At 43.3% G+C, this 113,403-nt stretch overlaps 3 protein-coding genes across 3 annotated transcripts; 2 read left to right on the forward strand and 1 right to left on the reverse strand.

The window, feature by feature from the left end:
- Positions 1-941: 941 nt before the first annotated feature.
- LOC121611868 (dedicator of cytokinesis protein 2-like) lies at positions 942-95,014 on the reverse strand. Its single transcript, XM_041944582.1, has 51 exons — positions 94,788-95,014; positions 93,286-93,369; positions 92,823-92,863; positions 92,544-92,599; positions 92,341-92,437; positions 92,089-92,237; positions 91,756-91,891; positions 90,987-91,144; positions 89,268-89,349; positions 88,875-89,010; positions 88,221-88,296; positions 87,954-88,030; positions 86,338-86,588; positions 85,889-85,987; positions 85,553-85,625; positions 85,163-85,266; positions 83,436-83,637; positions 81,485-81,582; positions 81,294-81,383; positions 80,934-81,034; positions 78,666-78,800; positions 74,082-74,190; positions 73,545-73,615; positions 71,491-71,597; positions 55,740-55,882; positions 51,412-51,507; positions 22,066-22,164; positions 21,861-21,955; positions 20,953-21,031; positions 20,753-20,853; positions 20,397-20,455; positions 19,928-20,076; positions 19,557-19,642; positions 19,135-19,291; positions 16,184-16,224; positions 13,770-13,860; positions 12,800-12,910; positions 12,167-12,256; positions 10,673-10,777; positions 8,714-8,855; positions 8,377-8,458; positions 8,132-8,216; positions 5,270-5,356; positions 4,864-5,040; positions 4,143-4,226; positions 3,899-4,036; positions 3,278-3,405; positions 2,829-3,030; positions 2,570-2,675; positions 1,784-1,932; positions 942-1,199 (listed from the first exon to the last, which is right to left on the reverse strand). The coding sequence occupies exons 1-51, from the start codon at positions 94,828-94,830 to the stop codon at positions 1,137-1,139; spliced, it is 5,520 nt and encodes a 1,839-aa protein (XP_041800516.1). The 5' UTR covers positions 94,831-95,014; the 3' UTR covers positions 942-1,136.
- On the forward strand, positions 30,181-51,257 carry LOC121611869 (protein INSYN2B). The gene is made up of 4 exons (XM_041944583.1): positions 30,181-30,302; positions 39,650-41,549; positions 44,050-44,124; positions 49,018-51,257. Exons 2-4 carry the CDS (start codon positions 40,006-40,008, stop codon positions 49,199-49,201), a joined length of 1,803 nt encoding a protein of 600 aa, XP_041800517.1. The 5' UTR covers positions 30,181-30,302; positions 39,650-40,005; the 3' UTR covers positions 49,202-51,257.
- A 4,019-nt stretch (positions 95,015-99,033) lies between the features above and the next one.
- Positions 99,034-109,974, forward strand: hrh2a (histamine receptor H2a). Its single transcript, XM_041944399.1, has 4 exons — positions 99,034-99,130; positions 105,053-106,692; positions 106,876-107,047; positions 108,696-109,974. Exons 2-4 carry the CDS (start codon positions 105,687-105,689, stop codon positions 108,817-108,819), a joined length of 1,302 nt encoding a protein of 433 aa, XP_041800333.1. The 5' UTR covers positions 99,034-99,130; positions 105,053-105,686; the 3' UTR covers positions 108,820-109,974.
- Positions 109,975-113,403: the final 3,429 nt, after the last annotated feature.

Raw genomic sequence — 113,403 nt, forward strand, 5'->3', positions numbered from 1 at the left:
GTAGATATACTCTTACTCAAGTAATTATTTTCATGACTACTTTTACCTCTACTTGAGTTCATGTTGTTGTGAAGTATCAATACTTTTACTTTAGTATGGCCAACAGTAGGATGAAAAGATCCATACGTCTCACATGACTGTGGGTTACATACTGTATGAAGCTAAACCCAGTGGGCAATTAGCTTAGCTTAGCATAAAAGGTAATGTTTAAAGCTTGGTTATATCAAGTTTGATTAATCTGTAACAAAGCCAACACTTAAAAAGGATAAGTTGTGGTTCTAGCGGTGTGCTGGACCTGTTTGTCACAGAGTACAGACTTTATGCAAAACTACAACTTGTCCTTTTTACATAACAGTTTTTTAACGGATGAAACAAACCAGATACGTGTTACCTGGGGAGCTTTAGAGGCGCTGGTAGTTTTTCCATGTACAACTCTCTGCAAAAAAGCCTTATTTCTCAAAGTGTTCCTTTAAGCTTGATTTGTTTTTATATTTCAAATAAAAGTAAAGCTATGGTTGCTATAACTCACGCAGAATATATAATGTAATTTAGATTAGAAGAACATATGCAGAAGCTTGTCTAACCTCACACACAACAAATGCTGCACTTATACACTAGACGCCACAGTTTGTTGCTCCCTAGTATATTTGAAATTGTTAGACTTTGTTTGTTGTGTCAGCGCCAAAGCTTTTTGGCAGTGTGTTCCAGCTTGAAGTCCCTCAGGAGGACACCGTAACCTTTGTGCTTTATCAAATTATTATTTTTCCATTAACTTCAGTCAGTCACAACAATGCTGAAAACTATGTAATAAGAAGCTTTTTAATCAAGCGTGTCGGCGGGATGGTTTGTGTTTGCTCGTTCTTGTAGAAGCAGAATTGATTGAAAAGCTGTTAGATGGCATTTAGCTTCACCGGGAATCATTTGAATTACCGGGGAAAAGGTCATGGCACAAAAATAACCTTTATTGATAGGTAAAATCAATTATATTAAGGCAACAGCAGCACTGAGACTGACAGGCTGACCAAGTGAGAGAGTCAGTGCATGATTTGGTTTTGCTTTGCAGGTTTCCGTGAACTTCTGTGTAAAACAAATGCATAAAAATAAGTAAAGGAAACAGGAAATGAATATGAAGGATTTCAGAAGTGATTGGCACTGTCTTTGGATGGATCGCTGGACTTCACATCCTCTGACTTGGAGCTCTGTTGAAACAAACAAACATGCATAATGTAAACAAAAGGTTTATTCTAAGGAGTAAAAATGACTTAAAATATGTCCTTGACATTCATCTGGAAGATTTTGTTGGTGTTAAAATGTTCACTGCTTGGAATAATCTAGATGAGAAAATGAATCTGCATTTCTGCTCTGTTGAAGAAATTAAAAGCTTTAGGAAATATCATGTCTCATGTCTGTACCATACATTTGAGGACAGCCAGCAGCTGGTTAGCTCAGCTGAGCATGAAGACTGGACAGTTAGAGGTAAAAAAAAACAAAAAAACAGTTTGGATTAAAGAAATGATATGTAAAGTGTTAGTTAGTGAGGTTTACAGGTGCTCGTAGGACAGAAAAGGTCTAATGTTTCTCCCATGGTTCTAGTATTTATGCTAAGCTAACACTTTCCTGGCTGTAGCTTCATATCTAGCGTACAGACATGACAGTGGTATCTATCTTCTTCTCTCAGTCTCAGCAAGAAAGCGCAAACGCGCATCACCCAAATGTGACCAATCAGTGTCCAAACTATAGATTCTTGAATGTCAACCTGATGTTTCTCTCCAGGACTGCCTACCTTGGACTTGAAGAGGAGGTTAATGACGCCCTTTGAGCGTCTGTCTGCTGTTCGGTCAGAGGTCCCGCAGACAGACATGCTCTTGCTGTCCCTCCTGGCTCTGGCGGAGTCCACCTCCTCTATGCCCCCCACCACCGCCAAGGACAGACCTACAGACAGAAACAACGTCAGTGGTCGTCACTGATTGCCATCTTACAATGAAACCTCTGCCGATTATTTGGGAATAATTGGGCTCTTGCAGCTGTTCTACTGATGAACCGTGTACTCTGGCAACACTGGTGGCACTGTTTGTATGCTAAGAAAGGGTGTACAGCCTGTAGTCAGCGGTGCTAATGAGAGGTAGTGTATTAACACCACAGTCAAAGCTGGCTCAGCTGGCCTGGTCCAACATGGCAGGAAGCCAGAGAAACATCAGTGAATTGTGGCTGATGCGCTGTTTTGAAGTGCGGGGTTATGTAACTGAAAGAATGAAATATAAACTGCTGAAACTGCTGCTCAGTTGAAAAAAAATTACACCCGACATGACTTATTCACCAATTTTGCCACCTTACATCAGAGTTTGTCTCAGGTCAGGCTATTACTGCAACATTCCCGAGCATGCCAATTTGTTTTTAACACACATTAGACTTGCTGCCAGGGCCTTGTGTGTGTTTTTACTCACAGTCAGCTTTCCAGAATAGGAAAAAACACAGTACTTCCTCTAAGGGTGGTGACTTTTTTTTTTTGACTTTGTGTGACCTTTGCTTTCAGTACGCAGCACCACATGGATTTGCGTATGCTAGTCACCTGTCATGGCAGGCAGGGATCTGGAGTTTGCATTGGTCAGCGACACATTTCCTTCATTGGGCTCAGACAAGTTGGTGTCACTGCGGAACTCCTGTTTCTTAGACAGCTAGAGGGAGACAGAGATCACACAAAACTCAGCAACAACACTTCTGAAGACACTCAGCTCAACACCCCTTCACTTGCTGCCTTTTCACCTCTTCCTCTTCTTATATTTTCTCCTCTCTCAAACCGTCTACCTCCCGCTAAAGCTCTTTCTCACCCGTTTGCAGTCCAGCGTGTTCGTCCTCTCTCTTTCCTCTGTGATGAAGATCATGCTGCTCCTCTTCTTCTTCTTTTTACTCTTCCTCAGTTTGACCTCCGTGTCGGCCACAGTCACCACAACCTCCTCCGCAGTACTCGCGCTCACGCTGCCACTGGAGCGCTGAAGGGTCCATGAGGTCGGCGACTCGGGGGGGAGGTCCCTGGGAGGAGGCAGGAACAAATCAAAGGGGTTAAATGTTGATTTTCATATCCAGGCTGCTCTGGAGTGAATCTTCCATAATGAATACATTTGTAGTTTGAGATGAGATATGCTTTAATAAACCAAGTTATTACAACATAATGTAAGTATGTATCATGTAGATGAGATGTGTCCTTCTTGCAATGTATTTTGGGGTTCTCTTGACACTCTAAGGTTTATTCATCTCATCATATATGTGTTTATGCTACCTGTCTGCATGGAGCTTGGTCGGAGTCCCGCATTCAGACCCCTGTATTGAGGAGATGGAGATGATGGACTGACGGATGGAGCGAAGCATGGAGCGAGGACGAGTGGACTTCCTCTCATCCAAGTCCGGCTGGAAACAGACAGTTGAACTATGTCATACCCAGATAAAAAGACAATGCTGGTAGGATAGTGCAAGGCAGAAATACATCATTAGAGAACAAGAATTGCAAAGTAAGTTTTTCTTTTTTTTCTTCCTCAAACTTCACACCTACTCATCATTAATTTAATCATTCCTGAAGCGCAGAGCCAATTTTAAGTTAATGACCATATTTAGCCCCAGTCAGACCATCCAAACCCTGTTTTGGATGTAGAGAAATTTAAAGGTATAAATCCCAAATAAATGCTCTACTCAGAGGCTTTTGTGAGTACTTTGATCCTTAAAATTCGCCTGGGTCAGCTCATTTGCAGCATAATTAGCGCAGCTCTACCACAGCAGCTCTGTCTTGCAGAAAAGAACGTGTTTTGGACTACAGACAAACACCATGTTTCAGTAGGAAGCCTCTTATTCCCCCACTTTTTTCCTCTCTGCTCACTCCCTTGTCCTTTTTCGTTCCAGTTCTTACCAGCTCTCTCACTCCGTACTCCTTCTCCACTTTCTTCTTCAGCTGTTTGAAACACTCCTCCATGCGCTCGTGGAAAGGACGCAGGTCATCCGTCACTCTCTTCCCGTGGAGAGAGATCCCTCCACCGAGTAACGGGATCTGTAAATGCAAACGTTATAGTGTCGACATAACATCCACATAAAAGTGACTCCGCTGCACGTGTTGCATACATGTATTCGAGTATGTGCGTTAGCGTTTTCAGTACCTGCCATGCGATGAGGTCTTTGAGGCGCAGCAGTTTATCTCTGTCCTCTGGGTGCTGCTGAGTGTACTCCTCAGTGAAGAACGCCTGATAACCAGGAAATATCAAAAACTCATTTCATGACTTTTCCACCCACATGTGCACTTTCAAAGCACAGCAGTCTTATCTTTTACAGGATATCATAACACTGAGAGCTGTTTGAGGGTGAACCCTCATATAAAACTTCTGAATGCACCAGACTCTAATACGTTCATTGCATTTAATTTGGACTGATCACACTCGGAGCCTCAGGAAGTGAAGCTGATTTCTGATGCTAAAAGAGTTCAAGTCAATTCAACGAATGGGTCTCGCAGCGAGGCAGCGTCTTAAGCTCAGATAACTTTTAAGGGGCTTATTCAGCACAGAAAACTAAAATAAAGAGTACTGAGATGGTGAATCTTTGTTATGGCGCGTTTCAAAATTCAAGGCAAAATCTATGAACACAGTTCTGATGTGATAAACATCATGGATTATTTAACTCCACTGTTCCCTTTCAAAAAACTAAACAAGAAAAACAAAACACAATATTTTTGGGATGAAGACCCACAAACCCAGCTCAAACTCAGCTGAACTCTCATTGGGAGCCTTAGACAGTGGTACAATGGTCACTAACTGGCCTGGAAAAGTGTATTTGCAAGGGGCTTTGAATTGGGGTGCATTCTGGGGGCGAGTCTTTCCAGTTTACCTTTTCATACTTAGCAAAGCCGCCCATCACAGCTGGGTCCACGATGCCGTTAAGCAGCATGGAGAGGGGGTTGATGGGAAGGCTCCAGTCGGCCTGGTATTGATTAATCATGGTCAGGATCTTCTCATTGGTGGATTCCATGGTCTCTATGGCATTCTCCAGTGGAGACAAAGTGGTCTGGACAGATAAGCCGAGCGGTACGAAGAGCACAGAGGAATGAAAAAAGGAGGGAGGAAGAGGCGGATGAAGAAAGGGAGGAGAGATGGGATGTGGGGGAAAAAATAGTAAAAAAAAGAAAGAAGGGGGATTAAATCAATCAGGGGCGGTGAGACATTAACTGGTGGCAACAGCTCACAGCAAACATCCATGTCAAGCATGGAGGGAAAACACGCCCGCTCACACTTACATGTTTCATGTCAGTAGCCTCAAACCAGCGCAGGATCCCCGGCAGCTTATACACGGTGGTGAAGGTTGTGCGTTCAATCCACATGGACTGAAACACAAGGATGGACGGGAGGAGAAAAAAAAATGGAGAAAGCTGTAAGATGAGCCTCCACCACTCGTGAATACTCCAAACATGATACCAAATCCTGCATTCAAATCTGAACTCTTTCCAGTCTTTCCTTGTTGCTCTGATATTCTGAAGCAAGTGGTTGCCTAGTGGTGATTTTAGGATGCAATGTGTGCACCCGTGTCTAAAAGTTAGGGGTGTGTGGAAGTGGTAAGGGTGGTGAATCAGCCCAGGGCCTAGAACATTTCCCGTATTTTCAAATCCGAATGTTGATATTCGAGGTATGTGCACATTATAGGATGCTATAGTGAAATCTATCAGTGACTGTCCTTCAGAACCACCTGTTTAGATTCTTATCAGCTTCCATTTTTATCATTTGGACGTATGTGTTTGTCTCATTTTATAGTGGAAAGTCCTGTTTTGTGGCATCTGTACCCTTCTCTGTGGGGTGGGTGTAATCTACTCCACTTCCTTCATTGCTCCTTTGTTCCTTATGAGTTAGCTGTGTGTGTCCTTTGATTTGTTTTGTTTTTTTTCCAAGGGCTCTGTTGCCTTTGGCGTCCTTTTCCAAAAAAAAAAAAAAAAAAGGCCTCTTCCGATGGTGATGAGGAAGAGGATCTCAGGGCTGAAGAGCAATCCGACTGCTCTCTGGAGTATGATGGATAAGGCATCCTCTAGCGGAACGTGTAAGTTGAATGACCCTAACACCTGACTGCTCTACGGGGAGTAGCAGGACGTGGTGTGGTCTTTTACTTTAAAGAGTGAACACGGGGGAGGATATGTCACCCCTGATGTATTTTTCTTTGCTTTGTTTTGTTCTCCCAAGCCTGGTGTTGACAGACTAAACAATACAACACTAAAGTATATCAGTCTTTTATCATTACTTGACACATGCCCTTTTGCTCACATTTGACAGTGGGCTTCACATTTAACAACAGAAATAAATGTGAGTGGTTGACCTGCATCAAACATTTCATCAGTCATGTCAGCATGTTAAACAGGTGTCCCAGAGGATGCAAGAAATCCTTGCTTTGCCCATAATGTATGCAAGTCATGCAAGCAACAGACTCTGCAGAGTCTGCGTGAATTGCAAGAGCTTAACCTTCTGCTGGCTGACGGGCTCTCGTCACTCCGTGCTTTCAGCTAAACAAGGGTGGCAAGGCGGCCGTTTGAATAATTGAAAAGTTATCACAAATTGCAAACCCTGCATATGGCCCTCCGGTGAGTGCTAGCGCCAGTTCTACTCTACCTCTCTGGTCCCTGTCACAAGCTCATGTGCCTCTCTGGTAAGTATAGTAGGAACCTCTGCGCTGGAGCTGCCAGCAATGCCTCTTTCAACTTATTACATCACTCTTCTGCTTGTTGTGACCAGGTATGAGGTGAACGCACATGTTTTGATATCTCTTGGAATGGTGCTGCAGGTGATGCATAATTCATTGTCTGTCGTGTGCAATAACCCATCATTCCTTAAAATGTCTTCATCTGTGGCAGAGGTTTGACGGACTTCTGTCTCTCCGTGATGAAGGGTACAGTGAGATCGCTGGCAAAGAAGTCTGAATAAAACGGGGCGTTCCCTTTTCTCTCCAGCTAAGGGTTAAGTGTTATCTAACAGGGCTGGCAGCACAGCTGGTGCGTCACCCTGATGAGTCTCTACATGCTTTCTGGTGTACAGTAAATGGTGGATCTCACCCTGATGGATTCACATGTGTGGTATCTGACAAGAGTATCTTTCTCAGTACCTACCAGAAATAGTGTAGTGTTTTTCCTTTTATATCTATCTTGCCAATTTAACCGGTAGAGCTTGGGTCACATTTTCTTCTGTTTAAACTGTGTCCTGACAGCACTGTCGGTGTTGCTATGTGGACTCTCATCTGGCTGCTCAATGAAAGCGCCAGGGGCAGGGTTAGTTGAGCAGATCTCACAGGGTTTGAGGAGGGTGAGGCGTGAGTGACCTCTTGCGACTTTGTCCTCCTCCTACCTGTCCTCTGTGTTGTGATATTCTCTTTTATATTTGTGCACTTAACTCAGCTGTTTAAGATTCTGTGTTTGCAGATCTTTACTTTCCCTTTCCAGCTCCGTCATCATTCAGCCTTTTATCACATTCACCTCAGATTTTTCACGATTTTGTTTCTCATTCGTTTTTTTTTTAAATCACATCTTTCGTATCTTTTTTTGTTTGTTTGTTTTTAATCTTCAGTCTCTTGTTTCCAGCTATTGTACCGGACCACAAAATTCATTCTCTGACCTTCCACTAAAATAACTTCCCACTTTCTCTCTTGCAAGTCACGTTTGTCCACAATTGAATTCCAACTTCTTCAATCAACCGTCTCCCCAGAAGTCATTCCAGTAAACAATGAGTTGAAATTACATTCCTACTTCTTACCACCACTCATGGATCAGCCTATTTCTTTCTCTGTGTGTTTCCCCTCTTTTCTGTGTATATTACTTTTTTTGAAACACAGGGCCCACTTTATGCTATCTCATTTGGCCATTTTCTCTCTTTTTTTTTTGTAAATTGCACAATTTGATATCTGATCTTAAACTACAGTAATACCTGAATCTGATGTTGCATCGTAAGTGCTCATCTGAATACCTAAAACATAATCTGATGTCTCATCACATATTTTTACCACAAGCTGCTTTTGAATAAAATCCCATTATTTTATTGAACAGGAACTCATCTTTTCAGGCTGATAACAATGCAAGAGATTCTGAAAGACTTTCATGGTCCCTGTGGTCATAAATCTAATAACTCACAGCGAACTCATTGTTTGGGTCCACAGGTCCTTTCCTCACAGGTCTGGAATAGTGAAAACGCTGCACATAGTTGGACTTGTAGAAGCTGCACATGGTGTGAGAAAAGGAAATAATGAAGCATTATTCATAAAAGACGGGAATCTGACATTATCAGAATTACCTATTCTTTTTCAATTTCCATCATTTCACACATTCACAGTTTGCTTCATGACAATATGATGAGTTAAACGTGCTGTTTGACTGACTTGATGATCTGGTCCGGAACAGGTTGGTTCTTCAGGCGAGGAGGAATCTCCAGGACTGGCTGCACTGTGAAACACTGGATATCTGGATCAGATCACTCAGGAATGAAACATCACAACATGATGGAGAGTACCTCTACATCCCCGTGTCAGCACGTACAAACAGATAACTGAGGGATGGGTCTGATCTCCAGGGGCTGGGGTTTAATATAAAGAGGTTCACCAAAAGGTACAACAAAAGTAAAGAAAAACCAGGGCCAGACCAAAAAGCGTCCAGATGTCTGGCAACGTTTTATTATGTTTCTGTGTTTCTTATGTGTCTTATTCTGGGGATGGATACACTGAAGAGGAGAGTTCCTGATATCGTCTCCTGGCATGGTGGTGGTGTTGAGACGCACAGCGCTGGGGAACTGGCTCATCAGCTGGTTCTGAAAGTCCTCTCTGCGTTCATACTCCTTGCCACGGTGGATGAACACCTTGTTCTGAAGACACATGTATTGGTGTAAGTTAAGACTCAGCCCTTATTTATCCTGTGAACAACACAGGGAAATGCCCTTCTTATTCTGACTTCCTTCAGTAGGAAAGTCCACGACAGCTATCGGCAGATATTATTGCATATCTTTTTCCAAGGCAGGGCAAGTTTATTTATATAGCAGATCTTATAAATAAAGGCAATTAAAAATGCTTTACATAAGGCATAGAAAAGCATAAACGTATGAAACAAACAAAAAAAAGACAATTTGTAAAGTAAAGAATAAATAAGAGAAATAAAAAAAGTAAAACAACAGAAATACAGCATATTTTAAACATTTAAGTAGTGCAAAACTATGAAAATGTAGCATCTTTAAATGACCCTTGGAAAGGCAGTGGCAAACAGAAAAGCCTCATGTGGTCTGAACTGAACTGAAAGCTGCTTCTGCATATTTGGTTCTGAGCCTGGGGACAGCGAGCAAGCCTGTCCCCGGTGATCTACAGTAAGAGCTCTGAATGGCTCATAACAGAAGCACATCAGTGATGCTTTTGGCCCCAAACCATTCAGAGCCTTGTAAGTCAATAATAGTATAGTATGAAATCAATTATTTGATGCATAGGAAGCCGGTGCAAGGAGAAGCGTGGTGATATGTTCCAAGTTCGTAGTTTTAGCGAGGACTGGGCAGCAGGCCGCTGAATCAGCTGCAGCGGTCTGATTGATTTGTCACAGAGATCCGTAAAGACACGATTACAATAATCAAGCCTGCTTCAAACAAAAGCATGAACCTCCTCTAAGTCTTGCTAAGATGTGAATTCTTTCAGTCTTGATATATTTTTTTAAGGTGGTAGTAGGTTGATTTGGTCATTCTACTGATGTGAGTCAGTGTCCACAACTACTGAGATTTATTTCTGACATGGTTTGACGTCGTAAACGTGAGGGCTGAAATTTGAGCTTTCTGTTTTGCCACCAAAATAATTATTTCAGTTTTATCCTTATTGAATTGGAGAACATTCTGGCACATCCAATCATTGGTTTGTTCAATGCACCTTTTCATTGATTATACAGGGCCAGAATCATCTGTCATCATTTATCGCTATGTAAACCTGTTCTCATGATTATGGTTTTGTTGTTTTCCAGAATGTGAGCTTAGTGGGAACATATATATGTTGACTAGAACTGGACCAAGAACAATGGACCCCTGAGGAAAAACAAATGTCATTGCTGTTCTTTCAGATTTGTAATTACCAGCTGACACCCAGCCATCGTGCCGGATAATATTTTGTAATCAACTAGGTAAAACACAGCACCGAGATCTTAACCATTCTCTGCATTTAAACAGAAGCAGTTTAAGACCGTTGTGAGAGCAGTCTCGCTTCTGCTGTGTGGCCGAAATCCAAAGCACAAACGTGGGCCTGTGCCTGCCCTCCATTCACTGCCCTACCCTGCTCCCTGAAAAACTGAGTCACCGGCTTTGTCATCCTCCTTACCACAGCAGATTAACACATCTAATGAATACAGGAGCTATAAACAGTGGAATATTTTATTTCTGCAGCTTGCTGAAATCCACAGATCCACAATGTTCCCGTAAGGTTCTTTATGTCCCATTCTGTTAAAGATCGTGCTGTTGTGTTTAGAAACTTGTCCATTGCTGCAGTTTTAAACAGCTTCAGTGCTGATAATGGGGAAAAAAAAAGTTTTTTTGGACCCCTTTGCAGTTTGATCCCTTTGCACAAGCAAGGGGATCAGTGTGTGTGTGTGTGTGTGTGTGTTTCTACTGCATGCAAAGTCAGAATATTTTGTTGTGATACTGCTGTGACAAACACAAACCCTGAGGAACGGAGGGTAGCCCTGTCCATAGTAGCCCACTGCAAAGTAGTCCGGTTTGGGCCTTAAGATCTTCATAATGTTCTCGTAGAACTTGGCTTGTTTTTCCTGCAGGAAGAGCGACAAAGAGAGAGACGGGGGATGCGTTCAGGGGAGAGTTTCAGATGTGCACTGTGTGCAGCTGTAGCAGTTTTATCAGCTCATGCCAATGACAAAGCAACCCTCAGCAGAATGCTGGGCCTTTGAGGGTGATAGATGTAGAATAAAATAAAGCACAGCATCCAAGGGCAATGTCTGTCATTTATATAACCACATAAATTCAGCATTAGCTGAGAGAGCCACTGGTACAGGCATATAAAGAGAGAGAGAGAGAGATTCTTCCCTTGCTTGAAAAAGTGGAAAAGAATAGTTGAGTGAAGGGGAGATAGAGGAGAAGGTGGTGCTAAAGAACAAGTTAGGATTTGGGTATGGAGGAAATCATTTTTGCTTTGGTGCCAAACCGAGAGATGAAAGAGATAGCGGAGGGATTAAGAGGTCAAAGTAAGAAGGGTTTGAAGTCGCTGGTGATTGACAATGAGGAATCTCACTTCTGGGGTCATGTGGTAATTGGGGAAGGTCACAGTTCCAAAGATCAATCTAAAAGGAGGATTTGTGTCAAGTAAGTATTCATTTTTAAACACGGACGAACGGTCGTGCTGAATCATTGCAAATGTTTGAGAGTGCAGATGATTAATTTAGTGCCCAGGCTGCTCATTGGGAGAAATATGTTCTGAAGATAAGAAAACGTGTTATTCCGTGCGATTTACAACTTACAGACTGGCTGCAGGACAATTTTGCTAGATTTAGTGTTACAGTATAAAGTAAGATTTATAAATACCCTATTACAACCCTGATTCCAAAAAAGTTGGACACTGTGTAAAACGTAAACTGAACAGAATGTGATAATTTGCTAATCCTTTTTGACATATGCTCAGCTGAACACAGTACAGAGACAATATATTAATGTTCTACCTCATCAGCTTCTTGATTTTTGTAAATATCTGCTTATTCTGAATTTGATGCAGCAACACATTTCAAACAAGTTGGGACAGGAGCAACAAAACACTGGGAAAGTTGCGGAACGCTCCAAAAACACCTGTTTGGATCATTCCACAGGTAAACAGGTTCATTGGTAACAGGTGATTGTATCACGATTGGGTAAACAGTTGTCGATAAACACGGTTTGTTTGGAAATGGCTGCATTTGGTTCCTATTTATGTTCTACACAGGAAATCAGGTTTGCATATCTAACATTAGGTCAGTAAACAGCATCTGGCCTGGAAGTGACATATGTTACTGCAGCTATCAAAAGCTTGAATAAAATGCCTGAATCCTTTCCTTCAAACACCCCCTTATACCAAAGAACATCTATAGCATCTAAAAAGGGAATTCAGGAGAAAAGAAATGTCAGATTATGATTACGGTGCAGAAGATACAATATGAAGGATTGTGTATTACCAGTCTCTTGCTGAGTAATTCGTAGTCAAAGATCTCGTTTTCGTACTGGTCAGCCAGTTCCTTACATAGAGTGATGGCCTCTTCCCACATCTGAACACACACACACACACACACACACAGAAACACACACACACACAAGGAAAGAAAGTGTCCTTCATTACACCATCTGCTAATAAATCGACAGCAGCTGTCGTTGTGGGAATTCGTCTTGTGGAAATCTCTGTTTCCAGGTCTCTGGAGACGAAGAGGGAAACGTCTCTATCACTGCTTCAGAGAGCACAAAGCACTCACGGAAAATACAAAACGAATGTGACACCAAAACGCGCTCAGAGACTATGACTGCATGATTGCAACACTGTCTCATCTTTAAAAGACACTCAGGGTGCAATACAGGAAAGGAACATTTTCCAAAATAAAAGTCTGTGCAGTGAATTCTGATTTTATTGGCTGTTGCTTATCCCAAAGTACAAAAAAACCCAAACCCAAAAACTAAAGCTTAACTGCACAAAAATGGCAATACTTCATCCAAAATCTTACCATAATTGATTTTGAAACATGTTCACATCATCACTTGACTCTATGAAAGCTTAGTTAGGTAAAAGGAAGCCTGCTGTAGTCAGAAACGATGCAGACCTTGCCCTTGTCGAAGTAGTCAATGATGGTGTCGTAGAGCGTCTCTTTAAGCTGCCGTTGGGTTTGGGAGCCATGGTACTCAAACTGGGGGCTACACACCTCATCTAACCACTGGAGACATGGAGACAAAACAGTGAGATGCAGTACGCATAAGCAAAAAAGTTACACCTACATCAGCTCTGTTTTTTACAGTGTCCCATTTATTATGATGTTGCCACAAGAGAGAAGAAGAACTTCTTTCCTTTGCTGTAATAAATCAGTATTAGTCCTAAGCAGAGTGTGCACAAAAACATGCAGCACGATGCTCATTTATTATAGAAATGAGACAATAGTTAATCTTCCATTACACAAATTACTCAGAAATTCGTTTAGAGTACACAGTGATCTCTAAAACTGACTTATCCTATTGGAACTGTTCTATCTGCTGAGGAAAGTGGGAGTAGAAGAGGATTAGAGCGTGCTGTGTTACAGTCTGCTCTTTGCAATAATGTGAAACGGGCATGACAGGACTGACACCGGCGATGAATGGAGATTATAAAAAACATTATAGAGTTCAACTGCTTTGATGTAATGATACCAGACAGGAGAGAGAGAGATGCCCCGAGTCCTCTGTCCCTCTCTGTGAGCCTCTAAGTGTCTCATAAAAGAGATGAAAAGACAAAAGAGGTCAAACACACTCAGACACATGCATGGCGACACACACACACACACACACACACACACACACACACACACACACTTGCTGCATCACCATAGTGATGAAGCTACAGTGGCCGATGCCGTGCCATAAACCCACCGCAGAGCTTCATCATTCAGAGGCCAGAGACACAGCAACCATTTACCAGCTAATGAAAAACTATCTCACTCATGGCAGACAGACAAATAATTAGGCTGAGCAAGAAACCGGGTCCAGCTTTAGACGACAAAATATCTCTTTATAAGATTGTGTGTGTGTGTGTGTGTGTCCTACCTTGAGCAGACGAGAGTGGAGCAGCAGTGTGTATGCGGCCTCTGTGTAGTTTTCACCCTCCAGGTGAAGGTCCCTCAACTTGTAAAGGTACCTGAGCGCACACACGCACACACACACACACACACACACACACACACACGAAGGTCAAATGAAATGTAATATGCAACTTAATATCACTCCACTAGATGCCACTGTTGGGCAACTTGAAGACCTGTAAAAGAATTAATCACAAGTGTGTCACTGTCTCTTCAGTCTGCTCCTCCTTACACACACGCACACATACTAACACTCATACACATCTCATTAAAGAGATGAGAAAAGGTGCTGGTAACCTACAGAAATATGTGCACAGCACAGAAAGGTCCCTCAAGAGTGCACATGTGTGCAAACAAAAGCACGAGTGTCTTTTTAATGGTCTGACAGATGTTTTGCAGCTCATGACGAGGAGGAGAATGGGAACATTAGGCTGCTAGTGAACCAATTTAACACTTTACTGCCTCTTTTTGTTTAGTTGTGATCCTTTTCTGTCTCTGTCTGCCACATGGCCAGAGGCTTTCTTGCTAAGGCACTGATGACGAAGCAAGAAAGCAGCGGTTTCCAGATTCTTCTAAATGAACAATCTCCTGTATGCAGTAGAAATGCACTCTCAGGTCTATCGTTCATTCTGTCTGGCTTTTTTTTTTTTTTATGTCTCATCTCATCCCCACATATGTCTTTCCTCTCACTTCCAAGCAACTCAATTGCAGCTTCATCATGTTACAGCTGGAGAGCTTGTTCTATTGGTTTGGACCACCCAGTTGCTGTTGACAGAGTCAATCAACAAAAACAAACAGACGGGCTTTGCTTTCTTGAGTAAATCTGCACGCTCGTCTTGTTTGTTTGACGAACCCTTTACTTTTGTCTACTTGTCTCTTTCACCTCTTCCTGTTCTTTCTCACCTACTCTGACTGCACCCTTCCCTCACTTCCTTCCTCCATCTCACTGTGCAAACCATTTCACCACCGGTGTGGTAAGCAGGGGGCAGCTTTTTATTCTTCTAGACTTGCATGTTAGGAAACGTATTAAAGACGATTTTAAATATGTAGTGTGTTCGCATTAAAAAAGTGATACAATTACTGTAAGTACATAATAAAGTCTGAACATATGCTAAAACATGCTTAATTTTTGCGATGCACAAAAGGAATGAAGATGGTACTCAGTTGCAAAAAAAGATAACTAAGTTGTGAAGCAGCTCCATGAAGACCTCACAAAACCAAAAATATAATCCTAAAATCAGAGTTTGACTGATGTCTAATGAAGTTCTCGTTGATGCAAAACAGTAAAGGATGTTGAGTTCTTGCATACTAACTGTGAAAACAGTTTACTATAAAGCTTAGTATATTGTATAATGCGCCATAAAATCGGTAAAGAATGTATATTAGTTTGAAATTGGGGAAAGAACAGCAGTTTTTCATTGCCGTATTGTAAATAGACAGACTGGAGAAAAGTCTTTACTAAATGGCGCCTGTGATGCAAACCAAAAGAGCAGAGTGAGTTTTCATGTGGACAATTTACTTTTTATTCTCATAATTTACTGAATGGGCAACTCTGAACATTGCTGAATGGAGTTCTGTGATGTGCCGCGCAGTTAATGTTGCTGGATGTCTGCACAAAGGGAATTCTGAATGAGTGCGCCATGAAAGGGATGGTTTCTCAGTCGATGTTAGGTGATTTTAAAGTGTTTAGCACTGTAACAGCCAAGATGAGGTCATGTTGGGCAGTCGTGCTAGCTTCCCAGCAATTCAGCTGCAAATGGTTTCTCACACTGGGCCATAACACAGTTAGCTGTGGGTTTTATTATGCATGCATGGCCTGCAGTAATAAAGCTGAATCTTTGTGTGAGAGGGCAGTCTGGTTTATTATATAACATACGTAGAGCTGAAACGTGTATTTGCATTAAACTATGTTTGTTTGCTAACATTAAACAGCGAGCCGACCAAATATAACCATATTCTCCACAGGACAGACAGAGGCAGCTGATCAACCGCAGAGTTGAGCTCACATTCACACATACAGATAACTAATTATGTCTATAAGCCAACGCCAGAAATGCACTGTGGGACTTGACAGGATCTGTATTTTCTCTCTCTCTCTCCTGCCATCATCCTGGCTTCCTCCATCTCTCCACCTCTCCCTCCCTCGTGCCCATCATGTTTCCCTTTCTCTCTGCTCTCCCTCCAGTCAGACCAAGAGCTGATCCTGTGGATTTTGACATTAATTCAGTGGGACTCATATAATCCCTTGTCAGATTATGGAGCCACACACACACACGCACACACAGACTGTAGACACATTCAGACACATACATGCATGTACATAAGACACATTCATGCATCACTTAAACATACATGACGCTAAATTCAGCACATAAGTACCTGATATACATTCCTTCACGATTGATGTCTTTGTAGAAGTTCTGCAAAATTGCAAAGAGAAGTTAGGTTAGAGACAGTCTGTGTGTGTGCATCTGTACATACTGTACACACAGTACATAGTGTCTTAGTAAGGTGTCGGGCCGCTGTGTGCAGCCAGAACAGCTTCTCTGCTTCAAAAAGTCCCTGGTCCTCTACTGGAAAGGTGGAGCAACATTATTTCAAAAGATTTACCCTCATTCAGTGTTTTAATGATGGTGGTGGTCTAACACATCAATCCAAAATCTCCCACAGGTGTGTAACTGGGCTGAGATGTGGTGACTGTGAAGGCCATAATTTTCATACTCATCATACCATTCAGTGACCCCTCATGCCCTGTGGATGAGGGGGGCATTGTCATCCTGGAAGAGACCACTCCCATCACGATAGAAATGTCCCATCATTGGTTAAAGGTGATGACTAAGTATTGACTAAGACGACTCTGTATTGATTTGCAGTGACGCTTCCCACTAAGGAGACAACAGACCCAAGCCACGCCAGCAAATTTCTTCCCACAACATAACAGAGCCACCACTGATCTCTCAGGTGTGCATTTGTCTTTGTGATGAGGGCGTTATGCTCTGCAGTACTACTATAATATCCCTCTCCATGTAATTGTAGATAGACTGTTCTCGCTGACAGTCAGACAGTCACACACTAATGCACGATCATCACGGTCATCAAATGTTGATGTCGTTGACCACAATTTCTGACACTGTTTACTGATGTCTTTTCCATAGATCTAATCCAGATGCTGAAGTTACTGTTCCTATTGACACACAAGCCAGCTGAGCAGTCTTCATGACTGAAGTGATCATCCATGCTCTAACAATGAACCTTATTTCAAAGTCACTCAGACCTTTTCTCTTGACATCTTGATACACAATCAAAATCATCTGGGTCTGCTCTGCATTATTATACATGCTACAGGGCATGATTGGATGTTAATTGCTCAATTGGGCCATGCAGTGCACCCATGTGGAAGCATCTGCATTCACTATGCTTCTCCATTATTTATTCAGGGTTTTCCTTTAATATGTCTTCCCCCTGTATATGTATTTGTGTGTGTGACATTCTTTGTTTGAAATCATTTCTTTTGTTTGTATTTGAGTGTTTGTCTAAATGACTGTATGTGTGCATTGTGTGTGTCAGACCATACGCTTCTGATAGCCTGCGTGGATTAATGTGTGGGAGTGTGTGCACGCACATTTGTTAGTTAAGCGGCACAAACTCCCAGTTTAATGAAGTTTAATGACATCTACAGAGAACAGAGGAGTGGAACGAACTGATGTAACCCCACCTCCCACCACCTGCATGAGCCAGCAGACACAACTGTACACACACACACACACTCACACACACACACACACACTCACAAATATGCAATAAAAAAAGAGACCTCAATTACTGAGAGATTCACTATGAAGCCAAAGCATACTGTATGCATATTTATATCTAATTACTTTATTTCTGCAAAGGGCCAACACATCACTGTTTGCATTAGTGCATTCTAACTTAAGCCAATTTACTGCGGGAGGCTGGCCCATCTACAGGAAGGTCCTTTTTTTTTGTACTCGCAGCAGTCACCTTTGACATGTCTTCTGTACACACAACGACACAATCTACAGTGCAACTACAGAATCAGCACCAGCATCACCTGGAAAGTTTTACTGGAAAGCCTTTAGTTTGAAATTAGCAGAGGTTACTTTAGCCTGAGCCGTGTGTGTCTGTTCCTGAATGCATATTTGTGTTTCTTTGAAAGTGCATCTGCATAAGGAAGCAAAGCAAATACCTACAGTATGTGATTGTGTGTGTCTGTGTGTGTGTACTTCCTGGATAGCACAGTGCACTAGTGCCTGATAGCCTGCAGAATGGATTTTTAGCAGGCCAAACAAATGAAAGAGAATAGCTAATGTGCAGCTGCCAAAGGCTACAGGCTAAACACCTCTGCCATGTGCTAGCAGACTCCTCTCCTTAGGGAGAAAATGACACATTTTAAGACACAGACTCACATCCATTCATCACTAAGTGAGTCTCATAAATGTTAGTGTCTCAGAGAAACGTCTTGACTAACAAACGTTCGAGGAAAGCATCCAAACAAAAACAACACGTATAAAACAAGGAAGACAGGGTTCAGAGGAAGAATTATATGATTTAATCTGCTGTGGAGAGATCGTATGGTGGGCAGATGTGATCTGTTACTAAACCAAAGGAATACTGTGGGGGTGAACCTGATTAGGAGATCACATAAGAAAAAGGATGCGGAACAGACAGGAGCTGATGCAACCCCCTGCAAACAGTCAGAGACCAGACACAGAGATGAATCTCTTCCTTTAGATCAATCAGCACACAAATTAAATGTGGAAAGGGAATACAAAGACAAGACATAAAATCGGTGTTTCATAATGAACTCTTCAATCAGTGAGGCTCTTTGGGTATGGAATAGATTACAGACCGACGTCTGTATGGAACAAACTCACTTAGTGTACTAGTCTCTTCTTACGTTAGTCTTTCAATTAATAATGAGTTCATTGATGTGGGTGCGCCGGTGTTGCCGTCTGCACGTCTGAGATCAACACCTCTTTGCTGTGGGGATCAATATTAAAGCTACAAAATACAGTACATGAATCACAAGGTTAGTGTCAGTAAGTGCAAATCCATGGTTACGAATGCCAGATCCACAACACATGGGAGACTTTTAAAAAAGTCACAGAGCATCAATGAAACATGAAGAAAACAAAACAAAACAAAAAAGAAATTCTTAGTGAGGAAAGGCTCACAGCAACTTCCTACTCAGTCCTGTACCCATGCAGGCTGGCGCCCCTTTCAGAAAGCACGCTGTTGTGGCGAAGGGAATTAAAAGGACAAGGCCGGGACAACTCGGGCAACTAAGCTTCAGAGAAGGCGGGACGTACCAGAAGATTGACAGTGCAGCTCATGCGGTTGTTGCGGCTGTCATCGCTCATCACGGTGCGGTAGTCAAGGAGACGAATGAGTAGTCCCTTCACCAAGGCGACAAAGTGCTGCACCTGCGGCCTCAGCGAGAGTTTCTCAGCAGCGCAGTCTAGCAGGCTGGAAGACAGCGCCCGCAAGTTAATCATTAGAGAATTTTGTGACTGTATTCCTGAGAGACCACTGGCACGTGTCACACGTGAACTTTTTTGTGGGTTAGCAGGAAATCCACTTGAACAGGTTATTTTTTGGGACAACAGCAAAGATAATAATTTAACCATTTTTGTATAAATGTATATCATATTCTTTTAATAGTATCACTGTAATGTAATTCTTATGTACATATTTATATACTTCTCAGACATGTTCTAATGCTTGGGCCTACATGGTCTCCAGTAGTTGCATGTATCGCTCGTCTCCTCCTCCGCCCTCCACCTCATGGTCCAGCTTCAGAATGATCTCATTTTCAAACTGCAGAAGAAGACAGCGAGCGAGGGGGAGGAAGGGGAAGCAAAGAGGGAGAACAAAGGGAGATGAGAAAGCAAATGAGAGGAGGAATAGAAGAAGAAATCAATTATGCGAGCATAATTAAGGTGTCTCTTTTACTTTTATGTGCAGAGTCACGGGTAAGCGATGGAGGAGTGTGTGTGTGTGTGTGTGTGTGTGTGTGTGTGTGTGTGTGTGTGTGTGTGTGTAAATGTAAATGTAACTGTGAGGTCCACACATTTCTGTATGCGCCCACACATGTATGTTTACCTTGCTGAAGTTTCCGGTGTGCACATGCTCACAAGTGATCATGTCGAAGAAGATGGGAATGGTGGCCCTCCTCAGCTCCTCCTCTGGGATCAAAGTCATCTCCAGGATGGGGCCCACAATGCCGGGGATGAAACAGATCTTGTGACTGCCTAAAAGAGAGAGAGAGCCAGAAAGTCAAAAGGGTAAAATCAGATATACCACCTCCCCATACGCACCACCTGCTCCTCCACCTGAACTCCAATTCTTATCTTCAGTATATACAGGAATGTGAGTGTTTTGTATAGAGTGATATGATATATTGATGTCTGTCTGTGTGTAAATGGTAACCGATAAGAAACGCCACTGACACTTGGTTGTGAGGTGAAAGTGAAAGTGTAGACACACACACAGGTCTTTCCTAATATCAGGGTAATCATGTGTCTTCGCACCCGGCAAGGCAACCACACTTATATAAACTGGATTTTCTTACCTAGTTTGTACCAGATATCACGTATAGCAAAGCCGATGAGTCTTCTCATATCCCCATATCTGAAATAAAGAGTGAGAGAGGAAAATATATGGAGAGAGAGCACTTCAGCTTCGAAACAATGAACAATCAATACAATTAATTTCACCTTTAGAGGCTGGAGAGCATGGTGGAAAAGCAGCACTAATCTGCCCCAACATGAACTAAAAGTGAATGTCTATGTACAGGCACCGTGTGGGTTTTATAGGCAGTGGGAGTGTAAACAGTAAATGGAAATAGATCACGGATCGCTAAGTGTTTCATTAGAATAGAAGAGCGCGGGTGTGGTACATAAGGAAGTTATATGGCCCCTCTCTCACTTGGCCAGAATCTTGTTCCTCTTGGTTGGCGAGAAATGCTGAAGCTGCAGAGAATCCTGGGTAATAAACGCCACTGCCAAGTGGAAGTAGTTATTCCATAACTAGATGGGGAAGAGGGGAACGTGGAGAGAGAGGACACACATCTATGTTAGAAGTAGGACAGGCGAAATACACAAGGCAAAATAGGCAAATGCACTCACCTGTTCTTCAAAGTCGTCGTTATTGAGGAACTTTTGGTTCATTGTATCTGCGTAGGTATTGATGGCTCTCAGGAACACTCTAACCGAACAGAAACGCACACGTTTATCACACAGACCCAAGCAAAATACGCCAATAAACTCGAGTCATAACAAGTAAAATTGAAACCAAGGTTGCAAAAAATAACTTCCTAATGTGGTGCGTTGATTGCTTATTTGTAGTTTATCAAAGAATTTCAGCTATGACGGCAGCTCTAGCTCACAGCTTTGTTGTTTCGGAAAAGGCAGTAACGTTGCTTCGGATTCAAAACTTCTGTCACAATGACAGCAACTTATCACGGTGTGCACAGTGAGTTGTGACTTTGTGCATTTCTAAAGTTGAGTAGCAAATCTGCTGCCAGCCTTTCTGCCCAAACACTATCTATATATCATCGTTACTCAGAGTCGACTGGCAGTCCCTCTCCCCGGCCTCCCCTTGTTTTCTTTTTTTCCCCCTCTCTCCACATGCATATCTCTTCCCAAACCCCCGTCTGCAACCTCCTTATCAACCTGCCTTTTCCTCTGCCTAAATCTCCCTTTTACTGATGTGCCTTTTCTCTTCGTCCAGCACAGCCCTCAGCCTCCCCCTCTAGCTTACGTCACACAAAATACACCCATGGCTTTCCCTCTATCAGCTCACACACACAAACACATTTGTCACATCAGCCTTTTTCATCATCGCGGCCCTGATCCCAGCTTTACTATCTCTAACTTATCCCCGCGTGGGTTTGTGCGGACGCTCGAGTGTCTGCGAATATCAGCAATTCAAGTTCATACTCGCCAAGCCCCAGTGTCCCAGCAGCAGGCCATGCTGAGGTAGAGCTGGCCTACGCTGTGAGAGGAGCAGACTGTGTATGATTGCAGTATGGTACCTGTTCTGTACCATGATCATGGCCATCCAGTCAGAGGGATACACATGTTTCCAAATCAGGTCCTTGAAAAGCAGGAAGGACTCCATCAGGAAGTCCTGCAGTGAACATGAGAAGTGTGTGTGTGTGTGTATAACTATATCTTCATTCAATGCAGTCTGACATAGTTTTAAGACATCTACAGGTGTGTGTGTGTGTGTGTACTTACCACTAGATCAGTGGTTCCACTGAAGGTTTCTATGTATGTAGCATAGTGACGATCATCCATCTGGCTGAGGATAGCTGTCATGCATGCTACCACTCTGGACTACAGTGTGTGTGTGTGTGTGTGTGAGAGAGAGTGAGTGAGTGAGAGAGAGACAGAGAGAAAGAGAGAGAGAAAGTGACATGCCATTACTTTTTGGGCACCGTGCAACTGCTCTTAAACTGAGTGCTATACATCTACAGCCAATGACATTTAAATCTCTTTAGGTAATTTGTTGCTGCACCATGTCGGCTGCTTGAAGAGGGTTTCAAAGAAAACCTCTTCTGTCATTTGCTAATTTGAGCCACAAACTATGCTTAGGTCCAAACAGCGTCAACATCACCCCATGCTGCCTACACGACCTGGAACACAAGGGCATCGCTGTGAGCAAGGAAAATTGACATGATGTTATTTTTAAAGATGCCGTATGCATCAACAAGCCGTCGCCCCAATGTTATTCACATATTAGCATAATTATTATAAACAAACACAAGCATTGCCAGGAAGACTGGCAGCCTCTGCAGTTTTTTAAATCATATTCTATAGTTTCCATTGTGGCCCTCTGCCACCCCGCAAGATTTCAAAACACATTGTGAATTGCTATAAAACACAAATAAAAAAAGCTTTTTCTTCTTTAAGGGAAGAAAGAGAAGACAACCTTACAGACATGGGACAAGGAAAGAGAGAGGTAATTTTGACAAATACAAGGCATAGAATGTGAAATAGAAGATGCAGCCACACACAAGATAGATTATAGTCTTATTTTATGGCACAATTAAAAACATGATATCAAAAAATAATTTTAAATCATAACACAACATATAAAACTCCAGATTTCACAAGTAGATGTGGGTAACAGCTAGAAGCAACCACTCTACTTTTACTTTGGTGCTAATTTTACATACTGCAGATTGTTTTTAATGAGATATTAACTCCTCAGTATGTCCACTTAAGTCTGAATATGGCCCAAAGTGAGAACACAAAAACACAGAGAGAGACTAGTAATAGGGAGAATTAGAGATGGAAGATGAAAATGAGGAGACTCGAGAGGCGGAGGAGGGAGAAGGAGCAAGCGTTGCTATGACTGTGAAAGTAAGACAGACATGAAAGATGAGGATGGGCAAAAAAAAAAAAGTTTTAAACAAGTTCGAAGTCTGTGTGAAAACCACTTATGCAGAGAAAAAGCTCCTTGAGCTGGATTAAAGTACAAAATTCATGGCAAGTTTAGCACCAACCTTCCCACAACCAGAGGCTGAGAGGGGGAAGTCACTGAGAGGGGCAGCAGAAGAAAACAGAAGAAAAGGGCAAAACCTGAACGGCACTGACCGGAAGAGAACAGAAATAACCAGTGGCATGGATGGAAAAATAATCGGTATATGATAGTATCCCTTAGAGTGCTAAAATATTGATTGGTTAGTCAAGCCAAAGTCATTTACTATCCGCACTTTTTAACTTCCCTCTTCTCCATCTACTCCACCTGTCTGACTTTCTTAATCATTTCTCACTCTGCCCTTTTTTTTAACCTGTTGAGAACCCAAAATGAAACAAGCTGAAGCTTAAATTAAACATTTATCTGGAAAATTGGGAAGGAAAGACACATAAAAAACAGGAAAATGGCAAATGACCTATATAACATAAAGCGGCCCTGTTTCTGTTGTTTATTTAGCTCCTTTAATTCTTTTCCATCTGCCATCTTTATTGTCATTTTAGGAGCTGTCTGTAAACGAGCAGGCACAACCCTCTCACCGATGAAAGCCAGCAGGGTGAGCCTAAGGGTGGTCGGAGCACCTGGTGGACCCCAGGAGGATTCTGACTCATAAAGAGTACAGTCTTAACAACCAACAAGGAGCCGGATGTCTTTGGTTACGCCCTGTTTCGAGTCACTTCTGTGTTAACAAGGTTTTCCTTTTCCCTTTCCTTTCCTCTGCTGCGCTTAATCGTTGGAATGAAGCGAGCAAACCTTTTTCAGAAACGTGGCAGATGAACAGGTACGCCTGCCAGAGCTCGTGTGAAATCATCCTCCAGAGGTGGCGGCGGAAAGGGGAGACATGAGACAGAGATGAAGGTTGATGGATGGCTAATTGAAGATGAACGATGAATGGCATCTGACGTGCTGACAGCTTTCATCCGATCAAAATGAGCGGGGCGTGCACGCGTGCTCGCCCGCAGACCGATAAGAAAACACACTTTCTGGAGCCATGGATGCAAACAAAGGTATATTTTCAGCACGTGCAGGGTTGCAGAAAATATAAAAGCACACACACACAAACTGGAAGGAATAAAGGAAGTGCTTTCAGTTGGACTGCAATGCAGTGACACCAGAGACCCTGTCAGCACACTCTCTTCTTTAATCTCTCTCCCCTCCTCATGTTCCCATCACATGATCCACCCTTAAAGGTGCTGGGAGATCAATTCTGTGCCACACCAAAGTAGGAAGTAAGTACCCCGCGTAAGACTGACTGAAATGAGGATGCAAGTTTAGATCTGTTTTGCCTTAGTCACTAAAATCCACTGCTGTTCATAATAAAACTCAACATGGAAAAATACTGGGAGATAGCAAGCGTTTAAATGATGTAATTATACTACAGTAAATTAACTCTGAATCTTTCTACTCCTCGTTCTGCTTCCCTCTTCCCTCCTTGCCTCCTTAGCGTGTAATGGTTGATCACTAATAGGATTAAGAACACACACACCCACTCACCAAAACTACTCCACAGTTGAGTACTTTCTGGTTTCACTGTGTTTGTGTGTGTGCCTGATGGTGTGTTTGTGTGCAGCGTAGGTCACATGTCGCCCTACTTCAGCGTAATTGGTCTTCTCTGAGGACTTATGCTCTCAATCTCCCTTAACGGCATCTGAAACACACACAAACACAGACGCTCAAAGGGCCAAAAATCTGACCGTAGACCGCCCAGCACATGAACCTGCTCCATTAAGACGCTGCATGACGTGCAGACACGTATGGGAGCGTATGAGCATTGTGTGTATTGATAAAAGTACTGACAACTACAGAGTGTGTGACAAGCAGAGAGACAGAGAGAGAGCTCAGGGCTTGTTGAGGCGAAGGCCTTACGCAACAGTGAAGAGATTACTGACAAAACAGGACACAGATGCTGGTGAGGTCTGGGATTTCTCTCCCTTCCTCCTCCTCCTCCTCCTCCTCCTCCTCCCTCCTTCACTTTCCCTCTATTCATCCACCCAGCCTCTTGCTCTGGCCACTCTCGTTAATAACGTATTAACAGCTGTAATTTCAGAGTTGCATCACAACGGCAGTTACCTGGAAAAGCACCTGCATGACATGACAAAAATCGATTTCTATTTAATTCCAGCTAGGGACCCCTATTAGCTGCAGTGTTCATCACGCTCCAAACAAACAGCATAATGATGATTTTGTCATTTGAACAAACTAACATCCAGTTCGCCTGGAGGGTGGAGTGAGGCAAAATGTGACAGGGTCATGAAAATCAAAAGTGTTCAACCCCTCGGGCAGCGGTCTGAATATAGATAGTTTTCACTGCTGATTTATGTGTTCTGCAATGGCGACATTACTGTGGCGGCAGAACCAAACTGAACACTTCTTTTGACAAAGAAAGCAGAGATATTTGAGTTGGTCACGGTCAACAATTGCACCCCCTGACTGACGATATTAGACCATGTAAATGTGAAGCTTTTTCAGTGGCAAATTACTATTTTAAAATAATTTGACAGCTTTGGGGAACAAAAAAAGAAGAAAAAAAAAAAACATTAACGCTTTTGTACGACCTTCACAGTCTGAATGTGAAAGCTCTGTGTAGAAATTTAACTCAGCTGGCGTTACCTGCCTGCTATCTATGGCTTTTTTGCATTGGAATAAGATGCAGTACAAGAAGTGGGTTTTCAGCCAGGAAACACATGCTGCAAGCACCCAGCCCAGCAAGAGATCAGTGGCGCACACCACAGACCGACATCGGTCTGCAGCGGTCTGTCCACTGTCAGCATGCCGCTCAAGATACAAACGTAGGATTTGATGGAGAGTTATTACAGTGAAATTAATTTTATGTAACAGAGGCTTGTGGATTTTGCCTTCGCTAGCAGCAGCCGGTGTGGTTTTGGTGATTTGCAGATGAGCAGTGTTTTAAGTGTTTTTCCCAAGGACATTTCAAGGACCATATTTTCAGGCTTTCCTGTATCTCCTACACATATTTCCTGGCAAACGCTGCTGAAAAGTAAAATCCTTTGATACATGATGCCCCTCCTGCTGTCTTAGAGGCTGCCCTGGCCAATCTCAGCAGCCAACTGGCTGACACAGAGGGCCGTCAGCTGACCTGGCCGTACAGGCTATAAGAGCTGGTCTACATGCTCACAGGTTCTCCCCCTTCCTAAAGCTGACAACCACTTACATCACCTTCTCTCGCACTTTCAACACCTCCGCAGCACACCTGCCACACATCTGCTAATAATGCTAATTTCCACACCTCATTGTTCAATTGTGTGCATTGTTTGGTTTTCAGTGAATATCTGGTGTCACATCGCCTCCTTGTCACATTGCCTGTGCCAGTTTCTGACACGAATCAGTGTACTGCATATAAACGTGCCATTACCGCCGTCTGCTGAGGCTTGCTTACTTCTGTCCTAACCCTGGGTTTGTCAATAGGTATGCAGGGAGCATTATCAGTGATTGTAGCACACTGGTAGCAGCAACAAAGTGATAAAACCACTGACATGTTTAGCAGAGACATGCTACAACATACTGTAAGAGTGTCGCAAATTGAGAACAAATACACGTCTCCTAACTTTAGCAACTTTAGCCAATAAACAAACGCCCTAAGTGATCTGAATACAGCAAACTGCTTTTAGTTTCCTGTGAATTTAACTTTTCACTTGGGAGAATGACAAAGAAGCCATATGAGAAGAAGCAGCAGCCATATAATACCAGGAGGAATCTGAGGTCCTCTGATCAGGGTGTGTTGGTTATTCTTCCCTCCAGGCTCAAGACAAAAGGAGGCTGTGCTTTTGAGGCTGTAGCTCCTAAACTCTGGAACTGCGTCCCATTGGACCTAAGATCTGTGGACACTGTGGACACCTATAAAAAGCAGCTCAATACCCATTTGTTTTGACTCGCTTTTGTTGAATTTGTGTTGTCTTTTGTTTTTAGCTGGATGTCTGCTTCTAATGTTTGTTGCTCTGTTCCTTTGTTGGTGTTGTTTTTTGTCTTCAATTGTGAAGCACTTTGTGAAGTCTGTTCTTGAAAGGTGCTTTAGAAATAAACATACTACTTCATTTCTTTCAAAACTTATTAAAGCTACATAGACTCACTTTATGTCGCCAAGTTTGAATGCTCTGTTTTAAGTTCATTATACCCAAGAGATGCCCAGTGGGATAAACAGTGAAACACAATTAATGCAATTAAATATAATTAACATATAATTCATTTTAAATTAAGACAGAGCATTAAAGCATTAACTTTGACAGCCCTAATTTAAATACTTAAAGCGTTAGGGTTTAATCTGTCAAAGGAACACAAAGAAATGTTTCTGGCATGTTAGTCACAGCTGTCACTCAATTGTGTGAAACAGTGGAGCAAAGTAATCCACCAGGTGCACGTGGATGATTTTGGCATCTACTTGTGTGTTCTCACCTTTTAAACTGCCAATATCAGACACATTTTGTACATTTACAGGACAATCAGGTAGAAATACAGGAAGCCATTCACAAAGCTAAACAGAGCCAAATACAAGAAAAAATGAGGTGCAATTTAAAGCTCAGTCGGTGACAACAATCATGCATTCTAATCATTTCATATCAGGTCCAATGATGCCGTTCACAGCACTTCATTCAGGCCCTCACCACCATCTCCTTTCGTCTCCTTCCCCCTCTGTCCTTCTGTAGTGCCCCCCACCCCAGGTGGCAACTCATTACGCTGCTCTCAACTGTGCTTTTCATCGTTTTTCAAAATAGAGCATCTAGAAAACAGAGTCTCACTGGAAGCCTGCAGCGTTCCTCACTGTACCCTCACAGACACATGCTCATCTCTGACCCCCCTCTGTTACACACACACACACTCACACACGTTTTCGCAACACCTGGGGGCTGATGTGGGGAAGCAGAGCAGGGATGAAAGAGAGAGATGGATTGTGCAGAGGTGTAATTAGAGTTGTTGTTGTTGTTGTTGTGTATGTGTGTGTTTGTCTGAGGCTGAGAAAGAGAGAGCGGTAACATGGGTGTCTATGCGCGCGCATGGCTGTTTGCTTTCCAGTGTGTATGTGAACATGTATGCCTGTTCACTTTTCAGAAAAAGATCAATGTGTCCTGCGGCTCCCATTTCCCAGTCATGTCCAAAGACATGCAATCAGCTGATACAAATAAGGAAGAGTACGCAAAGAGCTGGAGAGGGGTCACGAGGAAAGGAATGAAGAGGAGAGGACAGGAGAGGAGAGCAGAGGAGAGCAGAGGAGAGGAGAGTGAAGGAGAGGAGAGGAGAGTGAAGGAGAGGAGAGGAGAGGAGAGCAGAGGAGAGGAGACATGTGAATGACATGCTTCTCTTCTCATCCTCTACTCCAAAATCAAATTACCGAGACCTCACAGCTTCATGCCTTGTCAGGCTTGTATGTTTTTGTGCACACATGTAATATTTTTGAAGGCCCCATGTGTTGCATTGCACCCTGGCTGCTTATGTAATGCGTGCAAATGCAGTCACACACACACACACACACACACACACACAGACACACACACACCTTTTTGCACACCAGAGGTCAACTGAAACACAATGCAAGGTGAGTCAACCACTTTGCAGTGGCGCATACATCACCGGTTATTTTCAGATGGGAGAGGGATCGGTAGGGACATTCACATGCTGCATCAAGAGGCCACTCAGGGGACACACACACACACCCACACCCCACACACACACCCAGACGGGTAATAATTCATTGTCCATATACACACACACACTGACTGCCATAATTCAAAACACAGTTACATAAGCCACACAACAGTTTTACTTATTTGCTTCATTAGCGTTCATGTATTTCAGAACTGCTAACACTAACATAATCTTACCTTAATTGAATTAAATCTACTCTGATTTCTAACTTAAAGGTCAAATGCCTGTAAAAGAAGCGAATGGCAGCTAATAATCTCATCTTTCCTGATGCATGACAAATGAGGAAATTAATTTGCAAACACATACTTCCTGCCAGGCACAAAAGACAAAGCACTCATAATTAGGCGTAATTAGAACCTGATGTCATGTGGTGTTTAATTTTCACTTTCTACTCAACTCATCTTGTTTTTTTTGTCTCGTTTGCCTCGGGAAAGAAGTCAACACCCTCAGCTGGCGTGAACAGGAGCCGAGGAAGAAAGAGAATGAGCAAGGAGGAGGGTGGGAGCTGGGATAGTCAACCACAGAGGATGAGGTGAGTGTGAGAGATGAAGAGAAAAGAAGAGGAAGGAACGGCAAGGGAGGCTAAAGTGGGGCAGAGAAGAGGGAGGACAGCGACGAAACAGCTCAGAGAGGAGAGAGAGGTGAAGCTACCAGGGAGGGAAAGCGACAGGGAGACAGAGAGAGAGTGAGGCAATAGTAGACTGTGTTCAGGCAGAAAAGCAAAGATATAAATAAAGTGACTGATAGAAGTAAGAGTGTGTGTTTCTGAGTGTTCAAATGTGTGTGTGTTTGTTCGTGTCCTGGCTCGGCTCCCGGGAGTAGACACTTTTATGCTGCCAAAGTTTCACTGGGTCTACCACCATGCCAGGGTCAGCGCAGACACACACACACACACACACACACACACACACACACACACACACACACACACACACAGCAGGGCATGGCATTGGATTAGACGCCAATCAAGAGACAGAAATAGGGAAAAAGACAGAGAGAGAGAGACAGTGGACAGATTCATGACAGTCAAGCTAAAGAGAAAGAAAGAGTGACAGTGAGAAGTGCAGCAGACATAGAAAAAAACGAGGCAGAGACAGATGAGAGAGAGAGAGAGAGAGAGAGAGAGAGAGAGAGAGAGAGAGAGAGAGAGAGAGAGAGGAGGGAGGATCACTGGGCTCCGCGAGCATGCGAGGATCAGCAGCAACAGAATGAGACGGAGAGGGAGATAGAGCGGTAAAGAGTCTGAGGAGAGAGCTGGGGAGGACTAAAGGACTATCAGAGACAAGAGAACAAGCGAGGGAAGAAGCATGCGGACCAAAGAGGAGGATAAGAAAAGGTAAGTGACTGAAAAGGCAATGTAAGACAGTTGCTAGAAAAAAATCAGCCCTAAGTGTGTGTGTATGTCAGTGATGGCATAAAAGCCCGAAATGTTCTTTTTCTTTTGGTAAAAACGCTCCACTATGACCCTCGGAGGAATCCCTCCAGTCTCGTAGCTCATTGCTGGGACTTAACTGTCAGAGCAGCTCACTCAGGATTTAAGGCACTGGCCAGAACGTGAATGGAGATGATGGTGATTGTATGGAAGCGAGCGACAGGGAGCCAACTGGACTAATAGATAAGATCCTTCGGTTTAACCTCTGGACCAAACAAACGAAAAGCCCCCACAGTGTCTGGCTTTGGTCGGACGTCTTGTTTCCTCCAGCTTAAGTGGCTTTGACAAAAGTGTTTACATCTCTACTTCAGGGATTCTGTTTATGGCTACTGTATGTGTGTGTGTGTGTGTGTGTGTGTTTGTGCTTTAAGAAGTAGTGTGATCACAGAATCAAAACTATGTGGGGATATATATGCGTGTGTGTGTCTCTGTGTGTGTGTGTGTGGCAGGTGAGTAATCCCATCCATCTGTCACAGTAGGATATGATGCGTGTGATTACGTCTGCGTGCGTCTGTCTACAGTGCGCGTTTATTTTGTGTGTGTGTTTCATCATGCAACACTAATTACAACTTTTGCTTTGAACAAGGATTCCAAACGCTTTTATCGATTTAGGTGTGTGTGCATGAGTGTGCATGAGTGTGCTGCCCGACTGCTATTAAAAGCCTCTAAACCATCTTTAATATGGGATTATATTGCAATAACCCTTCTCTTATACACTAATGCTGCCCCTGTGCATCTGTGTATGCGTTCGTCTGTGTTTGTGTGTGAGTCTGTGTGTGAGTGACAGAACAAGCAAATGTGTGCAGGGATCTACAGCTGAGACCGTGCACTTCACATTTATATGAGCTCACCAGTCAGTGAGGTCATATAAAAGGAAATAAGGAAATAATCTCAGTATCTCTTGTTACCTAGTTGCATTTTTTTGCTGCTATTTCAAGACTTTTTTTTTTACAGATGCATCATTGTTTGAATCTCAGAAAGTTCAAAATTTGTTAGCTTGAAATACATTAAAAAACAAAGCGATGGAAGCACTTTTGTTGAATAAATTATGTTGTAATGCTCGAAATGTATATGGCGCTTGTTTTGGGTATGTGGTTATTAGTCATGCATTACAATAAAACTGCTAAGTGCATTTCTCTGTTTTCATCCTCAGATAAAAGAATGATGCATAGCCAATAAAGGCTGGCAGGAACTTGATTCAGTACTAATCACATCTCTAAAGATTCCTTCAGGTTTCTCATGAATGTGCTTTATTAATTTAGATTTTCTTCAGTACTTTACTGTATTCTTTTTCAATGTTTATAAGCAATGCATATTAGCTTTGAGTCGACTGAGAGAGGCAAACCAAAACGTGATTTCTTTTGGTAGCATTTCCAAATTCTGTGTCAAATTTGCTTAAAAGCAATAAATGCACGCACACACAGATAGCAGTGTGTATATTGGACGCAAATGCAGCACAGAAAGGGATAATTTCAAACCGTATAATGCAAATTAGAGACTAGGGAAACCAAATCAATAGGTTATGACATTATACTGCATTGCCTTTAATTGTATCCCTTTTCTCCAGAGGAAGACAGGTGATGGAGAGAAAGAGAAATAAAGGTTAGCTGAGATTGACAGCGAGACAGGGTCAAAAGCAATGTGTGTGCACTTTCACATACATCGTTGTGTGTGTGTGTTTGTGCGTGTGTGTGCCACTGACACTTTAGCTGCTCCGCTAACCAGACAGACAGTGAACAAGTGATGAGAAGGAGATGAGATGGGGTGAAAGAGAAAAGGACTGGAGAGTCAGAAGGGCGGGAAGATGGATGAGGTAGAGGGAGAGAGGGCAGGCGGGGCAACAGGATGGAGAGATGGGAGGAGGAGAGATAGATGGGGTTAATGATGGAGAGATTGGATGTGTGCAGACAGGATGAGTGATATGGCAGAAAAGAGAGAGATGGGATGATAGAAGGGGATGCAGAGAGGAGGGAGTAATCGGAGGATGAGGATAGGTGAAAAAGAGAGACAAAAAGATGAGGTGATGGGGAGAAACGGCTAAAAAAGAGAGTGAGGGAGCAAAAATGCAAAAGCCAGACTATATCACACTCTATTAGCCACGCTGATAAGACGACTGTGTGTGGTCGTGCATGTGCAGCTCCTCCTCTAACTTAGACACTTTGTTTTCCTCTGTTGGCTTACAGGATCCAGTTTTCTACCTTATCATGTTAATCTCTGCTAAGCAAATATTTGGTGTCAAATATCTCATAAATATTCAGTCTTACGTCGGCTTCTCTGCTCTGCCGCTCAACCAACATGCATTCCTCCAGCCAAAAGCAAAACAAATGAACTGAGCTGGCAGATGGATCTGTTAATGACACTCTGTCTGTATTTCACCACTGTTGTTGTTACAGGTACCTAAATGGTTGTAAATAGCTTACACTATTAAACCACACAGACTTCGCTGTGTGTTTCTCTGAGGCCCCTCTGACTGGAACAGGAGATCAATTTGAATTACGCCCTGCTTATCACCTCATGAGCGAGTAAAAGGGGCTAAAAAGGATTCAAACTTTTAAGAAACGTACAGACAGGTTTAAACACATCCCCAGTTAATTAATTTATATGCATCTTAGTGTAAATTAACAGGAGGATTTACAGCTGCAGTTTCATCTAAAATGGCCAACGACCTCTGAATGGAATCTATGAAAAGATAAACTTGCTGGTTTCACTTCTAACACCTTGTCCATGCATGCAAATTACAACTCAGAAGCTTTTCAAATTTCAATTAATCACTGTAATCATTATCTGCTGCTCCCCTTGAGAAAAGGCCGACAAGTCCAGGCTCGTCTACCTCACAGATCTAATGAAGAATTAAGTTATCTCTGGCTAAATTAATCTGTTGCTTTTGTTTATGCTCCGCTGCTACCTCCAAACATGTGCACACCCACTCAGCCTACACATGGCAAAGTATACAGACTCAAAGGAGTTTGTCCAAGACTGTCAGTGTTGGCTCACGCCAGACAGCTTTAAACCTAGAATCTTACTCCTCATCATCTGCCTCACTGTGAGCTCCAGGAAATGAACACAAAACTCCTGATCCTCATTCATGTTCCGAGCAAAGTGAAATCTTCACAGGCATAACAAAGATGGTGAGCCAGATTGGAACGTAAATTTATCATGAACACACAGTACACAATGTGCCGTAGAGCAGCCGCTTCCAAAGCTGGGCCTTGAGGACGGGCCAAGGGTGCTGCAAGATTTATCAAATCGTTGCTAATTCATGGTGAGCTTTTAATAACATTTTAAAACTTTTTTTTTTTTTAATTGGCAACATTAACATGTCAAAACAGAGGAAAAGCTTCCCACCACCATGTGTGATCTGGCTCTCTCTCTCCACATCACCAGGTTCACAGGTCCAATTTAAATGCCTGCAGCCATTTTTTTTTGTGTGTGTGTTTGTCCTCATACACCTCAAATATAAACTCACTTAAATTTTGATATCAGGTATTAACATATGTAAATGTATTAATTATTAATTTAAAATGAAATATATTGTTTGCTTTTATTTTTAGTTATTCAGAATGAACCAGTCCAACATAATACAATATAATAACATGAAATGTAAAATGATAAAAACTGATGAGCATCTTTGTACATATAATTCTATTATGGGTTGGATGGCTCAGGGTGCCATGACAACACTTCCTTCATTAAAAGGATGGTTTGATGATCTAAAAAAGCTTGAAAACAAGTGCAGACATTTCCTGTCTATATATTGTATTCCTCTTAAAGATGATGATATGTGAGTGTGTATAGGAAAACTACATGAAGTCCTCGGACTGCAACAGTTTCCATAGTTTGCGCTCACTGCCTTGAAGAGACACTTGAGTTGCTTACTATCAGTGAGGCACACGCAATCTCCTCCAGACAATGCTTCACTGAGAACCACTGTTAGATTATGCTTGTCTGAGCAGCTTGACTTTTGTGATATGAACATTAGCCTTTTGCTCCACTGGCTCGTCAGTTGACATGCTGATTAAAGTGCACTGTCCCTGAAAAATACAGTTGAACCCAATTAAAATGCAAAAAACAGGCTGCAGAGACCTGAGAAGATTTCCATTTTCATGATCATTGCCGGATTCTTCCATCTGTCTGAGGTGAGGGGATGATGTTATGCCATGATACTTAAGAAAATATGAAACCAGTGACCAATTCTGAAAAAAAAATTGATAAATGGTGGATTCATACTGAGGATCTGTAATGCAGTATGCAATATTAGACATGTTCAGACACACAAAATTAATTTACAAGCAGAAATTAAACAAATACTAATACAATATTTGCTACAGCTACAATTAATAACACAAAACCAGCTCCTTTCTCAGTTCATTCACTTATTACTGTACATATATTAATTTTACATTAGAGGTAAAGCACCTGCTGCCTTTTATTTCTAAGACTTCTCAGGAGTGAAATCCTACCCGTAATGAACTGATCAGTCCGACTGACTCACCTGACAGCTCCTCTGCTGATCATATCAAACATTCATATTCAATCATCAATCACATTCGTACAAGCCAGAGAGAAGGTCTTATTAATGTAGCAGCTCACACTCTTACTTAACAGATCATCAGCTACCTGCGCTGACATTACTCCCACTTCTTCCTACAATTATTCATCGACAGACGCCTGTGCAAACTGTCTCGAAATTACATTTGAATTTGTGCCTCATATTCATTGACATGTGAAATACGAATTTTTTTTTCTCTCTCACTCCTGCGTACTGATTGATTTGAGGTGTGCCCTCAAGAGCAGAGTATTTTCTTGCCAAGTCCCATTTTTGTAATAAATGGTAAATTCTTTGACGTACAGTGTCCCTGACATGAATGAAGTGCTAGAGTTCACCAATATGTGGATATACAAAGCTGAAAGAGAGAGGTTTCTTCCGTTGCTTTGAACCCAGACAGCAGAGGAGGGAAAAAACTGACTACACTACCCAAAATTCAGTGTGTGCGCCCCGTCTCAAAGGGCCAATAAAGTGCAGCGTTTGTTCTGTTGTGGCGGCGAGTGGGCGAGCCACAGTGAGCAAGAGAAGCAGTGTGATTACAGAGCAGTAAAGCGAGTCTCAGGCTCCCTAAAACACACACACGCACACACACGCACACACGGCCCTTCAATCGGCAGGTGAAAAATGAGGCTCACCTTGAAACGACAGGGGACTCGATTCGCTGGAGCATTCAGGGCTCTGTTACCACTGCAAAGGCATAGGTGCGCAGTCATTTGCACACACGTGTCCACACACACACACACACACACACACACACACACTCTCACACACCCTCGCTGAGACGTGTGTTGTGTTGTAGACACAATTCTTGAACAGCCTAAACCCTCCAACTGGTAAATTAAACTCATTGCATGTATAAACAGATTTCATAAAAAGCTGCACCCTGTCAAGAAACTCCCTGTCGTGTTTAAAGGCTGTGTGTGTGTTTGTTTGTGTATGTGTGTGTGTGTGGTGACAGATGCTCAAACACACTTGCAGTGCGTATTGATTACTGGCAGGCGGTGCATACGCCATCCCAGACCTCCTTCTTCCTCTCCTTTAATGTCTGTCTCTTCACGCATCTCCTTCTCTTCTGTGCCTCTCTCTTTATTCTTTAACAAACTCTATCAGACACTTTTGGAGATTTCAACTTCGGAAAATGAGCCTTTACATCTCATTCTCTGGAGCACACAGTCGCGCATCACTTTCATCTCGTCCACGATCCTTCTCCTTCATCTGTTATCATCCCCTTTATCCCTCCACCACCTTCCTGCACGTCCCTGTGCTGCCATCTCCTCTTTCGTTGCCTCCCCTTCATCCCCCACCAACAGCGTTACCTCCCCTTCTCCTCCCCGTTCATTTTGCACAGCCAGAGGTGGGATGTAGGCGAGAGACTAAGATTAAATATAGAGACAGAGGGAGGGTAGTGACAAACACACAGCAAATCAAAGACGGCATGACAGAGATGGAAAAGGGAATGGTGAGTGGAAAAGTGCAACAGCAAACACAGGTAGCGATGAAAGATGAGAGTGGTAGCCAGTAAGACTAGGAGAGAGAGGAAGGGGGAGAGAGCGGGAGATAGATGGAGAGAGGCAGGTGTGTGGTGTCGCTGACAGGTCAGAGGTGAAGAGTGTGACTCCAGAGAGAGAGAGAGAATGATAGAAGGATAGAGAGAGAGAGCGAGACAAAAAGAGACAGAGAGAGAGAGAGAGAGAGAGAGAGAGAGAGAGAGAGAGAGAGTTGCAGCAGGTGTCTGATGTGGTTGCTGGTGGAAAGACAAATGCTTGGAAATGAGCTGCAGCAAAATTACCTTCAATTGACTTAGTCTGAATCCCAAGGCAAACTGCTTGACAACACACACACACACACACACACACACACACACACACACACACACACACACACACACACACACACACACACACACACACACACACACACACACACGGTCATAAAAACACATCTGCAGTCCATTCTGTCTCACACAAACGCCGGCTCGCTCTGCTGTTCTTGCTTTCATCTCTCTCTCTGTTTGTCTCAGGAAAAATATCATCATCATCTGCAATTTCATCTTGCAAACAACACATCTCAGTCCATTTCTCATCCACCCGGTGGCTGTGGCCTGCTCTGCAAACAGATTTCACACACACACACACACACACACACACACCAAAGGGGGGGGAAAAACCCCCAGACAAACCTGGGTGTGTGAACTCTGGGTCAAGACCTGTGTGGTCCACTCCAGGACAATGGTTGCCACAGTAACCATGGCAACCAATCATAAACAGGCAGAGCTGTCAATTATGTGTGACCCCTTGCTTGCTGCCAGGCAGTATAGCCCGTGTAGTCCTTGAGCCAAACACACTGTCAAGATATTCATATAAATAGCAGCAATATGTCACTGGGGCACAAATCCTTTGAACTATGGAGCCTCATGTTAAGACCTTACATTTCAAAGCTCTGCTGTCTGCCAGTGAGGATCTTGAGCACAGTTGAGCATCAGGAACTTGGTCAGGAGCAGTAACTGCACAGCACTGTGTGACACTGACTGTTGTCTCAGCAAACAGGCAGAAACGTTTCACACAATAGGGAGACAGACTGAAAACGGTCTAAATTTAAGCTGCTCCCAATTTTCCTCTGCGGCCCATGGGCAGGCCCACCAGCGTAATAAACTGCATTCACTCAGGTTTAATATTTCATGATCTTAAATGAAACCTGAAATTCCAAAGAGTCTGACAGTATTAATAACACTTGCTGTCAGGCAAAAGAGAATGAACGGGCTAAAACGCCATTTTTTAAATTCCTCTAATGGTGCCAAAACAGCGTGCGACAGCAGGCTTCAAAATGAGCCGATATAGGTCACATACAGCATCAGTATGAGTGAATGTGTGCGTGACTCTGATCCTGAATACATATGAACTATTAGTGCAGCAGACGGGCTCATCACAGTCAGTGTGAGTTAGTACCCGTCTGCCACTAAGAACATATTAGCTGCTACTGGGCCACTGATGGCAGGCAGATTTCTAAGACTTCTGGAAAACCTTGAGCATGAATCTGACTTCCCCATTTCTTTTGAGACAAGCTTCTTAATGAAAACTTTGCTGGTTGGTCATCTCATGGGTTCTTTAACTAATAGGTGAACGCTGTATTTCATTTATTTTGAAAAATATTGCACTGTTCCAACCTTGACCCTATACCGCAAGGATCTGTGCTGTGATGTTGCACCAGCTGGCATAAAATAAGCTCTTTCTCTTTCTCTCTCTCTGTGTGCGTGTGTGTGTGTGTGTATGCCAGCTGGTTTAACAGCGCATACCGACTGCAATGAAAGGACAACACTGTGAAGATATTGATGGAGACATAAAGAAGATTTTCGAGCTACCGACTGATGCCTTGGACTAGCGTAATTTCATGCGCAAATCATGTTTTGTGACGTGTTTTGGCATCTGCCAAAACAGACGTCTGTTGGAAAGCACTGAAGCAAGCATGTTCAGGAATCGATGGCAAACTGGCTTCCTGATTGGCACTGAGGCATCGCCGTCGAGCGGGGGTCTGACTTAAGTGGAGATGGATAAAGAGAAATGTGCGGAAGCGTCTGACCTGAATCCATGTCGGAAATGTACTGATGCTTGTATGTTGTGCAGAGGCACTTGGAAGTCACACTACAATCACATTGGATTATAAACCACAGCACTGACAATTACCCTGGGGGTGATTCCATTAGCTTAAATGAGAGCTAATTTTTAACACATATATGTATATAAAAGATATATAGAAATATAAGTACAATATGTGAAAACAGCATAAATGAATTGGTAAATCAAGTTAATTTGTTTAAACAACCTCCATTTACTCTCCTATCTATGACTTTTTTTCTTTGATGTACCCTGCCAAAATGTGCTGCTGCAATGGCCCAATTTTCTCCTCAGGAAAAATCGAATATAATATTATCTTGCCCCAATTTTATCAGTTACTCAGTGTCATAGTGCAACATTAAAGTATTCTGAGCCAATTCTCAAGTGATTTGAAGTGACTAAGATCAAAAGGCTAATTTTGCTCCCTTCCCAAACCATCTAAAAAGTTTGATCAAGCATATTTGATACAAAAACCAGACAAGGCTTTAACATAAGATAGGTATGCGTTACAGCAGGGACCTAAGAAACAACAACAAAATGATGCTGGTCTACCCCACTGAAAAACAGGAACAGAAACGATGTTGAGCTTGACATTATTGAGAAGACTGATTCCCAGACTGCCTCAATGAGCGGCATCATCAGTTAACGCACCGCTGTGGGAGACAAACACAGCACCGTCTGAAATGAATCACACTGCGTCGTCAAGCAATAAAAGCTGTAATGACATCCGTCGCCCTAAATGTAAAAGTGTTATTGACCACGCTCCCGGGATGAGAGCGTGCGACTTGTAACTTTATGGAGACGCTGCGCTATCACCCTTAAGATATGCCTGTTCCTTCAAGAGAAACAGCTCGGTGAGATTTAGAGTTTTGCCTCTGTAACTCCAACCCACCTGCTGGCCTAATAAGAGGTTGATAGAGTTCTATTGATCTGGTCAGTGTGTGCAATCAGTCGAGGTCAGAGCTTTTATATGGTGCTTTACGTGCCTAATGTCTGTGTCTTCTTACCGATCTGACCGTTTATTCCCTGTTGCCCCTGCTTTCTTCTGTCGTTTCTCCCACTCACTTCCTCTCTGCATTTCTCTCTCTCTCCAGAGCAAACCTGCAATGCCCGGAGAATCCGTCCAACTCATCATCTGCGGGCCACTGGTTAGAGACTGAGAAAAGCTGTGGAAGTGATGTCCAATCAGAAGTAGCTAAAGTAGAAAGAAGGTCATTAATGGAAGGACATTGAGAGTGTAAAGCCTTATTGGATATTGAATTCCTGTCTCCAGCTTCCACATACAAACTCTCTCACATCGCCTCACAAACAAACAAATTAATCTGGGTAAACAGAAGCTGGAAACATTCCTGCTTTCTATTGGATATAATCCCGCCGACGCTGGCTGATGTCACCGCTTCCCTCAACACCGTTCAGCTCCTCAGGGGGCTGAGCCAACCTGCAAAGCAGTATGGGCAGGAGGGTGGCCGACCCGACCAATCCAGTGCCTGCGCTGGGGGTTCCCCTGGCAGGGGGGCGATGGGGCCCACTGTGCAGTGTCGGGGTGCAAACATCTCCCGGGCTGCGGACTCTGCCCTCCATCAAACGACACGGCAGCCAGCCAGCCAACACGCATCGGCCGCTCACCATGGCAACAGACAAAACAACGACAGCGGAGACTGTGGGAGTTATCAGAAGTGACAGCAACAGTCTGCCGGTGTCCAAGGAGACATCTCAGAACGAGATCAACAGCCTGACTCAGGACGACATGGGGTCGCAGGGGTCAGGAAGCGGAGTTTACTGCCAGATTAAATCTATACGAGCAAACCCCAAGGACACAAGAGCTAAAAGGACAGCTCGGTATACAAACGGCAGCGTGGTGGCCTCTGACGCGGTGGGAGGGGTTTGCACTGAGGCCACAGACAGCAAGGAGCCAGTCCACGAGAGGAGAAGGGTGCAGTCTCTACGTGGGGAGGGCCATCGCTCCGTCCTGAAGACGGGGAGCATTTGTACGACGGTGCACGCCACCCCACCACGGCCCTGTCGAGTGATGACGACTTCCCCTTCGCGCCTTTGTGGGACGTGTGGGAGGAGGCGATCGCAGATTACACCGTGCACAGGCGCATGTCGCAGGAGGGCTGTCAATCAAATAACAGCGAGCCAGACTTTACCTAATCCGCCACGGACACCAGCCGCGGCTCCCAGCCAGTCAAGAAAAGAGTCCGCGCTGGACTCTTACCCCAAACACACACCGACAGCAAACACCTCCACGCACACATCAGTAAAGCCGACTCTAATACCACAGCTGTCACATACTATACCAAAAACACACAGCTCACATTCCAACCACACGTCACATGCTCAGAACAAAACGAAAGACTCAAAGCAGCAGTCAAGGCCACATTCTGCAGACTTTACTCATTACAAGGACTCAGCCACCCAAACGACAGACACACACGCGCACAACAGCACAGAGCGAACCATGGCCGCCACACACACACAGCAAGCACACACACCGTCTGCAGAGGCAACGGAGCCACATTCGACCGACAAACACAAGCTCGCAGACGAACACAAACACACATCGGTCCGCATTGCTTCTAAACCTCCAGCTTCATCCCTTCACGGCGACTCCAAACCTGCCAACACCCCACCCCCCCCACCAAAAAACTCTCCTAAAGACCCCTGCCCCACACCTGTAGCGCAAACCAAAAACACCCAGGAGACCACGAACACTCCCAAACGAACATCCTCAGAACGGACCAAACTCAAGGACTACGCAAAACAGAAGAGCAAATCGTTTGACGACCACACTCTGCCTTGTAAGACTCATATGAAAGCACAATGTAACGGCGCTCCAGGGGGGTTGCCGGCTGGACAGGTAGGCAACGCACCACGCGGGCTGGAGAGGCAGCTGCAGAACGTGGAGGAGAACCTACTGTCCAATCAAGAGAAGATCAAGGTGCTTCTCAACGTCATTCAAGACCTGGAGAAGAGCAAGGCCCTCAGCGAAGGGTGAGAGGAGGGAGTTAAGGAGGGGGGGGGATGGGAGAGAGAAGAAGGGGAGACAGGGGGAAGGAAGAATATAGGAAGAGGAGGTCAAAGGAAGCAAGGAGAACAAAAAGAGGGTTAGACAGGAAGCGAAAAGAGAGATGAAGATAGGGATGAAAGATGAAAGACAAGATAAAGGGGGTGGAGATATGAACTGTAATACTAAATGCTTCAGTAAGAGTGTGAGATTGAGCTGGAGTGATACAGAGAAGAAAGAGGGAGAAGAGAGGGTGCCAGAGGAGTGCGCAGAAGATTAAGAAGAGAGTGTATTTGAGTTTTTATGGCAATATATACCGACAGGCTTTCAAGCCCGTGTAATAGATTTTAAATGTCAGGCAGGCCAGTGGAGAATTGCCGTGGTGTGTGTGTGCATGTGTGCGTGATCCAGTCCTGGAGGGATATATGAAAGCTGCCAGCCTATAGTCAAGGCCAGCAGATCCTTTCTCTGTCTCCCCACTGTACCCGTGTCCCTACGAGACATACTGCCCACCAAGTTAAGCTAATCAGTTCTTCTTCCTCTCTCCTGCTGACTCTTTTATTCATAAATCCTCCTCTCCTGCCTCATATCCATTGTTTCTCTCCTCTCCAGGCATCCCAGCCGGCTTTCTGTTCTCACTTCATTTCAATCAACGTCCTCTTCTTTCTCCGAGGCTCTTTAACCTGCTTCAAGCGATCCATCTTTTTCTCCCTCCATTCTTACATCCAATTAACACTTTTTCTTTCTCCTTCTCTTTCCTTCTTTCCGCATGTCCACTTACGAATCGCCTCTTTGCCTCCTCTCGCCATTTTCTGATCTTCCCCTTCTCTCTGCCACGGACAACCTGTCCATCACTCTCCCTTGCTGTCATGTGCTAGCCGTCACTCTGTTTTGTTTCCCCCCTCCCTCTATCGCTCCCCATTCTTTGCCTCCTCATCCTCCTCCTCACTATTTCACCTTTACTCTCCATAATTCTTCTCCTTTACTATATGTCATCCTCCCACCTTAACTTCCAACCCCTTTCTTTCCCATCTCTCCATCCTAATCTGTCATTCCCATTGGTTCTTCTTCTCCTCCCAAAACAATTACTTACCCTTTTGCCTCACCTTCTCAAAAATGATCTTTATAATGTCCTCTTTACATGTTTTTACTCCCTCCATCCTCGTTCTTTCTGTTCGGGGTTAGCAGATGTCACCAGCTACAGACTAATCCCTATCAGATTACCTTTGAGAAATGCAATTAATGTTTAAGCTGCACAATAAGGCTCCAACACTCAGCGAACATGCTGTCCTGCCCTGTGTGTGTGTGACTGCACAAGATTATGTATTGATATGTACCTTCAGTGTGCGTATGCTTGTTGTGAGGATTGTCATGCTTCCTGCTAAGTGGGTGATAAATAGGGTTAAAAAGGGGCAAAAAAGCAGGAGAGAAGGGCGAGAAAGTAAGAAAGTGAGTATGAGGGGCTACATGTATCTGATGCTGTGCCAGAAATGAAAGCACTCTAAGTGGGCCGCTGTGATCGAAGTGTCGGCTGAGCTAAAAGCTTGTTGCTGCGCTCAGCTCCTTGTTTTCTTTTCTCTCCTGAAGCAACGACTTGTTGTTGCCTTTGATAAAGACTGGTAGGGGAGACAAACGGATGCCAGTCACACAGTCTTTCTCCATGTAATTAAAATGTCTATTTTATCAACATAAATCAGAAACTCCCTCATCTACTGAGTTCAGCGAAGGGGCAGCCAAAATATCTTGGCAAAATAAAGCGTTTTAATTACATGACAGCAAACATGAGCTTGCCAGGCTTTTTTTTTTTTATCTGACTTTATTTTCCAACTGCTCTGTAGTCTTGTTCGACCTTGATAACACAGTTTGCATGTGTAATCATATCTCTAGTAATGTGCACCAATTTCCAACACAGATTTTTTCTAGAATGAAACAGAATGAGATATTTTTCCCTTAATGTTGTGCTTATAATATTAGCTCCCAGACTGTTACTGCAAGCAACGCTGAGAGGTTATTTTTCACCCCCCTGTAACGCCAAACTGGCTGGTTTTAACCATCCAGGACTATCCAAGTGAAGTCCTGTTGCTCCTGTTGGGGAACATCACATGCACTAAACATCACAAGCCTGTTTTGTGCCCTTTGACAACCCCCCGAGAGCACACCTGATGTTGCTGCAGTGAGTATGTGTAGGTGGAGAGAGCAATAACAGTTGTGACTCCAGCAGTCAGAAGAGCGAGACTCTTTCCAGTAGGGGAAAGCAAGGCTTGCTTCTTCTGCAAAATTGCTATTTCTGCTATTGCCACCTCTGCTGTTGAATATCAGTGCATAACATTAAGTGCAGAAATACCTTAGTTTGTTTATATTAATTCATCAGGAGCAATAGTCTCTCAAAGATGTCAAGGTGGAAAATGCATTGGTAAAATCAGATATGTGCTCAATTGGACACCTGTGCGAGCGTGTGTGAATGTTTTACATCTGTCGTTTCTGCAGTCGCAGCTCATACAGAACTGGTCAGGACATTAACAACTGCCCCACCTGCCAAAAGACAGCCTGCATCATCTACAGGTAACCTGATCAAGATAATGAGCTTACTGCATTACATAACCCACCAGTGACAACTCATTCTTTCCTGGAGCGTAACAAACAGCCCTGAAACCTTTCCTGGAAAACTGTGTGCCCTTTGTAGCCTTGAAAATGTTCCATTTCCCATTGTTTTTCCCTGAGCTTTTCCAGGTTTTATCACTTATTCAGCACATCTTTCTTTTTTGTTTCATTTTTCAATAGCCCTTCTTCCTGGTATCCTGCTGCCTCTGCCCTTTTCTCCCACTCCGATAATTGTAATACTCACACAATATATCCCTATTATATGAAAAATGGCAGACGATGAGTGATTCCCCTCATCAATATTGAAATGAATACATGTGATATTCTAGAGATTAGAAGAAGACGCTATCTCCAGGAAAGTTATTTACACACAAAGGAGTGTTCTGTGCAAACAAGCAAATTAATTCAGCATCTAAATGATGTGTCTTTCCCGTTTCAGCCGTCCCTTGTGTGTGTGACCTAAATAAGTAATTGCATTCTCAGATCTTCTCCAACTTACAGAGCTGCGCCTTCACAATCTGATACCACACACTGGAGTTTAATCCTTCCATCACCTCCACCCCATCCTTCTCTTATTTGCATCTTTTCATTATGTAAATCATTCCATCCTTCCATCCTATGCCTGTTCATCTCTCTTTCTTTCATCTCTAACTTTCAATCGAACTGGTTTCTCCTGCACATCCTTCCTTCGTTCCATTTGTCAACTGGCAAAGCTATAATCACCTGTGCCCCGCTCCCACCCAGCCACAAAGACATGCTCCTTCCCTGCACTGCTCTCTGGAAAAGTGGCTTTTCACACAATGCAGTAGCTGCACAGAGAACAAAGACACAGAAAATACATATTTACTTGCTGTAACTCGAAAAATCTGGTGTCAAAACCTCCTTTTAGTCCAGAAGTTTTTTGTATGCATGTATCAGACCAAAGCTAGGCCTGGAGCTAATTCTGCTTGTTTACAATCATATATAAACCTCCCTTGCAGGCCACAAGGGATAAAGACACATTTTACAGGGCCTTTATCTCTCCAGCTCTCCCTAATTTACAAAAACACCCGCCTCCCAGCAGTCCCACATCTGCATCCCTCCAGGATCTCTACTTCCTATTCCTCAGTTGTTTCATCTCTCCATCTCTTAACACACGTCTCCAACTCCCTCTTCCTCCTCATCCCCTTGATCTTAATTAATACAGCAGGATCGTTGGCCCAGTAAGTTGTAATGAACACCACGGGGAAAGGACTGCCGCACGTTAACGTACTCGTTTACCTACATAGCCATATCCCACACTTTAGACAGAGTCATATGCAAGCACATACGCACAAAAATGAAGACGAAGAGGCACAAACTGAACACATTAGGTCACACACACTCTGATCGGTGGAATTAAGCCTTATAGCTAGCTAGAGCTGAAACGATTAGTTGAGTAACTGCTCAGTTGAACAACAGAGAATTAATTGGCAACAATTTTGTTAATCACTTAAGTCAATTTTAAAACAAAAACGCCACAAATTCTCTAGTTCCAGTCTGTTAAATGTGAGGATTTACTACTGTTGCGAGCTGAATATCTCCAGCTTTTGGACTGTTTAAATGTGTCAACTTCAGCTTTAGCGAGCAGAGAGGGCATTTTTTACAATTTTCTGACATTTTGCAGACGATAGACTAAACATTAAATCAATTAATCGAGAAAATAGTTGTCAGATTAAAAGCTATCATTAGTCGCAGCCCTGCAATTTACATTACATAACGATTCACTTAAGCAGGAAACTGCAAATGCTCACAAAAAGCATCTTTTTTTTTTATTAACTGGCTAAGTATTTCCTCGTATGAATGGAACTGAATTTCTAAAAAAGCAACAAAACACAGAAAAAACCTTCCACAACTCAAATGGACCATTGAAAGCTCTGTATGTGTTGATTAGAGGTCTAGGAAATTGAAAAAGAGAAAATGTATGCTTACAGGACATAAAGTACTATTGTTTTTTATTTTGTTTCAGAAATAAATCTACTCTGTAATCTAACACGGACATGCAGTGCAGCACAAAAACAGTCATTAAGACATTACAATGCCTTGAATTTCAATATCTTCAGACACTTTTGGGACTTTTTTTATAGGCCTGAGGCTGTGCTGATCTCAGGAGTGGGTTGCTACTTCTCACATCATGATCACCCCTCTTTCCTCATTTCTCACTTTCAGACTCTCTTTTCCCACTCCACTTTCCCCTTGTATTCTTGCACACATGCAAATATGATCAATGTGCCCACAAACATGCTAATTCATCCGACAGAAAGCCTTTTTTCAGCTTACGTCTACGCACGTCTGTGCGTACTCGCATGTGCACACACACATACACACAGAAAAACAAAGAAATGAATATATTTCACGCTATGTGATAGATGTTAATGACTTGGACAGATATGCAGAATCAGCATTTTCTTCTCACATATCAGTAGGAGTTGCTTATGAAAAAATAATTACACACATTACATATGCAGAAAAATACATTTTCAGCAACCCATTGTGACAAGCACACAAAAGTCAAAGAGTGCAAGAGCTCAGTTTTTTTTTTTTTTTTTTTTTTTTATTGGACAGTAACGGCCTTATCAACTGCTCAGAGGGGATTCTGGATAAAGAGGGTGGCAGATAGGGGAAGAGAGACACACATGCTGAGGATGAATTACGCGTGGGACTGAAACATCCATCCTAATGATTTGTAGTGAAAAAACGGGTTTTGATGTGGGCTGGCTGCCTGAAGATGTTTTGCTATTGTCAGTCCTAATTAATCTGTATGATGAGAGACAGGGGGGAGAGGAACTTTTGACAGCCCCTCTGTTTTCCTCCCAAAGCTTAAACAACTCAAACACAGAGAGAGAGAGAGAGGGAGAGAGACAGGCATGTACACACCTAAGCAGAAGGAGATGTACATGACTGAATTATATAAACACATTCATGCAAAAACAAAGCCTTAACACTGTCCACTACAGCACAGGACTAACCTTCACTTTAACAAAAAAGCAAGGGTTTAAAAATTGAACAGCTTCTCACAGGACAGGGGCAAGTATCACACGCAGTCAGTCACGCACAGGGTTGCAAAGTTGCCGAAGATGACAGCTTGCAGAATGAACTAAGAGCAGCAGCTTTCCCCACTGTGTTCTAATCCCAGGAACAATGGAGAGAGAGAGGTAGATATGGGCAGAGAGAGCTAGTTAGAGAGGACTGAGAGAGGAGGAGGTTGAAACCTGGTGAAGTGCGTGGGTAAAGAGAGACTTGACAAAGAAAAGTCCTCCATTCTGAAACAAGATAGGCTATAAATTGAGCGAATGTGGGACAGGTGCACCACTTTATCTTTTATTGTGTGTGTGCGTGTGCGAACAATATCTGGTTGTGTGCATGTGTAGTTATAGTACACTACATCTCCTTTATTATTTATTCATGGCAGCCATCTCTCTTCCTCCGAGCCCACTGAAGCTTTTACTCTCTCCTCTATTTACTCCTTCCCTCACTCCCTCCATTCCTGTGCTCTCTCTCAGACAGCCAAGACCTTTCTGCCCTCCTCTCTCCTCATCCTCTGGTGGCCCTCCTCCTTCGCTTCCCTCTTTCTTATTGTTTCTCTCCTTCATTCTGCAGTGACCTCTCTGGCCTGTTTTATTAAAGCTTTGCCTTTCCTTCATTTATCCATCCCTCCATCTCCCAGAGGGGACTCAGTGTCTTTCTCCTTCCACAAGTCCCTGTGTGCTCCTATTTTCTCCCCCTTACTCGGCCCTGTGGTTGTTGCAGAAGATGCACATGGTGGATGTCAGGGGAGCACATATGTGTTTGTATAGTATGTGTGTGTGTGTGTGTGTGTGTGTGTGTGTGTGTGTGTTGGGATGCTGGGACACTGGTGGAGGGGAAGGTGTGCAGTCGTCTCTGTTCTCCTTGCCTCATCATGTGGCTCATTAACTCCAGATGCCAGGCCCTATGCAGCTCCACCCCTGTAATCCAGCTCAACACACACACACACACACACACACACACACACACACACACACACACACACACACACACACACACACACACACACACACACACACACACACACGCATTCTCTCGCGCACAAATACACAGTTACCATGAGGAGAGAGAAAGTCTCCAACACTATGACCTGCAGCGGTGGACACTTCAGAGACGGTGAGGAAAAAGAGAGCAAAGGCGACGAGGGAGGGGTGGGGGGGATGGGCCTAGAAAAAGAAAGCCGAGAGGCTCTGCTTTGAACACATCAGAAGAGCAAAAAAAAAAAAAGTTCCTCCGTCGCTCCTTCCTTTAGCTCGTCCATTTTGCAAACGCTCCTCTCCTGTCCTCTCCTTTCCTTTAACCTCCTCTCCTCTCCTGCTCTCTTTTTCATTCTCCTCCCACACCTCTCATCTCACCAGCCTGTGATCTATTGGTGCATGAAGCACAGAAGAATGCTATGGACGTGAAATGAGTGCTGAGTTGAGGCCTGTGTGAAAGCATGTGTGTGTGCGTGTGTGTGTGTTTGTGTGCTGAAGGTGCATATATCGGAGTTAAGAACACGGTTTGACATCTCCACATAAAACTGCATTATGCGTAGTAAGTACAACCCCTCTTTAGGTGTTGTCAGCATTTTGCAACTACATTTCAAAACTCCTTCGCTCACCTCTCTCTCAATCCCTCTTTCTGCTCAGCACACCTCCACTTGTCCTCACATCCCTTTGCTCATCCCCCTATCCCTTACATCTAATCTCATTTTGTGAAAATTGAGCGATATAAATACATTTGACTTGATTTGACATTACCCCAACCTCCAAATCATGCTCCCTCCTTCCCCTTCAACCGCTCTCCTTTTCTTTTTCTCCTCTCCAGTGTGGAGCATGATTTCCGACAGCAGGAGGGACGCTTACAGGCGATTATGGAGGCACTGGAGGGGGAGTATGATGTGCCTGCACCCACCCTGACCAAGCCAACGCTTGCCCCTTCCACCTCCAGCCGCCCCAGCACCAAGGCCCGTGTCAAGAAGCTCCGCAAGAAGTGTTTCTGGTGGCTGTAAGCTTGATGACGATGTTTCAGGAGACCCCAGACCCAAAGTTTTGGAATAAAGCATCCCTCTCATGGTTCTGTGGGTGTGTCATTAAAATCAATGGGGCATTTTCCAGCCTGCATCCCTGTAAATGGCACTTTCATCCACAGCAATCTATTGTCAGCTCTAATAATATAGACCAGGGGGAAGGTGGAGAAACAGGAAATGCACTAAAGAAGAAAAAGAGGACCAAACAAGCTGCTGAACTTTCCTCTCAGATCCGTCTAAGAGGGAGATCGAGACCACCATGACTTTCCCTCTGTGGAAACCAGACTTCAGCACCTAATTCTCTGATTAACTTTTGACTAAAAGTGAGGATACTGTTTTCCCTTAACGCTTCTGTAACAGAGAAAGGAAGCACTGACACATTGGATGGCAGACAGGCGTACTGTTTGTCACTTGGCTGAGTGGCTGTCTAGACAGATGGACAGATGTATGAACGGATTTATGCCAAGATGGATTCACGCCTACCGCTCCGAATGAATCCTCACAACGATTTTGGCTAAATTACAGCAATAAGCAGGAGGATCGGAACAATTCTGAAATTCCAAGGAAGTTGACAACTAATCGGAACGGCGTGGACGGCTTGACAGCCCAAATCTAGAATGTAGCGGCAACTGAAGAGCTAAGAGGATACAAGTGAAAAATAAGCTGATGATCTCTCTGGAAACAAAGAGACAGCTCGCAGGGTGGATATCAGGGTTTTGGAGAGCACAGTGGAGATTGTATTAAGAATACATGAAGAGACAATGTGATAGGCAGCTGATCACAGACTGACAGGCCGTGTCAGATAATTAAAAATTCTGTCAACGGTGACTGACAGAGTGATTGATTCTCTCCTTTATTACCATCCAAAACGGAAGTGTTTTGATGTAAGCTCAATCTTGTTTCAAGGATTTCATCACATGCACACACACACACACACACACACACACACACACACGCATACAAACAGATGCACACTAACACACATGCAGTACACAGTAATCACTGAAACACAAGCAAGTCCTCCACACACACACATACACTTGTGCACCAATGCCAACTAGGGGTAGACCAGTTATCACACAGTTAGCTATTGGCCAGTATTCTTGTTTCAGAGATGTAACAGTATTTGCAAAGTCTGAGCTAATAAGGCACCTGTAAATTCTGCTTGAATTACAGTGAAATTAGATGTGTATGTCTGGAGTTTTTCTTGATTTCACATTTGCACACATTGTGCAGAAGATAGCTCTGTTGTCATGTGACATGTGGAGAGCCCAAAACCGCGAGTGTCATGTGATTTAGCACCCACCAACCGTGGCTGTCTGCAGTTTGTGCAGTAAGTGTATACATTGAGTTACCTCGTCAATTAAACAGAATGATAAAAAACATGTCCACAATTACCCCAATAACAAACATCACCTTGTTCACATTAAATATGCGTAGATAATTCTTTCCATATCTATAAACATAGTCTGTAGCACTCTGGCCACACTGCTGCTGCTAGCTGGTTCATTAAGCTACAAAAGAGCAACAAAAATCTATGCTAAAGACATACACTGCAGGTCTAAACATCTCATCAAAACATAGGAAAAAAATCTGCATATTCTATCAGGTCAACGTACGTTATTGCATTTAAAAGTGAAAGCTGAACCTGGAAATGACGTCTTTGTAAAATCAACACAACTAGTAACAGAATATGGTACTTTATAACAAATATACTGGCAGACGTGTCTTTTATCAGAAACTAAAACTCTAATAATCTGTAAAAATTCTGTCTGGGTCTATCCCTGTTGCAAACACTATTATTTTGCACACACACAAACACCAACACACCATTTGCACACTGCTTAGTGCACAGCAGTTTAGAGCGTAACCACTAATCTCACAAGGGCCTCCTTCAGCTGCTTCTGGGTGAGAAGTTGTCACAAATTAGAATCCTGGATGACACCACTCTTACTAATTAACTATAACAGTCTGTGAGCTCCCACGATGCCCCTCTCTTCCTGATCTTCCTCTTGTATATACAATAAAAGTGTGTATTTTAAACAAAATGTGCTCTCGTCAACATACTTTGTGTTTCAGAATGACATAGGGTGTGAGGGGGACAAAGTAAGGAAAGGACAAGGGAGGTTCCAGCATGTTTGACTCATCGGTTAACAGACAATCAGGCATATACGGCGCTTGCATGAACTCACGATTAGGCCATGGTCTCGACCCATTGTGATGACGGTCCGGATGATGATCCTCAGCAGAGACACCACAATGTCCTGGATGTGCTGAAATGTTTCCCCCTGAGAGAAGCACAAACAGCGAGCAGAGTAAAAGAAAGAGGAAGACAGAGAGAAAAAATAGAGAAGGACACAAATGATTGTCAGGCTTCCTCAGGTGAAAACAAGCACAGATGCAGAACAGAGGCTCCCCTCACTGTGAAGACAACCGCACTTGCACACACAGCCCCAAAGCTTCACTCGAGCCTTCAATGGACAAATGGCAGATCAAATGAAACGAGAAAGAGTATACGGTTTTCTGAATCTGAAAATTTAAATTCTGCTCACTTTTCAGAAAATGTGCCTTGCCAGAACATTCAGTTAATCAGCTTCAGTGTGGACATTTGAACCGCAAAGGCTTTTGACACTTGGATGTGGATTTTTTTTTTATTATTTTTTTTTTTTATGTGCAGACCTGCTTTCCAATTCCTATCTTTCCCTTTGAAGCCACTGTTCTGTCATGTTTCTTTTCCTTCCTCTGCCCGCTGGGAAACAAAGGGGACGAGCTGTGTCTAACAGTCTGTCGGTATTTGTGCTCAGATCTGTCCTGACTCAAATGCCCGTTTCCTGGTTAAACCTGACACCTCCAAGGCCAAGTACCATTAGACATTAAGAGTGGCACGTTAACTACGGCTGAACCTGCCGTCTATGATCTACTAGAACAGTCACACAGCAAACGATGCATTTTTCTGCTAAAAAGCTAAAGTCGAATTTAAACTGCGGAAAATGTTTGCAACTTTTGCTGAGGTAGAGCCTTATAAACAGGCTGTGACGCGATATTCACCAAACTTTAACTACCACAGCTCTTTAGTAATAAAGATAAAAAACAGTCAACTTGAACATAGGAGAAGGTAATACACATAAATCTCCTATTGCAGTGTAACGCAGTGTAATTCTATAGCATAATAGTATTTTCCAGTCATTAAATTGAACACTAGATGGGAGTCAACAGTGGCAACATTAATAAACTCTGATCAAATTCTGCAACATCTATATATGGGAATATAATGGGGGAGTCACTATTGGTGTTTCTGGAAACACCTTAAAGGTCTTTAAGCCATATTTCTGTATTATGATAATCAAATTCTAGATGATGCAAATGTTTTATCACTATGGCTCTTATTTTGATTTACTGACCTGCTGTATCTAAACCTTTTTCCTCTATATTAATCTAACACTAAACATGTAGAAACCTGTCAATCCACGATGAGGAAGGAAATCAGATTGTTTGACGAACTGTGACGGCCCCAAGGTAAGAGAAATGAGGTCTAACTAACGGCACACACTGAAAAATAGGGCAAATCTCTCTCAAAGTTAAGCATGCATAAGTAAAATATGGACCTTTATAGACTCATGACTCCATGCACACAGGAGCAAACACACAATAATACAGTGAATCGGTCAATGTGAGGTGATTCAGACTAGCCTGAGGGCAGCAGCTCACTAGTGAGGCATCTGCTACATCTAAACACACCTTAGCGTTAATGCTGCAGGGCGTGTGTGCATAACCTTGTTAGCATAATCTGACCCAAATATGTGTGTGTGTGTGTGTGTGTGTGTGCTTTATGTGTGTATGTCCTTGTATGAGCTGCTCAGCAAAGCATAAAAGATGGAGGGCCAACACCAACAGAAGTAGGTAAAAAGGACTCAAGTTCAAAGTTTCAGACACACCGCTCTCTCTTTCTACATGTTACTGTGTGTGTATGGGTGTGTGTGTGTGTGTGTGTGTGTGTGTGTGTGCCAGCCTAATGGCAGTTGATTTGAAAGGCCTGATGAGAATCAGGTAGGCCGGATCACACCACATAAAATGTACTGACTGACAGCCACAGGACACAGAAAAGATAAACAGTGTGTGCACCGCCTCGAACACCATTTACAATCTCAGACTGCCTCAAACGAACACACACACACATAGTCACGCAAATAGGTTGAGACGCCGCTATTGATCCTAAATAAGCCTAAATCTCTCTGGCTCACTGTAGGTACTGTGGTCTCCTGGAAAGAGATTCTCAGACAGTTGTCTTAGAGCAGGAAGTGAGGAGATGAGACACAACGCTCTCTCTCGCTCTCCTGCAGAACACAGACATGTGGAAGTCGATACTCTGTTCATTTATTCCACACTGTAGCCAGACTGGTTTATCATCTCTACTGGCAACAGGATATAAAAAAGAAAAAACAGATTACATTGTTTTGGGGGAAGGGGAGAGAAAGCTCTGGCGATCCTCGTCTTTCTGTCTCTATCTGTTAGCATCCTCCACAAGTTCCACAAAGACACAAAATTCAACACGAACTCTCTCACGGACGGGAGCATCCGTCTATCGTGCCGTCTTTCTCCTCCATCTCTGTCTCTCTTCGTCTGCATCTCTTTCCAGTTTGGAGACATCTGTGGCGTGACAACTTAATCAGGTACCACAGAGAGCGAGGAAAAGAGGGATGAGGGTGAAAACAAAGGAGAGAAGACGGGAGGGGGAGGAGGTGAGATCGTCTGCCATCACCTCTTCCTTCCTCCTCTGCTTCTGTTGTTTCCCCCCCATCTGTTTTCTTGCTCCCCTCATTCAATTTCAGACTCATCTCTCCTGCTCCATGTATTGCTGTCTTGTAAAATCCCTCCACCTTACTGTCTATGAAACAAACATTTCCACCTCCATCTTTTTAGCTGCTAACTCTCTGTCCTGCCTTTCCATTCACTCGTTCGCGCCGGGTAGCCGCGAGCGCCTTCCTTTTCTCTGGCCTTTTCAGCTCTTGTTTCAAAAACTAATCCTTCATAGTTTGCTTGTTTGGCCGAGTAACACGACTGTGTGTGTTTGGGAGAGAGGCTTTTCTTTTATTTGTCACTTTCACAACAACAGCGTCTGGCTTTTACAAAAAGCTGTGCAGCAGCAGGAAACTGTCGCAGTCAAGGTTCTTTTTTAACTATACTATGCGCCGCATATCAACATGCATAAATGAGACAATGTAGTTAAGTGTGTGTGTGTGTTTTTACTTTGAATGCAATGTTTGTACGTGAATCAGCACATTATATTCAAAATGAAATGTAAGAGCCAGCACTCACTCTGAAAGTATCGTTATTTTTTTCAGTGCAAGGACCACATAGGAGTGCAGATTTCTGTTGCTAATACTGACACTCAAACGCTCTCCAACAGAAGACTTTTGTCCTCATGTAGTTTGATAGAAAACCTGTATAAGGCTGTGCATCGGCGGTTTTGTACTCTACGTGATTGTGTTTGTACCCGTCATGTCCTTTGAACACACTGCCAACGCCTGCTTTCGTGTTTATACCCCAACGGACACAAATTCATCTCGTCAAATTTACTCCACTCCATTCATTCATTACTTCTCTCGCTGTATCTCTTCCCTTGGCTCACGCTTCATTAGCTTTATCCAAATAAATAGAGCTGAAAAAAAAGCCATACCTTCACTTCAAAGACTCAGCAGGCTGTCAACAACTCGCAGGAGCAATTAAAAAGCCCTCCGCTGGATACGGGTGATGTATTTGTTCTGTGTGTGTGTGCGTATTAAAGGTGTTTAGTTCAGGGGCTAACTGGATTTTGTTTCAACAGACTAACACACAGCAACACGCGTGAAACAAAATCTATTAGGTTCTAATTGGTCGAGGCCTGTGTCACTGCATGACTGGATGACTGAAGACAAAACAGCTTAAGTGTATTTTCTCTTTGGGAGACAAGTTTCACTGGGATGGCGAAGAGCTCGTTCAAATTCATCCAGTAATGCTAAAAAATAAAGGAAATGTCTAATAATCTTTACACAGCAGTTCCCCAATCTTAATGCTTTGTTAGAAGGTGGTATTGTGTTGTTTTAGAGCAAATTATACTGCAGTTCTGTCACTCTTGAGTTTCTGCCTCAGCTAGAAGCATCTACTGTTTATTATCTTGGTTATTGGGACGGTTTTTTTTTTTCTACCAGACTCGTTCATCCCTTGATATGTGCAGATTGTGTCGAGGTAAAGTCTAAAGTGGTGTTGTGGCTGCTTGCTGCTGGCATCAGGGTGAGTGGGTGTGCTCAAGTGACCACTTAGGCGCTGATTTCCTTTCCCACTGACATTTGATTATGCAACCATACAGCTATACAGCTACTGTGAGAGGGTTTAGACGATTGGGGCTGGATATTTGCAGGCCTGGTAAAACAACACAGAGTTCTACTGTCTACTCTAAAACAATGAGCCAGAATGCAGTTTAATGCAAAGTGTGAATGGCGCATTTTGCGTTCTTCACTACAAAGACTGCTGGGTGTCTCACCACATTGTCCCTGCTGAGGACCTCCAGGATGTTGTTGAGCAGCTCCAGGCTATTTCTCCTCTCATCATGAGGCCCGTCAGCCATACTGGCGAGTGCCCCACTCAGCTCCCGCAGCATCATGGGTAACAACACATCGCGGCACTCTGTGAATAAACAAAACCACAACCACTGGTTTAATACGCAGAAGCGGAATAATAAACACACACAAACACACAGTGTAGATTCCTTTTCAACAATAGAAATACGACATCCCAGTCAGTAAGATGAAGTGGATAGTGTGAGACAGTGTACACAAGAGTGATGTGTTATTTATTTCTTTTAGGAAAGGCCCTAAAAGATAAGAGTACTTTTTAAATTTTAAACACAAACAGCAACAGTCAGATAAAACATCGAGATTTACTTGATTGTGTCTATAACAATCCTTTCTGAAAAACCCTTCAAAACCGAAAGCCCAGACTCTGACATCAATTGGTGCAGCACCTGTGGAGACAGCTGTGCCCACACGGCTGTGAGTGATGGTGCTGCCGCACCCTGAAGAAGAAATTCAAAGTGCAAAACGGAGCGATATCAATCAAGTGTCTATTTACAGTTCAATGTATGTCTGCTGCTCTGTCAGCCACACAGTCAACGTGACCACGCTTTTTTTCTTTGCCTACCTCTGTTAAATCCTAATCGTTAATTTGGTCACACACACAATGCATCATCAGTACGGACATCCATAAAAGATGAAGTGAAAGTGAAGAACGCTAAAGTGAGAAAACAATTTGATTAATGCTAAAATATACATACATAGCTGAACCTACTGTACATGAAGGCATCGTTATATATTTTTATACCACTTACACCTTGTGCCTGACCGCTCTATAAATTCTTTATGGATGTTAAATAGACAGAGCTCTTCTCTGGGGGCTGTCCAAAGTCACTCTTTGAATTACAGGAAATCACAGACAGACTACAGCAAATGTACTGCAGCTGAAAGTGCAGTCAATTTAGAGCTGGGTAAATTAAAGGAAGTGTGTGACACTTTAGCACCTCTCCTAAAGCAGCAAATATTACCATTCCTTATCTACTAGCATAAAAAATATTCAAGGGTGGATTTTTACTTTATTTTTTCGGAAGTTTTTACACTGATGAGCATGTTTATTTGATGCCCCACAAAATCCTTAATGCACCAACAAGGAGGACTTTTAAAAACAGTCCTTGCTCTCAGCTGCAACCAAAAATACTTCCAACTTAACATGATTGAAGTTTGTTTTCATGTCGAACTAACACAAAGAAAATATTGAACGTGCTATCTGCTTAGGGAATGGTTGATGTTTCTTTTAAGATGTCTTTCTGAACTTTTATTGAGGATTCATTGACACAAAACAAGGCTTCTACAGCTACACTTGGTGAATTAATGATGAGATTGGCAATTTGACTCAACGTGCACTGACAGATACTACGAATTTGTGATTTTTAGGGAGGCCATCCCCCTGAAATTCTCATCTGGTATTGTTTAGAAGTCAGGCAGTCACAGTCCAAGGCAGCTGTAAGATGACTGAAACGGATACTTTTAAAGACAGGTCAAATTATTCACCAGATATAAAAAGATGTACTATGCAGGTTCCAAATATGCATCAGAAAACAGTGATTTGATCAATTTATTCCACTTGTCTAGCATGACCTCCACACACACACACACACAGACACACTTCCTCCACCCCATCCCTCTCTTGTAGCCGCAGGTAGACGAAGCCCATTAAAAGCTCATTTGGGCTGATGCTCGTTAGCTCCGTTATTAACTGAGCCAGGCCTATACGCCTGCTGAGTGGATCCTCGTCACAACACTCACTCCATCACACAAACATGCAGAGAGGGGGGATATGCATGAGGCACTGAATGGCCTCAGTGACTCAGAGAAACGGAGGGAGGAGAAGGAGAAGGAGGAGGAGGAGGAGGAGGAGGAGACGGGGGCAGGGGCCTGGACAGGTAGAGGTGAGATGCTGGTAAAGACTGGATGGCAAACAAAAGTAGTATCTCTATTTAATATAATGCACAATGTACAACTTCAAATAAAAATGTCCTTTAGTGAGAATGAAAGAACATGAAACAGCACGGCTTCCTGGCTGTGTCCTTTATAAACAACAGAGGATGGCGTTTTCAACGCTGCCAGCTTTGTATTTGAGTAGAAACCGTGCTAAAGCTGTTTAATCCATCGAAGCAGAAACTCATCATCTTTTGTCCTTTCACATAGACAAAACAATGAGTGTTTCATAGCAGTATTGTTGTGTGTGCAAGCTCGGGAATTAATCCATCTGCCTTGCAGGGGCTGGATATACCATTAAACCTGTGGAGAACTCCATTCCCCGGTGAAATGACCCCAAAGCCACCTGCTTCTTTATTTCTATTGATCTGAGAAAACAGAACCAGCTGATATTTTTAGGTGCAACACGTTCAGGGGAGAGAAAGTGAAAAAGAGAGCAGGTGGGGTTGTTGAAAGGGTATCCTGAAGTGTGATATGCTGTGTGCTTTTTGTTTTTACTGTGTCAGGAGGCAGGCGTAATGAAAGCATAACCACGATAACAAGTTTCAAGGTCTACGCCTACCCTGACCCTATGTGTGAGCACGAAGATGGAAGAATAAATTTACTGCAGCTCTATGCATAACATTACTGTTCCTTGACTAGTTTGTCACATTTGGAACATTAGAGGGCACGCATTGTGCAAAATACACTTTTTCAAAAATATGTGACCCCGCTGTGTCTTCAGACCCCAGAAATATGAGAAAAACCATTGTCTTGCTTTTGCTTGCTCCACCTTTTAGAAAATATGTGATCGAAAATGGCAGTCACATTGGCCTGGTTTAGCACCAACCCCGTTTACATGTTATTTCGTCGCCAACACTGCCACCGTTAGCAGGAAGATGTCGGAGGTACGAGAACCCAAAGCTTCCCTGTTGTTTGCTGTAGCAACTGACACAGCAGTGTTCATCTACTCCTTCCATCTGAGAAATATCAAGACCCAGCAGATTAACTGTGGATGGAAATGTGACAGACCCCACAATACTGGCTGTCTGTGGCCCGACTTCAAACTTGGAAGCTGGAAGTGTTGTTATGTTTGATGTTGTTTTATTTTCTAGGTTAGCCTGTTGAACTTTAGCATGTTGCTTGGCTAATGCAGCTACTCACACAGTCTGGGCCAGCGACTAATGTTCCAATATTGACGAACAGTTAAAAGAAGCTGTGCAAAATGTGTGGGTGAATCTGTTTTTTTTTTTTTAACCTGGGCACTGTTTTGGTGTCTTATGACTAATAGGTGCAAAATAGTTTTGGAAGTGGTCCAGTAGATCGCCTCAGCCGGCAGCACCACACAGGCTGCAGTGGCTGCAACATAATCCATCTGGGCAACTGTGTCCATCAAAATACGTCCACTACAAGTGCTTGTTTTGTCACTGACAGGCTTAGATTGTTATTCTAAGTGTCTGACAATGAAGGATCCTTACATCTTTGTGTTAAAGATCCTTTTTGTTGAACCAGAAACAGGAAACATTTCACTCTCTTCAAACCACCAGGATTCGTTGACAAAACCAGTCATTTTCCCTCACAGATCATTATAAAACACACTTTATTCAAACATCACAGAAAATAAAACCCACCAAAATCATCTTTGTTAGTCTTCCCACTGTTCTAAAAACCACTAACTCTGGTTTAGTGGAAAATATTGTGGCTCTACACGCTGTTTTCCACCTGCTGCCTTTCTGATGCCAGAGCCTCCCTCTCGCTCCTCTCTCAATATTTTCACATTTAACTCAGCGAATTAACAGTTTATTTTGACAAAACCTCATTTGTAGCCAACTAAATAATGAAAGTAATAAGTTGGATGCTGGTGGTGGTCAAACTGCATGAATTCATTTGCTTGGCAACATTGTGCAGCTTTGATTACCAACCAGCAGTTGGCTTGCTCTGACCATAAAAAGCAGCGGTAGTGGCCCGCTGGGCAGTGAGGCTGGACTGGCTGCGCAAACATGCTAAGTTTTTGCTTTGGAAGGAGTTATTGTGGTGATATTCAGTGAGCTGAACTCGGAGGCTAAAAACACCAGCAGAGGTGTGAACTGTTGCGGGTAAGGCGCTGGCTCAGGACTGTGAGAGCTGACCAATCAGAGCAGCAAACAACAAAGCTTTACAGACGGGGTGAATAGGGGTCCTACAGCAATGTGCAGTATGAGAAAAGTAATTATTTTTTTTATGTTAGAGCATGTTGCTGTTTTTTGTAGGTACGTAACTTTGTCTTGGGTTAGCTGTGATCTGTCTCAGCCAGCACACAAAGTGACAGAGTTAGAGATGGAGCATAACAGAAACTTGTGGGACAAAAAAGCTCCGCACAGAAACTAGAAACTTAATTTCAATTTGTAATTCACTAAATAAAGAAAACTCGCAGCAACAGTCAGATGCCAGGCCCACTCAGATTTTATGTAATGTGCTATAGACAAATTAATTTCCCACAGTGTCACAATCAGTTTGACTCTGGTCGACCGGTCTTCAGGGACTGGTGACACAGCATCGTATATATTCTCAGTCTATACTTTCATCAATTAGAATAGTAATGGAAAAACAACCAGAGTGTTATTCTTTTTGATCGCTTCTCTGTATTACCTGCACTCAACCTCCGGGAGGTTTTATTTGCAGAGTAAGACACCTTCAGTTCAGTCAGCAGCTGCTTCTCATCTTAAAATTCAGAAAACTTAAAGAAAGCCGAGAAGACCCTAATAGCTTGTTCATCTCCAGCATCCTACTTTGACAGATCTGCGAGGGTGTGTATTGAATGTTTTGATTTTACTCAGCTTCCTCTTCCCTTCAAAATGCCTCTGGAGCGCCTAAATATGAGCATCAAAAATGATGAAGTACAGGCTGCTTTGGTAATGCTCCTCCAGACTCTGTGGCTGATAGTCTTCGGTCTCTGATGCGGAACAGGGCTTTTAACTTCGCAGGTATTTCTTAACGCCTCGCCTGGCCCGGAATAACATCAGGAATGTTAATATCTGCTGCTTCAGCCTGAATGGGAGCTTTCTCAGAGACTTCTTTGAACTACACCATGGTCCTCCGGGCTTTCAGTCTTGTAAGAACACCAGCTACAATGGTGTGCAGCTCCCAGGTCACTCAATAAGAGGACATTTGAAATGACTGCTATTTCAAGCAACACTTGCTCTGGAGTGCTGCACTGTGGCTGATCATACTGTCCTTGTATAGAAAAATATTTGCTTGTAGCAACAGACGGAATAAAAACTTCCTTGCACACTAACGAGTAAGTTCTTAAAAAAAAAAAAAAAAAAAAACAATGGCTGCTTAAAGTGGATCACCAAACACGATGCAAGCCTCCATTTCTTCTTAGACTTTTTGACAGATTTTGCAAGAGGACATACTGCGAGTGGAGCCACCTGAGGTCATTTTAATAGGATTTTATTTCTTGACTGAGTCAAAATAAACCTTAAGAGTACAATCACATTGGCTGAGTGGTTCAACTACCTGTACAAATTTGCCCTTATTTGAGCTGGGAGGGACATTTGTAATCACTGTGAAAAGCAGTTTCACTTAGTCAAACAGTTGCCTTCAAAAATGACCTCAAGGAGTTTTTCATTTTCGTCGTGAACAGGAGCATTAAGAAAGATCTGGCTTTGTTCTCTCAAGTCGTACCAGAACAGTTCTACAGGCTGTTGTACATCGAAATATAAATTACAGGGACTGCGTCTCTCCAAGGGAGCCACTAACGGTCACTTTGAATTGTGAAACAGATTTGTATGCAGGTAATATGAATAAACATAACTCTAGATAAGATAATTTAATCCTTTATTAATTGCACAGTGGGGAAATTTGCAATGTTACAGCATCAAAGCTGCAATAGTAGGAAGAGAGAGACTCTCCAGAGCAGATCAGTTTTGGGTGGGTGTAGGAAACACTGTTCCAGAAACCTATGAAACTATCTGCAAAGTATTCATTTTGAAAAAGGCTCAGTAACAGCTGGACACTGGACTTTTTAGTTAAAGTTAGCCAAATTGTAAAAAGTACAGTAAATGTCCTGTTGGTGTAAATGTCTGTTTGCAAGCATGGCAATCTGACCAAACATCTCTGAACAAGTCCTGGCATGGCACACCAAACCAACATCTGTGTTTGTTTGGTGAACGTTCTGCGTGCCGTCGGCTTGAATGCAAAAAAAATCTTTCTCCCTCGTGCAATCTGAAGCGTCTGCCAGCGTATCCTCCTTTCGCTCCTCCTGGCGGCTGTTTCTTTCTCTCATGTGTCTCTCACTGTCTTCATCTGTTATTTGTATTCTTTGTGTTCCCCGGTCCTCCATGTATAATGCAATCTCCATCTTCTCCAACTCAATCTTTCGCCGGTTGTTTTCCATCTTGTTTATTTTCTCTCTGCTGACCCGTCTACGTGTCCTTTAACACCTTTCCTCTCAATTCCCATCTCTGTCATGTCATCTCGCTGTTCTGTCTGCCATAATTCTGCTTCCCAAGCTCAGTATTTCAGGTCAAATTTGTTTCACCGCAAACTTTCAGTAACGTATCAGTACTTGTTACCTATTAACTGATGCAACCAATCACCAGTTTTGAGTCATAAGCTTCTTCTCAACCTTCTGTCTTCTCAATCAGTATAGAGCAGTACTACATGTGCTATGTGGTCAAGATCTGCTCTGCCTTGAGCCTCAGACACAACTTCCTCTTGGGTTGCATACAAATCCGGCATCCTTTGCTGGGATTGCCAGAGTCTAACCCCAGTCATGGCCCTAATCCTATAACCTTAAACCATTTTTGCAGCAGTCTCTTTGGTGGAGGTTGCTGGCGGCTACTTTGCAACGAAGGAGCCCAAAAAGACACGCTGGCTGAGAGGAGGGGTGGTGGGGGATGAAGAAGTGGGGGAACTGTGCAAAAGGCACCAGAGAAAAGTAGAGAGCAAGAAGGCATTTCAACTGATGCAGCTGTTGCTTTTAACTCACATTTGAAGAGGTCTGAATTAACATGTAAAAAAATAAACATACAAATTACAAGCTATTTTATGTAATGGAAAAGATGCAATTTGACGCACATGCACGCACGCACACGCATACACTGTAACCTTACTGAACCTAGCCTTACCCTGACTTTACCCAATCCTCTACATGTGAATATATTGATTTACACTGTGGGGACTTGCGTTCTGACAGATCCCCACAAAGAGAGTAATCCACATCGACAAACACACACACACACACCTGTGACTTAAATTAACATGGGTGAATGCACAAACAGTTGCACTTCCTCGTGCACACCTGTGTCGCCATGTTTCACTTGCCTGTGTGATTTAGCTGCATGTGATGCGTTTCCGCCCCGCGGTGCAACAATGCAGTCAATCAATTCAGCCATGCTGTGCAAGAGAGCTTCGCCAGGAGGCCCCGGCAGGCAAATGGAAATGGAGGTCTGGGGCAAACATTGAGATGCATTTTAACTTCTCATCTAGCTTTCACCATGTGCAGATATGCACACTTGTTCAAAGAAACAGAAATACCCACACCAACAGAGCTTCAAGTACTCATCTATATTCAACTGGAAATGTCTATTTATTCTAGCTGTAATCTCCTTTTGATTATTTATACCAATGTGTGTCAGTGTACCCAAGTGTGAATTGTCCTTTTTTTGCGTCTGATTTGGCACCTCACCGCTATTTGATGTGTAAAAGCTGGGATGTCTTTGAGCCCGTGTGAGATTGTGGTTATGTGTTTGGGTTACCAAGTTTGTGAGAGCGGACAGCCACCAGTGCTGGCAGGCCACCACACAGAGCGCCGCTCTGACGGCTCGGCAGCCAGCTCATCTTTCCTCTGTTCCATTTTTCTCATCTGACAGCCAAACACAATAAACTATGGCGCACGATAATGAGATGCAATCTCGGTTTCTAAGAGGCACGTAAATCAGAGGTGTCTGCCTCCTTCTACCCATTCCTCTCTTGCTCCCCTCTCGTTGGTTGTCGCGCCTTGCTTTCCGGAAGATAGAATGACAGAAAAGATGATAATGAGGAAGTTCGGAAGGGGTTGAGAGGGGTTGGGACCACGCCAACTGTCTTCCCCCTTGGTGGTGACTGAATGTCTCTCTCAGCATGTTTTTCATCCCTCTGTGTCACTGTGGGTGTCTCCTCTCATCCACTCTACCTCCATCCTTCATTTGTCTTCCTCCGGCCTTCCTCGCTTTGCTCCATCTTTAAGCCCCATTAGAAATTTAAAACCCTACATTTCCTCTGTTGTTATTTAGGTTGTGCCTGCCTGTCCATACTCCTTTTGGTTTTCTTTTTAATCGCTGGTTCGATTTGGTGTGGTGGTAAAATATATTTGACGCGTATGATTTGTAAAAGCGAGAAAGCTGTCACCAAATGGATTAGTGGGGTAATATTTTTTCGTAGAAATACATAAAATTGTCTTGCCTGCATGACTGAGTGCTCTCCCGAAAGCAAAGGCCGATAAGTTACGGACAAAGGAGTGCACTACTGAATGATGGTGATACACAGTAGTTACGATGCCTGAAAGTGCATTTTTCACTGTGATTTTTGCAACGATGTTGATAAGATCTGGCACCGAGCAAACACTGTCTGCAAAACCAAAGTAAACACAATCACAGTACAGGGTGCTGCTGATGGCTTTTCTTCATGTTTTCTACCCAGTATACATACAAACACACAAAAATAGACCAGAACGACTCGAATTTTCTTGTTACATGAACTATAATCAGAAAAAAGAACAATACAGATGTACGACACCATACAGACCAGGATGTGTTTGTCATGTTTCCCACTAAAGTAAAGGTTTGTTGTAAAGACAAGTATGACATATTGTTGCTACTGTTCAGATAATCCCTTGAGTGCTTCTAGCTGCAGTTTTTATTTGTTTCACCCTGTGCTTCAAACAGCCTGTAAATTATCTTTCTCTTCCTTTCCACCTGTCTTAGTCACCGTCTATGAGTCACCCACTAATTGCCTCCCCTCATCGCTGCCTTCCACCTCTGCTCCTTCTTCCATATGACTATTAAATTGATTGACCAATTAGTCTGTTGGTAGCGTTAGTTGCACCGGCGTTTTTGTTCAATTTAACCGAGGAAGATCAATGGGAGATGAATGCCTCACGGTGAACCATCTCACTGCTGTGATTGATGGGCAGGCTTATTCCCAGCATCCTCTAATAGGAGAGTAATATATCAAGATGCTACTGGCTCCGGTTAAGCTTATATCTGATTTCAGGATTCAAATCCTGCTTTGTATTTGCTCAGATTGGATAATAGGCTGAGCACAATTGTGATACATGTGCTCAATCTGTAAATCACTTACTCTTTATACTGGCTCCAATTTACTGAAGTGTTGAAAGTGCTGAAATGGTTTGTCATAATATCTTCAATGGCAACTACTTCAACTGTTATCGCTGCTGCTGTACAGTGACCCAGCATCCCAACGGGGATCATTAAGCTTTAAACAGTACCAGAAATGATATTTTGCTGTAACCTAAAACAAAGGTGCAGCTTAGCTGTGCAGAGGAAAGCCGGCTATTGACAGCACCGAGCTGTTGTGGTAAGTTACTCCTGTCTTATATCTGTACCAAATGAATTAATGGGTAAGCATGTTCATACACTGACCATTGTGTCCCTCGACTGTCCTTGTCTACATTTAGTATCTATAAAAGTTAACCCACAGACTAAAGCATTTATCAGAATACCAATGAGATGGAAGGTGTGTGAGACAGAGGCACTTCCCAAAATGATTAAACTCAGCTCACTTTGCTCCATTAGTCCCATCCATCCCTCTTCCAGCGTTGAACTACATCCTCCCAAACTGCAGTCTGTGCAGACTCTGAATGAATGACAGAATCTCTCTCTCCCTCTCCCTCTCTCCCTTTCTCTCTCTCATTAACCTTGTGGAACGATCAACCCACAGCTCTACAGTAAGCACAGCCTGTATAACAACAGTCAAAAATCATTTGTGGCACATGGCTCCTCTGCTGTCAAACACCCAAAAACGCATATTAACACACACTCTCACACACACACACACAAACACAGAGACACACTCACTCACTTCTTGTAACCAACTTACATTCGGACGCCTCTGATGGCAGGGAAGTTTCTGCTGGGTGTTTGTGAGCATGATATCAATGCAGTCACTGTAAGGCGTGACATGAAACTTAATGTGATGTAACGAAAAGCTAATGTAATGTAACAGCGTAAAATAATGTACTAGAGCAAGACACAGCAGGAGGTAAGAAAAGAGGGCAGAAGGAGAAGAAGAGGAGAGAAAAAGATGAGAAGAAGGAGGCAGAGGAGAGGAGAGAAGAGAAGAAGAGGAGAGAAGACGAAGAAGAAAATGAAGAAGAAGAAGAGAAGAGAAGAGAAGAGAAGAGAAGAGAAGAGAAGAGGTATGCAGTAAATAAAGATGCTGTAGTGCGGTGGAGCCGAACAGAGAGAGGCACTTCTGGGAGAGCCTGAGGGGACACAGCAGCCATATGACAATGATGTTTTTTTATGATTCACATGTCTGTCTCTTAATATGTCTACATAACTGAGAAAGAGGTACATGGGCACATGGGGGCTGACTGGACCACCAAGCAACCTGTTCCACACACATGCACCCACCCTGAGCAGCAGGAAAGCCAACAGCTCTAAAATTACAGCTCAAGCAGCTGCTTTGACAAAGGCCAGGAGAAATACATAACAATAAATGCAGGTCCCTTGTGGTGCATGCAAACACTTGCTCACCCTCGGGGTAACCCTCACACATAAAGTATGTCACACACCATCTTTTTAAAAACGCTTTTAAAAAGACAGAAGATTTCATTCAAATAGGATGCTAACACAGCCTCATATTAGTAATAGACCACATGCGGTAAAGAAGTTCAATGGTTAATTGGTTACTTGGTAATATTGGTCAATGAAAGCCCTCTTCGCAGCCAAACATAGGAAACCACATTCAGCATCATTATAACTGAGGCTCAAAGTGACCTGTCACTAATGCTGATTCGTAGAGAATGTGCAGACAACCGAGATCACTCAACAGTGATTAAATCCTGACGATAATAACTGTGCGGGACATCACTCATCCATATTCATCAAGCACTGACATGCATCTGTTAAGTAATCACAGCTGGGGCAATATAGACATGAGTGTGAACAATGTCAACAATACTGTATATAATGTGCTGCAGTAAAGCACAAGCAATTTAAGTAATGAGATTGCTGCTGTCTATATGGGCTGATGCAAACGACAAAAAAAAACTTATAAAAACTTAAGCTTTTCTGATTTTATGTATTATGGTGTTATTTTGCGTCATGTCATAGACATACAAGCTGTGACTATTAATCGTACAAGAGCATGACAGTAAAACATAAGGGGTTTCCTATAATCTGTTTAATATGTGCAACAAGATGAGCGACATGACTGCTGTCTTTTCTTTAGCTGTACAGACGGAGGAGGGGAAATGGCATCCTGGCTGAGAAAATACTGAGGGTTAGTGGATTGAATCAGGGACTTTGCCCAGCTTTGGGAAATGAGTGGGCAAACAAAATGACAGACGCATCCCTCTGTCCCTCTGCTCTTTGCTCTCCCTGATCTCTCGTTCCCCCCCCCCCCTTTATCAGTGTTGATGCTCTCAATCTGTCACAGTGATTGCCTGACGGCATTATAATTTGCCTAAATTGAGCCATAATGCGCCTCGTAAATTTAATTTTGTCTCAAAACCAGATTAACCCGTGTGACAGGATGCACATGTGTATCTGTGCATGTGTGCATATGGGCGCATTGTGTGTGTCTGTGCGTGCATACAGTACGTGCTTGCCAAGATCCTTAATCCCAGGAGCGTATGCTGAATAAATCGGAGGAGTATTTTTGAGCAAGAGGGAAAAAAAATACAATCCCTTCAAACACTGCCCATGGATGCAACCAGTCATGAGAAAGCCAAGCACATGGACGGGCAAAATCAGCAAGTTGGACACAAACACAGACACGCACGCCCGCACGCACACACACACACACATTTCAAACCAGGGTTGGAGGAAAAACCATGTGACTATGTGACAGGACCTCATTACAAAAATAGCAACTGCTTTCGTACTGAATAACCACCAAAAAACATACTTACCACCAAGTATGTTAGTTAAGGTCTTAGAAGGTCTTTTCTGGTATTCACTTATTTCCCAAATATACCTTTATACCCAAAGGTGCAGATGAATTTAAAACCATTTTCACCCAGATTTTAATCCCCACGTGTGCTAAAGTGGCAGTGTTTTCTGCTGAAAGAATATGCTGACCAGTGCAGTTTGCAGTAAACAATGTCCTCATGCAATGAGGACAGCTCGGAAAATCTCCCAGTAACAATATGTGATGAAAAACTGTGGGGCAGAAGCAAATGTGCTGCTCATTATGCACCTCCGGGTGAATAAAATCAGAAATAAAAAACAGGGAATGGTTAAAACAAATCATGGCTGCATTGCAGTTGGTGCTTTTCTAACCCAGTTACCACCCAGATTTTTTAAATCTGTTGTTTTCCATCTAAAATAAAGGCCGGCTAATTCAGCGATTTTATATACACAGAAAAAAACAAACATGATGATCCCTAAGATCATTCATTCTCACTCTTTGTCAAACAAGAGCAAGCAAGTGATCTCCTGTCTCACGCTGACACACACACACACACACCATCCCCTTCCATCATCTAACCTCTCCTTCGCTGTCAGTGGCTTGACATTTTTCTCCGGAGGGTGAGTTTGGCAGGCCCGCTCAGACAGACAGTCAGACAGACAGGTAGGGGTTATAAAATATGTATTGCAGTGCAGTGATAGGACACCGGGGGCCATTAGCTATTATAAATATATAATTTAGCTCTGCTGCATATTTCAGCCTCCTGGGCGAATGGCACCCTAGCATACAAGCCCTTTGATTAGCATCCCAATGCTAAAATGCATCTCAATTAGACTGAGTGTCAGCCCTCATTTGGTGAGGCAGGGCTCGAGATGGAATGGACCAATGTAGAAATGAACGAATAAATAAATAAGCACCATGCCAGAGGATGGGAGAGGGGAGCAGAGGAGGGGTTATTTATCGTTGACCAACAGCATGCAGGTTTGCAGATGGATTGTGAGCAGGCCTGAAACTTTGATCGCTTCTGGACTATTTAACAGCAAAACATGGCCAGGCTCTTATTTTTTCACTCTCCCCAAGCTATTCTCTCTGCGCCACCATCCACCTGTTCTCTCCTCTCTCTTTATCTGTCTCAAATCCCTTGTTCCTTCCTTTTAAACCAGCCTTTGTCTCTTCCCCACTCCTCTGTCATCCATCTTTCCCACCCCTTTCACGTATCCCTCTGCCACTGCCCCACATTTACCAATCATCAAGTCACCCCTCTTTCCTCTCAATTCCTTTATTTTTTTCCCGGAAAGATTCTTCCCTTCTAAACTCTATTTTTCTGGTTACCATCCTTTCCTCCTCTGCTCATTCTTTTCTCATGTGTCTCTGTTACCTCTGTCTGACTTCACCTCCATCATTTTTGCATTTAAAAGTTTTATTCCAAAAGGAGACTTCCACCATTTCAAAAACAACAAACGCTCACAAAGGCTTGAACCTCTTGGCGTGAATTTAAGCCAAAAGTAATTTCTAAATCCTGTCCTCCAACATAGTTGATGGACAATCATCTGTTTTTCAAATATTGACTTCAGAGGTCTGTTTGCCAAAATTGATATATACCATTTTGGCATGATGCCCTAAATTCCTTTGATTGTTTTTCCGCTTTATCCTGCTCTCTACCCGTCGCCCCCACCGCTTGCTCTTCCGTTACTTTCATCGCCTTCTTCCCTCTCCTCTTCCTCTTCTGGTGACAGAGTGTGACTGTGAGCGTGTTGACAGCTAGCCAGAGGGCCGAGGCTGTCGTCTCGCCCTCTGGGGAATCAATCATCTGAGCAAGGATCAATACCAAGGGACCGTATCCTGGACCAGCTACTGACTCGGCTGGCACCAACTGACTAATGAGCAGACCCACTGCTACACTGGGCAAAAACAACATTGAAGGCAGTGCGCACACCCATTTAGCATGCACGGCTGCACAAACACTGAATGCACAAATGCACTCGCACCCAGATATAGTGTCATTGGTCCCTCTGCAATAAATATGCACAACCGTGTTTGCAGGTTGTGTATGAGAATGCATTCATACACACAGGGAGCAATGTCCATGATGTGATTGAAACTGTCCAACAAAGCCCAGCACAGATCCCATGTCAGTCACACTCAGGCGTTTCTGTTTCAAAGCAAATTTAGTTTACCACGATCACTCAGAGTCTGCTTCAGATTCTTCTGTTTGCACTGCAGATGTCCGATTATGGACCCCCTTATCGAGCCTGTATTATATAGCAGCACAACATTAGCCCACTCTATCCGTCACTGTGTGTTCCTGTGCAGGGGAGACCACCACTTAGCGGCCCACTACAAGCAAATTAGACAATAGAGCTGAACAGAGGTAGGGGGTGGAATGAAGTGTAGTGCACTTTAAAAGGTACGATACAGACAAACTCATGTGTCCTTGGCAATTATGCCAAATCGAGTGAAAATCTCTTGAAAAGTAGAATAGGCACGGTGTGAAAAGTGACATATTAATGACAGTGGAAATGCAGTATTATGAAAGCACTTCCTGTCTTATCTGCTTCAAGCACTGGCCTATACTTCTTCTCCTTTGGCAGGTGGCAGCCGTCACCTGTGACATCAATATGGAAAACACTTATCTTTCTCTGTATTCACCACCAACACCTACAGATGCGTAAACGGTGTGTATTCATTTTCTACTCGCAATAAGGTTCATGGACATCCATAGTCTGGGCTGAGAGAGGATGCCAATTCCGCATGGATAAAAGAAAACCATCAGATTTTTGCCAATGCCAATTTTTAAATCCCTGATATTTTAGCCTCAAGACTGTTTAAGGTGGAAGGACGTGACCTTCACCATCAGTGACTACATTAAAAGGTGCTACTCGTGCTGATTTTAATAAGCTGGTATGTGACTGTGGACAGTTGCCCTGATTGTAATATCAGTGGTGAGAAAGCTGCATCTTAATTGTGTGTCATAGCATCAGCATCAAATATTACTTTATTCATCTCAATAAAAAAGAGCCCCGGAGGAAAAGCAACGCAAATATCCACGTTGTCTTTATCTGAATTCTAGCTGAGGGAGCAGATACTTTTTTATATATAATTAGAAATGAATAAAATAAAAATATTGTGACGATGATGATTAAATTAACCTGACCTGAATGTGTGTGTACGTTGCAGGAAACCAAGTAAAACATTAATGCATAAACACCAGTGTGCCCTTTCACCATTTGGCTGATGCTTTTATCCAGAGTGCTTTACTGGATTGCCCTACAGGGAACGGAACATTACCCTTACAGTATTAGCGCCACACTTTTATCCACTGTGCCGTATAGAGATAAAACCTTTAAAGCAGAGCAACTCCCTCACTGGTCATGAAGTACAGTGTGAACAGCTGTCTGCCCGGTCCAGTCGCTGGGCTGGAATTACTCACTGTATAATAGACCTTTAAATGTGATCTCAACCTTTAAGTGAGAAGCAACTAATGCTCCGCAGGATTTCACACAAAACGAGGTGGTGGTTGCTTGGTGCTGTGCACATCTGTGGTTGGTCCCACACACAGCTGTTAAGTCTGCTACTGGTTAGTAGCTCAGTGCTGAGGCCTGTAATTGGGAAAAAAAAATGACAAACCTTGTCTCTGGAAGAGTTTGCTGCTGACGATTTCCGTCATGGAGGCCACCTTCTGCTTCTGGAGTTTTTCAGGTGGAATGCAGGAATAAAAGTCATGCAGCAGCTGACTGGAGAGAGAAAGCAGTTGGCGGTGGAATAAATAACGAGCAGGATCCTAAGGGAAGGTTTGTTTTTCTAAACATAAGCACAATAAAATTCAAGAATCATTATATATTGTACGTGTGTCGAATTTTTGCAAAAAAAACCATGTCCGAGCTCTATTTATTCCCACCATGTGCGTAATTGGTTCAAAGATCGAAAACACAACCATATCTTAGTGTATCAAGCTTAAAACACCTCTTCTTTAAGGTCATAAAATATGCAACCACTAAAAGCAATGGTTGTGCAGCACAGATATGGGCAGAGCAGAGCTGCATGCCGAATGAAAACAAATGAGCCAAAGTCCAAACACGATTTAATGAAGACACGGGTTTGAGTCATCCTCCGCCCCAAATTCAATTTCAGAATAATTAAACAGGCTGGTTGCAAGCCCTGATGCCACTTAAAAAGATTGAATGCCCAGCGCATGGCAAACCCTTTGTCTCCATTTGTATGTCTCTCACTTTGTCTGCTTAAATTATGCCACACAGGTTGCGGAAGCACTTTCAGTAATGGTCTGAAAGAATGAAATGCACCACCTCTGGTCCCAAATACAACAAAAAAGGTTTGTGTGACTTTTGATGTGCATAAGCTGGCACGAGGACACGCTGACGCACAGAGGGTCAGTGCAGACTTATCAGGCCCACTAATCATCTGAGCTGAATTTAATTAAAACCTAAAATGTCAGCCTACTCCCTCATGGGCATGCAAAGGACACAAAGAGCAAACAAAAAAAAAAACAAACAACATGCATAAGGATGTATGTGTTTGTACCACTCTGAGGATCACACTACAGGTGAGTTTACAAGGAATGAGACTATACCAAAGATGAGACAAAGCTTTGATGTCCACCTCATGCGCAGTGATTGTAATTCACACAGCTTGCTTTTGCAAACTTTGCCCGAGGCAGTTCTGATCAGGAATGCAACGGGGACCGTACTTTCAAGTTTAGATGGCTTGGGTATGTTTGTGTGTGTGTAAAGAAGTGGAGAAGACAGACAATGGGGGCCAGTGTGGAGGAGAGAGAGAAGAGAAAATGAACGACAGGAAGTGAGAATATGCGCACAGATTTTTAACTCTCTGCATCACCTTTCTACCTGTGCATGGGTATTATTTGCATGTGTGTCTGGAGTTAAAAGTAGCACCTCTGTGATGCTGTGTAGACATCGAGCCACTCGAGGCACCGGAGCGGCAGATCAGGATAATCCACAGACACGCATTCGCTCACAAATGCACACACGGGTCATGGAGAGGTGAAAGAGAAATTATGGGGATCGAGCGTGTTTGAAATTGTGCGGCAAGTCAAGAAAACTTCATCATCATCATATCATACTAAGACAATGGATCCATGTTTGGTTGCAGAATTGCTAGAGGACAAATAAAGTGGCTGAAATTTTAAGTTTAGTGAAGTATATAGATTGAGGTCATTTCATGGGCTAAACGCGAAGTTGTAAGTTTGATTGTGGGTCAAAGAGAGGTTAACTAAGCTATTCCGAGTTGTTCTGCTCTTCAGGAGGCTGAGAATAAACCAAAGAGAAGAGGTTCAAATGGGTTTTGTTTGATGGTTCCACTGAAATTGTCAATTCGCTCAGGGGCACATGGAGGAGGTGCCGAGCGTGTTTGAGTGCGTGTCCTTCTGTATACGTCAATCTGATGAGATTTTTATCACCTGATAAAGAACGTAAGGCTCGATCCTGGATGGGATGTGCAGGTGACAGAAGGACGGGGGTCACTGAACAAAGCCAGGAGGAAAACTTGAGCTAGGCTGAAAGCTCTCATATATCCTCTCTGTCAGTGTCCCTGAATGAGACCAAAGATAAGGAGCTGAAGTGCGTGTGTGTGTGTGTGTGTGTGTGTGTGTATGAGTGTGTGTGTGTGTGCGTGCGTGCGTGTGTGTCTTTAAAAGGTAAGCTTACCTGAGGAGTTTGGCATCAAACACTTTCTCAACATCATGCAGGACCGTTGGCAGGTACTTCAGAGCAGCAACCTGATCACACACACACACAAGCATACACACACACACCACAAGTAAACACCTTTAAATTACTGCCATGAAAGCCTGTGGAAGTTGTTGGTTAAGAGAAGGTGACTTTGCCATCGAACAGGCTCTCATCACAAGTGTGAAAAAAGATCAGTTTTATTCTTCACAGGGCCACTTGTCTGTCTGTCTGTCTAACTTTTTGTGACTCAACCTGCTTGTAGGTCTGCTGGTGTAAGCAGTGAGAATAAGAGGAAAGACATAAAACAGCAGCGCGGCGATGTAGTCTGAATCAGATCAGAGAGATCATATTAGAGAAGCTGGCGCACGAGGAGCAGCAGGAAGATGAGAGAGTCAGACAGGAGAATGTAGAAAAACAGAAGAAGAAGAAGCAGGTGAGGATGAAACATGAGAAGAATGTAAAGGGGAGCACTAGGTGGTGAAGTGTGGGTGCAGGGTGAGCGTGCGTGAGTACCCTGAGCAGCAGAGTGGTGGTGTAGTCGGTTCTCATCAGGCTGTTGATGGACTCGAAAAGCCTCCTCAGCGACTCCTCAAACTCCGCCTGCTCCTTCCCCTCGTACAGCCTAGGGGTGGCAGGAGGAAATTAATGGAAAATGCAACGGAGAGAAACAGGGGGGGCAGAGAGGGAGGAAGCACGAGGGGGGACATCAGAAAACATGACGTGACATGATTAGCAAAGGAGACGGAGGGAAGCATGAAGGAGGCAAAACAGATTAAGAAAGGAATTGAGAGATGAGACAAACAACGGGGGGGGGGGGGTGAATAATGAGCGTGGGAGTGGCATGAAGAGAGAGAAGAAGAGACAAAGGGTCAAAACGAGGAAAACTGACAAGAAGCTCAAGTTGGATGTAAGTGCAGATAGAAAGAGTCTTATTTATATTTCTGTGCAACAGAAATGTGGACAGATTATTAAGTCTTAGGTAAAAAAAAAAAAACAGCAAACATGATTAAAAATGCAACCTGGATGGACCTGCTCTGTATGTATAGACAGTTCATTCAGGGTTTAGCTCACAATTTATCTTTATATACTCGCTTGCTTCTTCCTTTACTCACAAAATTGATATCATCTGGCACCTCATCATGACATAATTATTTCATTTTATCAATCTAAGTGCCGAAGCCAAGGGATCATCATGCATAATTAGATGATGCTTCCTCTTACATGGGAACTTAGGTTGTTTTTCTGCATGTACTTACTGCAGCCCTGCTAGGTGCAGCAGTCTTTCGCGAAGAAGCCCCGTTTCGTATCGACTCGCCCCTATTTTCCAGCTTTTAACCACACTATCATTCCTCCCCTCCGCTGGGATGTAAATCATTCTGCAGCAACTGCTTTCCATCACTGTTTAAATTGATTTCCGAGTTGGTAATGATAATGTTTTTGAAGTCTTCTTCATCGAAACAGCCGGCTCTCTCCGCCTTAACTCAGAGCAATCTGGAAACAAGTGGAGTTACTCCTGAATTGTTGTATGTTTATGGAAATGGGGGCATCAACTGAATTGGCTGCAGTCCCTCACTCCTTTCAATAACATGGTTGAAAATGCTTTGAGGTGATGTATTGCACTTCAACTCTTCAGTCAATACTTCATTTTCACATACGAAGCATTGACCATGACTCCAGAGGTGCAGAAGAGCTAAACAGTACATACTTGTAATTCAGTGCATTACATTGACGCAGCAAACTAATGCAGTATTATGTTGACAAGGTAAAACTGAAGATGGAAAAGTACTGGCTGCCGTGATTAGGACAACTTAAAAAAACAAAAACTGAGTTATCTCTGTTGCTGCTATTCACATCACACACACAAAACACCCTCGCATTCCTCTGCCATCCCTTCAGCTTCTACTTCCTCCACCCCTAGCAAACTCTTCCTTCATCCATCTCTCCACCCCTTTCCTTCCCCACTCTCCTCTCTATCTCTGCGTGATTCAGTGGAGCTGTGCAGTTGTTAATTACAATAGAAGTTATGAGTGCCGGAGGGAAGGATTAGCATGTGGCACATAGCGAATTTAGCATTTGGGGAGGGATTAGGCGGTAACACACAGAGGTATTATCACTGGGCTCTTTGCAGAGTACAGTTATGATTACAGACGCATTGTCCTGCTTAATCCAGCCGGCCTGTCTGTGCATGATGTGTGTGTGGGTGGGTGTGTGTGTAGACAGATGATGTCTAGATGTGTCAGGGTCAGTGTTGGTGTGATAACACCAGGTTGCCGCAGATACAGCGCATGTACACTTCACTCAAATGGGTTCCATTAAAGCAGCGGAGTATCTCACAGCCTGTAGAGTACCACTTTACTCCAACTCAAAAGATGCACGTGGAACGAAAAGTGACCAAAGGCAACTTAACCACACACACACACACACACACATACACAGGCACTTAATACCCACACACAAGCACAGTGACACAAATACATCATACTATCTCAGCAAACTAATACCAGAGACAGATGGGGAGAGAGAGAGAGAGAGAGAGAGAGAAAGAGTGTGGGAGAGGGATGAAGGGAAGGCAATCAACAGGGGGGAGGGAAAGGAGAGAGGGACACTGAGGAAAAATATGGGGAAAGAAGGGAGTAAAAGAGGACGGCTCAGCTGCATGTACTTGTGGATGACGGGAGAAAAATGAAAAAGGACAACAACAAGGCAACACTAAACATTGTGAGCTCACTGTCTCAGTAAATCCCTCACATATGTCTCCTTGTTATGATTCATAATCGCAGCGCCCTCCTGCGCCAATCAGAAAGAATGTTCGATGCCGTTATGAAGCGGCGAGACACAAGGTTTCCTCAGCCAGATCTAAATTGCTGATACTTTGAATGATAAAGTAAGTAAGTAAGTGGTGCAGTGACTAACATCGCTGTGACACATTAAAATGGTCTAATAAAAATTACACTGCTCCCCTAAGACTGATTAGTGAAACTTAAAAAAAAAAAAAAAACGTAGGAGTGGTGCAATGAGTCACATGATTACCTTGAGAACTGTTAAATCCCATTTGAGTTAAATACTTTATGCATTGCATTGTCGGCCTAATGGGCCAATCGGCATTATTGTGAAAAAGCTGGAATTCATCAAAATATTGTTTTGTCAGTAAAGCTTTTAATTTCTGTATCTGTTGCATAGAATAGACTCGCTGTAATCGTAGCACTCTGTTATCTTATTATGACTTATTTCTCATTATTTTAAGATTATTATTATTACCACCAGATAGCATGTCTTCTATCATGAGAAATGATTTAAACATAATGGGATGTTATTACAAGAATAAGATAACAAAATTAAAAAGTCCAGATATTGTGATAAGTGGAAAAGATTACATAATCATAATATAAGATGTCACAGCAAACAGAAATGATCCCATAATAATTTGATCCTTATCGCATCAAATGAGAGAAGATCTTTCTTAACGCGACAAAGTGAATTTAATGTGCGTCCACGAGAAAAGGAGTGAGAGACTGAGAGGAGGAATGAAGGAAAGGTGAGATTTAGAGGTGGGGGATGGAAGAAAGAGGACAAGGGGAGGATACCACAAAGGTGAAACATAGAACATAGCAGGTGCTCAGGGGAAAAGGAAAAGAAACAGATACAACTGATGAACTAAACTACAGGGAAGTAATGAAAGCTATAGGGCGTGAAGGACAGAAAGAAGGTGAAGGAAAGAGCAAAATCTGGCACAGCGTGCCTTACATATTTTTCAAGTAAACATCACACACTTCCTAATAGACTTCGCATGCACACGAAGGCAGTTTGACAAGCTAATAAATCTTCAATGCCGCCTGTTTAACTATTAATGACTGCTGGTCTTGATGGTGATGATGATGGAGCCTTACAGATGCACCTACAGCGCTGGTGGCTCCCTTGAATACGTGATCGTCGGGTGGCATGACGAGGCCTTACAGAAGGAGAGGAAATCTGATGTGAAAACTTTAAATGCGGTGCGAGCTGAAGTTGTCGGCTGCAGGTGGTTGGAGGACGGACAGATAGAGGAGGAGAGAGAGGGAGAGGAAGGGAGAAGGAGAGTGAGATTTATCGGTTCAGAGATACCCAGGGGAGGTTGGCGACTGGAGCTCAGTCAATCCAGGAGCAGTAGAGCGATAATGTGATGCAGACACACACACACCGGCACACACACTTGCACACACAGATATATACTTTAAAGTATGCTTAAATGTATATGAGTGGGCTTACACGCATATATATGCACATAAATACACACACACTCACCCATTTGGGAAACGACACTAATGCATCCACACAAATCCGCACAGACTCCATGAATAAATAAACACACCCACACATCAATAAACACACTCCAATTTCAACAAATAAAGCCTTCGTTGCCCTCTAGATTAAAAAGACAGATCTTCATTGACCAGTGGACTTCAGATGGCAAACACAATCCAACACACACACACACATGCACACACAGACAGACGGGGGTATCCTTCTCCTAAGTAATATAGAACCACTAATGCACCGCACCTAAAAGGGGCAACCCATAAAAAAACACGCAATAAATAAATCACAAACATCATTGTGTTTTATACACCTGCACTCAAAAGCAGAAACACACACACACAGGTACTCGAGGCACCCACAGGCGAGGCACATAACACAGCTGTGGATCAAGTCTCTGATCTGTCATCGTCATTTCTTCGCGCTGCAGTTATAAATGGTGTTTACACTTATCGTAGGGCGCAGCTCTCGGCTCAGCGCAGTGGGTGTCGTAAGTCTCACCTCCTGCAGGAACTTTGTCTGTGCGGTGCTTCTTTGGCTGCCCGCTCAGCAGCCCTGCCCCATCATTAGCTCTCATTCGGACGATGCGCTTCATCATCAGTGCTTATTAGCAACGTTAGTGCTGTAATCAGCAGCCTTTTCTCACAGAGCTGTCAAAAACGATTACTCCCGTAATGCAGTGTCACTGGGCTCTCTGTGTGTGTGTGTGTGTGTGTGTGTGTGTGTGTGTGTGTGTGTGTGTGTGTGTGTGTGTCAAGACTTTTTCAGAATGATCAGTCCACCAATTGGTACATAAAAACTTACTGGGAGTAGAGCATGCGTGAGCGGACGATGAACTTGAAGATGTACTCGAGGGCTTTGAGGGTTCGGAGGATGGACTCACACTTTTCCCCTCGACTGGACACATCCAGGTACCTCTTCAACACCGACATCAGCTTCCTGGGAGAGAGCGATATGAGGAAGAGAACGAGTGTGAAGGGAAGAAAAGGAAAACAAAATCAAGAGAGGAAAAAAAAAGAAAAGTGAAAAAGGGAGGAAAGAAATCAGAATCATTCAGTCAGAATTGTCATTCGTTCTCTGATGTTCCACAGGTTGAAAAGTTAATCACCAACTCCATTTTTCACTTCCATAGAGCAGAAAGACGGAGTGCAGCAGAGTGAGAGCGAAAAGGACGAGAGAGAGAGAGGAAGACTGGGAGGGAGGTGGAGGTGGAAAAATGGCAAAATAGCATTTCACACCTCAACAGATGTACCTTTCACACAGCTCACTGACATTTTTATTTGCCCTCAGATGCATGATGAAAAAAATCATTTTCCAACACATGCGCAGCCCGGAGGCATCTTTAGACACACACATAAATACAGTGCTCTGGTGTGTCAGAGGAGTTGGAGAGAGGTGTGGGTGCCACAGAGTTCAGTTTAAGTTTGTGACCTATAGCAGCATCTCTCAGCCCAATCTCCCTTTGCATCAACTCAGCGCCATGCAATAGTTGCATATTCACGACACATAAAACAATACCGTAGAGAGGGGGTGAGACTTTTGATGGCTCTATTTTCATGGAATGGTAACATGGGATCACCTATTAACTGGTTTAAAACAACTAAATCCTCTTAAAGTCACCTTAAGAAATGAACTCTAATCTGACCTCACTGTCGTCATTGTTGCCTTTAAAATATCATCAACTTTATTAGCATTCAGTCTCCCCTGGTTTTGTTTTGATGCGTGGCTTAAAGGCAAGCAGAGGATGATTTATTCTTTTTTTAAGAGCAAGAGATCGGGAGTTTATAATGTAGTGAGAGAGTTAGAGAGTTTTACATAACAGCCCCTGGGCTGACAGGCGTTAAGCTGCAGTGACCCTCTTAAAGAGGGTGAACACCAACACGCTGGCAGGGGAGGGATGGAGTGATGGCGGAGAGACAGATGAATAGATGGAGCGAAGAACAGACAGGGGGAGAGAGAAAAGCAGGCCGGAGAGGAGGGGAGGGGCAGGGATAATTGGGAAAAGAAGGCCGAGAGGAGGAGAAGCGGTTTGAGGAAAGCAAGAAAAGATTCAGAGGGATAGAAGGGGAGCAGGAGGAGGCAGACATGCTTTTAATTTCCTAACTGAAGCGTTGGCAATGCGCACAAGTGTTTTCTCTAGCGCCCACTGAATCAAGTGAAGTGAATTATCAGAGAGGAAGAAGCAGGCAGAGGAGTTTGGGGAGCGCGCCTGAGTGCTTTAGCTGCTACTCCGCAGAGAGGCAGGGTTAAAAGTCTTGCTATCTGGACGTACAGTAAATCTAATCCCGTTCAGCTAAGTGCTCCAAAGGCCAACACACACACTGAACTCCAGTGGCAGCTGGATACAGTGCACTGTTTAGTCACTTAACACTAGATCTTCAGGTGGCATTTAAATGACCACAACAGGTTTAATGCTCGTGTACCTTTGGCATGGAGTTCAGGATGGTGCGTTTAATTCTGACTTGGACAACCTACACTTATGCTATGTATGTAGCTCTAGTACTGTACTTTAAGCTGCTCTGCCTCATGAAAGATCACATTGCTAATGTTTCCACTCAAATGAAGTACGGTATGTTAGTTGACTGGAAGTCTAACACTGTCCTTACACGTCCCCAAGGTCACACCTAAACGAAGCGCTCAGCCGGCATTTTATGGAGCTCACAGTGAAATTATTTGAGCCTGAAATAGCCTGTTGTGTTCAGTGAGTTTAACTGATAATAAACGATCTTGCATCAAAATCAATAAGGAGATGTCTTTGCAATTTCAAAATGGTATTGTCGCATGAGAATATTGATTTTGCGACAGAACTTTTTGATTTTTTTTTTTTTTTTTGCACTTTTGAAGTGCAAAAGGGCTGTTTTTTCAATTATCTATGGAACTCTTATCATATTTTGCTCTTGAAGATGTATATGTTTCATGCCTACAGCGCTTATATTTGTCTTGCTGCTCCTGAGACAGAATGTGTAAAAAAATTAAATCTGACCACAGAGACATCTGTCATTCAGGAAACTCATTTAAAACAGAACAGAATCACATGACAGGAAGTGAGCCGTGCTCCAGGAAGTCACCTACTTGTAGGCCAGTGTAGCACTGAAATGCTGCTTGATGTAGGCCTCCAACACCGTGTTGAAGTGCTGAAACTTCCTGTCAGCGATCAGACCTATGATGTATATCTGGCAGACAGACGGGAGCAACAGATAACATGTTAACATGTTTACATGGCAGTAAACATTTACATGGCACATGAGAAGCTATGTACAATCATCTGATGGACATGTTTATTTGGGAAAAGATGGACAGGTAGACACCAAGATGTCACACTGGATATGTCATATGGACATGCAGGCAGCCTGTCAGGAAATCAGCTGTATTTGTTGACAAGGCACACACACACACAGTCTCTTACTGGGTAATAACACACCACACACTCACCAATGCGTCAAACACGAGGATGTCGTAGTCGTCAGTCTGGGAGTGTTCCATCATGATGTTGAACAAGGCATCCAGGGTATCCTGCAGAAACTGCACGCATAGATACAGATGAAGGAGAGGGCCGGTGAGAGCGCACACACGCACCAGTCTACGCACTTATGCAAAAACACACTTGCGTTCACACCACTGACCTTCACCACCTCCTCTCCGTCAATCATTTTGAGCATCTCCAGGTTCGTGTTGAGGGATTCAGGTCGGGTCCTCCACTTGAGGAGCCCCAGCAGCCCCACTGGAAAGGCGAGACACGAGGAGAGCATTTTCTCATCAGCTGCCTAAACCGTTCATACACGTATGCTGTTGCTTAAGAGTGAAAAAAGCAATTGCAAGGGAAATGTATTTATTGTTGACAGTTTTAATTTTCTGAATTGTAGCTTTTCACTTTCTGTCCTTGAATATTTGGCAGTGTGTGGTGCACAGAATAGATATAAACTGTTAAAATGAATTCTTAATGTGAAAGGTACAAAGTTGAAGCTGTTACACTGCATTAAAATTAGAGCTGAAATATTTTAATTCAAAAAATTAATCTCCAACAATTTTGCTAATCAGCTATTTGCTGCTTTTCTTGCATATACGGTATATATGTACTTAGAATACAGCTCGCCTTTGGAGATGAGAGAGAAATTGTGTATTTTTTGTTTTTGTGTACTAAACAATTGGTCGATTCATGTTAAAAAGGAATCAATAGATTATTCTTCACTTTATGCTCAATTCCGTGCTGCAGAGTTATTCTCTGAATAATGAGCGACCACTAAGAAGCAATTTGTCAAGTGATGATTTGTCATGTGGACAGTACCTGTTCCTCTGCTTACTGAGACTTTCAGCTGCACATTCAAATCCACAGTTTCTGTCATTAATTCTGCTACAGTTTGACATGGGGCAGATTTCCACGTCTCTGTAGGGCTGCCCGCTTGAAGCTTGCCGCTTTCCCTGTCCAATAATTTCCGACTCACCAAGCCAAGTCGCACATCTGCTGGGTGGCCCCAAACAACACTGTGTGCCTGCATGCCTAAGAGCCGTTGTCTGTGTGTGCGTGCGTGTGTGTGTGGGTGGGTGTGCTTGAGTGCATGCTTGCGCTTGTGCGTGTGCCTGTCTGTGTGTGAGCCTGTGTGTGTGTGTGTGTGTGTGTGTGTGTGTGTGTGTGTTACAGGTGATTAATACTGCAGGATAATGTTCATTATAGTGATGGACTGGTTTCCTCAGTAACAGCTGTTGCACTGCACCTGTGTCTGGTACACCTTACTGTCTGGAGCGTGTGTGTGTGTATGCATTTGTAGATGTGGACGTGCAATTCAGTGCGTGTGTGTGTGCATGCGTGGCTGCCTGCCAGAATGAGTAGGACAAAATGACGACACTCGCCACTAATAAAACCTATGTATACACACGGTTCCCTCCATTATTGCTTACTATACCATGACGGTACCAGTTTTGGCACCATTAACCTAATTACCATTCCGTCGACTCACCATTAATTGGCTGGACGTCTCCTTTACGCTAACCCTAACCTCACCTCAGCCGTCAGCTGCTGTCATCCTGACTCACCCTTTAGCCCTAAACCTAAAAATAACACTATGAGGTCAGAGAGATGCTACCTAATCAGATTAATAGGTTTTTTTAAAGGAGATATCTGAATTTTCAAAAATCTAGGCCAAGATAAAGCAGCATGCACACTGGACCAGCAGTGTTTTCGCACTTTAAGGGACGTTGTTCTACGTGGTGGATTTGCCCTCTACCAATTTCACAGCCAACCGATGATTCATTGTCTTGGCCTGCCCTTATTACTCTGTTGAAAGAAGATGTTAATTAATGTTTTTTTTTTTGGACGTGTCAGGTTTAATTTCAAATACCCTCACACTTCTCATACTGTAATTTCTGCCCTAACCTTTCTTCGGTTTGTGTGTGTGTGTGCGCATGTGTGTGTGTGCGTGTGTGTGTGTGAGAATGAAAATGACTTGCCCTGCCAAGTCTCTAGAGAAGCTGAATATCAACATAGTGTCACAGAGGTGCTTTCAACACTGCACCTGCCCACCCCCCACGCACACACATTAATATTTACTGTACAAGCAAAGGCACACATACACCTACCGTTCTGGGTGAGTTTGGTGGAGCAGACCAGGGTGGAGATTGTGAAGGTGTCTCTAGAGCTGACCGACAGGCCTCCTCCACTGCCAGACACGTTGCTGGAGCTGCGACTCAGCGACGGCACCTTGTGGGCTTCGCCGTGCTGGTGGCGGGTCGAGGGCAAAGACAAGTAGCAGTTCACATCCTCCATACGCTTGCTGTCACCCTGAGTGGACAGTGCACGGCAGTCATTTTAAAATCTATAATGGTTACACACCAGTATTGCTCCAACCTCATGAATTGTGGCACAGATGTTTGGTGGGTGTCGCAGCAGGACTGGGACAACAATTCTATTTCTTGCGTTTAGTCAAAGCGTCCTGATGCTAACACAGGAGTAGAAGACTGAGAGGCGCTGGGGTTTGCTACACTTGCAGTTATTTATCAGGTCGCTCCTAAAGGAAAGAAATGACAAACAATGATTGCGGTCGCCAGTTCCACAGCAGTAATCCTCTGTGCCTTATCTACTTCTGCCTAAATCAGCTTCGGTTTGTCAGCTGATAACTTTGGAAACAGAGGGGCAAAGATGGGTTCGAAAAATAAGAGCACAAACAAAAACAGCACCAACTGTTGGTGCAGCACTTTTCTTCTTAGTTACAAAGTGCTGAAAAGATACAGAGATATCTTCTCTCGGCTCGGTAATGTCTTATCTATTCTGTGTATGTGATCATACCTTATCTATAAATTTACCATCTTCAGGCCACAAATTCATTCGGGCCTCAAACCACAACTCTGCCCTCTTTAATGCCAAACCAGTAAGTAATAATGAATTAGTGGATGGAATAGCAGGGGGATTGAAGCCATGAGCGGCACAGACATCGAAGGGAACGCAGGGATAACGAGAGATAATCGAGAAAGAGGGCGCAGTGGGACCGTCCGTTTGGTCTTTCAGTGAATCACAAGTAATTAATCTTCATTGCATTTGGCATTTAATCAATAAGGGGATTCAATCTTAGCTCTGGCTCATTTGGCAGAAAATCTATTTGGCTTCACTCAACCTGTCTGTGCGGCCATAATCTCCCAACCCGACTCACTTTACTGTATGTTTCGGGCTGCTTTCATGATGGTTGCAACCGAACACGTCTTGAAATTATCTTTCTCCTCTACACTATACATATAGATTTTTTTTATTTGTTAAAGTTTGATTCCGATTCCCCACCATTATACACATGTAGATGAAAATCCTCCAGAATCACTTAAAGAGTGCAAAGAGCCTTGGCACAGTTAGAATAAACTTGGACATTCATTCATGTCTGATCTTGAATGATGAATCAACAGAATCCTGCAAAGCAGTTTTTGTTATTTGCCACCACTTGAACAGTCGCCACTTTTATTGGACACACTAAAATATTTCATATCTATTGGAAAGATCTATTGGAGTTGGGCTGTTCTATCCACAACTGCTCAGTCCAACAAAAGAAATGAGCTGTAACACTTTCTCATCATAAAAGACTCACCATGCCATTTATTACTCTGTCTGAGCTTCTGTGTTGATCTGCCTTTCAGTTGCATAATGATATCTGCACATTGGTGGTCAAAGCAGACGGGATTTGGGTGACAATAAGCCATCAAGCTTTCAGCGAGCTGAAATCGATCTCATTTCCTCTGTATTTGAGTTGTTTTTCTTTGGAAATAACACTGAACCCGCTTATGAATTCATCTGTTTTCTCTCTGCATAAGTGTCTGGTCCTGACCTTGAAGACGACAAGGTCATGTAGCCCGTCCTGCAGAACTGTCCCATCCTCCTTCATCAGACGCACAAAAGCCATGGCAAAGTTCTTCTCGCTCTTGTCCTTGGCTGGAGGCGAAGGAGACGGATGTGTAAACAGACGGAGGGTCAGGGGAGAAACACATCAGGGAAATAGAGAGGGGGGAGAGAGGGTGAGAACTGAGGCATGGGAGGAGGAAAGACCGCTGATTTGTTTAATCAACTGTGTGTAATGATGCCTTTGGTCATTTTCCAAATTGCCTCCAATCATTTGGCCCTTTCGGTGTCACATTATGCTCAGGGGAGCAGAGCGAAGTTAAGGAGTGTGGATGTATGCAGACAACAGGCAGGCAGAGGACGGGAGGCTGATACTCACACTCCTGGGAAGAGCGGTGTCTGAACATGAAGCGTAAATGAATTCTGTGCATTTCCTCCAGAGGGACTGCCACCTGGAGGACATCTCATGTTAATATGGAACATGAAATAGCAGATATTTTCAATTTTTACAGGCATACCATGATTTTCTGAGGTTTATCTCCATGAAAGTTACAGCTGAAACGAGGGATGCAAATGCTGCATAAACACCAGACACCTTCAAGAAAATGGAAAGAACACTCTGGTATAGATGGAAATACAGTTCCACCGCAAACTACTTTTGAACTGTTAGCTCTGCAACTCGCTCTACAACACACACACCCACACTCACACACACCTTAATTGTCTCCATCCAGCGGGGCTGTTTGACTTGGTAGTAGATGACAGATCTGTACTCACTGACCGCTTTTTCCCCTGCTCCCAGACAGATGGAGTTCTAGGAAAGAGGGAGAGAGAGAAAAATACTTGTCATATTGAGCTGAAGGATTTCATGTTTGTGTGTGTACGTGCGTGTGTGTGTGTGTGTGCGCATCCATGTATGCCTAAGATGGATTTTCATTCGGGGATAAAGCCACGTCGATGTGGCCCTGACTATGAGAGGGCGAGTATGCGCTTGATCAGTGTCGTGCTTGCTCACTGGCCCATACGCCGCACATACAGCGCACACACACATGCACCTGCACACTGTATCTCAAACACCCTCCCCACACTCACACACACACAAATCCCTTTCCTATCAAATACGTCGACGTGCTCCATACGACCTCATCTTCTCACGCTGCTGACCTGTATGGCCTTGCCCTCCTCGTCGCAGACCCACATGATGACCTCCACGTTCTTCTGCGTCGTCTTGTTGTATTTGTCGAAGTCGCCGCCCTGCAAGGTGAGGTAGATGTCATTGCGGACATCTCCCGGCATAATGATCTCCGGGAAGCCAAGCTTGCGGGCCACCACGGTGCTGCGGTCCACCAGGTGAGGGTATTCCTTCCGGATCTGAACTATGTCCCCGACCAGAGCCTTCATGGTCACCCACAGACCTGGACGGAGGTTGGGATAGAGGAGGAGGGAAGATCATGTATTCATTTCTGACAAGTACATATCCTGTTGTATTTCCATAGTGACCAAAGCTGATCACACGAAAAAACTTGGGAAACCATAGCATCTGTGTTGATATCAGAGAGTAAAATGTTATATGTTGTACTTCACAAAACATTGATCAAATATGAATAAAATTAGTCAGACAAACAGATGCCACTCCCGGCTATATTAAATGAGGTATCTGGAGAGGACTTTTCATTTCTCTCTGCAGTTAAGTCAATTCAAATTAAAGCCAAATGAATGAATAAGGAAGTTCAAGGTTCTGTGCCATTAAAACTGAATTGAATACACGTTAGAAAGCCTTAAACATGAGCCTCGAGAGCTGAACTTAAAGCGAGATGCACTTTGTGTAAAATCTGAGTGTTTATCTAAGAGGAACGTAAAGTGAAAGGGTTTCAAGGTGAGCCCTGGATGTGAAGATGTCTGCTGTTGTTGCAGTCTAGACCATAATCAATACTATAAAATTTCTGTCTCCTGTCTGTGAAAGGCGGTGCTAAGACAGGGGAGCGAGGGAGACGAAGAAAGGATGAGGGCGTTGTCATTATGGGCAGAAATGTTTCATTAAAGAATATGGGCTCTCGCAGCTTTCAGAGGAATTATGGGACAGAAAATGGACAGAGATGGAAAAAGGGGTGAGCTATTTTAGGGGGATACATAGTTGGCAAAATCTAGACTATGTCACAAACCCACATTTTCAAGGCTAACTACATACCTACAGGGAATGCTCTGGATATGTGTGTCAGTGCATGTGCGCTGGCAGAAGCATCTCAAAGTGAGAGGAAGGAGAGATCAGGGGTGAGTAATGTTAAGAACAGGCATCTTGTGGCCTCAGGTGATCCTTCCATATCTGCTCATCCGGGTGCTCCCTTCATATCTAGGTTATGCCCAGGGCCTTCAGGAGCGGCAGGACAGATAAAAGCCGAGTGATATAACAGCCCAACACGTGGGGTCGCTCTGTGTGGAACGAGACGGCGGCACACATAGGGGCTGTCAAAGTCAACCATAAACATGAGGTAGTGGGCGGCGACACTGGAGGCTGGTGGTGAGGGAGGAATAAAGGGTAAGTAATATGGAAACACAGGCTCAAGGGCGCACGCTATCCATCAGGCTAATGACCTTCATTGTCACCCACGGAGCAGAGAGAAGCAGCGAGGATGCAACAAGAAAAGGCCATTTTGTCTGATCGCACATGACTGCAGCGTATACAGTCCATTGGGAACCTTCAGCGCGTACAGGACCACTTACAGCAGAGCAGTCACATGGCTTACGCACCAGGAAACGGACAGCAAAGCCTGAAACAGTACCTTGGCCGCCACTGTCTCCTCGTGATGCCGTCACTTTGTTCAGCAAGGTGTGGAGGAAGTCGTTCTCAGCAACTACCCTGGAGCCAAAAGAACACATACACTTGAAAACACACAGAGACCTTTTAAGCTTAAATCTGTGCAGGTTGTGCAAGACCGCTGTTTTAATTACAGGGAGGATCTGGGAAAAGAGATTTAAGTTTCTTAGGGAAGAAAAGGAGGGCGAGAGGGAGAAGGGGTGGAGTACCGGAGGAGGGAAATAGGACATACGGGAAGAAGGGGATGAAAAACTGCTTCTCCTCATCGCATTCGATCTTCCCTTTGATGAGATCGCTGATGTCCATCACTGCCAAGAAAAGAAAAGAAATGCGTACGCGATGACAAAATCAAAGAAAATGCTATACTGTAATTTGTGATCAGTCAACAAGGACAGCCTCTGTGAACATTTTGTATACAAACTTCTCTATCACACATTAGTCGAGCAAAAGAAGCTTCACGACACACCCAGAGAGCAGTTTTTGTGCGGTTATGTCAGGAAATAAGCATGTTTTTTTGAGCGAGAGGGAACAACAATAGACCTAAGGGTAGAAAAAATGCAGCAGCAGGTGAAAAGTTAGGCAAAATGTGTCTGACCTTTAGGGAACAAAAGCATAAATGACCGTAGAGGCAACCAAAGGCCATTACTGTGGGCTAAGCTGGTGAGACGAGATAAAGGAATGAGGCAAAACAGCCCTTTTCTGTCATCAAATATATTTGTAGCTTTAAAAGAGAGGCTAGTAAAAGCAAGACTCATAAATATTGACAATAGAGAGAAATCTTTCTGATCATCAATTTAGCAAGTCTAAATGCTGCTTGACCACCTGGATGGGCAATTTAATGGCACCTTTAAGCAAAATAAAACTGTCCACGCTGTTCTTCAAGTACCTGCCACCCCGAACGGCCGCCTCAAGCCCTGAGTGCACTTCTTGTTGTTCATCTCTTTCAGGTCCATCCTGCCCACTCTCACTATCTGACAGATCAGATAAATCTTTTCTCTGCTCAGGTCCTTGTTCCCCAGGTCCTGATAGAAAAAAAAATCAGGTACAGGAGAAGAGAGAGAAAAGAAGGTGAAGGGGGAAATATAGAGATTGGGAATTAGAGATATGAGGATGAAAAGATGCCATTGGGGGAAAGGAGGTCAGTGGAAAAGAGAATGGGGGAGATTATGAAAGAAGACAATGCAATCTTAATACAGGGAATAAACCCATTCATGTCTGTACAGTGCAGTGGCTGTAGTGTTAAGAAACAGTGTGATAGTGCCCTCTTGTGGTCACTTACTGTAAAGACAACCTTCAGGTTGTTGAGCATGTCAATCTCCTTGGGGAATCCTTTGCTGCCCCAGCGTACCAGGTAGTTCTCACTGCACCAAGCATGTAAAAGACACACAGTATAACTGCTACAGCACTGTTCTGCAATGTAATGTTTTAATACAAAACCTCACATGGTATCAAATACACCAGCATTAAAGTTCATCTCACTCCCCTCGACTGAAACTCTGCAGATATACTCGACTGGAGAAAAGGTAATTCTGGGGAGTTTTGGGGTTTGTGTATTTCCACCTACAGGAAACGATGAATCAAACAGATAAAAACACTATCTCTGTCCAATTCAGGAGTGAGCAAATGCTCGGTCTAGATAAACCTGCAACTTTTGCCTCCCTCATCTTTTGGGAGAGGATCACAGAGCGTCCTGTCAGGTGTACGTGAGCATACAATACGCAGGTGCTGATGTGACATTACATGATTCCTGGGAAGATTAAGTGAAAATGTTCCAGTCAAACCCTGACAGGCATGTGGATCAACGGATGGTCCCCGAAGCAGCTGTGTAATTTTTGATTAAAGTGCTAAAAATACAGCCCTTCTATTCCCAAAAGCATTTTGCTGACATACAAGCATGTACCAGAAACAGACAGAGGGATGAATAGAGAGATAGACAGTGAGACAGAGGAGTATGGCGACAAAGGGCTGAATCAAAGCTGCAGAAAACCTTCCTCAAACATTCCTGTCATAAAACCCTAATATCTGCCATTTTATCAGAGGCGGACCAATAGACAAAGTGAGGGAATGCATAGTAGAAAACAACATATTTAATCAAATAAACATAACAAGCGCAGACGAGATGCAAGAGAATCAGAACAAATGGACAGAAAGTAAGAGACAATGGTATGGTCTTGGATGCAGAATCTACTGAGAAGAAGATGATGGATCCAGGTCTATCCCAGTACTTTCAGCTGCAGTTACTGAGACATAGATATGCCCACTATGACAGTGAGTGACAGGGCTTAGCATCAGCCCTGTCAGGCACCACACAGCGCTGACAGTCACTATCTGCTGCCCTGTAATTTGTGTTTTCTGTATTTTTATTTTTGGCGTACCATTGTTCTTATTTAGTGGGGCTCAACAATGGATTGGAGAGGAAAAATGAGGATGCCAGAGGAGGACAGGTATACAGACAAGAGAAAATGGAGGCGAGTGTGTGTGGGTTGGAGTGTGGGTTGGAATGTGTGTGTGTGCGTGTGTGTGTGTGCATATTTTAGACAGCTGAGGGATGGAGGTGAGGTAGAGAAAATCTGAGCTTGAATTAAAAGGCATTTTCACTCATTTCAGACAGTAAACTGGTATTTAGTGGAATGCAGTGGAGGTTAAACCCACTTAATTTTCCTATATTTTGTATTTCATTTAACAGGAAGAGTTTCATATCTTATGATCTCAATCCTTGACATATGAAAATCAGACTCAAGCAAAAAAAAGATTATTAAGAAAATTATTAAGACATCAACAAGACAACAAAAGCTGGTCGTAGTCACACAATTTACTTATATCTCTATCCAACTACACCCAAAACTAGTTTCAGATGTGATCTAAACTAAATCTGACTTCTATACTAACATTAGCTGATTTTTCTTTGGACATGAATCTGGGGCCTCAAACCCTCAAATCACCTGAAAAGAACGCACTGACCACTAAAGCTAAGAGAGAAGAACAAGAGTCGTGACACCTGATGATGGCCTGTTTCACGGGGTCATAGAGGGACATGAAGAGCTCCGAGTCCTCTCCGATGCGACAGACGAAGTTCCTGACAAACACATAGAGGCTGTGGGTGGGGGAAGACTGGATCCTCGCCGAGATCCCGCTATGGTCGGTCTGGATGTTGGACTGCAGGACAGGACATTAATTGTAGGACGTGAACTTGGGACAAGGGTTTAACAGGATAAAACGCCACTGGTATAACAACTACAATAGCTGGTTACTTAATGATGGGATGTAGCAGCTGCAGCACCCAGATTGCACGTTTGTAACAGATCTAAATCATGATAGAGTCTTTCTGATGAATCAATGTTGAAATGAAAAATAGTCTGCGTGGAGTTAAAGTGAAGTGAATTCTTAATTAGGATTGGCCGGCAGACGTGATTGACAAGTAAAATTAATCATCCGTGGCATTTTCATGGAGATAAAGCTTCACTTTAGTACTTTATTTAAATGATGATGGTCCGATCCACATCTAGTTCACGGTAGCTTTTACATTTTCCAACATTCTTATAAAAGGGCAGAAGTTTCCCAGGGAAAATCCCATGGTGCCCATGTCTGTGGGAAGTCTGGTGCAGTCAAACCACAGTAATGTCAAAGAAGTTGCCATATAAATTCAATTGGAATTGCAACATCCGCCGTGCAATCCACTCATGAGACTCTCTCCCTGTTCCATGATGCTTTCTGTGTGGCCTCCTCCCTCCTGGATTCTGCTCCCTACCGCACTGCCTTCCCCTCACCTGCTCCTCTTTGATGCGTTCATTGATCTTGGCCGTGGCCTCCTCGTGAGCCCGAAACAGATTGATGACGCTGGCGCGCTCTGGCTCCAAGATGTTCCCATCCTCGTCCCGAACCACCAGGTCCAGCTCCAGGATCCTGCAGTGGGAAGCAGGAGAGGTGATGGAAGGTGACGAGGGACAATGAAAGAGCCACGAGTGGAGGTGGAAATGGAGGAGGGAAGAGGACAGAGGGGTGATAAGAGGGAGGAGGGAGCGGAGAGGGGAAAAAAAGGAGGTGAGACAGGAGCAAATGAGCTTGTGTAAACAAGTGATTTGGTTTTGGAGCAGACATACTTGTTGCCATAGTCAATCTTGGAGGTGACTTTCTGCTTGAGCTCCTTGAATTCGTCACTGGGCAGAGTGCCAGACAGGAGCTGGGAACGCCACTCCATTAGCTCCCACATCAGCCTCTGGACCTGCTTCACACGCACCTGTTTATTGGCCTGGACAGGTAGACGTGTGGCATTAACACCCAGACAGACACACACTCACACACAGACAATCACACACACAAGGAGGGTTTTTTCCAGTTTGTTTTTTTTTTACCACAAAGAGCTGCTTCCATATGCTTCCCCACTCCCTCAGTGTGGTGGTCACCTCCTTCACCAGCGGCATCTCGGCAGGCACCACCACCTCCTCATCTCTGTGGCCATGCACACATGAAATACATGAAACATAACAAATTTAAAAAAACAAATAAATAAAAATCAACTTTTGGAAACAGATGAAGACACTTTAATTCCACTCACCCTTGTTTTTCAATGATGACCTCCTTAAGATGGACAAAACTGGCAGGGAACACCCCCTGGAAAGGAATACGCATGAGGGAGATGAATAAGAAAAAAAAAAAACAATAATCAGCTGCAGCTCTCATCTTTCCTATCCACAAAAAACTGGAAAAGAGGCTCACCCAGTTGAATGAAGATGACTGAATGTCCTGCATTATGTGTTATTATCACCTTTCTGTTAAAATCAATGTGATCCACAGGCGGGTGTAAAAACCAGGGTCTGTATGTGTGAGTTATTACCTGCTGGGCTTTGTTCCGTGCCAAGTAGCCTCTGTACCATCCTGAAAGACAAATGGACTGTCATCCTCCTGCCATCACAGCACACTGAAATCTCGGCATGGGAAAGCTTTTGGTTTACGCTGGTGCTGAAATGTGGCGGTGCCTGGACTGGGAAGACTGGGATGCAGCTGTCTTCAACTGGTATGACTATGACCTTATATGTGTATACTGCTGTGACATACGGAGTGAGATACACAGCTGATCTCTCTGAGAAAAAGAACTGTTTATCAAAATGACAGTATTTACTGGCTGTATCTTGTTTTACCCTAAATAACTTTGATTTTGTAAATGCAGCTGGTTTATGAGAAGCATATGACTTTGTTTTGTGATACGCCACATGTCTTAAACTTTTTCCCTAACTTAAAAGGTTATTTAGAAGCATCATACAACAGAAGATTATGGTTTTGTTTGGAGGTATTCTTACCATCACAGGCCTCCTGAATGTGCACCATGTCGCCAACCTCGAGGGAAAGCTGCTTCTCACCTCGGCCGACGAAATTCCACTTGACTAAAAAAACAAAGAAAAAGAAACACTGACTAACTGTTCAACCAACTCGACTTTTCCACCGAATAGACCAAACGATAAATCAATTTATCTGGATAACAGTCAGAAGTTTAATCAATAATGACAGGTGCTTGCAGCAGGAACAACAGCTGAGCGGCAGCACAGCAGCAGCGAGGACTACTGTGCGCCGACGCACTGGAAATCAGTTGGTCACAGAAAGCGTAGCAGTGAAACCAGCGTCATCTGTCTGCACTACCTCACAGGATTGCTTTGCTCCATCCTTTCTTTTAATGGTTTTGGTCACGAAACAAGCAGTCACACAGCTATAAAATGCTAAATTAGGTCATTCTTGGGACTGCATAAAACGTGGCAGACTATCTTTACACCAATAATCAAATTAAGATACACAATTCTTTCACATTGAAAAGATCTAACGTTATGTGCTTTCCACTCTCTCTGCAGCAATCTTTAGCTGCACGGCTTCAAACTCAAACTTCCTTCCTTCTTCCTCCACTTCCTGTGTTGTAGTCTTAACACAGACCAGGAAGATATTGACTATAGATACAGTTGATAACCAACACTTCATTAAGTAATCATATAAGTGGTTCAAAATGTCTTTTATAAATTCCCTGTTCTATCCGATCTTAAGCTACAAGCAGCAGAACTGGGTTGAGAAAACTTAAAATTGTGTTTGCTCACGGTCTATAACACAACCTGACTTATTGCAAGTAACTGACAAATCAATCCATCACCTGCAACAGACCAGTGAAGCTCTCCTTTTACATTCTGGGTTAGATGTCAGAAATCCATATTATTGTTAAATCTGTGTCTGTCTCGCATATCTAACGGCGGCACATGCTGATCAGCACGGCCGTATGAAACCCACACACCAGATAAACAACAGACTGGACTGACAATTTGCACTTTCAGAGTCAAGGATTTGTCGCTGGTGCCAAAATCAATCTTTCCGCAGCTAAAATTGTCATTTTCCTGGATAATTTATCTTCTTGCCTCTGTATTTATGCACTGCATAATGTATAATACATGGAGATTGCCTACTAACCACCGCTCATTTCTCCATCAGCTCAGGATGGATGGTAGTTTTGTTCACGATTTCTCTTCCCCTCACAGAATCCACTGTAGCTCTTATGAGCTCTGTTACGCTGAAGTTAAATGGTGAATATGACTTTAGGATTTAAGTTCCTCGGCAGGTTTTTATCTCATGTGCACATCCTAAAGCTCTGTGAGGCCATTAGCACCTGCTCACATCCTGTTAAGCAGTGATGGCCGTCTATTCTTTCTCATTCTTCTTCAGAGCATGGATAGTTTACCATGACACTCAATCAGAAAGACACTACAGCAACACAGATGCACGCACACACACAAAGACACACAAAGACAGTGAGGGCACACTGACTTACCTACACCATACCGCTCCGAAATGGTCCTCGCCCAAGGAGCCATGATTTCATGAAGCCTTTTACCAACTCTCGACTCCTCTTTCTGATTCTCCTCCTATTTCTCTCTCTCTCTCTCTCTTTTGAGGGTGTCTGCTAAACTTCTCACTTCTATATATTTTTTTTAACTTTAAATGAAAGCTATAGGCCCATCCCCCCTCTGCCTCTCTTCCTCTTCTGTCGTTCCTCTCTTCCTGCCTTCAGGCCGTTAAGGGGAACTGGGTGAGTGTAACAAGGTGGAGCCCTGTAGAGCCCACAGGCCTGCGCAGTGTATTCAGTCTCCATTTTGCTCATTTGTACTTTCAAAACATCAACAACACTGTGTCTCCTGTTACAGAGGGGTTAAAAAGTGATGTACATGGTGTGCAAAGTTACCCACAATATCAAAACTGATATGTTTGCACTTCTCGTTAGAACCAAGCAGGGCCTGAAGATGCTTTTTTAGATGTAGATGCGATCACATGTGACAGATGACAAGTAACATTTGTGGTCCGCTGAACTGTGGGCGAGTTCATGACACATGTGGTGGCCATGTGAGAGGCCCTGTTGGCTTTCACACAGGGTGCTCTCACCTCAGGTAATAGCTGGATGTTGTTTTCATCCTGACAGAACCTTGGCTGTCCCCTGTTCTGTCCTCACACCCTGTGTCCTTCCCCCACAGCGCGAAAGGTAAGACTGGAAAAATCATCCCGATCACACTTTGTGACAGTCTGAATTTGCTTGTTTCAGGAATTCTTTGCAAAGCTGAAATTCATGTCTGAAATTTCAAATAAAGCTCTCCTTCACCAAATGTATTTCCGCTGTGCCGCCTGTTGCCAGGGTAACCAACTTCCCATTCAGAGAACACCCTCAGCACAAAAACAATTGGCAACAACAATCCATAACAGATAGGCCCGTTTTCAATATTACTAACCTCTCTCTTGACTTTAAAAATGGACCGAAATGGACTAAAATATTCAGATGGAAAAACAGGAACATATGCGCAACACGTGTTTTGTTTATTTTTGTTCTGATACACAATCCAGCCAATTGTTGCACACTATTCCACTGATCCACAGGTGGTGGTGATGCGCCAAAAAACTGAGCACGCCATCAAAGATAAGGAAAGGAGGAGAGTAGTAGCTGGGAAACATCCACCCAACCTTCTTCCATTTGCAGACTTTCTTCCTTTTAATACTACATCGCCTGGCTCTAAGCGTCTAATATTGCCGCGGATGGGTTTACAGTGGAGTTAGCTGAAAGCTCGGTGTGTCTCATACAGAAGTTAAAGGGTACCTTGGGTTGTGACAAAGCGTTGGTGTTTGACGCTCTGGGAAACAGACCAAGCCCAAAACACAGATGCAAACAATGCAGGATTTAAAAGACTCAAAAATCAGCTTTGCAAATGTTTTATGAGGAAGGGACTTGATACTCCGCTTTTATCAGAGCTCAAGGATACACACAGAGTGTTTGGGTGAGAATCACTGAATGTAAACATAACCTTCAGTTTGTTTACAGTGTACCTTTAATAATTATTTTACAACCGTTATCCATTCTAATCTCTGATCCTCTTAATTCAATTTTACACATTTATTTTTTTTTAGCGTTGAATAAATAAAGTCTGACTCGAGTCCCTCCAAGCAGAAATTTGGATGACTCCATCAAGACAGCATGTAAAGAATCTGCAGTTTACCAAAGAACAGTAAATATACTGTAAGTGACTGTTGCTCCATGTCCTGAGCTTTTCCAATCAGCCAATATTATTTCTTGGACAGCTGATGTTGCGTTTAGAATATATAAAGGCTGCTTGGCAGGTTGACTCTCAACCAATGAGGCTGTCACAACTTGACACACACACAGCAGAGCTGATTTACAGCTTTATCCGCATTTGACTGTTAACGTGGGTGATGTGTTTGAGTTTAATTATGCCAGTGACAGAAGAGAGTGGCTTTCACCACGCATGAATATTAGCAACCCCTAAAATGCTGAAGAAAAGTGTGCAGTATTTAGTTAGTACTGTGTACTGTGACACAAGTCTGACCTCTCAGCTAACATAATTTGAAAATATGGAGGCCCAATTGCAAAAAAAAAAAAAACCTCTTTAAAAAAACAGTACCCCTGACTGGGTTCCACAGTCAGAAGCACTCTCAGCCAAGAAAGCCCAACAATGTCCAGAGCCTTCGGCGTCTCTGGTCATACGTCTGCTTTGCCACTGACTTCCTGACCTGTCATATTTGCTATAATCTGTCTATGATGGGACATTTATTTATGCAGTGGCTATCTAGCTTAGATGCCACCAGATTGTGTAAGGGTGTAAGGATGATAAAATAACCAATGGCCAACACTGACAAGTTTCAATGGCGTTTTAGCAAAGTTTGAAGATATTTTCTCACTTATTTTACATTTGTTTCTGTGAACACGGGCATAAGGAGTTTATTTAGTTTGTTGCTTTAAAATTCCATTCGCCAGTTTTCACTTAACAAGCATTCAGATGCAGACAGATGGTTTTATTTTCAGCCAGTCAGTGATTTCTTGGCTTAATTTGTCTTGCCTGTTTGCCTGCGGCCAACACAAACAAATGACTGATCATCTTTGAAATGATGTCATTACTTAGCAAGTCCAAAAGAGGGTGGCATAATTCTAAATCATTTTTTGTGTTTTGCTTTATTCCCCTGCTGTAACCTCCTCTTATCTCAAGATATGGCATTTTTCAAACGCGCCATTGACTGAGTCTTGGAGCTGTGGTTTAACTTCCCATAATAAAAATGTATATTACAATGCTAATGGAATTTGAGGAACAACTGCCAACTGCCTTTTTCACTACCACTTTAAATAAATGTGCCCTTTTTTTTTAAACTCTACCATGCATTGGAACACTAAAGGCGTCAAAGCCAAAGGACACCCAACTATGGTCTGACATATAAAAGACAACACAAACATGGGCTGATGAGGCAGTCACATGCTCAGAGATGGAAGTGCCCATCATGTATCCTCTACCAACTCGAAAAATATCATAGGGTACTGTGGAAATCTTGTTGTTATGGGAGACAGAGGTGAGGTGTCAGCACAAATGTAACAAAGCAAGGTGAGCTTAGAAACATTAACCAGTACAGGCATGTGAGGAGGTGATACTTTTTTGTGTGCATTAGAAAGTGAGAGTGAGAGAAAGACAGGCAGACAGGTGGAGAAAGAGGGAAAAAAATGAAAAAAAAATGATAAAGAAAGATATGTTATCGCATAGTTCTGTGTCGTGGAACAAAACTGGAACCTTGCTGCTGGGAACCACAAGGAGAAACAAGGGTGGAGCTTAAAGGTGCGGAAAGAAATGAGGTGAAAAATGTAACGCACAGCAACAGGCAGACATGAAACTATACATAGATGAAGGAATAAAAAGAGACAGCAGACAGAGGAACAGTCTCTAACAGAGACAGAAAAAAAAGCACAAAAAGAGACAAAGACAGATATATTTCAGCACTGGCTAAGATATGAGCGGGGGGACACAGCCAAAGACAGGCAGACATGAGACAGATAAGGAAAAGGCAGACAAACGTTATGAAAAGAGATGTGATAATGACTTATGAATGCTAGCCTGAAGCCCGGATGAATTGACATTGGAAAGGCCACACTAGGAACCGAAGTACATTAAAAATAGATACAAAGGCTGAATAAAAAGCGGCACCAGAAGTAGAGATATCTAGAAATCTGTGTGACCTGGCATGTCATTAACATCACTCCAGTCCAACCGGTCCATCCACGAAGCTCAAAAGAATCTCTAAATTATCAAACTGTATCAAGTTTAGAGAGCAGAGGAGGAAAAAAAATCAAGCATTAGAAATGATGCATGCATGAAAACCATGTCTTCCTGTGTTTCTCTCCACTACAAACTGGACTCATTTGCCAGCCATTCCATGAGGGCTGAATGCAACAGGTTGCCTGGATTATTCAGGTCATACAGCGCAGTCTCCGAAGGCAACGGTTTGTTGAGGAGGACCTGCTTTGTCGCAGCAGCTGGCACATGCGAGTAAGAAGGCACGATAAGCGAGTGGAAGAGCTATTATTACAATTTCAAAAGCAAATTACCCTAAAGAGATAGAGAACAATAAGAGGAGGCGATGCAGAGAGTGAAAGAAAGAGAGAGAGAGAGAGCTGTGTGAGAGTCACTGGTGCTCCCTCGCTCACCCTCTTTCCCACGTACACTTACACACTCATTACGCTCACACACACACACATACACGCACACACGCTTCATGACTGAGCCTGTGGTTCTCTCGGGGAGCAGTGCAGAGTAGCGGGGGCAGCCGTCACAGAAAAGGAAAAGCAGCACCGAGGTGAGTTGATAAATTCCGACTTTCTAAATTTTACCGAATATGTCGTCAAACTTGAACAAGTTGTGTGCGAGAACATAATGAGAACATAATCCATGCAGTTGTGTTTGAGGTGTGACAGCATGATGAAGTTTACCTCAATATTTGCTCTAACTCTGCAACGACTTGCTGGTGTGTGTGCATTTCAGCAGCCAAACGCCAATATTACTATTCAGTTTGTCAAATATTTGATAGACCTTTTTTTTCCAATTAACAGCACAATACATTTTTTATTTATTGCTTGCAGATTGAAGATTTTGGAGCACTTCTGCTTTTTGGTGTTACAATTTCAAGCATTTTCATGCAAATGAAAAGCTGTGTGTGGTTAGTGCGATGTGACCTGAACAGACTCTGAACATCGGCTGTTTAGGACACAATTGTGCAATAACTTAAATTCATATGTTTGTGGTTTTGGAGAGTTCAGCTGTGTCTGGTGTGAGCACGTGAACTCACACAATGACAAATATACAAAGAGGTCATTTAGTTCAGTTATCAGTCCTGAAAAGGAGGAAGTAAGATTATTCTGTGTGCGTGTCTAACAGAGCCAAGGAACTCATTTGTCTTTTACCTGTTTCATGTGTGTCACACTTTGAAGTTCCACATTTGAACTTCACCTTTCTACCTGTCACGTTCTAAAACAAACACAAGATTATTAATAACACATCGACAGACATACAGATCCATGCAGATATACAGATCTCTTCTTTGGCTTTTAAGTTGATAAAGGTCGAGTTTCCGTGGCTGGCAAAATAAGGGAAAGCACCTTTGCTGGAGCCAGTATAAAAAAAAAACCCTTCTATCTGACATCAGAGATTTAGAACAGGAATGATTATTACGGTAGTGGAAGGTTAACCCAACCAGGCAACAAGAGTGAGTCTGCAATGTCTGTATCAGCTGAAGCAGCCACCAGAATAGTGAGAGGATGTGGTGTGGTCCAGTGTCATGACTTGGTCAGGGAACCATAGACTGTGATGAGCATTTCAAAAGAAAGGTCCCTCTCTTAATAGCTGCAAGGAAGCGTAACTGTAAGATAAAACAGGAAATGTGTTGATTCCGATCCTGTGCGAGTGAGTTTTTCTATACAAACGTCTGTGTGTGGGTCTAAGGCTTTTATCAAGTTGAAGCATCGTGCACAGGAGCTGTAATGTTGACATAACAGAGGTGTGGTAAGGTCAAGGCTGATACACCAGCACATGTCTGTGCCACACTAATGCACGCTGTCAGTATCTATACATATTTTATGCGTCTGATCCCCCTGTCTGCGCACATCACCTGTCTGACGCTCAGTGCGTTGCGGTTTCATGCGTCGCCAAGATTTCCCTCCGCAGGTCAGGACGCACGACTGTTACCAAGCAACCCATCATCCTAAACCACTTCCCTCTTACTAGTCTCTCTCAGGGTCTCTCTGTCAAGCAGAAAAACAAACAGGAAGACAGACACGCACACACATACAAATCCACCCTCAGCCACCCACACAGGCGTTGGCACATTCACAAAAATTCAGACATTTACAGATTGCTTTCCAAAAGCAGAGGAAGTGAGTGAGCCAAGTGTTTGGTACTCAATTGAATTACATCAGGACAAATGAAGCATTCAGATGTCTGATTGCATTATGATGCACTTATGGATGCTGGATGCGGGGACAAAAGTTGCTGTAACATTTACAGGCCTTTTCAGCATTACAGTCCACACTAATTAAATGTTTGATCACACAGTAAAAGCTAAAGCTCCTTGCTTTCTTTTATATATGGACTGGAGTAGTTTTACAGTAAATCTAAAATAAACAATCTACAGCTTTGCTAAAGAAGAGCAGCTCCTGCCAGCTTCCCGCTCATGTTTGCGTTTGTTTAATCCCCATTTCTAAAAGATCATGTAGCACACACATTTCAGCAGCACCGCAGAGACGAGGCAATTGACTTGGTTCATTGCAGGCAATTTAGGACACTGCCACGTGTCCCACCAACCATTAGGTGGCAGATCTGCTCACTGTGCTGAATGAGTGAATGAATGAATCGGTTATTTCCTGTATCTATGACTAGCCTGTAGAAACCGGATAAAAAAGTTAATTTCACACCCTGCTGATAATTCAGAGCTTATCTCAATACTGCAGTGATTTGAGAAGGCAGAATTAATCAATTTCCTGACTCGTGCATTTGTGACAATAAGCGTGATTGCTCTGGTTAATCATTGGGCTGAAGAAGAGCAGATATTCCTTATCCATTTATTTCTAATGCGACACATCTGGCTGTTAAGGTCCCAGAATGAACACTTGGTATTTGGAGAATCTCACAAAACAGGCAGCGAGTCCCAGCTGAGAGGTAAATAACCTCATTACTCATCTCTGAGCTCAGACCATGTCTGTTCCAAGTTCTTTTCTTCCCGCCTTTCATCTCAATACTCAAATTGGAGTCTTTTCACCAGACCACTCACTGCGTAATGGAAGGTCTAGATGGCGCAGAATGAAGTCTTTTCCAGCTCGTTTGCATCTTTCTTGCGCTGGAAGATAGGAGACAAGGATATGAAGCTATCTAGGCTGTCCTAAAAGTTAATCACTTTTTAAAAAAAATATATTGGCCAACTGCCGGATGTCACCTCAATCACACACAGATAGACCTGCCCCAGAATGAACCTTTCAAGCACTCTGTCCCTCAGAACCACAAACCCATGCAACCCTTTGTTGCCTCTCGAAAACATGAAACAGCATTCGCTTGCAAAAAAACACAGAAAGTAGAGCAGCCTTTCCTATCCTGTGGAAAACACAGTACTCAGCAGCCATTACAATCCATTACCGTCCTTGAAATCCATTTCGAAGACGTGTTTTGGGCTGTGTGTCAGTATGTGCATGCACGCGTACATGCAAGTGTGTGTGTCTGCGATTATATATACAGATGTAGTAAGCATTTCCATTAGAGACAATTAATGAGAAGCCTGTGAAAGAAAACAGATGGTCAGTAATAAAGTAGCACACTGTCTGAATGAGTGATGCTTTATTTACTGCGCAGAGAGATCATATTTCTCAACATTAAGGTGAATGTAGTCTGCACACACAGCAGTGACTTGGCAATTGTGAAGTCAAAATGCATGTCACTTGCATTTTCCCTCTACTAAATAAGCATTGTATATGAATATGGTTTTATTAAAGCACAATTGTTTATGCAAAAATAAACAGGAAGCTAATATGGTTATGCTCTCACACACATGCAGTGCAACATGGGAAAAGGAACTAATGCATTCAGGGGGAATAACAAGCATTCCCGTGCGAACACACACACACACCCTCACATACATTATGTCCCAGGGCTGAGACAAGGTTACTGATAAACTTCTAGTGGCTGTAATTCATATGCAGGCATTCCTCATAGACCAGTGCTGGATTCCAGCCAAAACTTGTCCCAACTGTGTGTGTGTGAGCAAGTGTGTATGTGTGAAAACAAAAAGCAAGAAAGTGACTGACAACGACTACATTTACATGCATAATAATTTTTCCATTATTTTTCTGAATATGACAATATTGGGTCTAAATTGGGGTTTTTAACCACAGTTTTTCTGTTTACGGTCAGCCCTGTGAGTTGGACACAAACCAGGTGGCCAAGAGTTTGCAAGACTGGGCCAGAGACGCATGCAGAAAAGAAAAGTCCACATTTCTGGTCGGAAGGAGACACACACGTGCATATCAGCAGATTTTTGGATATAGAGCATGCACAGCTGCATGTCAATGAGAATATTAGTGTAATATCTTCTTTTTATTAGACATTTGAACAGCTCAGTAGGAGTATTTTGTGCATGTAAACGTCAGTGTGAGAGGCAGATTTTGATGACGAAAAGTGCCTGTGTGGTCAGTGAGTCAGTGTTCGGCTCTGTCAGATATGGAGGCTGAGATGTCATGTGCATTTGAGAGCTGCACTTCATCCTTAGTGGCTGCACTATCAGTGTTTGCACTGGATGAAGTTCAAAGCGGAGAGTCGGTGACAGAAACGTGTCCAGGGAACTAAGAAGTGAAGATTAGGACAGTTCAAACATAAGAGATGGTGTTCTGGTTTCTGTTGACCGAGATTTAATTAAAACCTTTCTTCCCGTGCTCTTTTTCATTATATAGTCTAATGTTCTTTCTTCTTGTCTTATGTGAAGCCAGTGCGTCCACCTCTCTCCCTCTCTTTGAGGTGATAAGTGAGTGGCTCTGGACCAAGTCTGGCACATGTCCCAATACCCATTAAAATGTTAGAAAATAGACGAGCAAACATTACCCACCACCCACTGACGCAAGCACATGCACGCCACACACACACACCACACACACATACATACATCCTCGCTTATCAAGTAGTGACCCTCATTCCACCAAGCACACATTGAAAACTCGTGCCCACATGCCAGTAATGACTGAGTCAACAGAGGACAAATAATACTGTGCAACACTCTCAACAGGCTCTCTATAAGAGACACAAAACTTAACAACTTCCATGAGAGAATGATTTTCTTATTTACTAGGAATTAATGTTTACTTGCCAATTAATTAAAAACAACATATGTATTATTTATGGCAACGTATTGCACTCAAGCAATCAGCTCAATAGCTCTCATCAGTCAGACCAAACCCCCTGAAACCTGACTGAAGATTTCCATTTCAGTCCTAGAGGAATCAAACGGGTGTTCAGAATCTTCTATCATATTTAGCGATACTGAAACCAGAACAAGTCTTAACATTAGCTGTTTACACACTTGCACACCTTGTCCTTAGCTTGCCCACAACAAGCATGCTCATCCATCATGTTTTATGATTTTAGGCTACTATGGATAGATTGGGATTCCCAATAGCTCTAAAATTGCAACTGTATGCTAGATGTATCAGGAAAATGACCATGAAATAACTGCGCAGTCTAAATAACAAATCTCCACATATTTGACAGCAACGTGAATTCTTCCAAAAAACACCATAGTCGTAGGGATGATAAATATTGTTATGACTGGATTAATTATTACTACGGCAGTCCCATTCTGAACTCTTTGCTGAAGAAGAACTAAATTGCAGAACTAAATTTATTTTGGGTGTGAAAATACAGTATATGCATGTTTTTATTGCTACACTTGTAAAGTCCCATTTCCTTTTAAGGCTTCACAGAAAGACATATTTGCCAGTCCTCACTATTTAAAAAGGACTGTTTGAATCTTAAGATTTAGGTTTAAGGTCAAGGTTTGGGTTAGGGTAAAGGTGAGGATTATTCTGAGGCATTTAGCTGTGACGATTCAACAGTTCGTTGTTAAGCAAAAGTTAGTCTTTCTTTAAGAGAGAAGTGTTTTAATGTCATCACACATTTCACTGGAAACGTATCAGAGAGTTTTAACACAAGTCTTCAGAGTTTATTTGTCCCAAAAGCAGATTTTAGTAAAATTTTCCATCAGTGACTCATTTACAATTCTCATCAGCAAACACAAACCAGGTTGGAAAAGTTTTGTTGTAATGTTTTATTTACTATAGTTTTGCTTTACTTGATTTCTTTTTATTCTCCATCTCATGTTATTTTATGACACATCCAAAAATACTCTGGTGATACTACATTAGTGTACTCCATTATTTATTGTACGGTATTAATCCATAGAGGGAGACACAAACACATGCTCTAATGAAATAGTGTGTCTTTTGTCAAACAGTAGTAACGAGAATGTATCCATAAGTGAATGGTTGTTGTACATTAGGTTAGCATAATCTATCACAGGGATTGGAATAAATCAGGTATCAATAATCAATTAGTTTTATATAATGGGCTAAAGTTATAACCAAACCAAAAGAAAATGACTGCTCTCTGTTGTGTAAACATGGCTGTGCCGCATCTTAAACCACTGGAATACCACTGATTACTGCTTGTGTTTCTCCTCTCTGTCCACTAGGTGTCACCGGAGCCATAGAAGATGGTGCTGAAGCCAAGGTGATGCCATGGACCACTTCCACTCAGCCGCGCAGACACAAAGCTGTTCAACAGACACCACAGATGCTTCACCAGCTGAGCGCAGCGCTGATCTGCAGTTCCCAGTGGCAGCGTTCTTCAGGAGGCAAATGCTGTTCAGCCAACTTCTTGCTAGATGTTTTTGATGAATGTCGCTCTGAATGGGAATGCCGGTGTGGTCGAGTTGCGGGAGAGTTGAAAGCTATGGTTAGTGGGGTTCAGGCCTGGCAAGCAACAGCGACCAGTCAAGCAAAGTAGCAGCAAAGACAGAGGAAATATTGGGAGAGAGGAGGAGACAGAGGGATTATATGTGGATATGTGGCAATATCTTGATTACGTCAAATGTGACCATGGAGACACTGAGATTAGATGGTATGCACCTTAATGAGTGGGAGCACCCAATCACTCTGAGTGAACATATGACATTATCAATGAACCTTAGTCTTGGGATTATTTATTCTTTGCAAAAAAGTGAGGCCTCTAATCTAGTTTAAAACTGAAACAAAAACACAACAATGGTTCACATGAAGCTCCAGCGATGATGTCATCAGATTATCTCCAGTGAAGCGCCAGCGATAATGTTGTCGAGCGTGATGCTGGGTGTCTTCCTGTCCCTCCTCATCCTTCTGACTGTCGGAGGCAACGTGCTGGTGTGCCTGGCCGTCTGCGCCTCTCGACGCCTCCGCTGCCTCACTAACTGCTTCATCGTGTCGCTGGCAGTGACGGACTTGCTGCTCGGCCTCTTGGTCCTCCCCTTCTCCGCCCTCCTCCAGCTCAATGACGAGTGGCCACTCGGCCCGGTCTTCTGCAACTTCTACATCTCCATGGACGTCATGCTGTGTACTGCCTCCATCCTCACCCTCCTGGCCATCAGTGTGGACCGCTACCTGGCAGTGACCATGCCTCTGAGATACACCTCACTGGTGTTGCCGTGGAGGGTTGCTGTGGCGATGGCCAGTGTTTGGACGGTGTCTGTCGCCGTGTCTTTCTTGCCCATCCAAATGGGGTGGAACACCGTTAATGGGACAGTGCAGAACCACGGGCCTTGGGCTCCAGAGAGGAGATGCCGTTTTGAGCTGAACAGACCCTACGTGCTGACCGACTCTCTCCTCACTTTCTACCTGCCTCTGGTGGCCATGTGCTGGACCTACCTCCGAATACTTCGCATTGCACGGGCACAGGCCAAACGCATTATCAGTGCCCGACCCACTTACATCACCAGCTACAACTGCAGAAGCAGTCCTCCCACTGGTACCACAGTGGTTTGCAGTGTTACAGCAGTGGCTCTGCGGGAGCACAAAGCCACAGTGACGCTGGCAGCAGTGATTGGGGCTTTTGTGGTGTGCTGGCTGCCGTATTTCATCCTGTTCACAGTGCTGGGCCTGAAGGAGCATCCAGACCCTAGCGCGGTACCAGAATTTCCCATTGTGTTGTGGCTGGGTTACGCCAACTCAGCCCTCAACCCTTTCCTCTATGGAGCCCTCAACAGGGACTTCAGGTCAGCCTATGCCCATCTACTGAAATGTCGATGCCCTACTTACAGTGGGTGGAGGAGCCGTCAGCCGTCTGCCATTGAAACAGCAGGTAAAGCTGGAGAAAGTGCTTAAAGTGTGCAGGTAAATCTGCACAGTTTCATGATCTTAGCATTCCGAATCAGCGGACATTTCTTTCTGACCAACAAAATGTCGCACCCAGTGTGAATACATCATTATGCTCTAATCCCCAGTTTCTACAGTTTTGACTCTTCCTTTCCTTCTCCCCTCTCAGTCAGAGATGACCTTACAGAGGTGACACTGCTCTGTGGCCACGCCCCTTCCACCTGCATGGCAGGTCAAACAGATCAAAGCTTCATGCTTCAAGAAATGAACAGCGGGACAGTTACAGCGGCTGCCCAATTTACAAATGGCTCTGCTGCCACAGATGTCAATGGCAATGAAAGGTAAATTATTATTCAGCGTATGCTCATCTTCACGGAATGCAGAATGACAGGACCTGAAATGATGCAGAGAACTTTTGCAGGCATTGAATATAATACAACCACTTTAAGAAGAGTGATACCGCACACCCACACTGAGGCTGAAATGCTGCAGCGCTCACATTCATTCATAATGGCACAAATACCGCGCCATGAAAAAACGTTTCACCAAGGAACCACCTTGATCAGTGCATTAGACTGACTATATGTGACACCCTGCAGTCACACTGCATTCTGTCTCCATCTTACTTTAAAAACGCAAAATGCAATCATTCACAAAAGCATAAAAAGGTGGCGTGCATCTGTCATCTTTCACTCCTTTCTATGAGCCCGGGCCAGGCTGAGCCTGTGCTGGTGAGGCGGATGTTGCGTTCACTCTACTGTGGTTGCAACAAAGAACCAAAAGCCTTACAAGACAGAGCAACAGACAGAGATTTAGAGCCCCTCTATTTGGAAGCCTTCAGTGCCACAGTAGAAGCAGCCATATTACAGCATGTAAGTAGATATACATGACATCCCTATAGCCCCCACAGACCATGACAGGCCCAGAACAAATGAACTGTGACACACAGATCGGAGCGGTGTCATCCGCAGTGCATCGGGCCATATGGCAATATGCTTATTAGGCCAAGAAATTTGCTTTCAGCCCAGAGGAGACACATTATCCACTTCCACATCCCGCTCTCATTTCTTTGTCCGCACTTTGCGAACAGTATCAGCTGAGTGGTTTGCTCTTCCAATGTCCAGGTTTGTAAAGTGTGTATTAGCTACAGCGACAGAACAACAAAAGTATTTTATTTTTCTTCACAATGACCGATACGTTGGTCATTACTGGTCACACATATAGACACGCAGACACACACAGACACACAGTAGATCCCACCATGGATTAATGGTGTCCTCAGATTCGCTGCTGTGTAAATACTGTATTTGACCTTGAGATCAGTAAAGCATTTTAAATGCATCAAACACATTAAAAGTATAACATCAAACAACACTTGCCAAATTTTTCCATGTCAGCCAACATTGTCAAATGTGATGTCACCAAAAACGAACTAATGGTGGCCAGTCATGTCTTCAAAAAGGAGAGATCCTCACAGCACTCGCGCTACATGAGCATTACGTCCTACATGTACTGTCTTGAACTGGGGAAGGATTTCTCTGCAGCTAATACTGCTTTCTCAAAAAGTCAACGAGGCTTAATTGTAACCCGGAGAATTTATTGTTAATTTTATTTTACTGTTAATTCTTTTTCTTTTTCTGAACTATTCGTTTCAATGTTTCATTCTCTGCTGCATTTACTGACAAACTATTGAATTTTGTGTGCGTTTGTGTGTGATTTTTAGTTTTTAACAGCTTAAAGAAGTATGAACTGGAAATTAACGTTTCATTAGAGCAGTTTGTCAGTGATACAATATTATTGTATACTTCTAAAAATTGTGTGATTATTAATACAGCAAACAAACAGAAAAATCTCTATACCAAGAGTAGGAGCTACTCCACATTTACCACAGCGGTAAAGTGACTGATTCTTCCTCTCTTCATAACCAAAGTGATTTAGTCAAGAGTTAGACTTTTGATCATCTTCATTTGTGTCTCTTCTGCCTCTTAGCAATCACTCTATCCGCAATCAAACAAACAAAAATGGGAGAACACGGGACCTCAGTAACTCAACTCAGCAAGAACCAGCTGCAAGCACAGAGCCAGCCTCCATTTGCCCAGGACCGAACAAATGAGGACGGTTCTACGTGGACAAGGCTAAAAGTTAAGCTGCCTGATGAAATCCTTCCACTGCAGCCAACCATCAAACAGGGCAACATGTGGCCCTGATATGCTCTCGAACTAACTGCGGATAGTACTGAAGCACTGGAGGACTAAATAAAACCAGCTGATTAACTTATTAGTAACTATATTTTTTATGCTGACTCAAGAGCGCACTCCAGTGGAAGCACAAAGTATCGCAACTTCAACCTGGAAAAAAGGAAAAGGAAGTGGGCGTTTTACAAATTCAGGGAATGGAAGGGGACAAGTGAGAAACTGACTTTTATGACACGTTGTGTGTAATGTGTTGGCATGTGTGACATTTGAATGTGCAGCATGAAAACTTATGTCAATGTGTCCATTTAGAAAAATGCAGCCGCCTCCAGACTTCGTCTTTACTGTTGCTCATTCGTTGGCAGAAAGCTGGAAACTGTATTTATTCTATAATACTGTAAAAGTAACTGAGGACTGAAAAAAATGGAATGTACTGTTCCTCGGAAAGAGAACATTACAACCACACTGAACCAATAAAGAGCAGCTTAAATAAAGAATACAATACATACTATGATTTTGGAGGCAAAGTAGTTAAGTCTGGATAGGGATTATCATGTGGGATGATACAGAAAACACAGTGCGAGCATAAAGGAATACAAGAACAATGGAAACAATTCATCACAGCTGTCAGCACATATTCCCTCAAACTATTGCCACATTAACACTTAACCTTCTCCATACTTCAAGTGATTTCCTCTGAGGACTGACACAGAAGTGTACATAATATCTATCTGCATGTCAGGCACCAGCTGGAAACAAGTGTTAGAGGGGATTTACAACCCATTCAACCAAGAGGAAGCCCTTATTTGGTATTTATAACAACTAGGATAGTCATTTCTTCAATTAAGCTCCACAGATTTTGTTCAGTTCTTATTTATCCAGGCTAGATTAGCTGAGAATGAAAGCTCTTTTACAGAAACTTCCTGCATCACACTTAATCGCACTAACAGCCACATTGACCACTGAGTAACTCCACTGAAGCAGCAGGGGGTTAAAGGATAGGTTCAGATTTCTTGCTTAATAAATACCCACATGCACTCTAACCTTCCCTCCTAACGGCTAGGACGTGATCCCTTTCTAGAGTGACAACACTGTAAAATATGAGGGTGAATACACACCCATCGTTCAGTGAGAGACATTTGTGTCAAGCAGTTAACAATTTATAGAAAATGGTTTTACAGTTAGATTTGGTGGGAAAGCTTTACTCTTTATGGGAACTCTCAAAGGATCTGTGCAGGATCAAGGATTCTGCAGGTACAGTTACTCCTCCAAGCACATACAGTGACAGTAGAGAATGAAAGACTGCTGTTAGTAAAACAACAGGAAGCGGTTTTGGCGTCTGGAATCAGCAGGGTAAAATTTATAAAAGCCGCTTAGTACACTCATATGAACGTGATTGGATGTTACAAGTCAGCAGCTGGCTAGCTGGCAACAGATGATCAATCAGCCAATGATGCTGAACATGAATAAGAGCTGACATGAGCTTCTCATTCTTCAGTCAAGTTAGCAATAATAAGTATGAAACATCCAGTTAAACTTTCAAAATAAAGCTTGCTGAGAAACAGGTGCAAGGGTGATGGTCGCAGTTTGGTGAGATTTAGGCACCAAAATGACTTGGCTAAGTTTAGGTTATGGTTTGGCTTAAAATAACTGCACTGAGACTTGGTTTCACAGACGAACTGAAGCCTGGTCTGCCCTTTATACTATGTTTGTCCTTCACTACCGTCATTAGCACACCCTGCTGGTAATGCACCTTCATATATGAGTGTACTTTTCCCGCACCATCGAGGCACACCGCAACACTGACACGCTATCCTCTGGTGGATCGGGGGTGTATTGCACGCTTTGGCATGAGACTGGGCTGCATGAGCGCAATTAAGAGCCCTGATTAAATAACCATAAGGCTTCATTTCTGTGCAAAGCTAAAGTGAGGCGTCTGCAGTCTGAGTGAAGGGATGGTCACCATGTGTGCATTTCCTGCTTTGGTGTGAATTCCAGCTAGCGCCAGCAGATTCACAGGTCAGAGTTCACCTTGATTGAGTGAATGTGCTCAGACAGCCAATAAAAACCCAGTGTTTAAAGATGCAGAATTTAGTATTTCATTGTGTTTTATTACTATAATTTTATGCAGTATATATATATATATATACATTATACATGTTATACATTGTCCTTATTTATTACCCACATCAGAAACGTGACATTATTCCCTTTTTCAAGCTGCAACTTAATTGAACAAAAGGGAAATGTGACCATATCTTTAGTCTGGCAGTTCATAATTTTGTTGCCAGTGTTGGGGACAAAAAACAGACATGCAACTACCAGGATGTATCCATCCAGCATAACTCAGCACAATAACACAAAAAAGAATTTCAAACTAAAGACCCTGTAATGTTAAAAGCAATCTCGGAACCCATCGGCTATCGTCTAACAACGATTTAGCTTCTGGGGGCAGCAGCCAACGTTTCGGGCCTTCCAGTGCAGCCAGTCGATATCCAGATAACAGATATCGGAGAGTAGAATTCCACTTTGCGCACTGGTCAGTTTAGCAACTTCAAATTCAACAACAATTCAACACTTCGGCTAATGTCTGTAAACTGATATCTGCATATGAATGCAAAAACAAATACAAATTGTCAGACGATAGCCGATGGGTTCTGAGATTGCATTTCAGCCAATGCGCCCTGCCTCTTTTGCTCTCCACACGGACTGTTTATCTCCATGCAACGAAAGCCCGCGCAAATGTGATTGGTCATTCCTACAAACAGGAACCAGAACGCCTTCTTGTCCCTTGCCTACAGATCATGTGGATATCTGTTAATAGAAATCACTGTGAAAGATAACAAATTGACTTGACTTTATGTCTCTATGAGTTCTGAAGCCACTTACTAGGCTGTGCTGAACAAGGAGTGGACTTTGTGCCCTATCACTTACAGTGTAGCAGCACTGGGCGGTATCACTGACTGGGGAGGAATGATGACAGTGAACAGCTCTTTCCATGTATTGTGTGGCATGTGAGTATTTTATCACCAAAGAGTAACAAATTCAAATGTATGATTTAAATGTCTTTATAAGGCTTTTTTTTTTTTAATCTGACTCACAGTGTGAAGAAAATGACCAGCAGATGCAGTAAATATTTCATTTAGGGGTGACTGAAAACCAGAGTGGTTAATAGCTTGGTCGTATCTGTGCTCCGTCCTCTCTAACTGTAAGACATTTATTATGCTTTCGTCTCCCGGAGTCCCACGATTCCTACATAAACATCATGTGTCCCTTGGCGATCCCGGTCACTTGCCCTCCTTCTCCATCTCTCTCTCCTCCTCTCTTTCTCAGAGTGACCACTGCCAGCTCAAACTACATGAAAACCATTCATCATTGCTTCTTTAACATCAGATTAATGTGGGGAAAAATGGAACATATAGACTCTCTTTCTCTCTTTCTGTCACTCTAATATGCCACATGTGCGCACACGCACAAACACTGCGCACACACACACACACTGCACACACACCGCTCGCTCTGTATAAGCTATCAATCATAGATATTGCCATTATTCAACTGTGTCATCGACAAGCCCCTCTCCTACTCTCTCTCTCTCTCTCCAGTCTCTGTCTTTGTCTCTCTCTTTTTTCCTCCTGTCTATTCTCTTTCTCTCACACACACAAACACACAAACACACACACACACACACAGAAGCGAGAATCATGAATCATAAATCTTATGAATGCCATCTAAAGACTGCTCAGCGCTATGAGAGCGAGATGATTGATAGATGTGAGTGACTGTGGCGAAAGCAAAGAAGACGGACAGAAGGTTGTAACAGGCAACACCGAGGTCAGAAACTGCAGTTCAAGGGTCAAACGTATCGGAGGAGGCACAACATGGCCAACGAGGAAGGAGAAAACGGGGGCTGGGTGGGATGGAGGGGAAGGAGTAAATGCTTAAAAGGGAAGGGAGATGGGAGGGAGGTGGGAAGAGGAGGGGGGGGGGGGGGGTGCTGCCACAGTGAGGCTAAAGCCATAACTCATCTTTTATTAAAAATAATGAAAAAAACTTAATGAGTTAATAATATCATGGAGAAAGAGATAGGGAGTGAGACAGAGATGGAGGAAGGGACAGGAGGACGGAGGAAAGGAAAGAGCAGAAGAAAGGAAATGAGAGAGAAAACGGCCGCCGCAGAAAACAGAACAGGGTCAACGTGTGTCTCTTTTCACCCTTCGGTCATTTATTCCAGTTTTCAAAGTTCACACAAGAACCATTACTGCGGCAGGGACAATCATAGCGATCTCCCTCTTTCTGCCGACCTAAATCCCAAAGCCTGCCTGGTAATTAAAGGCACTTAACAACCAATTAACAGTGATGAGCTAAATTAGCAGGATATTGTCTCCTTTGACTAGGCTACTGCATTATCAGTGCATTGAAACAGCGATGAACAAACCTCAGTGGCCCGTCTTTGCATGTAGGCAAATGACGGATTAATTACTATTAAAACATCAGCATCTTAA

Source organism: Chelmon rostratus, chromosome 9, assembly GCF_017976325.1.
Source record: "Chelmon rostratus isolate fCheRos1 chromosome 9, fCheRos1.pri, whole genome shotgun sequence".
Lineage (NCBI taxonomy): Eukaryota > Metazoa > Chordata > Actinopteri > Chaetodontiformes > Chaetodontidae > Chelmon > Chelmon rostratus.

What these genes read in the sequence shown, in the direction of transcription:
- LOC121611868 (XM_041944582.1), bottom strand. Translation starts at nt 94,830, where the DNA reads ATGGCTCCTTGGGCGAGGACCATTTCGGAGCGGTATGGTGTAG. An exon ending in TCCTCAGCAGGGACAATGTG is followed by an intron (nt 51,508 to 55,739) that starts GTGAGACACCCA and finishes TGCTTCTCTCAG; the next exon opens with GGGGAAACATTTCAGCACAT. An exon ending in ACCCAAACAATGAGTTCGCT is followed by an intron (nt 5,357 to 8,131) that starts GTGAGTTATTAG and finishes CTTGTGTTTCAG; the next exon opens with TCCATGTGGATTGAACGCAC.
- LOC121611869 (XM_041944583.1), top strand. Translation starts at nt 40,006, where the DNA reads ATGGGCAGGAGGGTGGCCGACCCGACCAATCCAGTGCCTGCGCTGGGG. An exon ending in AGCAAGGCCCTCAGCGAAGG is followed by an intron (nt 41,550 to 44,049) that starts GTGAGAGGAGGG and finishes TCGTTTCTGCAG; the next exon opens with TCGCAGCTCATACAGAACTG. An exon ending in ACAGCCTGCATCATCTACAG is followed by an intron (nt 44,125 to 49,017) that starts GTAACCTGATCA and finishes TCTCCTCTCCAG; the next exon opens with TGTGGAGCATGATTTCCGAC.
- hrh2a (XM_041944399.1), top strand. Translation starts at nt 105,687, where the DNA reads ATGTTGTCGAGCGTGATGCTGGGTGTCTTCCTGTCCCTCCTCATCCTT. An exon ending in GTCTGCCATTGAAACAGCAG is followed by an intron (nt 106,693 to 106,875) that starts GTAAAGCTGGAG and finishes CTCCCCTCTCAG; the next exon opens with TCAGAGATGACCTTACAGAG. An exon ending in GATGTCAATGGCAATGAAAG is followed by an intron (nt 107,048 to 108,695) that starts GTAAATTATTAT and finishes TCTGCCTCTTAG; the next exon opens with CAATCACTCTATCCGCAATC.